This window comes from Erythrolamprus reginae, chromosome 9 (genome assembly GCF_031021105.1).
Source record: "Erythrolamprus reginae isolate rEryReg1 chromosome 9, rEryReg1.hap1, whole genome shotgun sequence".
NCBI lineage: Eukaryota > Metazoa > Chordata > Lepidosauria > Squamata > Dipsadidae > Erythrolamprus > Erythrolamprus reginae.
The window spans coordinates 48,636,423-48,745,974 of record NC_091958.1 but is presented as its reverse complement, the minus strand read 5'-3'; the positions used below and the strand labels follow the sequence as shown (position 1 = coordinate 48,745,974).

The 109,552-nt window shown below is 42.2% G+C and overlaps 1 protein-coding gene across 1 annotated transcript; it reads left to right on the top strand.

Annotated features, from left to right (window-relative positions):
• Nucleotides 1–17,384: 17,384 nt before the first annotated feature.
• Nucleotides 17,385–106,864, top strand: SMG1 (SMG1 nonsense mediated mRNA decay associated PI3K related kinase). The gene is made up of 62 exons (XM_070761139.1): nt 17,385–17,758; nt 28,734–28,897; nt 29,786–29,941; nt 30,360–30,496; nt 31,688–31,746; nt 34,504–34,717; nt 35,298–35,423; nt 35,506–35,578; nt 36,530–36,627; nt 38,328–38,501; nt 39,395–39,619; nt 40,366–40,467; nt 40,733–41,002; nt 41,587–41,717; nt 43,626–43,787; nt 44,205–44,323; nt 44,781–44,868; nt 44,966–45,067; nt 45,517–45,657; nt 46,197–46,396; nt 46,928–47,124; nt 47,707–47,871; nt 48,350–48,504; nt 49,953–50,098; nt 51,398–51,599; nt 53,205–53,314; nt 53,480–53,627; nt 53,720–53,879; nt 54,916–55,036; nt 55,768–56,016; nt 57,458–57,742; nt 59,033–59,177; nt 59,389–59,524; nt 59,980–60,210; nt 61,433–61,610; nt 62,392–62,553; nt 63,769–63,986; nt 64,387–64,541; nt 66,461–66,683; nt 68,402–68,648; nt 69,590–69,819; nt 71,799–72,041; nt 73,109–73,357; nt 73,953–74,171; nt 75,713–75,903; nt 76,985–77,157; nt 77,965–78,244; nt 79,899–80,171; nt 83,337–83,571; nt 85,710–85,933; nt 87,451–87,601; nt 88,630–88,819; nt 90,658–91,127; nt 93,642–93,779; nt 95,059–95,211; nt 95,817–95,996; nt 97,087–97,314; nt 99,703–99,914; nt 100,801–100,907; nt 101,567–101,746; nt 102,353–102,459; nt 104,048–106,864. Exons 1-62 carry the CDS (start codon nt 17,643–17,645, stop codon nt 104,123–104,125), a joined length of 11,001 nt encoding a protein of 3,666 aa, XP_070617240.1. The 5' UTR covers nt 17,385–17,642; the 3' UTR covers nt 104,126–106,864.
• The last annotated feature ends 2,688 nt before the right edge of the window (nt 106,865–109,552 follow it).

The following is a 109,552-nucleotide window of genomic DNA, read 5'->3' as shown; positions in this document are numbered from 1 at the left end:
GGAATGGGGATTTTGCATTATTCCTCCCCTGCCATAAATACAAGTGGATAAATAGGTTTTATTTCAATGGGAAGATAGAGGCATACCCTCGATGTCATGCTGGTCACCTGACCATAGACACGGCTTAAGAACATAAGAACATAAGAAGAGCCATGCTGAATCAGGCCAAAGCCCATTGAGTCCAGAATTCTGTGGCCCACAGTGGCCCACCCATTGTCCATGGGGATCTTGAGCAGAAAGAGAAGGCAAGACACCCCCCTTTCCCTTGACTCCCAACAAATGGTACCCGAGGGAACCCTGCCTGCCTCAGCCAACATAGAGGTGGCACAAGGACATCCGTTTCAATAACCACCTATGATACACTTGGCATCCATGAATCTGTCTAATCCTGCCTTGAAGCTCTCCAGGCTGTCACAACCTCTTCTGGAAGTGAATTCCATAAACCAACAACCCTCTGGGTGAAGAAATATTTCCCTTGATTTGTCCTCACTTTCTTACCTATGAGCTTTAGAGAGAGCCCCCTCATCCTAATATTTATTTATTTATTTATTTATTTATTCATTTGTCCAATACATAAATACATAGGAAGAAAATAGACATGTGATAATATAAAAAGAGGGTGAAGGTGAACTCATTGTGTGATAGAGAAAATAATTTTTCTCTATCCACCTTTTCTACCCCATGTATGATTTTATACACTTCGATCAGGTCACCCTTTGGACAGCGTTGGCTCAAGAGCCCGGAAACGGAGATAGTCCAGACTATAGTCTGCGGAGAGGGGCGGCATACAAATCTAAATAATAAAAATAAAATAGTCCCTATAGTCAGCGATGCTTCTCAGGTCTCGCAGAGACTCAAATCTGCAGGACTCAAACCTGGACTTTGAATCCTGTGTTGTATGTGCTCTCCACCTCCCACCTGTCTGAGTCAACAGACACATGATTCTTTTCCTCCTGGCCTTGGAAAGATCCACCATCTGTCCCTTGTTTACAAAACAGCTTTCTCTGGCATGAGATTTCTGCTGCGGGCTGGTGGCAGCTAAGCTTTTAACCTTTTTACTTCCAAATCCATTCATTCTTCTTTAAAATACATATACAGTGTTCCCTCAATTTTCGCGGGGGATGCGTTCCGAGACCGCCCGCGAAAGTCAAATTTCCACGAAGTAGAGATGCGGGAGTAAATACACTATTTTTGGCTATGAACAGTATCACAAGCCTTCCCTTAACACTTTAAACCCCTAAACTGCAATTTCCCATTCCCTTAGCAACCATTTAGATTATTACTCACCATGTTTATTTACTAAAGTTTATTTAAAAAAATGTTTTTTAAAGGCAGACGAAAGTTTGGCAATGACATATGATGTCATCGGGTGGGAAAAACCGTGGCATAGGGGGAAAAAAACCACAAAGTATTTTTTAATTAATATTTTTGAAAAACCGGGGCATAGACGTTTCGCGAAGTTCGAACCCGCAAAAATCGAGGGAACACTGTAATAGGTTATAACTCAATACAAAAGCAATACAATACAATACAAAAGATTATTTACTTTTAAATTAATTGGATTTAGTCTAATTTGTCTATTAGACTACTGTATTGTATTGTTTTCTTTTTATAGGTTGCATGCCGCCCCAAATCCTCAAAGTGGGGTGGCATATAAATCCGATAGATAAATAATAAATTAAAACTTACAATCCTAGATTTAGAAAGCTTAGAAAGTTTAGAAACTTAGAAGTTTTAGAAAGCTTAGAAAGCTTAGAACTACATTGTCTTAAACATGACCTAAGCATAGCCCATAAAGTCATCTGCTAAAATGTCCTTCCCGTCATCAACATCTACTTCAGCTTCAACCACAACAACATACGAGCACACAACAGATACCAACTTAAAGTGCTCTAAACTCGACTGCAGGATATACGACTTTAGTAACCGAGTAGTTGATGCCTGGAACTCACTACCTGACTTTGTAGTATCATCACCTAACCCCAAAAACTTTACTTAGACTATCCACTGTTGACCTCTCCCGATTCCTAAGAGGTCAGTAAGGGGCGTGCGTAAGTGCACCAGCATGCCTTCCGTCCCCTGTCCTAATGTTTCTCTTTTATTAGTATCACGTATATAAATGTTATATCTTTGTATACCACCAATAGGCACTTGACAAAACAAACAAATAAATAAAATGAAAATAAAATACCTGGTCAAAAAAGAATTCCTTGCGGGGAAAAAGAGAAAAGAAACCAAAATGTATTTTTGCAGACCTGCAGAGATCAATAAATTTGTTTGTTTGTTTGTTTGTTTGTTTATTTATTTATTTATTTATTTGTTTGTTCAATTTTTATGCCGCCCTTCTCCTTAGATTCAGGGCAGCTTACAACATGTTAGCAATAGCACTTTTTAACAGAGCCAGCCTGTTGCCCCCACAATCCGGGTCCTCATTTTACCCACCTTGGAAGGATGGAAGGCTGAGTCAACCTTGAGCCGGTGATGAGATTTGAACTGCTGACCTTCAGATCTACAGTCATCTTCAGTGGCCTGCATGATGGATGGATGATCTATTAGTGGGTGGTCTATTAAGCAGCACCACAAAGCACTAACTCAGGAATCAGCAATCTGTGGCTCTGGAGCTACATGGGGCTCTTTCATCCCTCTGTTGCAGCTCCATGTCACTGGTTGGCGCCACAGTTTTGAGAGGCGCTTCCGGTTTGGGGTGGGTGGGGGGAACACGGCATGCCAGGAGCAGACTCTATGGCAAGGGGCGGGTTTTCTGGTCGGTTCCACAATTGAGAGGGATTTCGGTTATGTTCTGTCAAGCTCTCTGGTAGAATCCTCCCAAAAATGCACAGATACAATTTCAGACACACACACGTTTGAAAATTCATAACAATGTTCTTTATAATGAAAATGCACTTAAACCAAGCCCTCTTTTGGTATAGCCAAGGGCACTCGTCTCCAAACAAACTGGTAATTTGTACAAGTCCCTTATCAGTTCTATGATACTTAGCTTGCAGCTGTGCGGCAATTCACAGTCCTTCTTCTTTCACAAAGTGAAACACACTTTGCTCTGGTTTAGTTTCAAAGCAGAGAAAAATCAGCATACAAAAGGTCAAAGTCAGTAAAGCAATCACGAAACACAACAATCAGATAATCCTGCACAATGGCCAAACCCACAGGCTGCTCTTTATAGCAGCCTCACTAATTACCACAGCCCCACCCAACCACAGGTGGCCTCATTTTCTTTGATAATAATCTCTCAGTGGCTGTAACATTAACTCTTGTTCTGAATCCAAGGAGGAGCTAGATAATTGCTCTCCTTCTGAGCTGTCTGCCACATTCTCCTCCTCCCTGTCACTCATGTCTTCTTGGTCAGAGGAGCCTTCATCAACAGATTCCACCGGGGGCAAAACAGGCCTGCAGCATGTGGATGTCTCCCCCACATCCACAGTCCTTGGGGCAGGAGCTGGGCCAGAGCTAACCACAACAGGTTAGGACAGGTAGAGGAAAAGGGATGCTGCATTAGGAGGAGACTCTATGGTGGGAGGACCGGACGTCTGGTTGGCTCCATTATTGATGGGGGGGTTCCGGTGAGGACCTTTGTGGCTCTTTGTGGCTTTGTTTAAGGTTGCTGACCCTTGCAGTAGATTGTGGGAACCCTATGTTTTTAGAAGCCTGTCTAATTCTCCTTTCCTCTCCTCTCCCTTCCCTCTGCCTCTCCTCTCCCTTTCCTTCCTTCCCTCCCCTCCCCTCCCCTTTTTCTTTTTCCTTTTGTCTTTTCACAGCTTTGCGATCTTGGAATGACAATAGCTGCAATCGAGAATTTCCCTTTGTGTGTAAGATCCCATCTTTGGCAGCTGACTAACCGGCTTCCCCGCCCTGGAGAAATGAAACATCTGAGTTCAGAGCCATCAGCTGGAGCAACAACGAGTGTTTGTTGTTGGTGTTGTGTTGTGTTGTTTGGCCCTTCTCCTAGGCATCCTTTACCAAATGTTGCACTGACTCACGTCTTCCCACCGAGAAATCTTTCTTGGATCAGTGCTAAAAATATCAGAGATTGACGTGCGTTAGACCAGTGTTTCCCAACCTTGACAACTTGAAGATATTTGGACTTCAACTCCCAGAATTCCCCAGCCAGTATCTGCTGGCTGGGGAATTCTGGGAGTTGAAGTCCAAATATCTTCAAGTTGCCAAGGTTGGGAAACACTGCATTAGACTACGGTAGCTCCCAATCACGAAGAATCCAACAGGGCCTTTTCTGACTTAATCCAGTTTATTAAAATGCATCGGCTTTTGTGAGTTCCTGCCTTTGGTGAGCTTAGGGTCTTATTAAAAAGATTTTGTGAGCTTATGACTTTTAATAAAGGGGTTTAAGAGGCAGATCCACGGCTAGATTACTGGTGAAAGATAGCAGGAGCCAAAACATTTTTGTCTTCTGGATCTAAATGGGAATGGGTGGCAGGGAAACGTAACTCCTTTGATTGGAAAAATAGTCTTTCCTTTATCTTATGTTCGCAAGCTTAGCTTTAGACTGATGCAGGAACGGCATTAAAAGTTTGCCTTTCAAAAATATCCTTCCAAAGTTGTTTGGGCCAGTTTAGACTAGACTAGATTATAGACTAGACTAGTCTAGACTAGATTATAATAGAAATAAGAAGACATCTCCTGGCAGAAGAACTAATCAGTGGAAGAATTTGCCTCCAGAAGTTGTAAATGCTCCAACACTGGAAGTTTTAAGAAGAGACAGGATAACAATTTGTCTAAAATGGTATAGGATTTCTTGCCTAAGCAGGAGGTTGGACTAGAAGACCTTCAAGGTCCATGTTATTCTGTTGTTATTCTATTATTCTAGTCTAGTCTAGTTTAGCCTAGCCTAACCTAGCCTAGTCTATAGTCTGGCCTGGCCTGGCCTAACCTAGCCTAGTCTATAGTCTGGCCTAACGTAGCCTAACCTAGCCTAGTCTATAGTCTGGCCTAACGTAGCCTAACCTAGCCTAGTCTATAGTCTGGCCTAACGTAGCCTAACCTAGCCTAGTCTATAGTCTGGCCTGGCCTGGCCTAGCCTAGCCTAGTCTATAGTCTGGCCTAACGTAGCCTAACCTAGCCTAGTCTATAGTCTGGCCTGGCCTGGCCTAGCCTAGCCTAGTCTATAGTCTGGCCTGGCCTGGCCTAGCCTAGCCTAGTCTATAGTCTGGCCTGGCCTGGCCTAGCCTAGTCTATAGTCTGGCCTAACCTAGTCTAACCTAGCCTAGTCTATAGTCTGGCCTGGCCTGGCCTAGCCTAGTCTAGTCTATAGTCTGGCCTAACCTAGCCTAACCTAGCCTAGTCTATAGTCTGGCCTGGCCTGGCCTAGCCTAGTCTAGTCTATAGTCTGGCCTAACCTAGCCTAACCTAGCCTAGTCTATAGTCTGGCCTGGCCTGGCCTGGCCTGGCCTGGCCTAACCTAGCCTAGTCTAGTCTATAGACTAGACTAGACTAGACTAGGCTAGGCTAGGCTAGGCCAGGCCAGGCCAGGCCAGGCCAGGCCAGACTATAGACTAGGCTAGGTTAGGCTAGGCTAAACTAGACTAGACTAGAATAATAGAATAACCATTTTAGACAAATTGTTATCCTGTCTCTTCTTAAAACTTCCAGTGTTGGAGCATTTACAACCTCTGGAGGCAAATTCTTCCACTGATTAGTTCTTCTGCCAGGAGATGTCTTCTTATTTCTATTATAGTTTAGGGGTATTTCTATTTAGGGGTAGTGATTTCTGACAGTCTCAAAATGGGTGAACAGTGCAGTCAGGCGGTAGGGAAAGCAAGTAGGATGCTTGGCTGCATAACTAGAGGTATAACAAGCAGGAAGAGGGAGATTATGATCCCGCTATATAGAGCGCTGGTGAGACCCCATTTGGAATACAGTACTGTGTTCAGTTCTGGAGACCTCACCTACAAAAAGATATTGACAAAATTGAACGGGTCCAAAGACGGGCTACAAGAATGGTGGAAGGTCTTAAGCATAAAACGTATCAGGAAAGACTTCATGAACTCAATCTGTATAGTCTGGAGGACAGAAGGAAAAGGGGGGACATGATAGAAACATTTAAATATGTTAAAGGGTTAAATAAGGTCGAGGAGGGAAGTGTTTTTAATAGGAAAGTGAACACAAGAACAAGGGGACACAATCTGAAGTTAGTTGGGGGAAAGATCAAAAGCAACGTGAGAAAATATTATTTTACTGAAAGAGTAGTAGATCCTTGGAACAAACTTCCAGCAGACGTGGTAGATAAATCCACAGTCACTGAATTTAAACATGCCTGGGATAAACATAGATCCATCCTAAGATAAAATACAGAAAATAGTATAAGGGCAGACTAGATGGACCATGAGGTCTTTTTCTGCTGTCAGACTTCTATGTTTCTATGTTTCTATGTTTCTATAGTCTAGTCTAGTCTAGTCTATAATCTAGTCTAGTCTAAACAGGCCCAAACAACTTTGGAAGGATATTATTTCTAGATTGCTTCTCTCCTTGATGTCAGGGTTCGAAATAGCATCCAAAACTAAATCAGAGTCCCAGGCAAAGTATTCCTCAAAGTTCCAATCTATCAGCAGAGCCGTGTTAGCACATCTGGGAGAAAGCCACATCTGAAGTCTCTGAGGTTTCTTCACCCAGTTGAAAGTTCAAGCCCTGGTCCTCATACTTCCAAGTCCATCATGTTGACCAATTTCTGCCTGGCATCAACTTTGTACAGAACAAAGTATTCAATGAGAATATTTCATTCATTTAGATCTTGTATAAGCATTTTCAATGCAGGTATTTTTATCAAAGGACAGGTGGCAAGCCCTGCCTTAGGAGACATTTTCTGCGTCTTTCAGAAGGGACATCTGTTCTTTGTCAGCAAGCAAAGGAAATGTATCCTTCTAGAATTCGTGTGGGTTGACCAGATTAGTCATTCGATTAAAGCTCCTATGATTGACTTGAGATTTTTGTCAGCTAGGGAACAATCACCCTGAAATTGGAGTAACATGTGAGAACCATTTACATCCTCCAAGCCTCGCGGGGTGACTGACTTTACACTAGGGATGTCCAACCTTGACAACCTTTAAGACTTCAAATCCCAGGATTCCCTAGCCAGTCATGTTGAAGTCCACAGGTCTTCAAGTGGTCAAGATTCGACACCCCTGGTTTACACATTCCCTGGTCCAATATGCCTTATTTTGGCTCAGAAATATACAGTTTCAGTAGGGTCTGACAATTCACCATGCTTGGCTTGCTGCGGCCAACACATTGCCGACAATTGCCACATCCAACTAGCCATAAGACAACTCTTTGCGGGATAAGAGTTACACTAATATTAAAGAAACAGTGGGATGGAATCATTAAAGAAAGGATGCAAAAGGAGGGACAGAATGAAATGCGAATGGCAAAAATTAAAATCATTGATTTATTTTAAATAATTGTTAAATTGTCCCATAGTGTTCTGTCGGGCTCTCTGGTACACTCCTCCCAAAAATTCACAGGTACAAATTTCAGACACACACACGTTTGAAAAGTCAAAACAATGTTCTTTATAATGAAAATTCACATAAACTAAGCCCTCTTTTGGTATAGCAAAGAGCACTGGTCTCCAAACAAACTGGTAATTTGTACAAGTCCCTTATCAGTTCTGTGATACTTAGCTTGCAGCTGTGAGGTAATTCACAGTCCTTCTTTCACAAAGTGAAACACCCTTTGCTCGGGTTTAGTTTCAAAGCGGGGAAAAATCAGCACACAAAAAGTCAAAGTCAGTAAAGCAGTCATGAAACACAACGATCAGATAATCCTCCAGAATGGCCAAACCCACAGGCTGCTATTTATAGCAGCCTCACTAATTACCACAGCCCCACCCAACCACAGGTGGCCTCATTTTCTTTGATAATAATCTCTCAGTTGTTGCTGCCTATGCATCGCTCTCCACATGCGTGGCTGTATCATTAACTCTTGTTCTGAATCCAACGAGGAGCTAGATAATTTATCTCCTTCTGAGCTGTCTGCCACACTCTCCTCCTCCCTGTCACTCATGTCTTCTTGGTCAGAGGAGCCTTCATTATCAGATTCCACCGGGGGCAAAACAGGCCTGTCGCATGTGGATGTCTCCCCCACATCCACAGTCCTTGGGGCAGGAGCAGGGCCAGAGCTAACCACAACACATAGTGAGTTGTCCAATTCTGGTTTCAACAAGACTTTAATAGGTGAAGAGAGCTGACAGAATATCAGCACCACGGAGAGCTCCTGTGGGAAACACTGGAATTGGGGTATCCAACTAGTTACCATATTTTTCGGAGTATAAGATGCACCTGCCATCCTAAAAGAGGCTGAAAATTTGGGTGCGTCTTATAATCCGAATGTAGCTTTTTCGATCTGTGCTTTAGAGGTTGTTTGCCCCATTTCACGACTTTCCTATCCACAGTTGTTAAGTGAATCACTGCAGGGGTTAAGTTCTTAACACCATTGTTCAGTGAATCTGGCTTTCCCATTGACTTTGCTTGTCAGAAATATGAGTGAGTTGCCAACTGTCTGAATTTTGATCACGTGATCATGGGGAATGCCGCAACGGTTATAATTGTGAAAAACGGTCATAAATCACTTTTTTCCTTTGCCGTTTGTTCGAATGGTCACTAAACAAACTGTTGTATGTCGAAGACTACCTAGTATTGGCTTACTCATTAGTTACTTAGGATAGTTTAGAATTAACCAACGTGGGAGATGAAAAGTAATAAAACAATCCTTTAGTGTTTTATACAGTACTTTTGATTTCAGATGCTTGTAGTGGCTCAACAAATCGCACACGAGTGGCTTTATTTTGTATATTATGGAGAATGAGGTGTGTAAAATTATTCAGGTATCTAACAGGTTACAGTGCAATATTACTGATCAGGTTAACCTGACCGGATTATTGTTCGGCCTTGACATTTCCTCATGTAAACTGGCAAACAAAGAACAGCTCAAGTTAATTTCTCCTTTATTTGTGTCCTTCTACCTGGGTCTTTACTTCTTTGGATTAAAGCTGAATTTTCAAGGTTTCCAATGCCTAAGGCCAGGCTCTTCTGGAAAAGGACCTCAAGAAATCTCTAAATATATCTTGGCATGGGTGGATTTAGAGCTCACCTGAGACCTGACATACATAGATCTGAAAACACCCCCCCCCCCCAACAACTCCTTTCCTGGAATAGAGGAAGAGAACTTCTCTTGGTTTTTCCTTCGGTAACCTTTAAAAAAAAATCAAACTATTTATTGAAATTAAACTGATAACTCTTATAAATTCTTTCCCACTTCCATTTAATCCTGACTTCTAATAATACAGTTAATTAATCTTTATTTCTTTGACTATTAATCAGTGTTCCCTCTAATTTTTTTGGGGGGTGGGCGGAAAAGTATAGTGTCTGAGCAGCAGTCCCTTCGGGACTGGGCAGCACAGAAATAATAAATAAATAATCAAACAAACAAACAAATAAATAAAAAACCCACCCTGTTTTGCCTCAGAGAATTTCAAAATAAAATACTGTACTGTGTGTCTATAACAGTGAGCTCATAATAGCGCAACTCTATCAATATCAAAATGCCACTTAAATAGTTGAGCTAGTTTCAAACTAGATTTTAATTTTCTTTCTCTCTTCCTTACTCCCATTCTTTTTCTTTCTCTTTTCCTTCCTCTCTTTTTTCTGTTTCTCTCTCTTCCTCTCGTCCTGTCTCTCTCCTTCCCTCTCACTCTTTCCCTCTCGGCTTCTGGGCAGGTTTGGAAAACTCTGAGTTGATGATGATTTTTAAGTGAGCGATTGCTCACTGCTCAGCTTAGAGGGAACTATGCTCTTAATTTCATCCAGGTCTCAATATGCCTAACGGTTTAAAAAAAATATAATTTAGCTTTTGAAATGCCTGGCTCTGTCCAAACAAACAATGACTCATTATTTTTTCTATCAATCATCTGCCTGTCTGTCTGTCTGTATACCTACCTACCTACCTACCTACCTACCTACCTACCTATCATTTATCTTTTTCCATCCATCCATCCATCCATCCATCCATCCATCCATCCTCTATCTTATGTATGTATGTATGTATGTATGTATGTATCTATCTATCTATCTATCTATCTATCTATCTATCTATCTATCTATCTAATTATTATTATTATTATTATTTATTATTTATTGGATTTGCATGCCGCCCCTCTCCGCAGACTCGGGGCGGCTAACAACAATGGTAAAACAACATGAACAATCCAATTAATAAAAACAACTAAAAAACCCTTATTATAAAAAATCAAACATACACACAAACATACCATGCATAACTTGTAATAGCCTAGGGGGAAAGGATAACTTAACTCCACCATGCCTGGCGACAAAGGTGGGTCTTAAGTAATTTGCGAAAGACAAGGAGGGTGGGGGCCGTTATCCATCCATCCATCATCTATCATCATATCAGTCTCTATATTATCTATTTATATATATTTATATACATATTTATATTTTATATTTATTAGATTTGTATGCCGCCCCTCTCTGTAGAAATCTATCTATTTCATCATATCTATATTATCTATCTCTATTATCTCTTCCTCCCTCCCTGTTCTCTGTTTCCAATGTGGGCCAGATCTATGTATCCTGCAGGCAGGATTTATCTTGCATGCCTACACTCCTGTACTAGACTATACCGGCTCTGTGTTCCATTCTTGGGCTCATGACCGGGATGGAAGGGCTTAGAGTGCAGCAGTTGGCAAGGTTATGAGCAGCTGTCCCTCTGCCTCTTCCATAAAGATGAATGGGGATCTCGGAGTGATTTTTTAATTGCTCCTCTGCTGTCCTTCCCCTGGCTCAGTCCAACTCATGGATGACCTCAGTCTTTCTTTCCTTGGCTTCTCCCCCTTGGCAAATCTGGTCCCAAAGAAGTTGTGTTTCCAGAAAGACGTCTCGTGGATGGACTGATGGGCTGACATTTTCCGTTAATTCCTTCCAACCTTCTGTTTGGTGGGTTTGGAAACCGTACAAAAGGCTGCAGCTTGCCAAATTTTCAAGGCAAACCTTGGGGAGCGTTTCCGAAGCCTTTGTTCCCAGAGAGCATTAAACAGTTTGATTCCACTTGACCGGTTTGTTTGAGCTGATATTTCCTAAGGAGATCAAAAAAAAAATGTACATAATTGCCTTGCAGTATATAGCTGGCATTTTGCTCTTGGCTAAAGTCCCGGAGCCTTTTGAAGTCAAGTGATTCAGGATTTCGGTCCAGGGCAAGTGAGCAATCGAAGTCTGCAAATGAAGGTTGTGGACTTAGGACTCAGGAAGGAAGACTTTGTTGGCTAGAAGGTCACATCTCGGTAATAATCCAGGCAGGTGGGCATTGAAAGCTTGGAGCCCCATATCATATTAAGCCAGTGGTGGGTTGCTACTAGTTTGCTCCGGTTTGGGCACCATTTTGGACATTGACAAAATCCTCATCCATCAATTGCAAAAGGCAGCTCTTTACATGGAACAGCTTACACTCTGCAATTGTATATTTAGCATCATCAAACAACATCTGTCCACTCCAGGTCATTGGCAAGGCCTCAATAAGTGGACAAAAAATGCTAAATGCCTCCAGAATTTGTGAATGTTCCAACATTGGAAGTTGGAGATTGGACAAACGTTTGTCTGAAATGGTATAGGGTCGGGGTAGGCAAAGTTGGCTCTTCTATGACTTGTGGACTTCAATTCCCAGAATTCCTGAGCCCATCATGTTAGCTCAGGAATTCTGGGAGTTGAAGTCCACATGGCATAGAAGAGCTGACTTTGCCTACCCCTGGTATAGGGATTCTTGCCTAAGAAGTGGGTTGGACTAGAAGATCTCCAAGGTCTCCTATTCTATTTTGTTCTGTTCTATTCTGCTCTACCCTCTGTTCTACTTTCTACTCTATCCTATTATTATTATTATTATTATTATTATTATTATTATTATATATTAGATTTGTATGCCGCCCCTCTTCGTAGACTTGTATTCTCCATCCAACTCTCAGCTACTTTGAGATTAATAAATTTTTTATAGTTAATAGATTTTTTATAGTTAATAATGAATTAAAGATAGCTCAGCAGATTGTAGAAACTGTAGGTGAGAGTCACTCGTGTTTAACACCATCACAAGCAATCTAGTGGTTTGGTTTTGTTGACTTGTATGGTGTCAACCATAAAGAAGGCATAAAAACCATATGAAAACAGCTGATGATTGGTCAATAGCCTGGAAGCCAAATTACGAACAACATAACTTTGGACTGCATTATTTAGAAACATAGAAACATAGAAGTCTGACGGCAGAAAAAGACCTCATGGTCCATCTAGTCTGCCCTTATACTATTTTCTGTATTTTATCTTAGCATGGATATATGTTTATCCCAGGCATGTTTAAATTCAGTTACTGTGGATTTATCTACCACGTCTGCTGGAAGTTTGGTCCAAGGATCTACTACTCTTTCAGTGAAATAATATTTTCTCACGTTGCTTTTAATTTTTCCCCCAACTAACTTCAGATTGTGTCCCCTTGTTCTTGTGTTCACTTTCCTATTAAAAACACTTCCCTCCTGGACCTTATTTAACCCTTTAACATATTTAAATGCTTCGATCATGTCCCCCCTTTTCCTTCTGTCCTCCAGACTATACAGATTGAGTTCATGAAGTCTTTCCTGATACGTTTTATGCTTAAGACCTTCCACCATTCTTGTAGCCCGTCTTTGGACCCGTTCAATTTTGTCAATATCTTTTTGTAGGTGAGGTCTCCAGAACTGAACACAGTATTCCAAATGTGGTCTCACCAGCATTCTATATAGTGGGATCATAATCTCCCTCTTCCTGCTTGTTATAGAAATTATCTGTATCGGTTGTTCCTCAAATGGGCTGTTTATTCAGTCTGGAAGATTTATTATTATTTTGAAAATCCTTAATTCACCTTAATTCATTAAAAAGTTTTTAAAAAAAAATTAAGACAATTCATCAAAGACAGGGAAGGAATGTAGCAATGATCACACTCTTGGTGTTTAGCAACAGGAAAGGAGATAGGTTGGCCAAGTTTCTAGTCTATGGATGATTCCTTAATCCATGAGGACTAAGAACATCTGGGCTTCACTAGGAGGTCAACTGCAATAATATGAAGCTTTAGTGCATTTTCCTGGATTTATTCATCCCTTTTGAAGCCGAAAGTACTAAAAAAAAAAGTTCCGTCATTGTTTCAACATGAGACAAACCACATCTGGATAGAAAAACCAAGTTGCAATGAGACCTAAGGGGACTTTCCTGCTTTCCAAATATCCAAACAGCAGATAAACAGAGAAGAAATAACAGGTGGGAAATGAGAGATAAATTAAGTTTTGCTCTCATGTGAAAGCCATTCTGGCTACGAAACAGTTCCTTGGCTTTGCAATAACGCTGGTTGAAGAATCGTGGGATGTAAAAACACAGGATATCGGGAATGTTAAGAATTCCAAGTGGCTGATTCAAAGAGTTTTGATCTCAGGAAAAAAACAGTGCTCATCCTCCAGAATTTTGGCCCAAACTCAGGGCCAAAGTGGGCATGTTGTTCTTTGGTGGTTTGAGGGTTCCGTGATAGGAAGGATGGAGACACAGAACAAGCTTTTTAATTTTGATCCTAAGAAGAAGAGTCCTCCACTCCTCTACTTGCAATAGAATATCTTACACAACCAGATTTGAAATCTTAGGCTTAGAAAGCTTAGAACAGTGATGGGCTACTATGGGTACGGTCAGATACGCAGAACTAGTAGAAAAATTTTGATTTTTTTTAATTTTCCCCCCTTCTAGGCTATAGATTGTTTTCCTAATGCAGTAAATGTGGTTGAATGTATATAATTTTAGAAAAGCTGTGCGTGTGAGTGTGTGTGTGTACATGCACATAGAATTTGTATAGTAAATAATGTACATTTTTGTGTGCCTGCATGTAATATGTATGTACACATATGGCATCTATACATAGAATTAAATAGTATATTCTGGATGTTCAGTATAGTAAAAAGATAGGGAAATTGTATCTCCTTGAGGTGAGGAGAGGCCAGGCACCCCAACTCGAACCATTGACGTTGGCCACCTTTAAGCCAGTCACATGACCTTTAAACCACCCCGGTCACATGATCGTCAAGCCACTCCCACCTGGTCACATGGCCAGCAAGCCACACTCACAAAATAAGCCACCCCCACAGTGTGTTAGTAAAAAAATTTGCAGCCCTTCACTGTTTAGAACTACATCGCCTTCAACACGACCTAATCATCTGCTACAACATCCTTCCTGTCAAAGACTACTTCAGCTTCAACCACAACAATACATGAGCACACAACAGATACAAACTCAAAGTAAACTGTTCCAAACATGCCTGTAGAAAATACAACTTCAGCAACCGAGTAGTTAATGCCTGGAATTCACTACCTGGAATTTGCTACCCGACTCTGTAGTTTGTCACCAAACCCTCAAAACTTTACCCTTAGACTATCCACTGTTGACCTCTCCCGATTCCTAAGAGGTCAGTAAGGGGCGTGCATAAGTGCACCAGAGTGCCTTCCGTCCCATGTACTAATGTTCCCCTCTTATTAGTACCCATCTCATGTATATAAACAGTATTACATCTATGTATACTACCAATAGGTACTTGACAAACAAATAAATAAATTGACTGCCCCGGGTCTTAATGGCACATTGACAAAGGTGGAGATGGGCTGAGTTTCTGCCTCCCTTTTAGGGGGAAATATTCTGACTTTTAAATATTTCCTAAAATATCTCCTTTTCCTAGGAGAGGGGCAGGTGCTAACGTCCTACACCAGTGATGGCAAACCTATGGCATGGGTGCCACTCGGAGCCCCGAGTCTACGGAGAGGGGCGGCATTCAAATCTAATAAATAATAATAATATTTGCGGGCACGTGAGCCACTGCCCTAGCTCAGCTCCAACGTGCATGTGTGTGCCAGCCAGCTGATTTTTGGCTCACACAGAGGAATTTTTGGCTTTCAGAGGTCTCGGGGTGGTTGGGGGGAGGGTGTTTTAACCCTCTACCGGCTCCAGGGAAGCCTTTGGAGCCTGGGGAGAGCGAAACGTGAGCCTACTGGGCCCACCAGAAGTTGGGAAACAGGCCATTTCCGGCCACTAGAGGGCGTCCGGGTGGATGGAGGAAGCTATTTTCGCCCTCCCCAGGCATTGAATTGTGGATGTGGCCACTCGCAGTTGCTCGATAGTATGCGTGCATGCTCTTTCGGCACCTTAGGAAAAAAAGGTTCGCCATCACTGTGCTATGCTATACAAGCAAATGATGCAGTCTGCAAACTTAATTCTCCATGTTTAGGCTGACTCAAACCAAGTTACTGCAAGGCTTCTATATTTAGCATTATCTCCACTCTGGGAGTAGTTGCTTAGCAGCTCACCTTTTGAACTCCCTAGGATAAGCCAGGGAGCAAAATACAATAGTATTTTCTATAAGGTTTTGTTAACCAGTCTGGATTTTCAAATATTCCAATAGTGCCCCCATCCATCCTTTCTCTCCTCTTCTTCCCTTTCCTTCCACTTTTTACAGCATTATAAACTTCCAAAAGGAGCTGAGACTTTGCATAATGTATCCCAAACATCCCAATGTACAAGCCCCTTAATGCTCCAATGTTTTTGCACCTATGCAGCCTGCACTTTCATCTGGGGAAAAAAAAAGAAAAATTAAGACATCTGGTGGCAAGTGGAGGAACTACATTACGAAGAGTTAATCAGTAAAAAGTATAGAGCGTTCTGCTCTGCTCCTTTCCCAGATTGAACCCTTGTCTAACTGCCTGCCTGCCTGATTCCTCCCTCCCTCCCTCCATGCATCATCCATCCATCCATCCATCCATCCATCCATCCACCTACCTATCATATATCTTCTATCATCTTTCTACTAATCTATCATCTATTATCAATCATCTATCTATCATTTATCTATATACTATCTATCATCTATTATCATCTATCTATCTATCTATCTATCTATCTATCTATCTATCTATCTATCTATAATATATCTTCTATCATCATCTATCTACTAATCTATCATCTATTAATCATCTATCTATCATTTATCTATATACTATCTATCGTCTATTATCATCATCCATTAATGTCGTTTGGCGGGACCCAGGGGAAGAGCCTTCTCTGTGGCAGCCTCGGCCCTCTGGAATCAACTCCCCCCCCCGGAGATTAGAACAGCCCTCACCCTCCTTGTCTTTCGCAAATTACTCAAGACCCACCTATAACGCCAGGCATGGGGGAACTGAGACACCTCCCCCAGGCTTTTATATTTTATGTTTGGTATGTATGTGTTGTATTGTTTTAATTGTTGGGGTTTTATATATCTTTTCTTTTAATATTAGATTTGTTCATTGATGTATTGTTTTTATTATTGTTGTGAGCCGCCCCGAGTCTTCGGAGAGGGGCGGCATACAAATCTAATAAATTGAATTGAATCTATCTATCTATCTATCTATCTATCTATCTATCTATCTATCTATCTATCTATCTATCTATCATCTATCTATCAATATATCTATCTACTAACTATCTATTATCTATCTATCATCTATTATCAATCATCTATCAATTTATATATCCTTTATCTATATACTATCTATCATCTATTATCTATCTATCTGTCTGACTGTCTATCTATCTATCTATCTTTGCTGATGCTTTATTTAAGCTTATATTTGCACATGTGATTGCACAACCGCTGTAGATTCTACACACCAAAATAAAATCCACAAGCGGAGTGACATTTGGGGCCTGTGAGCCTTCATCCTAGCCTGACAAAAGAGAGGAAGCTAATAAAGGAGAATATTTGAAGGCCAGGATCCAAATGTACAGTCCTTTCCTTTCAGACGTTTCATCACCTAGCTGGATAACACCATCAGGGCTACTACTGGAGTGGGTTTTGGAAAATGTAGCAGAACTGTGTTCGTCAGAGAGGAGAGGAGGAGGAATAGGGCAACTTTGGGGGTCCATGGTACTCTCTGAGCTCAACGTTTCATCACCCAGCTAGGCAACATCACCCGTACTACGGACGGTGTCGAGGCCTTCCTCGCAGGGTTGTCGTGTGCCAGTCGGGAGCGGATGAATTCCCCTCTCCTCCCCCTTCTTCCCACAAAACCCTCGAGAGGAGTTCAGCCGACGTGGCCTTGCCCGTCGGCTCCGAGCCAGGCCTGGGCGGGAGAGGCCAACCCCTCCCTCGAGTGACAAACCCTTCCTCTCCGGACCACAACTCCCGACGCGCTTTGCGGCGTCGGCGTCGGCAGCAGCGTCTTTCCCGACGTGCTCCGCGACAGCCCGTCCCCCCCGCGGGCCCTCGGTTTCCTTCCCGGCATGCTCTGCGCGCCGCCTCAACCTGACTAGAATCGGGAGACGCCGCCGTCGCTGCCGCCGTGAGGAGAAGAAAAAGGAGGAGGAGCAGCCGTCGCCTCAACAGCAGCAGCAGCAGCAGCGGGCGGGGCCGCCGTCGTCTTTCCGCCGCGCCTGAGGGGAGAATCCCGCCCTCTCCTCCTTCCGCCCTTCGCGGGTCTTCCCCCCCCCTCCGTCCGTGTGTGTGTGTGCTCGGCCGCCCCGCCCTCTCCCCCCCGCGCCGCTTCTCCCCGGCCGGCCATGCCGTCTCGGGCAAGGTAATGAGCCGCAGAGCCCCGGGGTCTCGGCTGAGCGGCGCTTCGTCCTCCGGCGGCGGCGGCGGCACCGGCAGCAGGCAACACTATCACCCGCGGAGCTGGAATGACTGGCAACCCAGGTGGGCCCCGCAGGCGCGGCCTAGCTCGGCCCGGAGGGGGGGGGAGTTGCGTGTGTGAGGGGTGTGTGTGAGGGGTGTATGGGTGTCGGGCGGGAAATAAATCAGGCCTCTCCCCCCGCGGCTCTACCTAGCTAGGCCCGGAGTCTCCCCTCCCCGCTCGGCCTCGGGGAGCCCTGACAGCGCCCTTCCCGCCGAGGAGGAGGAAGGAGAAGAAGGCAAGGCCCGTTTGTGCGGCCTTCCCCGCTCTGGGTTTTGGGGGGAGGGTTGGCTCCCAAAGACCCCCTTGTCCAGGTAGAAGGTTTTTTCCAGCCCCTCTTGAATGGGGGGGGGGGTCTCCCTGAAGGGAGTGGGTGGGTTGAGCGTTTTTTCCCCCCTTCACACGCCCCCGTTCCTTGGGTGGGCTTCCCCCCTTGTTTGTGGAAAGTAGGTGGGGGTGGGGTCGTTGTTGAAGAGCCTCGTTCGCCCCGGGATGTGGTGTGGGGCTAAACTCAGGGCTAGTAGGTGACTTTAAACCTGGTTAATAGGGTTCTTTTTTGCAGGGGGGGGGGCATGTGCACCAAGTGGGGGGTGGGGGGATTTACAGAAGAAACATAGAAGTCTTCAGAGAGGGGCGGCATACAAATCTAATAAATAATAATAGAAGACTGAGGGCAGAAAAAGACCTCCTGGTCCATCTAGTCTGCCCTTATACTATTTCCTGTATTTTATCTTAGGATGGATATACTGTATGTTTATCCCAGGCATGTTTAAATTCAGTTGCTGTGGATTTACCAACCAGGTCTGCTGGAAGTTTGTTCCAAGCAAATACTACTCTTTCAGTGAAATAATATTTTCTCACGTTGCTTCTGATCTTTCTCCCAACTAACAAGAAGGTTTTTTAGGGCTGGGTTTGAAAGTTTGGTGGCTTTGTTGGTTTTATTTTGGGGGTGGGGGTCAGTTTGGCTATGGGGGGGTCATCTGAAGCTGATTGCAGGTTTAATTCCTCCCCCCTTTTAGGAAAAAATTACTGTCCCCAAAGTGCTTTCCCCCCCTACTTCTTTAAAAGGCAACTGGACCCTGTTGGGGTTTTTTCTTTCTTTTTTTGGAAAAGGTTTCACTTCTTTTCATGCGAGAAGTCTCTTCAAATACTGGACTGAATTGAAAACGTTTCTTCAGATGGGAAGAAACGAAACCTTTTCCGAGTGGGGGGAGTCTCCCAACAGAGTCCAGGTGCCTTTTTGGCAAACAAAACAAAACAAACACCATTGGAAAAATCATGACTTTGAGTGATTGACAATCATCATCAATTAAGGTTGTGATTCCTTCCTCAGTTGGTAGCTTTTCCTGCAAGGGATAGGTTTAAAAAGGGTTGGATTCCCCCCCCCCATTGGTTTTGTTAGGTTTGGTGGGGGGAGATTGGGGGAGATGATGTCCATTGGATGAGTAGCAAACTTCAAACCCCCCCCCCCCCGGAAGCTGGACGGACAGACATTTTGATGGTTTTTTTTAATTATGAGCCTTAGAAGTTACTTTCATTTTGTGATTATGCACCTGGGCAGGTATATTTCAAAAGTATACGCAGAAAGTTGGCAAAGTGGAGCTCATCAGGTCTGTGTGAGAAGATGATTTCATAAGGTTTTTCTTTCACTCTTCTACACTGTTAAATTACTGTACGTCTTTATGCAGAGAAAAGTTTTCTCCCCTTGTGTGGATATATTGTAGTCAGAATGAATTAATTGCTCTTTGTGGTTCCTGTTTCCTGTTATCTACCCTACTGTGCTTCTTTTGGGATGGGTGAGAGAAGTAGATCAGAAAAAAAGCATAAGGCATTTTAAAAAAATAATAAGACTGTTAGAGGGAGAGGGAAAAGTATATGAGATTTAAGTGGTTGAGAATGATCTGTGTTTTCCCATCTTGATTCCAATTCTAGGAAACTTCCAACTGAGTGTAATGTTTATTGACATGCAGCTTCTTTCATATTTGTTTCTAAAAGGTAGTAAAATTTACATTGTTTTGCTGCAACAAACTATCAGCGTTATCTCTCTGGGATTATTTCTAAATATGAAATATTTCGGTTCACAAAACATCAGTGGTAGTTCAGTTTTATTTTTCAGGATCTTGAATATGAATTGGGATTTTTTAAAAAAAAATTAATTGGGGCTGTTGGATGGGTTGATCCACTGGAATAATTTCACACCACTTTCATACTGCAACTTTGTTGCCTAGTTGATAACTTGGTAATAGCTTTATGGGAAGGAGAAAGCTAGTGAAGTGGTGTTTGTTAGATGTTAAGGCTCCTTTTTTGGGAGATTCGTAGTTTTTAAAAAAATTAAATACACTACTGCTAACTTGTGATAACGTAGAAGTGCATGCCCATCTGGGACAGTTTGTTATATTTGTCATTTGACATGGACACAGACAATTCAGATGTATAAAAATGTATAAACCAATTTTGCTTTGAGAGTACACACACATGCATATATATCCCCACAAACAGCTTCCGTATTATTTTAAGATCCCAGTGATTACTTTAGCTATGCTTGTAGGCATAGCCTTGAGCTTTTTTTTTTTTTACTATTATGTAAGAGCAAGTCCTTTTGTGATATCATGATCTACTTTTGAAAATTCCTTGATGTAGCCTGGTGACTTGCTTGTCAGGGAGACTGAAGGCCCACCTTTCCTTGGATGCATAGAAATGGGTGCTTGGGTGGGTCCTGGGAGGGAGGGGAAGTCCGAAGTCATATCTTCTGAAGGTTTGTGCTTCTAAAGTAAGGTATATTTAGTAGTCAGTTGGCTTTGAACAAGGGTTCAGGACATGGTTGGACCAAAACCCCACAGTAAGCTTGCTCTGATGTGTTAAGATCTGCATTTCAAAAATGGGCAGGGACCCCAAATGAGCTTTATCTTATGGGGTTTTCAAAGGGGGAGATAGGTGACAAAGGTGGCTTTGAAAAAGGATTGGAATGTTTTGGTTGGGCACATGGTGGTCTGTGGGCTACATGGTTTCTGCAGTTGGGTTAGAGAATTATTGGAGGTCCAGGCAAACAAATAAGGTATTGTGTAAACTTTGTGTGTGTGTGTATGTGTGTGTATGTGAGACTCTGGTTGGTTTCACTCACTACAGAGACATATTATGATATACCTGATGTTTGGTTTAATGTGTTAATAGTGAACCCAGCCATTGCAGATTCTAAAGCATTGTTATGGCTTAGAATGACATGTGAATCTCACCACTGGCCAACACAATCTCAGTGTTTTCCCTTCTGTGGATACAATTAAAGGTATAATCCTGGAGCCTTGACAAATTCTTTGGATTTTTCTTATACACTCCGGAACTTGTTTCTGAAGTATTGTATACTTATTTATTTTATTTAGTTAGTTATTAAATCATCCATCTTGCTTCAAAGTGACTCTGGGTGGTTTAATTAAAAGCAATAAAACCATAAAGGTTAAATGTATTTCTAAAAACAATAAAAATCGAATCACAATCCAAAGTATACATTGATTTTTCAAACATATAAGTCTAGATTTATTTCAGATATAAAAGTCTGCCATTAGAAAGCACTGGAATATCTATGTGGATATTTGGCCTGCATCACAAGCTAACTGATCTTCCTTATTTTGTGTCCACAATCAAAACCGGCAACTCGGTTAAAAGAATAAATTGCTAAGTGAAACCATGACTGGGCTTATTATCTGACTTTTTAACCTTGGCAAAACATGCAAATTCCAAACTGCCAGAATTCCCCAGTCAGCACTGAGATACTCATGCCACTTAGATATACATTCAAAAAAAAATTCATATTCAAATGATATAGACTGGTATCAAAATGATTTAAAATTGTGAAAACAATAGAAATTCCCCCCCCCCCAAACTGGCACGTTAAAAGTTAAATCATAAGACAGGTTGTTAGTTTGTAAGGTAGCAGCTGGAGATGAATAACAATTTTTTTGAAGAAAGGTAAGAATGAAGAATGTGTCTGACGTGTGCCCATAAACTAAAAGATTAAATTTATTTATTATTTATTTATTTATTTATTAGATTTCTATGCCGCCCTTCCCCTGAGACTACTTTCCACAGATTATTTAAATTGGAATGATTTTACGTGTCGGTTGATGGTATCAATACAACTCTTATTGTAATGTACTTACAAAAAAATGCAATATGCGACGTTTCGGTGAAATCACATTCACCATCATCAGGCTGAAGCTTCACACATACACACACACACACACACACAGACACACATACAGTGGCAAGGAATGCAGCTCCAATTTTAAAGTACGGTAAGTGCAGGATTTTCGTGTGACATTCATCTTTTTATGCCTTTTAGAATTCTGGTCCCAACCTTCTATTTTCAGCATTGCCAGACAAGCTTCAGATTGGAATATGTAGGAATGTACATCAGAATTTTCTCTTTTGCACTTCATGCTATTAAAGGAAGGCTGCAGGGAACAGAATTTATTACTTACTGCCCTTTCACTTCTCTTGTGGACTCATGCCTACATGGTGACTTAGTTGAGAACATGATTTTGAAAGGTTTTTTTTTTAAAGCTTAAAATTGTAAATTACATTTTGTCTTTGGCATGTTTTGGTTTTCTCATTGTATTTTCCAAGGGTAAACTTTTTAAGATAAACATTTTGGTTATGACTTTCTTTAGAGTTTTATAGCATGCTAATAGGATTGAGATGTAGGAATAGAGAGTTCCTTGATTCTGGGTGATTACATGGATGTGTCCCTGTGTTTTTCTCGGGAGCATTGGCCATGCTGAATGAGCTACTGAGAATTCTGCTGCAGCAATACAGGTAGTCCTCGATTTACAACTATTCGTTTAATGACCATTTGAAGCAACAGTGGCATGGAAAAAAGTGACATGACCATTTTTTCACACACCCATTTAAGCCTCCCTATGGCCACACGATCAAAATCCAGATGCTTGGCAACCGGTTTATATTTATGGCGGTTGCCATACCCCGAGGTCATCTGATCCCCTTTTGCGACCTTCTGACAAGCTTGGGACTACCTTTGAAGAGCATTTGGAAACTACAAATCATGCAAAATGCAGCCGCGCAAACGGTCATGGGCCTTTCGAGATATGCCCATGTTTCTCCAACACTCTGCGGACTGCATTGGTTGCCGATTGGTTTCCGGATGCAATTCAAAGTGTTGGTAATGACCTGTAAAGCTCTACATGGCATTGGGCCAGATTACCCTTGGGGACCACCTTCTGCCGCATGAATCCCAGCGACCGGTTAGATCCCACAGCATCGACCTTCTCTGGATCCTGTCAACTAGAAAGTGTTGCTTGGCAGGACCTAGGGGAAGAGTCTTCTCTGTGGGGGCCCCAGCCCTCTGGAATCAGCTCCCCCCCCCCGAGATTTGCACTTCCCCCACCCTCCTCGCCTTCCGTAAGAGTCTTAAGACTCATTTACGAGTACATTTAGTTTTTAAAATGAATTGGATTTGGACGATTACGGTATATTGTATTCTCTTTATGTGTTGTAAGCCTCCTGAAGTCTTCGGAGAGGGGTGACATTTAAATGCAAACAAACAAACAAACAAATTAATTCAATGGGAAAGCCAGATTCACTTAACACCATGTTACTAACAGCTGCACTTAACAATGCTGGCAAGAAAGGTTGTAAAATGGGGCAATGCTCCCTTAACAACTGTCTTGCTTTGCAACCAAAATGTTGGGGTCAATTGTGGTGGCAAGGACTTAAGACCTGTTAGATATCAAGGTCCTCTTTGAACACTATGGACAAATAACAGAAGTCAAGGACTACCTATATTTAGAGAACCATAGGCTCCCTACCCAATTTTGATATTTCAGGTGACTAGACTGATTTGTTTCCCTTACTGTCTGAAACTAAACTTTGCATGTTTTACCTCCCTGACGTTGTATTGTTTCTGTTGAAATTATTTTTAAACTAACAGGATACATGGTAGATGGGGCTGTAGTTGAGTAACACAGCTGTTGCACCAGGTGGACACCATCAGGTGTTGCAAAAAACGAAAGCACTTAGGAAATGAGGGATTTAGAGTTGAGATTTCGAGAAACGCTCTAGCTTGTAGCTGGGTTAGTAAATTACTCTTTTTTCCATCTGCAGTTTCAATTGGCTCATAATCTGGCTTCCTAGACAACTTCATAAATCTTGTAGAACTTTCGTAGAACCTCACCTGATTTGCTGAGTTAGTGTCCGGTGGGGAAATAAAACATTATTTGCCTTTAATTTGATGTGGTCTGTGATTTAGGATTGCTGCTTAGTAAAAGCATGCAAAAGAGTTTCTTCTGAAACATTTCAACTTTGAAATGCCTCATTCCAAGCATCTCCCCTTTCCCCAGTACTCTTTCCCCAAACTGCATTTTCACTGTCAATGCATTGAAATGCATTTTATCTATCTTACTAGGTTAATCAGTGAGGTTTTGTTTACTATGTAATAACACAGGTTTGGGCTGTTTCTTGGGAGTGTATTTATTTTCTGTTGTCTATCTGCAACAGCACATGATTTTTCAAACTTTATGCGTAGGAAAGCATGTGTACAGCACCATATGTATATAATTCCCTTTAAATGGGCTGCATTCTTGTATCATACTAATCCATAATGTGTCTTGGCGTAGCATGTTATATGTACCTAGGCCAGTGATGGTGTGCCACAGGCGGTGGCACGAATCCCAGGGGCCGATGAGATCCCACAGAGTTGGCCTTCTCCGGGTCCCGTCGACCAAACAATGTCGTTTGGCGGGCCCCAGGGGAAGAGCCTTCTCTGTGGCGGCCCCAGTCCTCTGGAACCAACTCCCCCCAGAGATTAGAACGGCCCCCACCCTCCTTGTCTTTCGCAAATTACTTAAGACCCACCTTTGTTGCCAGGCATGGGGGAGTTAAGTTATCCTTTCTCCCTAGGCTACTACAAGTTATGCATGGTATGTTTGTGTGTATGTTTGGGTTTTTTTTTTATAATAAGGGTTTTTTAGTTGTTTTTATTAATTGGATTGTTCATGTTGTTTTACCACTGTTGTTAGCCGCCCCGAGTCTGCGGAGAGGGGCGGCATACAAATCCAATAAATAATAATATCTGCTGGCACGTGAGCTGTTGCCCTAGCTCAGCTCCAACATGCATGTGTGTGTTGGTCAGCTGGTTTTTGGCTCACATAGAGGCTCTGGAGGGCATTTTTGGCTTCCAGAGAGCCTCCAGGGGGATGGGAGAGGGCGTTTTTACCCTCCCCCAGTTCCAAGAAAGCTTTGAGCTGGGGGACGGCAAAATATGAGCCTACTGGGCCTACCAGAAGTTGGGAAGCAGGCTGTTTCTGTCCTCCAGAGGGCCTCTGGGATTGGGGAAAACTGTTTTTGCTCTTCTCAGGCATTGAATTATGGGTGTGGGCACTCGGGCATGTGTGATAGCACGCACCCACGCTCTTTTGGCACCCGAGGAAAAAAAGGTTCGCCATCACTGACAGTTGATTGATATATAATGTTTTAGCTTAGTGGTGTTTTTAGATTATATATGACAGGTCCTGCAATCGCACTGTCCTATGTGAAAAAAAGACGAATTTAGACTATTTTAATTAAATACTCTACGTTTATGGAGATTAAACAAATCCTCAGAATAAATAAAAGCATGTCACTTGCATGATGACTCAGTTTGTATGATACCAAAATACACTAGAGCACTACTTTATATTATTAATATTAAGCTAGGGTTTATTTTAACCTCCCCCCTCCCCAATAAGCCACTGTTACTGATTTGTAATGGTCATCTGAACCAAACACATCTATTGGAATAAGGTGTAAGACCTATGCAATGCATAGTATTCAGAAATTCTCACTCGGTTTCAGGATTATTAGCAAGCTGTGGCTATCTGTATATTGAGACAAAATGAGTGGTTTGAAACTTTTAGTATTTCCATACCTCTTGAAAGTGATGGCTGTACTGGCTTTTGTTTCTCCACATGATATTTCCTGTTGCTGCCCCTGCCCCCTGAAACAGCACCCCCCCCATATGCATAATTGCGACAACTCTAATAGGGTTGGATTTTGGCTTTGTTCCCAGCCCTGAGGGTTGTGTATCTATGTTGTGTGTTTTAATTTTTATGGTTTATTTTAGTTCAGGCTGTCATGTTTTGTTTCATTTTTAAAACTGTTTTAATTGTATATTTGGATTTTGTAAGCTGCCCAATCTCCTAGAGGGTGGTCATAATGAATGTAATAAAACAATGTAAAAGTAAAGCCCTTTATTTATTATGGGTCTTGGCACAATCAGCCAGATGTTTACACTGGATTTGGCTCCCCCCATGTATCAAGTCTTTCCCAGTGATCTGGGTTAATCATTGTTGTGGTTAGCTCTGGCCCAGCTCCTGCCCCAAGGACTGTGGATGTGGGGGAGACATCCACATGTTGCAGGCCTGTTTTGCCCCCCCTGGAATCTGATGATGAAGGCTCCTCTGACCAAGAAGACATGAGTGACAGGGAGGAGGAGAGTGTGGCAGACAGCTCAGAAGGAGGTCAATTACCTAGCTCCTCCTTGGATTCAGAACAAGAGTTAATGATACAGCCACACATGCGGAGAGCGATGCATAGGCAGCAACAAATGAGAGATTATTATCAAAGAAAATGAGGCCACCTGTGGTTGGGTGGGGCTGTGGTCATTAGTGAGGCTGCTATAAATAGCAGCCTGTGGGTTTGGCCATTGTGGAGGATTATCTGATTGTTGTGTTTCGTGACTGCTTTACTGACTTGGACTTTTTGTGTGCTGATTTTTCCCCGCTTTGAAACTAAACCAGAGCAAAGTGTGTTTCACTTTGAAAGAAGTGTAATGGTCATCTGAACCAAACACATCTATTGGAATAAGGTGTAAGACCTATGCAATGCATAGTATTCAGAAATTCTCACTCGGTTTCAGGATTATTAGCAAGCTGTGGCTATCTGTATATTGAGACAAAATGAGTGGTTTGAAACTTTTAGTATTTCCATACCTCTTGAAAGCGATGGCTGTACTGGCTTTTGTTTCTCCACATGATATTTCCTGTTGCTGCCCCTGCCCCCTGAAACAGCAACCCCCCCCCCTCAATTGCCTCACAGCTGCAAGCTAAGTATCACAGAACTGATAAGGGACTTGTACAAATTACCAGTTTGTTTGGAGACAGTGCTCCTTGCTATACCAAAAGAGGGCTCAGTTTAAGTGAATTTTCATTATAAAGAACATTGTTTTGAATTTTCAAACGTGTTTGTGTCTGAAATTTGTACCTGTGACTTTGGGAGGATTCTACCAGAGAGCCCGACAGAACAATCATCATCATCATTGCTTGATTAAGGCAGCTTTATGTATTAGCTATTTTTGATTCCGAAAGCCATTTCGTTTACTAAAGTGTATAAAAGTCATGTTCATATTCATGTTTTTTTTAAAATTGAGATATGGGATACAGGTATGTGACCTACATTTTATGGGTTTTAATATCTGGAAAATTAATAGATCTGTGTGTTCTTTCATCCCACTCTCCAAGCAACTGTTTATTTATGCATGGCATAGTTTGATATTGTGATGGGTTAACTGGGAATGGCATGGAAAAAATATGCATTGTGCATTCTCAGAAACCAGTATGCAAAAAATATTTGACTGCATACTTTTATAGTAGAGTAAAAGAAGGAAACTTAAAACGGGTTCCTAATTTATTCGTTAAGTTACTCACAATAAGAAAATGTTCGTGCACAATTTTAAAATGGAATTCTGTAATGCTTCTGTATCCATGATATCAAGGCCCAGGGGATCATGGGCATACGAACATACGCAAAACCCTTGCTGAAAGCTGTCAGAATATCCAATGATGTTTGCTAGTTTGTCTGTAGAATTGTGTGCATTTGTGCTGACGTCAGTGTAGATACAACCTAGTATGTAAACAGCTCTGCTTCTTTCTTGGAAAATGACCCAGTGTGGCTATTTAATAATGTACCTGCCTCATATCTTCGCACAGTGATCTTGTTCACACCATGGGCACAATGAACCTCAATGTAATAATATAGCATCTTTCCCCCCTCTGCATGGTGCTTGTCACAGTTGGATGTTCTGAACCTGCTCCTGGTTGAATTGTTCTCTGCAGTGGGTGTGATAAAAGATTGCAGAGGAAAGAGGCTTTAGTATAAATGCTGTAAACATTGAGTTCATATTTGAGAAGGAGCACCAATGAACTTTCTAAGAAGGAGACATTACCTAGTTTAATTCTGCTCGTGGTATATTTTGCTTCTTAATGCATAGAAGAGCTCTTGATACTATGTTTCCCCAAAAAATAAGATCCTGTCTTATACAGTATTTTTTTGAACCCCGAACTAAGCGCTAGGCCGCCTTATTTTGGGGCGCATGGGGCAAGAATAAAGGGGCTGCTTGCCATCTTACCTGATTTCTAGGTCTGACTCCTTAACCCTAACAAGAGGAAATGGCAGGGACTGGCTGCGCATGCATTTAAATATTTTCAGGAAAGGCCTTATTTTTGGGGAAACACTGTACTAATCTTTGTGACCAAAATTAAAAACAGCATCTTCTTGGCTCGGATTCCTTCTTGGCTTCTACAGGTGGCAATAAACCAGTGGTCCCCAAACTTGGCAACTTTAAGACTTGTGGATTTCAATTCCCAGAATTCTCCACAAGTACAAATAGCTGGATGGAGAATTTGGGGAGTTGAAGTCCACAGGTATTAAAGCTGCCAAGTTTGAATCATTGGTTTTTGCCCATCTTGGGACGTTATGAAAAACTGATATCAATCAGTTTGTCATCTCGAAAGAAAGTTTGTGAGTTCTACTTGTTAACTTGTTTATTTTTTTTGTCATTTTATTATGACAAATTTTGATTTAGAAATGCTTAAAGTGGTAAGCCCCTCATAGTCGCTTGTGAGAGGAGCAGCAAATGAATGAAAGAATCAATGACATTAGATATTCTAAATGTAAGCCAGCTCTAGGGGCCAAGGTCTGAAAGCACCTCACATTTTTTTTTTCTTCTTGCAGAAGTGACAATCAATCAGCTGACCAAGAGAATTTAAAATACTCTTCATCCAGAGACCGGAGTAGTTCTTCCTCCCATGGATTACAACCTTCCAATTCAACGGTGGTGTCTCGACATAGACATGATGATATCAGAGTCTCCACTGACCTCCAGAATGAAGAAAAAGGTATAAAGATGATCTTATTTGATTCGAAACAGTTACAGCTATAAAAGAAGTGAGTTAGTCTAGGTCAGTTATGGCTAACCTTTTTGTCATTGTGTGCCAAAAGAGCGCATGTGCGATAGGTACACTCGTGCCGGCACCCGTATTATAATGTGAGGGGCCCCTGCGCATGCATGCATGACTCCTCCCACACCCTGCTCCCCACGCATGCACACATGATCCCCATGCACATGTTATTTTGGGCCTAGTAGGCCTCCCTGCAGCTTCCTGGGACCAAAAATGAGCCGGTGTGTGTGTGCTGCCCTCTGCCCCCCATGTATGCATGCGTGACCCCTGCACGCACCCTGCCCCCCCTCTCCATCCCGAAAATGAGCTGGCCAGTGTGAGGCATGCACATTTGCGATGGAACTGGGCTGGCCAACAGCTCGCGTGCCCACAGAAAGAGCTCTGCGTGCCTGCTGTGGCACGCATGCCATAAGTGTGCCATCACAGATCTAGATAGCTCATGTCTGCCATCAAGCCTCAGGTCAGTTTTTATTGGAATTACTATTATGTTGCGTTTTATTATAGATGGGGTAATTGAATCATGACATCTGGGTTAATTAGAAAAATGATTTTTATAGGTAGAAAACTTTTTTAAATAGCAAAGTATAGAAAAATACTGAAATACTGACCACTTTCTGTGCTGGCTTGTCTCCTGGAGGCTATAAAGTATTTTTAATTTGAGGGCAGAAGAAATGATTGGGCAGATATGATGACAGCTTCTTGCAACATCATAAACTAACATTATTGGTTAATCCTTCCCCCCTACCCCTCATCTTCTGCTGTAGGATGTATAATTTCCAAGCAATTCTAATGCTTTCCTTTTAAAAAAAACTGGTTTTAATCCAGGTGGCTACAGTGTCAATGGAGGATCTGGGGAAAATACTTATGGTCGGAAGTCGTTGGGGCAAGAGCTGAGACTTAACAATGTGACCAATTCTGATTTTACCAGTGTTCAGCATGGGAATCGTGCTTTAGTCACAAAAGACATGAGGAAAACACAGGGTAAGAACTGAGTGTGCCAGTAGAAAGTGGGCGTTGCTTTGAGTTGGTTTTATTATTATAGTAACCATAGGAAATGTCTCCTAAAATTAGAATCATGTTCAAGGGCTTGAAAATATGAAATTCTAATACCGGGTATAATTATACTACAGTTTATTTTAAATCAAGTGAACTGTTGCCCTGAGAACATTGTAATAAAAGGTGTTAATTTTTTTAATTGGCCCCTTTCTATGGGTTTTGGTTCCTTTCTGAGCAAAGGTCCTGCAGCAAAGTTGGTTGAATCTGTTTATCATCAATTGTGACAAAATTAAACTAAATGTAGCCGATCTATTTTCATAGGAATGGATTGTTTATTATTGTGGGGATTGGTCTGATTTTGGGAGAGAAGGACATGCGTGTGTGCCATTATCTCAATTTCTAGAGCGATCATTGTCTTACTCTGATGAGTCTCGACTGTCAAATCTTCTTCGGAGGATTACTCGGGAAGATGACAGAGATCGAAGACTGACTACTGTAAAGCAACTGAAAGAGTTTATTCAGCAACCAGAGAACAAACTGGTTAAGTATTGTTATATATGGCTTTGTTTTTTGTTTTTTCCCCTTGACTTAGATCTCCTTTGCTTTAAGCTTGACTTCATGCAAAGGATATCATCCAGGTTTCTGCATAACGAGGCTAAAATTGCTTACCTTCACCTTTTTTTCCAGGAAGGTCCTTCTTGCGTAGCATTTGCATATTACAGGTAGCTCTTGACTTGAAACCATAATTTCCATTGCTAAGCAAGATGGTTGTTAAGCGAGCTGTGCTTTATTTTATGTCCGTTTTGGCCACAGGTTAAGCAAATCACAACAATTAAGTGACTCACGTGATCATTCAGTTACTCTGGCTCCCCATTGGCTTGTCAGCGATCAGCTGGGAAGGTCACAAGTGGCAATCACATGACCTCAGGATGCTGCAGGCCAAGTGCCCAAATTTTGATTGTGTGGATCATGTGAATTCTGTGAGGGTGACATGATGTGCATCTTTATTGATGAATTCTTGAATTCATCACCCTTGAATTCTGCAAGGGTCATAAGTCACTTTTTCCAGTGCTGTTATAACATTGAATGGTGGCTAAATGAATGGTGATAAGGACTGCTTATAGTTCCTTTCGTCTACACCTTTTTTTTTTAGTGAGAGACAAGAATTCTATATTTATCCCCCAGCTTACATGAAAAGATGCTGACATGCTAAAGAGATATGGGAAGTGGAGGGAAAAAAGCAGAATCTATGAACGCTGAAGGCCAAAACAAGCTCATCTCTCAAAAGCAAGCACTTATATTCCGTTCAGGCCAGATTGAACTCCCCTGGCCAGCAGTGGAGTTCATGTAGCAGCTGATCGCCAGTTGGTAAATTATGGTAGCAGTTGCCATGAATGAAAACCACCTGAATGTCTGTGCAGATTTTCACCCATTCAGGTCATAGTTGTCTCAAGTGGCTTTTATTTTTTTCCTTCAAAAGGTAACTGGATTGGGGGGGGGTTTCCCTTGAGGAAGAACGAGAAAATGTTTCTCATCATCCAAGAAGCTTCATCAGGTGGTGGTGGGGATGAAGCTTCTTGGGCGAGAAGCAAAACGATTTGTTGTCCTCAACAACAACAACAAAAAAGTCCAGTTGGATTTTTTTGGGGGGAAAAACACCGTTGATAAGACTGCTTGAATTTGCTTTGCAGTCACCCTGTTAGTAAAACTTTTCTGTGTTGACTCTTACAGGTACTTGTTAAACAACTGGATAATATCTTGACTGCCATACATGATGTGCTTAATGAAAGGTAAGTTGGAATGGAATAGAATAGGATTCTTTATTGGCCAATGTGATTGAACACACACAAAAAATGTCTTAGGTGTACATGCTCTCAGTGTACATAAGGAGAATAAAATATATCCATCAAGAATAAAAAGATACAACACTTAGTGATAGTCTTTGATAGTCTACTAATAAACTATCAAATCGTATTAGGAAACAAAACAATATAAATTGAAAGATACCAGCAACATGGTTATACAGTGGTACCTCGGTTCTCGACCACAATTTGTTCCAGAAGTGTGGTTGATAACCGATTTGGTCAAGTACCGAATTAATTTATCCCATAGGAAATAATGGAAATGGATTTAATTGGCTCCCAGCCCCTGTTGACTCGCTGGGAACCAATTAAATCTATTTTCTTTATTTCCTATGGGATAAAAATCTGAGGAGCTCTATAGCCTAACCTCTCCAAACTGCAGGAAGGGTGGGGGCGGCTGCAATACCGGCAGCTTCGGGGGGCTCCTTTCCTCAGTGCTTCGTCTTGTGCACCAACTTTCTCCTTCCCGGCGGCAGCGGTGGTGACGGCAGCGGCTTCCCTTTGAGGAGCAGCAGCACCAGGAACGTCACGTAATGAAGGGAAGCCGCTGCTGCCGCCACCGCTGCCGCTGGGAAGGAGAAAGTTGGTGCACAAGATGAAGCACTGAGGAAAGGAGCCCCCCGAAACTGCTGGTATTGTAGCCGCCCCCACCCTTCCTGCAGCTTGGAGAGGTTAGACTATAGAGACTGGGAGGCTGTTAAGCGGGCGGTAACATTTCGGATGACAAACTAAATTTTCTGTGGCTGTTCGGTATCCGAATTTTTGTTCAGATACCGAAGCAAATTTTTGCCGAAAATTTTGTTCAGTATCCGAAATGTACGAGAACCAAAGCGTTCGAGAACCGAGGTACCACTGTACTAATAATTGGGAAGAGATAGATACTAGTAAGGAAGAGAAGAATAACAGTAATACAGTCTTAGTAAATTATTTGACAGTGTTGTTGGAATTAGTTGTTAAGCAGAGTGATGTCATTTTGGAAAAAGTTGTCCTTGTGTCTAGTTGTTCTGGTCTGTGGTGCCCTATAGCGTCATTTGAAAGGATTGTTTCTGACGGGGTCCATCTGGGAATGGACAGCTCTGGAGATCTCGTCAAGCACTCTGTTTCCCCTTCGGAGTGTGCCATTTCCAACAGATGGCTCGGCAGCTTCCGGAAAGAAAATCCTCCAACCTGGAAGTCACTCAAGCTATTCTGGGGGTAATCTGGCCCCGAAACAAGCCAATTTAGGGGATCATCTGAAAGCTGCCAAGCTGTGCTGTCCCCAAATGACACAGTCCTCAGGGGGGTGGAACGTTCTGGCATTACCCTAAAAAGATCAATGAATTCTGCACCTCCTTTTAGGTGGTGAATGAGAAAAGATCAGAAAGCATCCAGGAAAGCTCTTGCCTCTTATCAGATTGTTCAGAGCACTTGGTACAAAGCATGGGCAGAAATATGGCTTCTGAAAACTCTGCTTCTTGGTGCATTTCATGTCCCACTGCTTCAAAAATGTTCCTTGAACTGAGGGACAAGGATGAGAGTAGAAATGTACAGATAACCATTGACTTATGGCCACAATGGAGCCCAACATTTCCGTGCCTAAGCAAGGCAGTCAAGTGAATCCACACCCATTGTTCAACCTTTTTTTTTTGCCACTTTCACCATCAGAGAATCACTGCCGTTGTTATATGAACTACAGTGGTACCTCTACTTAAGAACTTAATTCGTTCCGTGACCAGGTTCTTGAGTAGAGAAATTTGTAAGTAGAAGCAATTTTTCCCATAGGAATCAATGTAAAAGCAAATAATGCGTGCAAACCTATTGGGAAAGAAATAAAAGCTTGGAATTTGGGTGGGAGGAGGAGGAGGAAGAAGAGGAGGAGGAGGACAGTCACTGCTGAAGGAAGAAGGTGAGGTGAGGGGAATAAAAAAAATCCAAAACTTTAAGGCTTAAAAACAATAGAGGGACTCTGAGGCAGCGAGGAGGAGCACATGCCAAAACCTCCTTAAGCGCCACCGAAAGGCTCCTCTGGCAGCCCAGAAAAGCCCAAAATGGCTGGGCTTAAAGGGGGAATGGCAGGAAACTGGCCGGGCCTTCGTGCCGCTCTCAAATGTCCTGGGAAGTTTTTCCCGGCTTGGGTTCTTAAGTAGAAAATGTTTCTTAAGAAGAGGCAAAAAAATCTTGAACACCTGGTTCTTATCTAGAAAAGTTCTTAAGCAGAGGCATTTTTAAGTAGAGGTACCACTGTGTAAGAAGTCGTTAAGTGAATCTGCCTTCCTTCATTAAGTTTCCCTGTCAGAAGCCGGCTGGGAAGGTTGCAAATGATGACCATATGACTCCAGGACAGGGCAACTGTTGTAAGTACATGACAGTTGCCAAGTGCCCAAATTATGATCACATGACTAGGGGGTTGCTGTAATGTTAAGTGCGCAAACTGGTCATAAGTCGCTTTTTTAGTGCCGCTGTGGCTTCAAGTGGTCACTAAACAAATGGTTGTAAGGTTTATGTATAAATGGGCATTTACATCTGTGTGAATGAGATGCTGACTTGAATGTGTGAATATGTTCCTTGTAGTTTCTGTGTCTACCGTTTTTCACAAACCAACAATCAGTTCACTGCCATTTTAATTCCAGGCTGGTTTGTCACTGGGTGAGACGCTATAATTCATAACCAACTGTCCTTTTTTCTTCTTCCTCTTCAAAAATGCAGTAGCAAATTGCTTCAAGAATTGAGACAGGAAGGGGCTTGCTGTCTTGGCCTTCTTTGCGCTTCTTTGAGCTACGAAGCGGAGAAGATCTTTAAATGGATTTTTAGCAAATTTAGTTCCTCCACTAAGGATGAAGTTAAACTGCTTTATTTGTGTGCAAGTTACAAGGCATTGGAGACTGTGGGAGAGAAGAAAGCTTTTTCATCCGTAATGCAGGTAAGAATCAAATTGGAGACTGTTTTACTTTTCCTAAAAAGATTTAAGTCCCAGCTTGTGTCTTAAGTAAAAGTTTGTGTTTGGCTAGTGACGTGCAAATGAATGAGAAATTATTAGCCAGTGGGAATCCATCATATCTCTTTCTCTCTCCCTCTCCCTTCCCTCTATCCACATATCATTTTATCTATAATATATACTATATATTGAAGACCCCATAATCCCTTGCGGAGTTTGGGCAATTGAACAGAGCTAGCAGAGTTTACTGGCTGAATGCACTTCCTGTTGCCAATGTGGAGTTTTGCTGTCCCTCTCTCTCCCCCCCCCCCCAATGGAATCAAAAGTACAGGCTCAAAATGAATAAAGGGGCAGCTCATTCTAACTTTCCAAGCAGCTTTTCCAAATACCTTGCTACAGACAATTTACACTTTTGTGTTTCTTAGCGGATTGAATGACTTTTGTGAATTATACAGTAAATGCTGCATTCCTCTCCAATTTATTTAATTGCTTTTTGTAGATAGTTGAAGCCATGGTTGTTTTACATGGATTTCTAGATCTATGTTTTTTTTTCTCCTTCTGAAAGCTCGTCATGACTAGCCTGCAGTCTATCCTAGAGAATGTGGATACCCCCGAATTGCTGTGTAAATGTGTCAAGTGCATCCTTCTTGTGTCTCGTTGTTATCCTCACATTTTCAGCACCAATTTTAGGGTAAGAGCCTTGCCCTTCTCTAAGTCTTATGGGCTCCGTTATGTATTCCAGGTGGATTAACTTTTGTTTATTGCTTTCCAAGGACACAGTTGACATATTAGTTGGGTGGCATATTGATCACACTCAAAAACCTTCTCTGACCCAGCAAGTCTCAGGTAAGCTTGAAAAAGAAAATAACTTCATGAGATACCCTGTAATGTGCTCTGATTTCCTTGTTGGGCGATCAGGAGTTATTTCTCATATGTGCTTTACACCAGTTAGTGCATGCAAAGGAAATGCTATTCAACATTTCAGAATACAGTGTTCCCTCGATTTTCGCGGGTTCGAACTTCGCGAAAAGTCTATACCACGGTTTTTCAAAAATATTAATTAAAAAATACTTACAAGTTTTTTTCCCTATACCACGGTTTTTCCCGCCCGATGACGTCATATGTCATTGCCAAACTTTCGTCTGCCTTTAATAAATTTTTAAAAAAATAAACTTTAATAAATTATTACTCACATGGTAAGTAATAATCTAAATAGTTGCTAAGGAAATGGGAAATTGTAATTTAGGGGTTTAAAGTGTTAAGGGAAGGCTTGTGACACTGTTCATAGCCAAAAATAGTGTATTTACTTCCGCATCTCTGCTTCGCGGAAATTCGACTTTTGCCGGCTGTCTCGGAACGCATCCCCCGCAAAAATCGAGGGAACACTGCATTGAAAAAAATATCTGGCTACACTAAAGTTCATTTTCATCAAAATCCTAGTTGCTTTTCTTTCTCCATCCTACTCATTTACCTCCCTCCCCGCTTCCTTTCCTCTTTATCTTTATCTTTCTGTTTTCTTCTCTCCCTCCTCTTGGAAAGCTGTAATAGGTTTAACATTGATTTCCGAAGCCGCTGCCCACCAAAATCATAATTTAGTTTATTTATACCAATATAGAGACTTGTTAGCTAAAATGCGACCAGTATTTATTTTATTCTGCACAGTTATTGACCCACAATGCATGGCTTATTAGCGCTGGTCGTTTTGCTTGCTTACTTTTTGTGCCACTTTATTTTTTAGCTGAACCTGGTGTAGCTTTAACCTTACCATGTTTTTCATTGCTCCGTCCCTTTCTGCAGGATGGTTACAGAGTTTGGAACCATTTTGGGTAGCTGACCTGGCCTTTTCTACCACACTCCTGGGTCAATTTCTAGAGGATATGGAAGCTTATGCTGAGGTAATGAGGCTATCAGTCTTGAATTGGAATAAATGCTGGGGGGGGGGGGGGGAAGTAAGACACTTTCTAGGGAGTAACCCAAGTTCTTACCTGCGTCTCTGTCAGAAAGTGTTATAAATACAGTAGTACCCCTAGATACGAGCATAATTGGCTCCAGAAGGGAGCTTGTATGTCGAACAACTCGTATCTGGAACAAATGGCTTTAGACTTTGTTTTTCCCCTCCGAGATAACCAAAAGCAAGGATGCTTGCGCCACCTAGTGGACGCTCGGCTCGTATCCCGAATTTGAGCTTGGGACTAGAACAGAAATGTCTCTCCCCTCGTGGCTCGTATCTTGAAATACTCGCATGTAGAGCAGTTCGTATCTAGAGGTACTACTGTACTGTGAACACTGTAGCTAACATCATTCTCCCAGAGATTAGAAAGGCCCCCCCACTCTAATATTCTTCCAGAAAGTGCTGAAGACCTGATTCTGCCAGTGGACCTGGGGAACCCAGAGCGAGATGGAGCCCATTAAAGGCTCATGTGGTCTGCTGTCGGGGCGGGTGTGTGCGTGATTTTGTTATATTGTACTATATTAATTTGTTTGATTCTTTTTGTTAGTTTTTATTGTTCAAAATGTGGTTTTATATTTTGTAAACTGCCTTGAGTCACCATGGGCAAATAGATGGCAATATAATTTCAATAAATAAAATAAATGAATAGGTAATCCCCTGAAGGATCTTTTCTACTCTTAACAAAGGATTCTCTTCTTCTATACCTCTTTACGTCATGTCTCAAGGGTGCTTTTCCAAAAGGCAACTTGGGCTTTCTTGTTATTTTTTTCCTCTTGGAAACATCTTGCTTCTCATCCAAGAAGCTTCTTCAGTTCCGAAAATCTTGGATAAGAAGCAAAATGTCTTCAATGGGGAAAAAGAAGTCCAGGGTTTTTTTTGGAAAAGCACCTTTGCTACAACTATGCCTTGGACGATTGAAAATCTCCACAGACCCTTTATGTCACAAATTATCTGCTGTTACAGTTGCTTTGTTTCTTCAATTTACCCACAAGATTAGTTTGAAGGAGTGTTTCTCAACCATGGTGACTAGGATTAACTAGCTGGGGATTTATTTATTTATTTATTTACTATTTGATTTGATTTGTATGCCGCCCCTCTCCGCAGACTCGGGGCGGCTAACAACAGCAACAAAACAGTATATAACAAAATCCAATACTAAAAACAGTTAAAAAGCCATTATATAAAAACCAATCATATATACAGACATACCATGCATAAAATTGTAAAGGCCTAGGGGAAAAGTATATCTCAGTTCCCCCATGCTTGGCGACAGAGGTGGGTTTTAAGCAACTTTCGAAAGGCAAGGAGGGTGAGGGCAATTCTAATCTCTGGGGGGAGTTGGTTCCAGAGGGCCGGGGCCGCCACAGAGAAGGATTCTGGGAGCTGAAGTCCACATGACTTCAAAATTGGCAATAATCAGGAAACACTTCTTTAAACACACCCTTGCTAAACTCCTATAGAACTTAAGTGGATCATTAAAATCTGTAGGAGTTTTGCTGACAATGAAACGAAGCGTGTGTAAAGCAGAGAGATTTTGAAGACTAAGGAGATCAAAAGCCATATCCCTTGTACATTGAAACCATACATCCCCCAGTTCTGAGCACAACTTCAATGCGGACTGTCTTTATGTATTTCTTCACCTAGGACCTCGGCCATGTCGCTTCCGGAGAGTCCGTTGATGAAGATATCCCCCCTCCTTCTGTTTCACTGCCTAAACTGGCAGCTCTGCTTCGTGTGTTCAGTACAGTGGTGAGGAGTATCGGGGAGAGGTTCAGTCCCATCCGAGGGCCGCCGATTACCGAAGGATACGTAACCGATGTAAGACTCTCTCAGGTGGTTGAGCAGTTTCGTTGGCCAATCACACCAAGCTAATCTAAACATTTAATAATCGTGACTTCCGTTTTCCGGAGTAAAGCTGGAAAAATGCGTTGCTTTCATTTACCACACCTCGTTGTGTATATTGAACTCTCAACATGAGCATTCAAAGTTGCAACAGATTTACCTTGGGGCTACTGCTGACTGGGGTTGAAAATTCCAAAGGCCTACCCCCCTTCCAAGTCACATGACTGACCTTTGGGCCTCATTTCCAACTGTTGGTAGCATCTGGGGTGAAATCCAACAGGTTGTGACAGGTTCTGGAGAACCAGTAGTGGACATTTTGAGTCGTTCGGAGAACCAGCAAATACCACCGCTGGCTGGCTCCAGAGTGGGGGAGGGAATGGGAATTTTGCAATATCCTTTCCCAGGAGTGGAGAGGGAATGGAGATTTTACAGTATCCTTCCCTTGCCACGCCCACAGAACCGGTAGGGAAAAATTTTCTTTTTCACCCCTGGTAGCATCCCACAATCATGTGACTGCATTTAAGACTTTTCTGCTTTTCTGCACAACCATGCCCATAGGGAATGATTAGTTTGCTTAATGATCATGGCATTTGCTTAACAATTTTCCCCAAAAAGTCTTCTAGGCTAGGGCACTTCGCTCATGAGCTTTGGTATCTGCAGCAATTCAACGTCTTGATTTTGCTGGGATCAACTTATCTTGTGAGCTAGAGCTTTAGTTGCGTCTACGGTGACTTATGCATATGGTGCCTATTAATGAAAAATTGAATATGCTCGATCAAAATGCCTTCAGCATGAGTTCAAAGGGCTGACGTAGTGCACTTTCATTGTAACTCAATCTCTCTCTTCACACACCCCATCCCCCCTTTCAGGTTTTGTACAGAGTAATGAGATGTGTGACAGCCGCCAATCAGGTCTTTTTTTCTGAGACGGTATTGACTGCTGCCAACGAGTGTGTCGGTGTCCTGCTTGGCAGTCTGGATCCCAGCATGAATATACACTGCGATATGATCATCACTTATGGATTAGATCAACTTGAAAATTGTCAGATTTGTGGTACTGATTATATCATCTCGGTGTTGAACTTATTGATGCTGGTACATACAATCCTCATAATAATCTGCATTTAATGATAAAAGTTTTGTTCATTTAAATAAAATGTAAGACCACCAGTGATTTTTTTAAAAAGGAGATTGGAAACCTAGTTAATCCTTTGGCTTTATTTGTGTTTAAGGGATACATGTTATGGCCTTAAACAAATTAGTGTTTGCTACCGATTAAGAACTGGGATTGTTCTTGCCAGGATGAACAATTCCTGTAGCATATATTGTAAATCTTGTACAATTACGGTATGTTCTCTACATAATAAAGGGAAAAATGCTACTGGATATAATTAACACTAATAATAACACCAGTTGGGAATTTGTATTAAATATGTTTTGCTGTAGTTAGATGTTAGTGATTGTTGTTGAATTATGTTTCACAGGCCCTTCATCACTCTTTGTAGGGCCTGTCAAATATTGTTGGTAAGCCCAAGTAGAAATCTCCTTTGATAGATAAAAGCTACTAACTTTCATATTTTTAATTCCAACTTTTGTGGACCTCATCTAATATTTAAGAGGGTCCTAAGGGTTGTGTGTAAGTGCTCAGATGTGTCTTTCATCCCTGTCACATTTTAGTTTTACATTTGGTTCATTCAAATTTGTAACTTTTGTATGATGAATAAATAAAGGAACACACTGGTTTAATAGGAAATAACATTTTAAAGAATTCACGATCCATGTTTTAAGTCAAAGTGAAAATTTACTCAAGTAATACTAATGCCCCCTTTTGTTTTGCCTAGATCGTTGAACAAATAAATACAAAACTTCCATCATCATTTATAGAGAAATTGTTTATACCAGAATCTAAGCTTCTTACGCTTCGCTACCATAAGGAAAAAGAGGTAAGCAGCAAAATAAATTTTACGCCATATGAAATGAATCCGTAGAAGTTTTTGTTTTAAGAATTAACCTTTACATTAAGAGAACACGGTATCATTTTGTTCTTGCATCAGCAAATCAGTCGCAGCTGCGACATCACACCTAGGCTAGCTATAGAAAAAGCAACATAACCGGCTTGAAGTACGTCTTGAATTGGTGTAAGTTAAGGGAAATGTTTAATGGACAGGAACTTTCCTGACATGTTGTATTTTTTTGTTTGTTTTCCAGGTTGTTGCTGCTGCACACGCTGTATATCAAGCAGTGCTAAGCTTAAAGAACATTCCTGTTTTGGAAACAGCCTACAAGTTGATTCTGGGCGAAATGGCATGCGCCTTGAACAATCTCCTTTGCAGCCTGCAACTTCCCCAAGCTTGTTCGGAAATTCTCCACGATGCTTTCAAGAACCACATTTTTGATGTGGCCAATGCAAAGTTTGTTGTCATATTTGATCTCAGTGCGCTGACTACAATTGGAAATGCCAAAAATTCGTTGATTGGGGTGAGTCATCTCTACTGTTGGGGTATGAATGATTTTTGTGTTTCCATACTGATGTGGATGTGGAAAACGTAAAGCATCCTTGCATCTATCGTGCAAAGTAAATGTACCTTTGTGGGACCTTGGAGATTTTCTAGTCCATCCCTCTGCTCAAGCAGGGGATCCTGTACCTTATATCACACCTTGTAAGAAATTTTCACAACTGCTCTAGCCTTTGTCTGAATTTATTATCGGAGCGGGTTTTAGAAAATCTTCCTCTATATTTTGTCATTTTCAACCCTAATTCTGGTAGGAACATAAATCGATACCTTGGTACTCCACTACTTTGAAACTCAGCGATTTTGGTACTCAGTGCATTTTGACACATTTTGTCCTGGTACTCATTGTTCGTCGATACTCAATGCATAAGCTACAACTTGTCATCAGCTGTCTTGTGACTTACTACATTATGCCTTGTGGGGAAAAAATTGTTAATACTCATTGTTTTTGGTGTGCATCATGCCTCCCAGAACCAATTAACGATGAATACCAAGATACCACTGTAATTTTGATTTATGTTTTAGACTCTAGTTTGGTTTCTTTTTCAGATGTGGGCTCTGTCCCCGACAGTCTTCGCTTTGCTGAGCAAGAATTTGATGGTTGCCCATGGTGACATAGCCGTTCACTTTCCAGCTGTCCAGTATGCAGTGCTGTACACCCTGTATTCACACTGTACCAGGTGCGGAGGGGTTGGTTCTTTAAATAGGAAACTGTGGTACTTACATCAGTTTACAAACGATCTCAGTTTTTGTTCTGCTAGTGGGAGATCCCTGCTGGATACTTAAAACAGTCCTTGCTGTGAGTGCTATTGCCCGTTCTCCAAGATCTGGACCAGATTATCTCAGGGACCGCCTTCTGCTGCACGAATCCCAGCGACCAGTTAGGTCCCACAGAGTGGGTCTTCTCCGGGTCCTGTCAACCAAACAATGTCGCTTGGTGGGACCCAGAGGAAGAGCCTTCTCTGTGGCAGCCCCGACCCTCTGGAACCAACTCCCCCCAGAGATTAGAATTGCCCCCACCTTCCTTGCCTTTTGTAAGCTGCTTAAAACCCACCTCTGCCGCCAGGCATGGGGGAACTGAGATACACTTTCCCCCTAGGCCTTTACAATTTTATGCATGGTATGTTTGTTTGTATGTATGATTGGTTTTTATATAATGGGTTTTTAACTTGTTTTTAGTATTGGATTTTGTTATGTACTGTTTTACTGATGTTGTTAGCCGCCCCAAGTCTGTGGAGAGGGGCGGCATACAAATCCAATAAATAAATAAATAAAATCCCTCTTGTTTGATAAAAGAGAGGCTGCACTGCAAGATCCCTGTTGCACAATATAAGGATTGTTTGATAAAATGATAACCGAGACTTTGCACATGCTGGATGGGAGCATTCATGCTTTTTCTGAAAATTAAACGGGAAGCTTAGATTCTGCAGTTTTTTCCCTTTGAGAAGGAAAACCCACCTTTGTCGTCAGGCTTGGGGGAACTGAGATATTTCCCCCGGGCCTATATAATTTATGTATGGTATGTTTGTATGTATGTCTTTTTAATAATGGGGTTTTAAAAATATTTTAAATTGTAAATTATTAGATTTGTCATGAACTGTTTTATTGTATTGTGAGCCGCCCCGAGTCTACAGAGAGGGGCGGCATACAAATCTAATGAATGAATGAATGAATGAATGAATGAATGAATGAATGAATGAGATCCTCAGTTGTCAAGAATTAGCCTTTCAAGAGAGAGGAAACACTTGATAAGGGGGAAGAATTGATACCTAGAGAGTAGGGAAGAAAGAGACTAGACCAGTGAAGGCAAATCTTTTTTTCCTCAGTCACCAAAATAGTACATGTGCACCTTATCGCACATAGAAACATAGAAGACTGACGGCAGAAAAAGACCCCATGGTCCATCTAGTCTGCCCTGCAATATGGGTGTGGGCACATGTGCCCACACCCATATTCAATGCTCCCCACTCTCCCCCACCCCATTTTCTGACTTTCAATGGGTTCCAGAGGCTTTCTTGGAGTTTAGGGAGGCCAAAAACGCCCTCCCCTGTCCTCCTGGAGGCCAGAAACGCCCTCCCAGAGACTCTGTGCAAGCCAAAATTCAGCTGGCCAGTGCCCCACATGTGTGCTGGAGCTGTGCTAGGGCAATGGCTCTTGTGATGGCAGATATGGTTCTGAATGCCACCTGTGGCACGTGTGCCATAGATTAGCCATCATGAGACTAGACTCGTTGCAAAGGGAAAACATGGCTTAAATCAAAAACACTAAGATCTGTGCAAGTGACTTAAGCAAACCAAATTTACACGAGTATAAGAGAAGCTGGGGGTGGGTGGGAAGTAAAGCAAAATCAAATGGGCAAGATTCTTTTTATATAGCCTTTTTGGGGAGTTGATTTCTTGGTCTGCTCTGCATAGCGAGACTATCAATGCTGTGTTCCTAGAAGGTAGCGAATGAAGATGGTCCAATAATCTTCTATGGAAATGTTGAGCCTTCACATTTCTGAACACTGCAGCACGTATTGCCTCCCCAAATTTACAATATTAAACATGGTTGTATGACTAAAATCTAATTCTGTCTCCCTTTTCCAGGCATGACCACTTCATATCGAGCAGTCTCAGCTCCTCATCCCCTTCTTTGTTTGATGGGGCTGTCATAAGCACTGTCACCACAGCTACAAAGAAACATTTCTCTATCATTGTAAACCTCCTGGGACTTTTACTTAAGAAGGATAACTTGACCCATGATACCAGGTAACTAGTAGCTTCTTCCAGACAAAATACTGTTTTCTCTAGAAAAATTGCCAATAATAATGAAAGATCAGTGGATTTGAAAAGAGGGCAGGGAAGAAACTTGATATATTTAAGGGGTGTTTTCCTTGGTAGTCTCAGGAAGAGGAATTCGATTCCTGGATATTTATGATTCCTGGATATTTGTAATATGTGCCTGTTTTTCATTTAAATCTTGGATATCAAATTTAATTAACTCCAGAGCAGCATTTTTCAAGGTTAGCAACTTTTCAAGGTTGTGTAGACTTCAGCCCCTAAAAATTCCACAGATAACAAGCTTAAAGTTGTCCTTTGAAAGTGCCATCTTTGAAAAGCACAGCTACTCTGGAAAAAGGCAGAGATACATAATATAAAAATTGAAGGGAATGTTTGTGTTTTTAGGAAACTGCTCATGACTTGGGCTTTGGAAGTAGCTGTTCTGATGAAGAAATCAGAGACCTACGCGCCCTTGTTCTCTCTCCCCTCCTTCCATAAGTTTTGCAAAGGTCTTCTGGCAAACAGTAAGAGTTTGACTTTTCTGATTTAAAAAGGGAGAAGAAAAATGTGTAGCCATTTTCTTGTGAATTTGTTGTTAGAAAACTAGCAAAGTCTTGCATTTTATATTTCTTTAACATTTTAGAGTTAACATGGCATAAATCATTCCTTATTCCCATTAGCTATAGTCTTGCCCAAATATAATTTATACTCTTAATAATATAATGCATATACATTTATCTGATCTGATAAAAAATACATTTGACCCCTCTGCTAACTGAATACTTTAGTTTTCCCTAGATTGATTTCAGTAAGTAATTTAAACTGAAGATACCTAGGAATTAAGAGTAAAAATTGAGGAAATTGAATACAACTTTTACCATTCGTTGCTCTTAAATATGCTTTTAATAGTAACATTGCTAAAAGATAAATGGATAATATCATTCTGGTGGATAGTAAAACTGCCTTAATTCCAAAATGCAGCTCTCTTAGAAGATGTCAACATTTGTCTCCAAGCATGCAACAGCCTTCATGCCTTGTCATCCTCTCTCCCAGAAGACTTACTCCAGAGGTATTTAGTCCATTAATGTTTTGCAAATTCATTATTCTGTTCTGCCATTGTGCGAGTGCTTGCGTTACTGGGTTGTTTTCACTGTTTTGTGCCACAGGTGTGTTGACGTTTGCCGCGTTCAGCTGGTCCACAGTGTTGCTCGGATAAGGCAAGCGTTTGGAAAGCTCTTAAAGTCTATTCCTTTGGATGTCATACTAAGGTAAATGAGTCAGTTTCCTTGGGTAAATTCTTACAATCAGTGTGTAAGATCAGATGACGTATTATAGAACTTTCCGTTCTAATGTTAAGATTAGTTGTGCGTTGCATAGAAAATTCTGGGAATTGAACCCTTGCCAAGGTTGAGAAGCACTGCCCTAGATCCTTTCCCAATCCATGGTGATAATTCGATGGTCTGGGACTTCTTCAGGATGTGAGGTCTAATGGGCTGGGCACTGGGTCAGAGGTCTTTTTCTACCTTTTCTGCATACCAAGTGATAGGTCATACCACGCATGTATAATGTAAGGCCCATGTAAAAGCCATTATTTTTTGTGTGAAGAAAGCATTGACCTTTACAGGGGACAGCAGGGAGGAAGTGTTGATCTGTATATTTGCCTCCCAAGTTCTCACTAAACGACTTGTGGGTTTTTTTTCCTTGTAATTTTTGATAGCAATCACCACCATGCAGAAATCCAAGAAATTTCCCTAGCCATTCGAGGACACATGAGCAAAGCTCCAAGCAATACATTTCACCCACAAGACTTTTCTGATATCATCAGTTTCATCCTGTATGGAAGTTCCCACCGAACAGGGTAAAAAGCTTCTGTGGACATCTACGGAGAGGGGCGGCATACAAATCTAATTAATAATAATAATAATAATAATAATAATAATAATAATAATAATAATAATAATAAAAAAAAACAACTATATAAAAAGAGAACATTATTTGGTGGGGTGGAACAAAGGAAAATGAGTGTATTACAAGAGGCTGTCATTTGCTAAGAAATTATACATAATAACGCTGTATTAAATAACTCAGCCTCTACGAGAAGTTTTGCTTGTGGCTGCGGACAGAACAGGGGAACTGACACCCTAAAACATATAGATAGAATGAAAAATTCTTAATTTTATTTGATATTAAATCTGAGTATAGCCACTGTTATCTGAATATAGCAGCTATTACTGTAGATAACATTCCTCTCTTCATCCAAAAGAAATATAATTCAGTTATATTGTGTTAACTTTTAGCTGCCCCGAGTCTAACGGAGAGGGGCGGCATACAAATTTAATAAATAAATTTAATAAATAAACTTTTGCTCACCTGCCTCAATGACCAATTCTGTTTCAGGAAAGAGAGCTGGCTAGAAAGGTTATTTTACAGTTGCCAAAGATTGGACAAACATGATCAATCCAGTATTCCACGCAATTTATTGAAAACAGAGGCTGTCCTTTGGCAGTGGGCTATTTGGGAAGCAGCCCAATTTACTGTCCTTTCAAAGTTAAGAACACCCCTAGGCAGAGCTCAGGACACGTTCCAGACTATTGAAGGTAACTGAAAAGATTTATGGTATATTTTCACACAGGTTGTTTTGTTTGATTTTTCATACCTTGGATGACTAGACATTTTAAAAACAAGTTCATAAACAGTATGCATGTGTGGTTCCCAAAGATTGGGGGGCATTTTGGAAATAGTGTGCTTACATTTTTAAATTGAAACCTGCCTTAATTTAAAATACATAATGTGCATTTTTAAAAAGCATCTTGGTTCACCTGTTGCTGAAATTTACAAAAACATTTCAATGAATTTTTTTTCTCGATTTCCAAGGCGCAGCATATTCTAATCTGGTTATAAAAATAATAATAATAATAAATCATCTTCTAGTGGGATGGCAAATCAGACAAAAGATCATAGCCTTGGTTTTGTGCAAACAAATGAGTGAATATTCTCACCAGAGCTTTGTGAAAAATGCTCTTTTCTACTATTTTCCTAGCTAGAGATTGCCTTTTTCAAACTTGGGTAGAAAAGGTTAAGTCTGAAATATTGTATGCTGACCTATTCTGAATGGGTGCTGTTTCCAGGTATCATCAGAAGCCTTGCAGCTCACACCTTAAATCCGGATCAAGACGTCAGCCAGTGGACTACAGCTGACAACGACGAAGGTCACAGCAGCAACCAATTGCGGCTGGTTCTGCTCCTTCAATACCTGGAGAACTTGGAGAAACTGATGTATAATGCTTACGAGGGGTGCGCCAATGCTCTTACATCCCCACCAAAGGTAACTCTAGTCCCCCACCCACCCACTTATGTAGTAGCCTTAAAACATCCTTGTAGCCTTAAAACAGGCTTGACTGATGTGAACTTCATGGTCCAAAACTCCTGGACTCTCTATAGTTATGCTCCATGATGCAATGCAATGCAAACTTGCTTTCCATATATTTAGCTCCATAGTTTTGTTTTGGTTTTTTTTACTGTTTTTAATGGTGTATAGGCAGACCTTTCTTTTGTAAATCTGTGAGTAAACAAGCAGTGAGTGAGATCATCCTGGTCACCCCTTTTTTGGACTACAGTATTACCATCTGGCAGATGGTACAGGATAATAAAAACAAGGACAAATAGGCGGAAAAACAGCTTCTATGCCTAGAAACTGCTTCTAATCATATTGACTTCTACTGTATAGTGCAATATTAATGCAGTATCTGGTTTTCAATTCAATTGCATAAAATGTGAAGGATGTGTGTTTTTGTTTTATTTTTATAGTTTTCTTATGTAAAATGTACACTAAAAATGGCATTTAATTTCGTTGTATAAGGTGCAGTGACAAGAAATATAAATATTTCTCCCTCTCTTATTTACGAAGGTAATCAGGACCTTCTTCTATACAAATCGTCAGACTTGCCAAGATTGGTTAACTCGTATTCGACTTTCCATCATGCGCGTTGGGTTATTGGCTGGACAGCCCGCTGTCACTGTCCGTCATGGCTTTGATTTGCTGACAGAAATGAAGACTAATAATATATCTCAGGTAATAACACTTCTGGGCATAATATTTTCATAGTCTTCTGAATAAATAACCCGATGAGCCAAAGGTTGCTGGCTTGCTTATGTACTGTTTCCCCACCCCCATGCAGAGTAATTATGTGAGGTATCACTCAAGATGGATTTATTATAAGAATCACGTATTAAAATTAGTTGCTCAGTTGCTAAGTCACATCTGATTCTTGATGACCCTGTGGACCATTCCACGTCGACCCCCTGTCCATGGTCTCCATAAGTTGCCCCCACATTCCTGATAATTGCATCATTGACCTTAGCTAACCATCAGATCCTCTTCCATCCCCCTTCTCCTATTGCCTTCAAACATCTCTCCCAGCATCAAGAGACTATGGAAATGTCTTCAGACAGTCCTGTGGCTCTGAGATGTCCACTGACCCCCACTCGAGTTGGACAGGATGGGATTAAACTAATAAATGAAACTAACCATTTTTTAAAAAATCTCCTAGGGAAATGAATTAGAAGTAACTATCATGATGGTTGTCGAAGCCCTGTGTGAACTTCATTGTCCCGAAGCCATTCAAGGTATAGCTGTCTGGTCTTCAGCTGTAGTTGGCAAAAACCTCACCTGGATTAATTCTGTAGCTCAGCAGGCTGAAGGACGGTGAGTGGTCTATACAACAATGCTGAACAAATATAACACTCCCCCCCCCCTTTCATGTTTAGACCCCATGATGGGACAGGCCATCAAGTGGTGTTGTGTGGGTTATGTTATCTTTATGGATGTGATGTTGCAATAGCTTGTAGGCGTCTTTTTATCAAGGTGCATACTTTTCCAGAGCACCTGTATAATTAGTAGAACTGAGACTGGCGCTCAGCATCTTTTCAAGAACTGTTTTAAGCTATAGATTGGTTTCTTTGATGGGCGTCATTTCTTCTCATCGTAAGCTATTGTGGTTAAGGATTTAGAGAAGGATTTAGGGGTAGTGGTTTCTGACAGTCTTAAAATGGGTGAGCAGTGTGGTCGGGCAGTAGGAAAAGCAAGTAGGATGCTTGGCTGCATAGCTAGAGGTATAACAAGCAGGAAGAGGGAGATTGTGATCCCCTTATATAGAGTGCTGGTGAGACCACATTTGGAGTACTGTGTTCAGTTCTGGAGACCTCACCTACAAAAAGATATTGACAAAATTGAACGGGTCCAAAGACGGGCTACAAGAATGGTGGAAGGTCTTAAGCATAAAACGTATCAGGAAAGACTTAATGAACTCAATCTGTATAGTCTGGAGGACAGAAGGAAAAGGGGGGACATGATCGAAACATTTAAATATGTTAAAGGGTTAAATAAGGTTCAGGAGGGAAGTGTTTTTAATAGGAAAGTGAACACAAGAACAAGGGGACACAATCTGAAGTTAGTTGGGGGAAAGATCAAAAGCAACGTGAGGAAATATTATTTCACTGAAAGAGTAGTAGATCCTTGGAACAAACTTCCAGCAGACGTGGTTGGTAAATCCACAGTAACTGAATTTAAACATGCCTGGGATAAGCATATATCCATTGTAAGATAAAACACAGGAAATAGTATAAGGGCAGACTAGATGGACCATGAGGTCTTTTTCTGCCATCAGTCTTCTATGTTTCTATGTTATGTGGCACGTTATCATACATACCAACTGGGAGTAGATTTAGAACACCACTCTCCAAATTTGCTAAGTTTAAAACTTGTGGACTTCAACTCCCAGAATCCCTCAGTCAGCATAGAATTCTGAGAGTCGAAGTCACAGGTCTGAAAGTTGCCGAGTTTGGAAATTCCTGGTTTAGAAGGTGGAGGGTGATGGTAAGGTAGAAGTTTGTATCCTTTTTCTGAATAGGAGAATAGTGACGAACAAGATGATGGACTCATGTAGCGCCCTTTCTCTCTCTCCCTTTACTGGGAAGAACAACTGGAAAAGGCAAATTTGTGGGCTAAATCTGCGCTTCTTCTCTGCTCATTGCCAAGCTATATGGGAGGGGGGCATTCCTGCCCAGCAAGGAACGTTCTGTTATAGGATGGATTAAAGCAGCATAAGTAGTTATGGGAAGTTTTGCTAACTCCTGCAATTGACATTCTTGAAGGTTTGAAAAGGCAGCCGTCGAGTACCAGGAGCATCTCTCTGCCATGACGGGGGTTGATTGCTGTGTCGCCGGTTTCGATAAAGCCGTCCTCAAGTTGGCAAATTTGAACAGTGGCAATAATGCCAGCCCGAAACACTCCCTTAATGGTGGGTATTCTTTTTTTTTTTTTCTGGAGAGACTAGTCAGTTACTTAAAGTTTGGGACAGTTGTGGATTAGCAGCATAGAAGGAGGAAGGTGTGTTTCTCTGTGTGCAGGTGGAAATACTTAGAAAATTAAGTATTTAGACTTACGTCCATAAGTCTTAAAAAGAGTAAACTGCATATTCCTTAGATGGAACAAGCGAGAATATAAGGTTGGCACCTTTGACTTGATAGGACCCTATTTTGGGGGATAGTTCATGTGTGATGGTTCTTCATGGGAAGCAATAATACAACCTCTTTTTGGCAAGGAAGGGGGAAAAAATTGGCAATGTCATTTGCCTAAGAAACAAATACAGTGATACCTCGTCTTACAAACGCCTCGTCATACAAACTTTTCGAGATACAAACCTGGGGTTTAAATTTTTTTTGCCTCTTCTTACAAATTATTTTCACCTTACAAACCCACCACCGCCACTGGGATGCCCCGCCTCCGGACTTCGGTTGTCAGCAAAGCACCCATTTTTGTGCTGCTGGGATTACCCTGAGGCTCCCCTCCATGGGAAACCCCACCTCCGGACATCCGTGTTTTTGTGATGCTGCAGGGGAATCCCAGCAGCGCAAAAACGGGCACTTCGCTGGCAACGGAAGTCCGGAGGTGGGGTTTCCCAGCGAAGGGAGCCTCAGTGAAATCGCAGCATCGTAAAAACACAGAGGTCTGTAGGTGGGGCTTTGAGGACTTTGGTGGTTTTGCAATGCTGCGATTTCACTGAGGCTCCCTTCGCTGGGAAACCCCACCTCCGGACTTCCGTTGCCAGCGAAGTGCCCGTTTTTGCGCTGCTGGGATTCCCCTGCAGCATCACAAAAACACAGAAGTCCGGAGGTGGGGTTTCCCATGGAGGGGAGCCTCAGGGTAATCCCAGCAGCGCGAAAAACGGGCGCTTCGGCTGCCAAATGGGTGAATTTTGGGCTTGCACGCATTAATCGCTTTTCCATTGATTCCTATGGGAAACATTGTTTCGTCTTACAAACGTTTCACCTTAAGAACCTCATCCTGGAACCAATTAAGTTTGTAAGACAAGGTATCACTGTACTGCATTGACCAAAAGTAGCATAGGTGAGAATCGTAAGGCAGAGAAATGAAACTCTTTCCAAGGACCACAATAGATGGGCACCTCTAGTCGAGCTTTCATCCCAAGAAATGAATTCCAAGGTCCGTGTCAAGAAATAACATATTGAAATAAAACATTTTATTGGCGTCTTAAGTTTGTGGAGAGCACTAATAGTATTGACTTTGGCTTATGCAGGAGATTCGCGGAAGATGGTGCTAACTAAGCCAGGGGATTCTTCCCCTGAAGTCATCAATTACCTGGGGAACAAGGCTTGCGAGAGTTACATCTCCATCACTGACTGGTCTGCGGTGCAGGAATGGCAGAACGCAGTGCATGACTTGAAAAAAAACAGCAGCAGTGGCTCAGTAAATTTAAAAGCAGACTTCAACTACATCAAGTAAGTTCCTCTGGCGTGTCAGCTGTGCCGTGCTATGAGGAAGTCTTTTCACGCAACAGACATGCTTAGGACAGCTCATCTGTGTGACAGACAAAAGGAAACCAAGAGTAGATGATAGTTGAGGTTTTCCTGGTGAGGGCAGACTTCTGATTTTGGGCTGTAGTAGCCCTGCTCCCTGCAGTTATATTTGGTTCTACCTCCTAGTTCTCCATTGCTAACAAGATATTTTAAAAGAAAAAGCCAGCCTCCCAGACAGAGCTTTAAGGAGATAAGCATTGTCCTGCTAAGTCACACTTCTGGCTCATCTAGTCCAGCAGTCTGTTCTCACGGTGGTCCACAAACTGTACAAGGAAGCCTCCCAGAAGATGGCCTTCCCACTACCTCCCACTACCTTTCAGGAGCCTCTCGCTGATCTCTAGGCATTCATCAAACAATAGAGGCTTCTTTTTTAAACTGCATTTATACATTTTAAACATAGAGGCTTCTTTTCTAAACTGCTTTTTAAAAATACCGTGTTTCCCCGAAAGTAAGACAGTGTCTTACTTTCTTTTTATCCCCAAAAGCCCCACTATGTCTTACTTTCGGGGTATGTCTTATATTGTTAAAGGGGCACTGACAGCTAAAAAAACTGTGTAAAATGTGTTTTTTTAGTGTATATGCATTTTACCTTCTGTGACGGGCGGGGGGGGGGGAGGTTTCTTTGGAGTAGGGACGTGCCCAAGTAAATTTGCAGAGGCGGCAGTGACAAGTGCAGGGGACGGCGCGGCGACGTATGGAGAGGGGGACGGTGCGGACGTGGGCAGGAGGCGTCGCGCAGCTAGATGAGAGGGAGGCGGCAATACCCCCCGTGTTTCCCCGAAAGTAAGACATATGTCTTACTTTCGGGGTACGGCTTATATTAGCCGACCCCCCTGAAACCCCCGATACGTCTTACAATCGGGGGTGTCTTACTATCGGGGAAACAGGGTATGTGTCAAAATTGAAATAGTAATTTAACTCTTAGAGTTATATACCGCTTTCCAGTGCTTTCCAGCCCTCACTAAGCAGTTTACAGAGTCAGCCTATTGCCCCCAACAATCTGGATCCTCATTTTACCCACCTGGGAAGGATGGACAGCTGAGTCAGTCTTGAGCTTGGTGGAGATTCGAACTGACAAATTACAGGCAGCTGGCAGGCAGCAGAAGCAGCCTGCAGTACTGCACTCGTAATCACTGTGGCTCATAATACAGACCACTTGCAAAGATTTTGCACTTTGCTCATTCTGAACGGCATACCTTGTGCCAAAACAGATGTAACTATTTACATTTTAGGATAGTCATTCCAAAAAAGCAATGACCTCTGATGTAAAATTCTGAAGGGAAAGGTGGTGGGTTGGATGAAAGGAACAGATGAGGTCGAGAAGAAAAGTAAAAGGGAAAACCCATTATTTTCCTCTCTCTATCTTTTTCCACTAGAAATTCAACCAATCAATTAACATTTCCCCTCTCCCAAACAGTAGCCTATCAGAAAGAGAGAGACCGGTCTTTGTAGAGGTTGGAAGTGACTATTGCAGAAATAAAGCAGAAAGCTGGCCTAAATTAGGAAGTGGGTTTTCTTTTATCGCAGGTCCCTGAGCAGCTTTGGAGCTGGAGAACTTGCTGAATGTACAGAACAACTGGAGCTGCTTCCTGGGGAGGACATCAACTTGCTTATTGGAGGGTCCAAAGAAAAAATAGGTACTCCAAATTAAAGCTTATTTTGACTCAACGGTGGGGGTTCAGTTTAATTTCCACACCCATCCATTGGTGGTGGTGGCGGTGGCGGCTTTATTGTGAGATTTAAAAAGCCAGCCTGAAGTCGATGGATATTAGCAACTCTATATCTGCTGACGCTCGTTGTAGATATGAAGAAGCTCCTTCCAAACGTGTTGTCTCCCGATCCCAGAGAACTTCAGAAAGCCATTGAGGTTCAGCTGTTGAGGAGCTCCGTCTGTTTGGCCACAGCCATAGGCTACCTCGACCAAGACCAGAAATGGCAGCCCATGACAGAGTAAGCATGGCGTGGTGGTCGGATGGTCGGGATAAATTTTATGGAAGGCTAGCAGCTTGAATAATGTTTGGATGCACTGCTTGGTTTTCCAGGAACTTGACCAAGTATTTGAAGCAGACGTCCCGCATTGCTCTTGGGCCTTTACGGCTGTCCACCTTGACCGTTTCTCAGTCTTTGCCCGTCCTCAGCACTCTGCAGCTGTACTGCTCGTCCGCTTTGGAAAACACGGTCTCGAGTCGGCTGTCCTCCGAGGTATACGTCGTTGCTTCCTAAACAGGGCAGGACAGTGCATCAGATATGGATGGATGCTCTTGTATAATTATGGCTTGCCCTAGCCAATGTGTGAATTTAGAAACCCTGACTTTAAAAGACCCCATTATGTGAAGGAGAACAAAGTCCAGACCAGGCAAAATACTTTGAGAATAACTACCCGAGGCGTCAAATATTAACATGCATCAATTAGCTTGAGGGGGTGAAGGTCAAAGTCCTTGCTGGGTTTTTTGGGGAGTGGTGGTGGTGGTGGATTTTATTGCATAACCAGCCTAGCTATAAAAAATTGTTTCATTTAAAGGGCAGGTCCCAATAGCAATAAAGCCTTTACTACAATTCTAAAACATAATAATAAAACAATAAAAATATAACTACAGCAGTACCAGAAGTCAGCTGGCATCATCGCTGACTTCTCATTACTGTATTGTCAAACACATATGATTAATTAAGAGATTTGTAGACTGAGGTATACAGCACATGCTTTAGGAATGTATCCAGGATCTGTATAGGACTGTTTCTATTAGAGGCTTTAGGACAGTGATGGCGAACCTATGGCACTGGTGCCACAGGTGGCACACAGAGCCATATCTGCTGGCACGCGAGCTGTTGCCCTAGCTCAGCTCCAATGTGTGTGTGCGTGCTGGCCAGCAGAATTTTGGCTCGCATAAATGCTCTGGGAGGGCATTTTTGGCTTTCAGAGAGACTCTGGGGGGATGGGGGAGGGCGTTTTTACCCTCCCACAGCTCCAGGGAAGCCTTTGGAACCTGGGGAGGGTGAAACACAAGCCTACTGGGCTCACCAGAAGTTGCGAAACAGGCTGTTTCCGGCCTCCAGGGGGATGTGGGAAGCTGTTTACCCTCCCAAAACATGAATTATGGATGTGGGCACTTGCACATGCACGGTAGCGTGCACACACGCTTTTTTGGCACCCAAGGAAAAAAAGGTTCACCATCACTGCTTTAGGAAAAGGTGCCTTACAACCCATCCACTACTCACATCCTTTGTTTTTTTTTAACAGGATTGCCTCGTTCCCTTGTTCAGCGAAGCCTTGCGCTCATGTAAGCAACATGATGTAAGGCCGTGGATGCATGCTTTAAGATACACCATGTTCCAAAATCAGTTACTGGACAAGCTGAAAGGTATAGATGCCAAACACACGTGCATTTGGATCATGAGATCCTCGAATTGTCCCTTTGACAAAATTGTAGCAGTTGTATTAACCTGCAGTTTGTTTCTAAGAAGCTATCATACATTATCTCATGAATATCTGTTCTGATTGTGTCAGTTATTCCTTGGAAAATCTAAAGCTGTTTCCCCCATAGTACAGTTTTACAGAATGTAAAATTCTCCACCTGATTTTCAACCTTAAAGTTTAAAAAGAAGGAAAGGTTTATCAAATCAGAATTAGTTACTCTTGGATTTAAGTGAACCTAGAAGTTGAGATCATACTTTTAAATTAAGGGAAACACTATTTAGACCCAGTGTTTGGTAACATTACTCAAGAGGAGAGATTAGATATCTTTAATTAGAATAGATCTTGGAATGGATCTTGGAGTGTATCTAACCTCCTGCTCAGGTGGGAGACCCATATCAGACAAATGCCTGCCTAGTCTTTCCTTAAAAGCCTCCAATTTTGAAGCACCTACAACTTCTGGTGGCAAGCTGTTCCACTGGTTAATTGTCCTCACTGTTAGGAAGTTCCTCATTAATTCTAGTTTGCTTCTCTCCTTGATTAGTTTCCACCCATTGTTTCTTATTTTGCCTTCTGGTGCTTTGGGAAATAAGTTGGACACCCCCCACCCCCAATCGTCTCTGTAATTTGTCACGTTTGATTCTTTTGTTCACCACTTTTGGGCTTTTGTGATTTCAGAGCAGAGTATTCCAGTTAAAAGCCATTTAATGGAACTGGGGCTGACTGCTGCAAAATTTGCTAGGAAACGTGGGAACGTGGCCCTGGCGACGCGACTGCTTGCTCAGTGTAGCGAAATTCAGCTAGGGAAAACCACCACAGCCCAGGATTTAGTCCACCACTTTAAGAAGCAGCCGGCACCGATTCAGATGGATGAAAAATGGGGCCCTGAGCTTGAAATAGAAAAGACCAAACTGTTATACACAGCTGGTAAGTGATGCTTGTGTAACTTCCTCAGAAATCACTTTTCAGTCTTTGTTGTGTTTTCCTTTATTCATTAAATTTATATGTTGCCCACCTCACTATCTCGGGAGACCCAACCTTTTCTATACTCCACACCCCTAGAACACTTCTGATATATTCTTGCACCCCTTAAAAATAATTATATAATTATACATATACACCATCAGTCTGAAACTTCTAAACCCAGGTTTTCGCACCCCCCCAATCCTTGCACTGTCTGAAGTGACGTGGATTTGATAACTTGAGCAATTAACCTATGTCTAATTTGCCACATGGGACTCAGATTACAGTACAATGAAAAGTTACATTTTGAGTTTATCTAAATTCATGTAAGTGTCAGATTGGTGTACTGATGAAGGCCCCAGGCTAAAAGCCGGGAGACGGAATTCTAGTGCTGCTGTTGGCACAAAGCCAACTGGGTGACCTTGGGCCAGACACTTTCTCTCAGCCCTAAGAAAGAAGCAATGGCAAACCATTCTAGAAAAAAAAACTCACCTTACGGGCCTTTCCATGCTGTCCAGGGACTTGTCCAGGCAGTCTCTGAGAAGGGGAAAAAAAGATTATGACAGTTCTTGCTACATTCGTAGCATACCAAATGAGCATTTTTAACTCTTTTTAAGATGATTCTTTTTCAAATTCTCTGCCAAGTTGGAAAATGGCAAGACATTTTGAAAAAATACACCTGCATCCAATATTCTGGGTTAATGCAATGAATGTTATACAGTGGTACCTCGTGATACGAACCCCTCGTGATACGAACCCGGGGTTTGGAAATTTTTTGCCTCTTCTTACGAACTTTTTTCGGCTTACGAACCCTTCGTGACGTCTTCGTCTTCGTGACGTCAAAGCTTCGCCCATGGAATTCCCTATTGGGATTCCCCACCTACTTTCCAGCCTCCAGATCGGCCGAAAACACCGCTGCCGATCGCAAAAACGGTGCTCTGCCAGGCGCCGTCGCCTGACTATAACCTTCTGAAACAGCCGGGCGCTTCTCGGCGGCCTCCCAAACCCGAAAGGTTCGAGTTCGGGTTCGGGAGAATGCCGAGAAGCCCCCGGCTGTTTTAAAAGGTGACAGCCGGGCGGCGGTGCCCAGCGGAGCGCTATTTTCCGATTTTTTCCCCATTTGCATGCATTAATCGCTTTTACTGTACATTGTTTCCTATGGGAAACAATGTTTCGTCTTACGAACTTTTCGCCTTACGAACCTACTTCCGGAACCAATTAAGTTCGTAAGACGAGGTATTACTGTATTTTTTTCATTTTTGTCAGTGATGCTTTATATCTGTCTATTCAGGGGAGCGCCATGTGGGTTGTTAGATTAATCTTCATCTCTGAAATGGGTGGAGCTGAAATGGCAGCTTCTCGTTTTACCAATTTCTGCTGCTATAACGGCCTTCCCTGTTTCCAGGCCAGTCCACCCACGCCATGGAAATGCTGAGCTCCTGCGCCATATGCTTCTGCAAATCTGCCAAAGCCGAAAGTGCAGTGGCCAAGTCCATTCTGACCTTGGCCAAGTGGATTCAAGCCGAGTGGAAAGAAATATCAGGACAATTGAAACAAGTGTACCGAGCGCGACAGCAACAAAATCTTACGGGCCTTTCCATGCTGTCCAGAAACATCTACACCTTGATTGATCTGCCGTCCGTTAACTCCATGGAAGAAGAGTATCCAAGGATTGAAAGTGAATCCACAGGTAAAAAAGACCCAAAGCTGGGCGCCTTTTTTTTTTTTGCTTTGTTTGCATAGAAGGTGGTTGATGTACAAATAGCAGGTCCTGCCTGACCTCCTGCACGCCCTGTTCCTACTCTCCCTATCTTTTAACCATAATTTTAATCAATATCAATATCAACTTTATTTGATTAGTCCATTGACCATATCAAAGCGAGGAAAAGGACCACATCGGTCGTCATAAAACTGTGACTGGTTAAAATACAATAAAATTGGCTAAAATAGAGGGAATGTGAATAAATAATAAGTTAAAATGCAGTATAATATGCTAAAATTGAGTAGTAAAACATGAGAATATAACTCGTGCAAAGGATTATATTAAACAAATCTTAAATAATTTTAATCATGATTTATATTTTATCCTTCCTTCCTTCAGCCCTGTAATCCCTTAATTTGTGGTAGAATGGATGGGGCTGAGGGTTTACTGGCCAGATGCCCTTCCTGATGCCGCATGGAGTTCACAGCAAATGTTTTTTCTTGTGCCCTAGGAGAGAAACATCCGCCGCTACCTACTGTCAACCTTCTGAGTGGAAGGCGGGTGTCTTTACCACTAGGCCACCGCATTGCGCCCATCCATCCATCCATCCATCCATCTATCTCATCTATTAATCTATCTACTTATTATCACTCATCTCTTTCTCTCCCCCCCCCTCCCCCCCCCCCCTCTCTCATCTATCTATATGTAGTTTTATTGTAAGCTGCCCAGATTCATCTTGTGGTGAGATAAAGGGCAGACCAATCTAACAAATAAATACAGCTTTCATAGTTTGGCATCATTTATTTATTTATTTATTGGATTTGTATGCCGCCCCTCTCCACAGTCTCGGGGCGGCTAACAACAATGATAAAAACAGCATAAAACAACTAAAAACCCTTATAATAAAACCAAACATACACACAAACATACCATGCATAACTTGTAATGGCCTAGCGGGAAGGAATATCTTAACCTGGCGGCATAAATGAGTCTTGAGTAATTTACGAAAGACAGGGAGGGTGGGGGCAATTGTAATCTCCGGGGGGAGTTGGTTCCAGAGGGCCGGGGCCGCCACAGAGAAGGCTCTTCCCCTGGGGCCCGCCAAACGACATTGTTTAGTCGACGGGACCCGGAGAAGGCCAACTCTGTGGGACCTTATCGGTCGCTGGGATTCGTGCCATTCGGCTGAGGTTTTTATTTTCTCTGCTCGTTAAAAGGTGGACCACTGGCCCTTTTTTTCTTGAGATAACCAAACCATGCTTTGTTCTCTGTCTCCAGTCAACATTGGTGTTGGAGAACCTGATTTCATTTTGGGGCAACTGTACCGTCTTTCTTCAGCCCAGGCTCCCGAAGTAGCAAAATCATGGGCCGCTCTAGCTAGCTGGGCTTACAGATGGGGCCGAAAGGTGGTTGACAATGCCAGGTAAATCCAATTCCTTAAATTGACGGGTTGTGAATATGTCTGAAGTTAATAATCTTTTGTAAATGGATTTCAAATGCAATCATTAAGCAGGGATGGTAATTCAATAAGCAAATTGAACAGTAGGATTTGAGGGGGAAAATAATTCTGGCAAAGCTGTGTTAGCACTACCCAAAAAACTTAACTTTTGGAAATATTCTTTGATGTTTTACAGTCAAGGAGGTGTGCGCTTGCTGCCAAGAGAAAAATCTGACGTTCAAAGCTTACTTCCAGAAAATATTACAGAAGACGACAGAGAGAAAATCTACAACATTCTTGGACAGGCAGTCTGCCGACCTGCTGGGATTCAGGTTAGTCTAAAATTTGCTGCTGAATAATAGCTGAAAAGTCAGATACGGTACTGTCCTTGGTTACAGTAGGATTAGAGTTGATTAACTATTTTATATCTTTATTTATTTATTAGATTTGTATGCCGCCCCTCTCCGTAGACTATGAATCTCCTAATGTTAATCAAAAGGCCAATGTTACTAAAGCACTATTGCATGGGTATTTCTTTTTATGATATGTCTGAGGGCCATGCTCTGTTGTGTTATCAGAATGGAACAAGATATGGTACTTAAAAAACATTGAAAATGTAAATGATGTCATTTTGGTGTAAATCAATGGACAGCATGAACCTGCCTAAAACTTAACTTGCTTAAAAATTACCCTTGGCTGAAATAGGATTAAAAAATGCTTTATTTGTCATTTGTAATCTGTTTTGGTGCAACCTGGGGGTAATCTTTGCATTTAAATCTCCCTTCAGGATGAGGATATAACCCTTCAGATTGCAGAGAATGAAGACAACGAGGAAGACGATATGGTGGACGTGATCTGGCGCCAGTTGTTGACAAGTTGCCCCTGGCTCTTGGAGCTGGAAGAGAACTCAACCGAAGGACTCATCAAAGTGTGGAGGAAAGTTGTAGACAGGATCTTCAGCCTTTATAAGCTTTCCTGTAGTGCCTATTTTACTTTCCTGAAGCTTAATGCTGGGCAGGTAGGCAATTGTGTTTTTTGATCAGTTTGCAAAGAGAGTTTAGTTTAGTTTAGTTTAGTTTATTTAGATTTGTATGCCGCCCCTCTCCGAAGACTCGGGGCGGCTAACAACAATAAAAACAATGTAACAAATCTAATATTAAAAAGTAATCTAAAAAACCCCAATTTAAGAGACCAATCATACCAACAAACATACCATGTATAAATTCTATAAGCCTAGGGGGAAGGGAGAAAATATTTTCAATTTCCCCCATGCCTGACAACAGAGGTGGGTTTTAAGGAGCTTGCGAAAGGCAAGGAGGGGGGGGGCAACTCTGATATCTGGGGGGAGCTGGTTCCAGAGGGTCGGGGCCACCACAGAGAAGGCTCTTCTCCTGGGTCCCGCCAAATGACATTGTTTAGTCGACGGGACCCGGAGAAGGCCAACTCTGTGAGACCTAACCGGTCGCTGGGATTCGTGCAGCAGGAGGCGGTCCCGGAGATATTCTGGTCCGGTGCCATGAAGGGCTTTATAGGTCATAACCAACACTTTGAATTGTGACCAGAAACTGATCGGCAACCAATGCAGACTGCGGAGTGTTGGAGTAACATGGGCATGCCTTGGGAAGCCCATGATTGCTCTCGCAGCTGCATTCTGCACGATCTGAAGTTTCCGAACACTTTTCAAAGGTAGCCCCATGTAGAGAGCGTTACAGTAGTCGAACCTCGAGGTGATGAGGGCATGAGTGACTGTGAGCAGTGAGTTCTGGTCCAGATAGGGCCACAACTGGTGCACCAGGCGAACCTGGGCAAACGCCCCCCTCGCCACAGCTGAAAGATGTTTCTCTAATGTGAGCTGTGGATCGAGGAGGACGCCCAGGTTGCGGACCCTCTCTGAGGGGGTCAGTAATTCCCCCCCCCCCCCCAGGGTTATAGACGGACAGATGGCATTGTCCTTGGGAGGCAGAACCCACAGCCACTCCGTCTTATCCGGGTTGAGCTTGAGTCTGTTGACACCCATCCAGACCCCAACAGCCTCCAGGCACCGGCACATCACTTCCACTGCTTCGTTGACTGGACATGGGGTGGAGATGTATAACTGGGTATCATCCGCATACTGATGATACCTCACCCCATGCCCCTGGATGATCTCACCCAGCGGTTTCATGTAGATGTTAATCCACTGAGGTTTGTAAAAAGAACTGTTCTCTCAGCAGAGTTGGTTTCCTCTTTTGGGTCTGTAGGTTCCTCTTGATGAAGACGATCCCAGATTGCACCTCAGGAATATTTCTGAACAGAGCACTGATGATGTCATCGTAATGGCCACCTTGAGGTTGTTAAGGCTGCTTGTGAAACACGCCGGGGAACTGAGGCAGTATCTCGAGCACGGACTGGAAACGACTCCTACAGCTCCATGGCGAGGTATGGACATTTTTAGCAGTTCAGAATTCTACTCTCTTAGTCTGCAAGCTGTTTGAGAGAAATAAAGCCAACTTGAGTTAATGGGTTACAATTAATTGATTGCAAATGCAATTATCCCACCTGCTGATAATCTTTGCATTTCATGCAGCTAAATTTTGAAATTGGTAGATAAGAATACACTTTTCCTCCCTTCCTTAAAGTACTTAAGGCATTTTATTCATTTGTTCAATTTATATGCCATTCATCTCATTGTTGAGTTGAGTATTGAATTGAGTGTTTTCTTTTGGTGATATTGTGGAATAATTCACAAATGTGTGTCTATTTCTTACCCTGAGCTTCATAGCTTCACGGTACAGAAATGGAATCTCTTGTGCAAAAGATATTTTCTTGACAGGGTGTGAAATTGTATGATAAATATAGAATATGAGTGAGACAGCATCGCTAAAAAGGCCAATGAATTTTACGCTATGTTAACCAAAATACATGCTTCCAAATATTGCCTATATTCTGCATTGCTTTTAGTTCACTCCTTTAAGAGTTCTATAAAGACTGGCTTCTGTTGGGCAAGATAGGTATTTGCAGTAGCACTTCTAGCTTACAAGCATTTTCACACTTGAGCTGTAAGACAGTCAAAGATGATGTGTGTGCTAACAAGAGTAGTAAGTGTTTCAGGGCAGTAAGACTTAATTGCAGTTTTAAGTGGTCAAACGCAAAAACAGCAATCAGTTGTGAAGTGCCAATCAATTCTTTACTACCCTGTCTGCTTTTTGTCTTTGTAAAGGCATAATTCCTCAACTCTTCTCACGTCTAAATCACCCGGAAGTGTATGTTCGACAGAGCATTTGCAACCTTCTCTGCCGAGTAGCACAAGATTCTCCTCACCTCATCCTGTACCCTGCAATTGTTGGCACTATTTCTCTGAGCAGTGAATCTCAAGCCTCAGGTATATTTGATTGAAATGTCTCATTTTTCAAGGTTGTTTTTATCATTCATTCATTCATTCATTCATTCATTCATTCATTTATTAGATTTGTATGCCGCCCTTCTCCGAAGACTCGGGGCGGCTAACAACAATATAAAAATACAATGTAAACAAATCTAATATTAAAAACAATTTAAAAAACCCCAATTTAAAGAACTCATACGTACAAACATACCATGTATAAATTCTATAAGCCTAGGGGGAAGGGAAATTTCAATTCCCCCATGCAGGAGCCTGCGAAAGGCAAGGAGGGTGGGGGCAACTCTGATATCTGGGGGGAGCTGGTTCCAGAGGGTCGGGGCCGCCACAGAGAAGGCTCTTCTCCTGGGTCCCGCCAAACGACATTGCTTAGTTGACGGGACCCGGAGAAGGCCAACTCTGTGGGACCTAACTGGTCGCTGGGATTTGTGTGGCAGAAGGCGGTCCCGGAGATAATCTGGTCCGATGCCATGAAGGGCTTTATAGGTCATAACCAACACTTTGAATTGTGACCCGAAATTGATCGGCAACCAATGCAGACCGTGGAGTGTTGGTGTAACATGGGCATACCTTGGGAAGCCCATGATTGCTCTCGCAGCTGCATTCTGCACGATCTGAAGTTTCCGAACACTTTTCAAAGGTAGCCCCATGTAGAGAACGTTACAGTAGTCGAGCCTCGAGCTGATGAGGGCATGTGTGACTGTGAGCAGTGAGTCCCGGTCCAGATAGGGCCGCAACTGGTGCACCAGGCGAACCTGGGCAAACATCCCCCTCGCCACAGCTGAAAGATGTTTCTCTAATGTGAGCTGTGGATTGAGGAGGACGCCCAAGTTGCGGACCCTCTCTGAGGGGGTCAATAATTCCCCCCCCAGGGTTATGGATGGACAGATGGAATTGTCCTTGGGAGGCAGAACCCACAGCCACTCCGTCGTATCTGGGTTGAGTTTGAGTCTGTTGACACCCATCCATTTATCCATGTTGCAAGTCTTTTTGCCAGCAAAGGTATATACTGCAGGCCTTTTATCTCATACTGTTGCCCAGTTTAATCTGTGGTTCTGCTCATCCGTAGTTTATCTTTATGTCACAACAATATGGTCTCGCACTAGTGTGAGGATGTGTAACTAATCTAACCAAGTGAAGTCTAGCAATCTCTGGTCTTGGCAGTAAGGCTAATCCTCTTTTCTCTTGAAAACCTAGGGAGCAAATTCCCCTCAGCAATCCCTACCTTTTTGGGCAACATTCAAGGGGAAGAACTGCTGGGCAGCGAGTGTGATGGGGCAAGCCCTCCAGCTTCTCAAGAGAGCCTAAAGGACGAGGCCAAACTGGGCTTAAATGAAGATCAGGCAATGATGCAAGACTGCTACAGCAAAATTGTCGAGAAGCTGTCAGCTGCAAACCCAACAATGGTGTTACAGGTATAGTTTCTGACTTGCTTACTTAATAGCTGCTGTGGTGCATTTGTTAGACTCTGTACTACTTTTGATCACCGGCTGCCAGCAGTTTGACAAGATTAAAGCTCAGCAGTTTGGCTCACGTTTGGCTCCTTCTGAAGTTGGTAAAATGAGGACCCAGATTGTTGGGTACATTAGGCTGACTCTGTAAACCTCTTAGAGGGTTGTAAAGCACTGTGAAGCAGTATATAAGTGCTATTGCTACTTTTGCTGCTTGTGTTTAAGCTGGACTTTCCGTGCTTTAACAGTTCTGGCTTAAAGCAAGATGGAATCGGTGTTCTTTGCCTCTGAGAAAAAGAGCTCTGGGAAATCCATTTCTGCTTTTGTACCGTTAAAAGAATCTTTTGCATTGATGTCTATCTAGGTTCAAATGCTTGTAGCCGAGCTGCGCCGAGTCACCGTTCTCTGGGACGAACTTTGGCTGGGTGTCCTTTTGCAGCAGCACATGTACGTCCTGAGGCGGATTCAGCAACTGGAAGATGAAGTAAAGAGGGTCCAGAATAACAACACGTTACGCAAGTAAGCTTTCCTCTCCCAATGCACAAGATGACTCCTGATATATCCACTGAGAAATTAGTTAGATAGTTTCTCAAAGACCACCTGAGTTTCATTAATTCTTTTCCTTGAAAACTGGATGCTCTAATTTCCCAAATTTGCAGACAGGTTAACTGTAAATCACAAGAGATTTTGATATCTGTACAAAAAGTCCATAGTCTCTTCTGCATACAGGCAGCTCTCCCTGTATGGCTTTAATTGAGCCCTGAATTAAGTGCAGTGGTGGGCTGCTAGCTAGAACGCTAAATTGGGCTTGCCGCTGCGGCTCGTGAGTGTGGGGCCAGCACGATTTTGCTTCTGCATCTGTGGAGATAGCAAAATCGCGCATGGAGCCGCAGGTGCACCCATGTTTAGGAGCATAGTTCCCTCTAAGCTGAGCAGTGAGCAATCGCTCACTTAAAAATCATCATCAACTCAGAGTTTTCCAAACCTGCCCAGAAGCCGAGAGGGAAAGAGTGAGAGGGAAGGAGAGAGAGAGGAAGAGAGAGAAACAGATAGAAAAAAGAGAGGAAGAAAAAGAGAAAGAAAAAGAATGGGAGTGAGGAAGAGAGAAAGAAAATCAAAATCTAGTTTGAAACTAGCTCAACTATTTAAGTGGCATTTTGATATTGATAGAGTTGCCCTATTATGAGCTCACTGTTATAGACACACAGTACAGTATTTTATTTTGAAATTCTCTGAGGCAAAACAGGGTGGGTTTTTTATTTATTTGTTTGTTTGTTTATTTATTTATTTATTATTTCTATGCCGCCCAGTCCCGAAGGGACTGCCGTTCAGACACTATACTTTTCCGCCCACCCCCTCCAAAAAAATTAGAGGGAACACTGTTTAGGAGAGATTTCTTTTGCTTCTGGGCATGCCAAAACATGGGTGCACCTGCAGCCTTATCCACGATTTTGCTATTTCCAGAAGCAAAATCACATTGGCCCCACAAACACTCACGAGCCGTGGCGGCGAGCCCAATTTAGCATTCCGGCTAGAGCCTACCCCTGGTTAAGTGGGTGGCCACAAAGACCGAGCCTACATTATGACCTTCGTTGTGACAGTCGTTAAATGAACCCATTGTCCACAAAGGGTGATTATCAGTTGTCCAACTAGTGAATCCAAAATAATAAAACATTCTTGGGAGCTTTGAAATCACAAAAGTAAAACTTTTATCAGATACACCATTTTGGTATTGAAGAAACAAAACCATCTCTGGTTTTTCCAGGCAAAGGCTTCCTTAGTTAAACAGTAGCTTCTCTTTCTGCCATCTCTGGGTGATCACATTGTCCAATTATGACATTTCCTTTTGTTATGGGAACAGTCTATCTCTTTCCCCAGCACCTGCAGGAGTGACCTTGATGGTTTCCAGGCACTCATGATCTGTGCACAGCTTCTCAGCATTCCATTCCACACACACAAACACACACACAGACACACATGGTTCATTGGTTAGTTGAATAGCGATAAGAGTTTGAAAGAAGCAAAGCGATTCAATCTTGATAGTTTTGCCAGAAACAAAAGGCTAAATTGGCATCATGTGAATGAATACAGGATGCTTCAAACCATAAATGCGGGTTAGTTGTTGAACATTTGACTTTGTCATCGCGTGTCCTTGGAGGGGGTGGAGCAAGCTGTCAGAACGTTGAATCTGGGTTATAAGTAATCTTGGGGACATCTGTCCTGATCACTGTGGCCAATCATAAATTAAGGACTAGCTGTGCCTTTTTATGACTAGGTAGAAATTAAGGCTCAGCTATTTCTCTAGGTTTGTAATGGAATGCTGATAAAAATTTGCACAATTTTCAGGGAGGAAAAAACTGTGCTGATAATATCAGTTGTTCTTCAGACAAGGAACAGTTTCCCCTAATTGCTCTTTGTTTCTCCCCTCTTCCTTTAAGAGAGGAAAAAATAGCCATCATGCGTGAAAAGCACACGGCCTTAATGAAACCCATCGTGTTTGCTCTGGAACACGTGCAGAGCATCACGGCCGCACCCACCGAAACGCCCCACGAGAAGTGGTTTCAGGATAATTACGGGGATGCCATCGAAAACGCCTTGGAAAAGCTGAAGAACCCTTCAAATCCCGCAAAGCCGGGCAGCAGCTGGATCCCTTTCAAAGAGGTAGGGTTTTTTTCCCTTCCCCTGCTTATTTATTTGAAGTAGAAGCAACTTCACTATGTGTGCATTAGATCAACGGTCTCCAGCCTTTGAGGCACCTCTGGTTCCACGGAGAGCGGTTTTTCCATGGACCTTAGGGAGTGTGGTTTCACATGCTGTCTGCATCCCACAGACAGTGGATTTCACTTTTTGCATGGCCACACTGGGGAATGAGGACCTCTGAATTAGGGAATTGGGTGAGGATACAATAAAGCCGTGATGGCAAACCTATGGCACTAAGGCCTCTCTACCAGCATGCAATCCCTCGCCCCAGCTGAGCTCCACAAGCACGCTTTCAGGTGTCTGCCGCACTGTTATTTAATGAAAATGTTAAAACATACACCGGAGTAGATAAGGGTAAATCCTAGACAGGCAGGAAATGGGAAATGCATCACTGAATAATAGAGAGGAATGCTAGAGTGTAGTAAAACTGCAGTAAAACCTTTAAAAGCATAGGCCTGCACAGAGGAAGCGTGGAGGAGGAGCGTGGGAGGGGTGGGCTGCACGCCCTCCCCCTCTTTTTGGTCCCAGGAGGCTTCAGGGAGGCCTGTTAGGCCCAAAATGGGGCGCCTGGATGGGTGGGTGGCGCACGCATGCACAGGGTGTGTGTGTTATAAGTGCATTATGGGTATGGGCGCGCATGTGGGCGCTGGCATGCATGCGTGCCTGCTTTTAGCGCACAAGGAAAAAAAGATTACCCATCACTGCAGTAGAGTATTGAAAAGTTCACTCTTGGTTTGCAAAGTTTGGTGTCTCTCCAAGTGATTTATGATTCCCCAAGGAGAGGAGGGCCTTGGAATGGAGATACTGAAGTCAATAGATCCCAGCTTATAGATCTCAGAATGAGTGAAACTCTCCCTATATAATGAGACAGATTTTTTATTTATTTTTTCAATAAATTTTATTAATTTTCTTAAAATAGACAAAACCGACAAACATACATTTAACATAGAAATGGGGTTGTATCTTCCCCGCTTATTCTAGAAGTAAAATTTCAATACAGAAAAAAGAATATATTCAAAAAATGCTTAAAATCAACTTATTACTTTAAATGAAAAGAAGAAATTTGTTTAACTTTTTATAATAAATCTTCATAGACTAATTCTAACATAACTCTTAAATCATATCCCTACTAATTCTAACATAACACTTAAATCATATCTCTGCTAATACAATTCTCTTATTTATTTGTTTGTTATTTACTTTTAATATTTCTTCTTGTTTATCCATATATACACTTTGTTCCATATCTCATAAAATTCTGTTTCTTCTTGATCTTTTAACCGTCTTGTCATCATATCCATTTCAGCGCAATCTAATATTTTCTTAATAACTTCCTCTTCTTTGGGGATATTTTCCCCTTTCCAATTTTGCGCATATATTATCCTGGCCGCTAGACAGATTTTTTAAATAGTTCCTTTGTAGAATGTAGAGTTAATACATCAACTGGAATAGTTCAACATATTGGATCTTTTTTCTTTTTCATTTTAATAATTTACTTATGTCCAAAGTTAAAATATAAAATTGGGAAAGAAAACAAATGAACAAACATCAAATACTGACAATTTAAAAAATGTGCGTACAAAATAATAACGGTATAGGAAAGGGACCTTGGAGGTCTTCTACTCCAATCCTGTGCTCATAATGGACCTTTTCCTAACCTTTCTGTGTTTAAAAAACAGGTGATGCTCAACCTTCAACAGAGAGCCCAGAAGCGGGCCAGCTACATTTTGCGCCTAGAGGAGATCAGCCCCTGGCTGGCTGCCATGACCAACACGGAGATAGCCCTCCCCGGAGAAGTGTCTGCCAGAGACACCGTCACCATACACAGCGTAGGAAGCACCATCACCATTCTGCCAACCAAAACCAAACCAAAGAAACTCCTGTTTCTGGGCTCCGATGGGAAAAACTATCCATATCTTTTCAAAGGTAAGGCTTTTAGGGCAGAATTGTGTTAACAACCCAAAAGAGAAAGAAAAGAGGATTAAAAATATGGAACAGGATAAAAGATAAGGGATTTTAAAAAAAGAGTGAGAATGTGTATGATAAATTGGCATAATAGAATTCAATAATTTTGAATAAATTGTTTTTTTGTGGTGATAAGAATAAACAATAATAACACTTTTGAGTATAAGATATGAATAAAGAAGAGCCATAATGTGGAAAAAATAACTTTATTTATTTATTTAGTCCAATACACAATGAGGGTTTTAGTGGGTATATATCTATATACACATAGTAAAATACATGATGAAGGTTATAGAGGAGATACTCATAGTAAAATATATCTAAGAAATAATAGAAAAGAAGATATAGTAATAGAACATATCAATGAAAGAATAGAAGAAGAGATATAGGAATAGAAGAAAGGTATAGGAGATATAGGAGAGCAATGGGACAGGGGACGGAAGGCACTCTAGTGCACTTGTACTCGCCCCTTACTGACCTCTTAGGAATCTGGATAGGTCAACCGTAGATAATCTAAGGGTAAAGTGTTGGGGGTTTGGGGATGACACTATGGAGTCCGGAGTAATGAGTTCCACGCTTCGACAACTCGGTTACTGAAGTCATATTTTTTACAGTCAAGTTTGGAGCGGTTAATATTAAGTTTAAATCTGTTGTGTGCTCTTGTGTTGTTGTGGTTGAAACTGAAGAACTTGTATGAACACACGAACGAACTAGTATGTAGAAATGAAATTATAACACATCATTAGAACATATGAAAATTGAACATTTTGGGGGGTATAAAAGATAGAAATTAGTTTTAAACTGATAAAAGTGTTATGTGATAAAATACCCCAAGGGAACCTGTGCTTAGAACCAAGGAAGGAACGTCACAGGTAACCTTCCCCACCTGCTTTTCCGCACAGGCCTTGAAGACTTGCATCTGGACGAACGGATCATGCAGTTCCTATCAATTGTCAACACCATGTTTGCTACTATCAATCGCCAAGAGACACCTCGTTTCCATGCCAGGCATTACTCGGTGACTCCCCTGGGAACAAGATCAGGCCTGATTCAGTGGGTGGATGGAGCCACACCTTTGTTTGGGCTCTACAAAAGGTGGCAGCAGCGGGAGGCGGCGTTGCAAGCCCAGAAGGTAGACACCACGCTGAAGGTTGTCGCTTTGGAAAGACCGTAAATTGTTTGGCATTCTCATTCCATAAACGATTGCATTTAGATGGGATCATTTCAAATTCGGATCAGGTGGCTTAATTCCCTGAGGTGTTTTTTTGGGGTGGGGTGGGGGAATGTTGTATTGCTTTCCCATTCCTATGCTAAAAAAACTTTCATTCGACACCTGACTTTCTTCACCATCTAAAGCAGGAGACTTGAGGGTATACATATTAAAAGCAGGAAAAGAAACATAAGCTTAGACAGCAGCCATTCTCTAAACCAGTGTTTCCCAACCTTTTATTCAAATTTACAAAATCCTGGGGAACATTGGGGGGGGGGGGCGCTAAAAAATGTTTGGACAAAAAAAATATCTCTCGTCCTCCCTTTTGCTCTATTTCTCTCTCCCTCTTTCTCTCTTCCTTCTTTCCTCTTTCTTTCCCTCTCTCCATCCCTCTTTGTTTCTTCCTTCCTTCCTCCTTTTTGCTCTCTTTCTCTCTCCCTCCTTCCCTCCCTCTATGTCTTTCCCTCACCCTCCTTCCCCCCTCTTTCTCTCTCTCTCTTGCTCTTTCTTTCTCTCTCCCCCCTCTCTCTTTCTCTCTCTTTCTTGCTATCTCTTTTTTTTGCTTGCTATCTCTTTCTCTCTCGTACACCACGCCGCAGCAGCGGCATTGGGCAGTAGCCGTGGGGCGGCGGCAGGGTGGTCAGCTGTGAGGCGGAGCTATGAAACGGAGGCATTGACGGCGGCGGCTGGACGTGTTGCTAGACGCCGTACATGCTGGCGTTGCGTTGGGCATGGGCGTGGGGCTGGTGTCTCCGTCCTGGCCCAACCAGCAGGCAAGTGCCAGCCACGCAATGCCAGCATGTACGGCATACAGCAGCATGTCCAGCTGCCGCCGCCGGTGCCTCTGTCCTGGAGTTCTGGCTTGCAGCCGACCACCCTGCCACCGCCCAGCGGCTACTGCCCGCCACCCCCGCCACCCTCCCACTGCCGGCGCCCTCCCGCCGGGCCCCAAAGGTCACCTGCTGCTGCCGCCAGGGAAGCTCCAACCGGGCGGGGCGCTGTAGCTGCCGGAAAACTTGGAAGGTGCAAAGAAGGAAGCTCAGCTTCCGGTCTCACAACTTTTTGCTCTTCGCACTCTCAGCAAAAAGTTGCGAGACCAGAAGCTGAGCTTCCTTCTTCGTGGCACACCTGACCATGTCTCGCGGCACACTAGTGTGCCACGGCACACTGGTTGGGAAACACTGCTCTAAACTGATTCCCTCCCCCTGCTGGCTGGGGGACTCTGGGAAATCCGATCTAGGTGATATTGGGCTGTAACCCCCCATAATACATAGTCTTATTACTTCCTGGAAGGTATTAATTAGGTAAGTTCTGGCCTCAAGGCAGGAAGAGCTTTGCCTTCTTCTCTCCTGTTGGGTTTGAGCGTCACAGTTACAGGTCACTGTTGAAAGAAAGGTCTTAAATACACCATTGGATTTTGGAAAGCAATTGGGCAGTCAGAAAGGATTTTCTGTGGGCTGGAGGGGGTGTGATTTTATTTGCTACCTGCATCCCGTAAACAGAGCTTCATTTGTTTCTGCGGCCTGGTTGGTGGCATGCTGCAGACCATTGCTGGTCCATGGACCGGAGGTTGGATACTCAGTAGAGTTCAGTAATCAATATGGTATCATTTCTCCATTATATAATAAAGTGGATACAAGGTGCATCAGCTGACAGGCAAATCACATAATTTTTAATTTGGAAGTGTTGTATTTTCTTGTCCCATCCAGAATAATATGGTTTGAAATAGGAATAGCAAAAGGGTAAATCCTTAAGATTTATTATCCATCATAAATTATTGGGTAGCTAATAATGAAAAATATTACATTTAATAATGGTGTAGCACTATTATTCTGGTAACATTCTTTGGATTGAACTGATCTGGGCAAAGCACATTTAACAAACTGTGTTTTTATGTGCAGGATTCTTATCAGGCCCCACAAAACCCAGGGATCGTACCCAGACCCAGTGAACTCTACTATAGTAAAATTGGACCCGCCTTGAAAGCGGTTGGACTTAGTCTGGACGTCTCCCGTCGAGACTGGCCCCTGAATGTCATGAAGTCTGTTTTGGAAGAATTAATGGAAACCACACCACCCAGTCTTCTAGCTAAAGAGCTTTGGTCGTCATGTGCCACCCCTGATGAATGGTGGAGAGTGACCCAGGTAACACATTAAAGAATTTGGATATATGTTGAGTTAGTTAGATAACGCGGGCCCTCCACTTTGACACTCTTTCTTTTCTTTTTAAAAAAAATTCATTTTATATTAAAATATTGGACACAGTGTGGCCATCTGTGCCCTACACGTTAAAATATGAAACAAGTATCAAATATACCCATCGTACATTACTGATTATATACAATAATTCTGCCTAATATACTCATTTATATTTACATACATTACATCACATTTCAGGTGTACAAATTCTAATTATTTCCTATTCCAATATTCACCTCTCAGTTTCAACCATTGTTAAACCCTATTTCGTATATCATTCCTTTAATTTTTAATTCTAGCATCACTTTGACACATTCTCTCAAGGCCCTGAAGACCTTGTTTTGCCAACAGGCCTGGAGAACCCAGAGCCCATCAAGTGGCTTATTTGACCAGTTGTTATCACCAGGGTTGGAGGGTTATTGCTTTCTATTGTTTATTAAATGAAATTTTTATCTCTGTTAAGATACCTTGAGCCTCTGAGTGTGAGTTAGGCAGCCAGATATATTTTCTTAAATAAAAATAGATATATCTGTACAACTCAATTTTTCGTTTGGTTTTGCTAGACCTTTCAAAACAAAACAAAAAAGATTCATTTCCAAAATGGTTTCTCTCCCTTCATAAAGACATAAACAATCAGACATGATTTCAGAGTTACGTAATAATTCTGTAGGTCCATTAATTTTGATTGTAACACTGGCAGTTCTGCTAAACATTTGTCCATGAGCAGCAGGGGGACTTTGGAGGATCATTCCAGGTCCAGGTGTGACAATTCCCCAACCAGCTGTTCAGCAACCCTGGAAATGGAGAAACATGCACACACAATTCTCTCTGTACTACACACCCCAAAGATATATTACATTTACTGCGAACGCATTCTGTGCGTGTGTTGATATTGTTCCCTTGAGTGGTTTTCCTGTTTAGAACACACTGATGTAATTGGAGAGCAGGGGCGTTTGGGGAAAAGGAGATGGTGAGAAAATAAGATGATTTAGATTTTTATTTCCTCTTCCAAGTCGTACGCACGATCGACTGCGGTGATGTCAATGGTTGGCTACATCATTGGTCTCGGAGACAGACATCTGGATAACGTGCTGATCGACATGACCACAGGGGAAGTTGTGCACATCGATTACAACGTTTGCTTCGAAAAAGGGAAGAGCCTGCGAGTGCCGGAGAAAGTCCCCTTCCGGATGACCCAAAACATTGAAACTGCCTTCGGAGTCACAAAAGTGGAAGGGGTATTCAGGCTTTCTTGTGAACAGGTAAGTGGGAAGGATCAGGGCTGAAAATTGGAATATCCCTTGAGACCTTTCCCCCCTCTTTCATCATATTGCTGGCAGTTAGTCCTCAACATTATAACCGATCATTTCTCAACCGAAACTACAAAGGTTCCTCCCATTCCCAAAAATGTATTTAATCTTATCTGGTTCCAAAGACCATATTATGGATGCATGGCAACCAGTTCACATTTATGAGCGTTTGCATTTTTGCAACATTTTAGCCAAAAAACAATATTCCAGTGTTCACCCCCCCAAAAAAAAGTCCCATAGCAAATTCACTTCATAACTGTAATTATTCACTTTAGGAAAAAGATTGTAAAGTCTGATCTGGTTACATGATGACCCGCTTTACAATTGTCATGACTTACATCCGTTATGGGTGGTCTCCATTATGGTCATAAGTCGAGGACTGGCAGTATTCTGAGTCCTTCAGCATTGGGCAGCATAGAAGTCAAATTAAATAAATAAATATTCCCTTTTGAAAGAGACCTGCCTAAGCCTTGCTGTTGGACGGAAACACTCCCTTTCTGTAAACGTTGATTTGGGCTCCCAGGTGATGCAGCTGTTTTTGAAACAGGTCCTGCATATCATGCGCCGAGGACGGGAAACCCTACTGACATTACTCGAAGCTTTTGTCTATGACCCGCTCGTCGACTGGACCGCAGGAGGCGAAGCAGGGTTTGCTGGAGCTGTGTACGGTGGCGGGGGGCAGCAAGCAGAGAACAAACAGAGCAAAAGAGAAATGGAGAGAGACATCACCCGTAGCCTCTTCTCCTCGAGAGTTGCAGAAATAAAGGTATCGGTATCCCTTGATGTGGGTTTGCATTTGAAAGAGCCAAATTTACTAAATTTGAGGAGCAGTATGCAAATATTATTGCTAATACAGTGATACCTTGTCTTACAAACTTAATTGGTTCCGGGACGAGGTTCGTAAGGTGAAAAGTTTGTAAGATGAAACAATGTTTCCCATAGGAATCAATGGAAAAGCGATTAATGCGTGCAAGCCCAAAATTCACCCCTTTTGCCAGCCGAAGCGCCCGTTTTTGCACTACTGGGATTCCCCTGAGGCTCCCCTCCATGGGAAACCCCACCTCCGGACTTCTGTGTTTTTGCGATGCTGCAGGGGAATCCCAGCATCGCAAAAAAGAGCGCTTCGCTGGCAACGGAAGTTTGGAGGTGGGGTTTCCCAGCGAAGGGAGCATCAGTGAAATCGCAGCATCACAAAAACACTGAAGTCCTCGAAACCCCACCTCCGGACCTCTGTGTTTTTGCAATGCTGCAATTTCACTGAGGCTCCCCTCGCTGGGAAACTCCACCTCCGGACTTCCGTTGCCAGCGAAGTGTCTGTTTTTGCACTGATGGATTCCCCTGCTGGGATTCCCCTGCAGCATCACAAAACCACGGAAGTCCGGAGGTGGGGTTTCCCATGGAGGGGAGCCTCAGAGGAATCCCAGCAGTGCAAAAACGGGTGCTTTGCTGGCAACGGAAGTCTAGAGGCGGGGCATCCCAGCGGCGGCGGTGGGTTTGTAAGGTGAAAATAGTTTGTAAGAAGAGGCAAAAAAATCTTAAAGCCCGGGTTTGTATCTCGAAAAGTTTGTATGACGAGGTGTTTGTAAGACTAGGTATCACTGTAACTTTCAGTAACTTCAAATTATTGTACAGAGATAGTCTTGAAAAAAATATTGGACAGCTGTTAAGTAAACTTCAGCTTAACGTGTGAGAGTGAGAAAGAAGCTCAAGATTGCCCCTCCTTGATTCTTTTTCATATAAAAGTGGGGAGAGAGAATCTGTCAGGCTTTCCAAATTCTCATATTCTATCCATTAACAACAAAGTAGAATAGCAAATAGTCCTTGGGTAAACTGTTTCCTAACCTGGCTTGTTTTTAAGGGTTTACCATTACACTATTTCAAATTTTATTTCAGACAAAAGTTGATGTATCTTTTAAATTTTAAAGTGTTCACCAGCTACAGGTGTGGAAATCAAAGCTCCTAAATTATTGCCATAATAATAATGAAAAGATACTAACTACGGAGCCGTGGTGAAGCAGTGGTTAGAATGTAGCATTTCAGGCTAATTCTGCTCACTGCCAGCAGTTTGATTCCTACTAGGCTCAAGCTTGACTCAGCCTTCCATTTTTCTGAGATTGGTAAAATGAGGACCCCAGAGTGTTGGGGTCAATATGCTGGCTCTCTCTCACTTTAAAACCTGATATATAATTATTGCTAATGCTATTTTGCTATTGCTATTATAATTATTTTGTTCATTTGCATCCACTAAAACCCAGGAAACTTATAATACCTAGTTTACCTTACTTACAATGTAACATTTATTCACAGGTCAACTGGTTTAAGAACAGAGATGAAATGCTGACTGTAATTCCTAAACTGGATAGCAGTTTAGGGGAATATTTACATTTGCAAGAGCAACTGACAGATATTGAAAAATTGCAAGGCAAACTCTTAGAAGAGAGTGATTATCTGGAAAGTGCCGAAGGGGTTGAGCATCCATCACACACACTGCAACACAGGTACTTGGTTTTGCTAAACGATGCTTAGGTTTGGTGAGTCTCAAAATAATTTATGAAACCCTAGGCAACTGTAGTTGAGAGACATGTTGTGGGTGTTAAGGTGAGGAGACCTGGATACTAACTCTTGTTTAGTACTTTTTTAAAAAAAAAGAAAACTCACAGGGCTTGCAGTCATGTCAGTGAAGTGTTCAAGGAGTTTAGAATTTTTTTTAAAAAAAATTAAGGAATCTGGAGGTTCATTATTGTCAGTGTGGCTGTTTTTACTTATGATTGATCCCTTATCAAAATTAACACACTTAGATTAGGAGCATATAAACTCTGTCTCTATCTATCTATCTATCTATCTATCTATCTATCTATCTATCTATCTATCTATCTATCTACCTACCTACCTACCTACCTACCTACCTATCTACACTATCTATCTATCTATCTATCTATCTATCTATCTATCTATCTATCTATCTATCTATCTATCTATCGTATCTATCTATCTATCTATCTATCTATCTATCTATCTATCTATCTATCTATCTATCTATCTATCTATCTATCTATCTATCTATCTATCTAATCTATCTAGGTTCTATGCCGCCCCTCTCCCCAATATGTTTATCAACTGTTTAAGAACAATGTTCTCCTTGTAGGGAGATGAGTGACAAACAAATTTAATAAATTAAACAAATAAAATTTTATGATGTTATTCAGTATTTTTAAAGGACAATTGTTAAAGCAGCTCTAAGATTTTCAAAATGGCCTATTCACAGAAATAATTAGTTTCAATCCATTTAACAGATGTGTCCCAAGAACAATATATCAGATGATGTATGTATGTCTGCTTAATAATGGGGTTTTAAAAATATTTTAAATTGTAAATTATTAGATTTGTTATGAACTGTTTTATTGTGTTGTCAGCCGCCCCGAGTCTACGGAGAGGGGCGGCATACAAATCTAATAAATAATAATAATAATAATAATAATAATAATAATAATAATAATAATAATAATAATAATAGCTGTCTAGAAAAGTTGAGTTCAGCTATATGTATTCATACCCCCACCCTTTAAAAAAAAAATACAGATACTCTGAGCATACACAGCTACAAACTCAGCAGAGAGCAGTGCAGGAAGCAGTCCAGGTGAAACTGAACGAATTTGAGCAGTGGATATCGCACTACCAAGCTGCTTTTAGTAATCTGGAAGCTACTCAACTCGCAAGCCTGCTTCAGGAGATCAGCACTCAAATGGATCTTGGTACGAGGCGGAGGGCTGGGCCTATTCTGAGACAGTATGTGGGGGTAGACCCAACATTTTTTTTAAAAAGTGTTAGCTTTATTTCATACATGCTTGACAGTAAGATGCAGTCATTGCAAGTAGTGGTTTCAGAGGCCAATATCAAGGAGTCCTCCACCACAACCATTCATTTAGCTATTCATTTGGTTGTTAACGAGGGCATTGATGAATGGCTATTAATTTTCGTTTGTTTTATTTTGATCATTTCTGCTTGGTCCAGGGTTCTACTGATGACCCCCCCCCCCCCTTGGATTCCAGAGAGCATTTGCCTCTAACCCAAGGGTGCTTTTTCCAAAAGGCAGTTGGACTTTCGTGGTCTTTGGTGGAAAATGTTTCGCTTCTCATCCAAGAAACTTCTTCAGAACTTTTTCAAGAAGTTTCTGCAATGTGAAGCAAAATGTTTTGAAGTGAGGGTGGTGGTGATGGCAGGAAACTCCCAATGTCTTTTGGGAAAAACACGTTCAGAATAATCATGACCGGGATGATATAAAACCTCCATAGACCCCAGTCCCAAACCCCCAGGCCATGAGCTGTTCAAAACTGGGCTGCCCAAAGCGGTAGGCAAATCCATTCGTGCTCCTTTTGTGGGGGTGGCTCATGCAAATGGAGCTGAGTGCATGAACACACTGAACCATCCCCTTCCTCCCCGTCCCCCCCTCCCTAAAGCTGGTCCACAAATCCAAAAAGGTCAGGAAAGTCTGCCATGGATCTTTCTCTCTAATTAGATTTGAATGGTTTCCCTGGTACAGTATTTCTTTTTTTTTTAAGGTCCTCCAAGCTACGTGCCTGCCACCGCCTTTCTTCAGAATGCGGGCCAAGCCCACTTGATCAGCCAGTGTGAACAACTCGAAGGAGAAGTCGGTGCTTTTCTTCAGCAGAGGCGCTCAGTTCTACGTGGCTGTCTGGAACAGCTGCATAACTACGCCACTGTTGCGCTACAGTATCCCAAAACAGTGTTCCAGAAGCATCGTGTCGAGCAGTGGAAGGTCTGGATGGAAGACCTCATTGTAAACATGACCATCGACCGCTGCCAGGATCTCTACCGGAAGTAAGCTCTCTCTCTCTCTCTCTCAAACCCAAAAAGGAAGGATCAAAATAATTAATTTCCTCCAATGGGACTCATTAAAGTGCTCATTAAAGTGGGACTCATTAAAGTGATAGGATATTGCCTATCTGGACTTCAGCAAAGCCTTTGATACGGTTCCACATAAAGAGCTGATGGATAAATTAGTGAAGATTGGATAGTTCAGTGGATTTCAAGCTGGCTGAAGCATAGACATCAGAGAGTTATTGTTAACGGCGAGTATTCTGAGCAGAGACAGGTTACAAGCGGTGTGCCACAAGGGTCTGTTCTGGGTCCTATTCTTTTTAATACATTTGTGAGTGACATAGGGGAAGGTCTGGTAGGGAAGGTTTGCCTATTTGCCGATGACTCTAAAGTGTGCAATAGGGTTGATATTCCTGGAGGGGTCGGTAATATGGTGAATGATTTAGCTTTACTAGATAAATGGTCAAAGCAATGTAAACTGCAGTTTAATGTTTCCAAATGTAAAATAATGCACTTGGGGAAAAGGAATCCTCAATCTGAGTATTGCATTGGCAGATCTGTGTTAGCAAAAACTTCAGAAGAGAAGGATTTAAGGGTAGCGATTTCTGACAGTCTCAAAATGGGTGAGCAGTGTGGTCGGCCAGTAGGAAAAGCAAGTAGGATGCTGGGCTGCATAGCTAGAGGTATAACAAGCAGGAAGAGGGAGATTATGATCCCGCTATATAGAGCGCTGGTGAGACCACATTTGGAATACTGTGTTCAGTTCTGGAGACCTCACCTACAAAAAGATATTGACAAAATTGAACGGGTCCAAAGACGGGCTACAAGAATGGTGGAAGGTCTTAAGCATAAAACGTATCAGGAAAGACTTAATGAACTCAATCTGTATAGTCTGGAGGACAGAAGGAAAAGGGGGGACATGATCGAAACATTTAAATATATTAAAGGGTTAAATAAGGTCCTGGAGGGAAGTGTTTTTAATAGGAAAGTGAACACAAGAACAAGGGGACACAATCTGAAGTTAGTTGGGGGAAAGATCAAAAGCAACGTGAGAAAATATTATTTCACTGAAAGAATGGTAGATCCTTGGAACAAACTTCCCGCAGACGTGGTTGGTAAATCCACAGTAACTGAATTTAAACATGCCTGGGATAAACATATATCCATTGTAAGATGAAATACAGGAAATAGTATAAGGGCAGACTAGATGGACCATGAGGTCTTTTTCTTCCGTCAGTCTTCTATTTTTCTATGTGTCTATCTATTGGCATGTTGGGGCAGGTATCCTGTGAAAAGGTGTGTGTCAGAATGCTGCTTGCCCTAAATGGGCCCCTTGCTCCTAAATGATCTCACTCAGTTCACACGGCCAGAATGATTTAAGATATCTTCTCTGGCTGGTACGTGATCTCATCTAGGTGGCAACCACAGGTTGCTCATTCAGATTGGTGGGCAGGGGAAATTGAAGGGAGGGAAATTCACCAATAAAAATGCTGTTGTTTCTTTTGTTGCTTGGAAAATTGTATATAAGCAACAAACACTGCGAAGGCAGTCAGACATCTCCGCATCCTGCCATGATTTGTGTCTAATTCCATCATCGGCATGTGAAATACACATTTTTCCCTAAAGTATCTTTATAATTTTGCTGCTTTCCCAGGTATGAAATACAGTATGCCCCTCAACCTCCTCCGGCGGCGTGTCAGTTTATCAGTACGACGGAAATGACTTTGCAACGCTACGCGGCAGATATCAACAGCAGGCTGATCCGACAGGTAGAACGGTTGAAGCAGGAAGCCGTCACGGTTCCGGTGTGTGAAGAGCAGCTGAAGGAAATTGAGCGTTGCATTAAAGTCTTCCTCCACGAAAACGGAGAAGAAGGTTCCCTGAGCTTAGCAAGCGTCATCATCTCTGCTCTCTGCAGCCTCACCAGGTGAGGAACTGGACAAAAAAGGGCTCACGGGTGGCTCATGCGTTTTCAAAACATTTTTGATCCACTGGTTTTACCAATTATGATGTTTAAAACATGGTGAATGTGTCCGGATAAGACGGAGTGGCTGTGGGTTTTGCCTCCCAAGGACAATTCCATCGGTCCATCCATCACCCTGGGGGGGGGGGAATTATTGACCCCCTCAGAGAGGGTCCGCAACTTGGGCGTCCTCCTCGATCCACAACTCACATTAGAAAAACACCTTTCAGCTGTGGCAAGGGGGACATTTGCCCAGGTTCGCCTGGTGCACCGGTTGCGGCCCTATTTGGACCGGGACTCATTGCTCACAGTCACTCATGCCCTCCTCACCTCGAGGCTTGACTACTGTAACGCTCTCTACATGGGGCTACCTTTGAAAAGTGTTCGGAAACTTCAGATTGTGCAGAATGCAGCTGCGATGGGCTTCCCCAGGTATGCCCATGTTACACCAACACTCCGCAGTCTGCATTGGTTGCGGATCAATTTCCGGTCACAATTCAAAGTGTTGGTTATGACCTATAAAGCCCTTCATGGCACTGGACCAGAATATCTCTGAGATCGCCTTCTGCTGCACGAATCCCAGCGACCGATTAGGTCCCACAGAGTGGGCCTTCTCCGGGTCCCGTCAACGAAACAATGTCGGTTGGCGGGCCCCAGGGGAAGAGCCTTCTCTGTGGCGGCCCCAACTCTCTGGAACCAGCTCCCCACAGAGATTAGAACTGCCCCTACCCTCCTTGCCTTTCGTAAACTCCTTAAAACCCACCTTTGTCGTCAGGCATGGGAGAATTGAGAAATCTCCCCCGGGCCTATATAATTTATGTATGGTATGTTTGTAGGTATGTCTGCTTAAAAATGGGGTTTTCTTAACTACTTTAAATTTTAAATTGTAAATTATTAGATTTGTTATGAATTGTTTTATTATGTTGTGAGCCGCCCCGAGTCTACGGAAAGGGGCGGCATACAAATCTAAATAAATAAATAAATAAATAAATAATTTTTAAAAATCATGCACAGCAGGGGTATCACAAGGCACATGATGTGGTCGGATCTGGCCTGCAGGGCCATCCCAGAAAATATAAGGGGTCTGCCTGCGTCACTTTGCCCCAGGCTTCTCAATGCAGAGAAGAAACATGGGCCCACTGTGGCTTCGATCTGGTCTATCCAGCACAAACAGGAAACATGCCAGAAGTTTGGGAAATGGCATCAAGCAGGGCACCCTCCCCCCCAGTTGCCCTGTCACATTACCCTCCCCCCAAGTGGGAGTCCCCCGCCACAGCTCTGATGTGACCTTCACTGAAATTGAGTTTGATACCCCTGATGTATAGTGTTTAGTTAGTGATTTATATTAGGATAACCAGGTGTTTGTAGTCTAAAACCAAAGAGTGATTTCCAGTTTTAAAAGTGACATAGGGATAGTCCTTGACTTGCCACCACAGTTAAGATATGAATTTTCTTTCTTTTTTTTAATTTTTTTTTTAAATTTTACAAATGTGACATACAAGACAAAAGAAAAAACATACATAAAAACATATACAACATTTGGGAAATGAAAGTTTCCCCACTTTTTTGGGGGGGGGATATTTGATCAGAGAATTACACTTCTTTTACATAATATTAATTTTTGAATTCTTTTATTTGACGTGTTGCTTTGCATACATTTTTATTTATTTATTTATTTATTTTAGCCAATCATAAAATTTTGCCCATGTTTTATAGTAATCTGATTCTTCTTTTCCCTCTAATCTTTTGGATAGCCTGTCCATCTCCGCACAGTCTAGTATTTTTTTAATTATTATGTTTTCCACTGTTGGGCATATACTGTTCTGGCAGCTGTTAGTAGATGTATAACTAGGTATCTTACTTCTTTTTCTATTTTTTTATTAAAAATACCCAATAAATATAATTCTGGGTTTTTTTCGATTTGTTCATTTGCTATTTCTTTTAACCAATTTGTTATTTTATTCCAAAACTTTTTTGCCTGTGCGCATGTCCACCATTGGTGGTAGAACGTGTCTCTTTCTTTTTTACACTTCCAACATATTGGAGAGGTTTTTGGGAACATTTTTGCAAGTCTTTCTGGCGATAGGTGCCACCTGTAGAACATTTTTAATTGGTTTTCCTTGAATGCGTCAACGACCGCATAAGATATGAATTTTCATTGCTAAAGGAGGCAGCTATTAAGCGGATTGCACCCAATCCCTACCCCCCACCCCAGATGTTAAGTGAATCATGGTAATCTTCAAGTGAATTGTGCACTTATTAAGTGAATTTGGCTTCCCCCCCCATTTATTTTGTTTGTTGGAAGCCAGTTGGGAAGGTTGCAAATGACATCAGATGACCCCAACACACTGCATACCTTGAAAATGCATGCCATTGCCAAGCACCTGAATTTTGTTGATGTGATTGTCAGGATGTTGCAGGCAGTTATTACTGTGAAGACTGCTCCTGGGTCACTTGTTTTCAGTGTTGTAACGTTGAAAGTTCAGAAATGAATTGTTGTAACTCGAGCACTATTTGTAGTGCATTTCTCATAATTTCATAAATAACCACTGATATAATTGTAAAACAGTAATCTCAGTGACATTTTATATGCCACATTTTCTCATTTGTATTTTACTATTTGTACTTTACTCTCTTACTTATTTCCCCTTTGACTTAGTTTATATTCCTTCTTTCAACTGCTCAGTAATAAACTACCTTTTTAATTTTTTATAGTTTTTTATTTATAATTTTATAATTATAATTATATAATATTTAATTTAATTTTATAATTTAAAGTTATTTTATTATAACATTTCCTTTTTAATACCTCCCATCACCATTATTATTATTATTATTATTATTATTATTATTATTATTATTTATTAGATTTGTATGCCGCCCCTCTCCAAAGACTCGGGGCGGCTCACAACAGTAATACAAAAACAATATAACTGTGTTACTGTTGTGAGCCGCCCCGAGTCTTCGGAGAGGGGCGGCATACAAATCTAATAAATAATAATAATAATAATAATAATAATAATAATAATAATAATAATGTTATATTGGGTTGAGTTTTTAAAAACCCCTCAAAATAGGGTGTGGAGGGAGAACACCTGCCTTTACCAATTGAGTTAATTTCTTACCTAGGCGTAATTTAATGATGGAAGGAGCTGCGTCCAGTGCCGGAGAACAGCTTGTGGACCTGACATCCCGTGACGGAGCCTGGTTCTTGGAGGAACTCTGCAGCATGAGTGGCAACGTCACTTGTCTTGTCCAGCTACTCAAACAATGTCACCTGACCCCTCAGGATTTAGACATTCCTAACCCTGTTGAAGCATCAGAAGCGATTCACCTTGCTAATGGAGTTTACATCTCCCTTCAGGTAAAATGTGCTTTAAATATATCTTGTTATTCTGCAGAGATCCTGTTGGAATAAATCATAACAGAACAATATTTTGATCGAATTTGTGTTACTGGTAGCATGGTGGTTAGAATGCAATACTGCGGGCTCATTTGGTTCACTGCCAGGAATTCAGTCTTGACTGGCTCAAGATTGACTCAGCCTTCCATTTTTCCGAGGTGGGTAAAATGAGGACCCAGATTATTGGGGGCAAGAGGCTAGCTCTGTAAACTGCTTAGAGGGGGCTGTAAAGCAGTGTGAAGCAGTATATAAGTCCCCTTATATAGAGCGCTGGTGAGATCACATTTGGAGTACTGTGTTCAGTTCTGGAGACCTCGCCTACAAAAAGATATTGACAAAATTGAACGGGTCCAAAGACGGGCTACAAGAATGGTGGAAGGTCTTAAGCATAAAACGTATCAGGAAAGACTTCATGAACTCAATCTGTATAGTCTGGAGGACAGAAGGAAAAGGGGGGACAGGATTGAAACATTTAAATATGTCAAAGGGTTAAATAAGGTTCAGGAGGGAAGTGTTTTTAATAGGAAAGTGAACACAAGAACAAGGGGACACAATCTGAAGTTGGTTGGGGGAAAGATCAAAAGCAACATGAGAAAATATTATTTTACTGAAAGAGTAGTAGATCCTTGGAACAAACTTCCAGCAGACGTGGTTGGTAAATCCACAGTAACTGAATTTAAACATGCCTGGGATAAACATAGATCCATTGTAAGACAAAATACAGGAAATAGTATAAGGGCAGACTAGATGGACCATGAGGTCTTTTTCTGCCGTCAGTCTTCTATGTTTCTATGTTTCTAAATGCTATTGCTATTCATTTTCTTAAAAAGTTAAAGAAAGTGGCTGGGTGAAATAAACCACCATTCTCAAGCTAAGCCAAGAACAACATGGAACAGTTCAGCCAGAGTTCAGTTCCTTATTTGCTTACAGACAATAGACAGAATCTTGCTCTCTAACAGATACTGTCCACCCTGGGAAATTCTAGGAAATGGCTGTCCTAACTCTTCCTCCAGCTCCTATCCAGCTCCAGGCTGTGCTTCCTCTTATCTCGCCTTTCCCCCCTTCACACCATCTCTCTCCTCATGGGCTTCCTCTCTTCACAATCATCACCTTAAAATAAAAATTATTTGACAATAGGGTATCAAGCTTATGTATATACAGTGATACCTCGTCTTACAAACGCCTCGTCATACAAACTTTTCGAGATACAAACCCGGGGTTTAAGATTTTTTTGCCTCTTCTTACAAACTATTTTCACCTTACAAACCCACCACCGCCACTGGGATGCCCCACCTCCGGACTTCCGTTGCCAACGAAGCAGCTATTTTTGCGCTGCTGGGATACCCCTGAGGCTCCCCACCTATGGACTTCCGTGTTTTTGTGATGCTGCAGGGGAATCCCAGCAGGGAAATCCCAGCAGTGGAAAAACGGGTGCTTCACTGGCAACGGAAGTCCAGAGGTGGGGTTTCCCAGAGAGGGGAGCTTCAGTGAAATCACAGCATCGCAAAAACACAGAGGTCCGGAGGTGGGGTTTTGAGGATTTTGGTGTTTTTGCGATGCTGCGATTTCATTGATGCTCCCTTCGCTGGGAAACTCCACCTTCGGACTTCCGTTGCCAGTTAAGCACTCGTTTTTGTGATGCTGGGATTCCCCTGTTGGGATTCTCCTGCAGCATTGCAAAAACACAGAAGTCTGGAGGTGGGGTTTCCCTTGGAGGGGAGCTTCAGGGGAATCCCAGCAGCGCAAAAACAGGCGCTTCGGCTGGCAAAAGGGGTGAATTTGGGGCCTGCACGCATTAATCGCTTTTCCATTGATTCCTATGAGAAACATTATTTCATCTTACAAACTTTTCACCTTAAGAACCTTGTCCCAGAACCAATTAAGTTTGTAAGACAAGGTATCACTGTATATGTACATGTGTTCTATCAGTGCGCCGAAGAAAATCTGCTTCTTCAAACGTATCTAACACACTTGGGGCCGCAGCTTTTTTGCTTCACATGATCTGCCATGGAAGATGTGGAAAAATACCTAATTTAAGCTTTCCTGACTCTTTCTGTTTGGATGCCTATGGATTTGAAGTGTTTGTGTTTTTCCGACAGGAACTGAATTCAAATTTCCGTCAGATCATCTTTCCCGAAGCTCTGAGGTGCTTAATGAAAGGAGAATATACCTTGGAAAGTATGCTGAACGAGCTGGATGCCCTCATTGAGCAAATAACCGATGTTCCTTTGCAAAACCTAGTGGAGTCTCTCCAGTCTTACTTAAGGAACGCAGCCATGGGTCTGGAGGAAGAAACACACTCTCACTACATTGACGTTGCAAGGTAAGGAGTGGATAGCTTTATCTTCCATTTGATCTTGAGTTCATTCTATTCAAGGAGGAGAGGCTTTTCATTAACATCTGTGGAGAATAGAATTATTATTATTATTATTATTATTATTATTATTATTATTATTATTATTATTATTATTATGTATTGGATTTGTATGCCGCCCCTCTCCGTAGACTCGGGGCAGCTAACAACAGTGACAAAAAACAGAATGTAAAAATCCAATACCACAACAATTAAAAACTCTTGTTATAAAACCAATCATACATACAAACATACCATGCATAAATTGTAGAAGCCTAGGGGGAAAGATTATCTTCATTCCCCCAGAGGTGGGTTTTGAGGAGCTTACGAAAGGCAAAGAGGGTGGGGGCTATTCTAATCTCTGGGCGGAGTTGGTTCCAGAGGGCCGGGGCCGCCACAGAGAAGGCTCTTCCCCTGGGCGCCGCCAACCGACATTGTTTAGTTGACGGTACCCGGAGAAGGCCCACTCTGTGGGACCTAACTGGTCGCTGGGATTCGTGCGGCAGAAGGAGGGCCATGAGATAAACTGGCCCGATGCCATGAAGGGCTTTATAGGTGATGACCAACACTTTGAATTGTGACTGGAAACTGATCGGCAACCAATGCAAACTGTGGAGTGTTGGTGTGACATGGGCATATTTAGGGAAGCCCATGATTGCTCTCGCAGCTGCATTCTACACGATCTGAAGTTTCCGAACACTTTTCAAAGGTAACCCCATGTAGAGAGCGTTACAGTAGTCGAACCTCGAGGTGATGAGGGCTTGAGTGACTGTGAGCTGTGACTCCCGGTCCAAATAGGGTCGCAACTGGTACACCAGGCGAACCTGGGCAAACGCCCCCCTCGCTACAACTGAAAGATGCTTCTCTAATGTGAGCTGTGGATCGAGGAGGACGCCCAAGTTGGGACCCTCTCTGAGGGGGTCAATAACTCCCCCCCCCCAGGGTAATGGATGGACAGATGGAGTTGTCCTTGGGAGGCAAAACCCACAGCCACAGAATGGATAAAAAGAATCAGGAACTCACCATCCTGACCTCTTTTAAACAGATTAGTCTATTCTACGTGGTGCTGCCTTTGTAGACTGGAAGCCCCAGTTGACACATAATGCAACAACTCACTCTCTGATGAATGACAGTCATAAAACATGAGAGATTGGCTACCAGTGAACACCCCCCCTGCTAACATTTAGAAAGTAGTTAATATTGACGGTTTCACAGAGCTTTTAAATAGTCAAGCACATGGCTAGAAGGACTCTATGCAATGCTTCTAACCTTGTGGAATTTGACATTGGTATCTCTTGTGCTAGTGGTTGATTTTAATTTCTCTTGTAAAACACTAAGAGTCTTGGAGGAGTACGGTGCTTTATAAATACAGCGAGTGAGTAAATTTGTGTAGGCAGCAGCCTCAGGGCAGCCATTGCCACGCTTCCTTTCTACATGTCTGTTCAGGATAAAATGTAGCTTAAAGTGTAAAATGCTTCTTTCTTTAGGATGCTTCATGCCCAGTATGGTGAACTGATTCAACCCAGAAATGGCTCTGTTGATGAAACCCCCAAAATGTCAGCAGGCCAGATGCTACTGGTAGCATTTGATGGAATGTTTGCTCAAGTGGAAACAGCGTTTGGATTATTGGTTGAAAAGGTATAGATTTACGTGTGATTTGGGGGGAGGGAAAATATTTTTGAGTCAATCTTGACTACATAGATAAGTCCTAGCTATGTTTTCTTCAAAACAAGTTTGCCAATTCTTTTTTCCTAAGGTTGAGAGAGAGTGACTGGCACAGTCATCCAGCTGGTTTTATACTTAAGACAGAGCTGCTGGTTTCCCAGCAGCTTTCTAACATGGTGCTTTTAACCCTCTATAGCAGGGGTCCCCAAACCTTTTACACAGGGGGCCAGTTTACTGTCCCTCAGACTGTTGGAGGGCCGGACTATAAAAAAAACCTATGAACAAATCCCTATGCACACTGCACAAATCTTATTTAAAGTAAAAAACAAAATGGGAACAAATACAATATTTAAAACAAAGAAGTAATTAAATAATTAAGTAATAAAGTAATTTATACTTCTTTATTAACAAGTAAATTTAAACTTAAATCAACAAACTCCCTCCATTTCTCCTTCCTTCCTTCCTTCCCTCCCTCCCTCCTTCCTCTCCATTTCTCTCTTCCCTCTCTCTTTTCTTCCTTCTCTCATTTGTTTCATTTTCCTCTCCCTCGTTTTCTCTCCATCATTTTCTCATTTTTCTCTTTTCTCTCTCTCTCTCTTTCCATCTATCCCCCTTTCTCTCTTCCTCTCTATCTCTCCCTCTTTCTCTTTCTTTCTCTTTCCCTCTCTCTCTCTCTTTCTCTCTCTTTCTTTCTCTCACTCATTCTCTTTATCTCTCACTCTTTCTCTCTCTCCCTCTATCTCGCTCCTATCCTCCCCGCCCCTTGCCTCTGTACCGCCTCCTCGCTCAGCAGCAGACCGCGGTGAGTTGACAGGAGATTTGGGAGCTTATTATATCTATTGATAAAATCTCGTGGGCTGCCGTGGGCCGGATGAATTGCCTCAGCGGGCCGCATCCGGCCCCCGGGCCGTAGTTTGGGGACCGCTGCTCTATAGCATCCTGGGTCTCAGCAAATAGGTGTGAGGCCAGCTAACCTTCTGCTTAATTTAATTGTCCTACAGTTAAACAAGATGGAAATTCCTGCCGCCTGGCGCAAGATTGATATAATCAGGGAAGCCCGCAGCACTCAAGCAAACTTTTTTGATGATGATAACAATCGGCAAGTCTTAGAAGAGATTTTCTTTTTGAAAAGGCTGCAGACTATAAAGGAGTTTTTCAGACTCTGTGGCACTTTTTCTAAGACTCTTTCAGGTAAATCGCTATAGTTTTTCTTCATTTTTTTTTTATCACTACAAACCTGCTTAAACAGTACAGTGATACCTTGTCTTACAAACTTAATTGGTTCCGGGACGAGGTTCTTAAGGTGAAAAGTTTGTAAGATGAAACATTGTTTCCCGTAGGAATCAATGGAAAAGCGTTTAATGCGTGCAAGCACAAAATTCACCCCTTTTGCCAGCCGAAGCGACCGTTTTTGCGCTGCTGGGATTCCCCTGAGGCTCCCCTCCATGGGAAACCCTACCTCTGGACTTCTGTGTTTTTGCGATGCTGCAGGGGAATCCCAGCAGGGGAATCACAGAATTGCAAAAACGAGCGCTTCGCTGGCAATGGAAGTCCGGAGGTGGGGTTACTCAGCAAGGGGAGCATCAGTGAAATCGCAGCATCGCAAAAACACCAAAGTCCTCGAAACCCCACCTCCAGACCTCTGTGTTTTTGCGATGCTGCGATTTCACTGAGGCTCCCCTCGCTGGGAAACCCCATCTCCGGACTTCCGTTGCCAGTGAAGCACCCATTTTTGTGCTGCTGGTATTCCCCTGCTGGGATTCCCCTGCAGCATTACAAAAACATGGAAGTCCAGAGATGGGGTTTCCCACGGAGGGGAGCCTCAGTGAAATCCCAGCAGCGCAAAAATGGGTGCCTTGCTGGCAACGGAAGTCCAGAGGCGGGGCATCCCAGCTGCAGCGGTGGGTTTGTAAGGTGAAAATAGTTTGTAAGAAGAGTCAAAAAAATCTTAAACCCCGGGTTTGTATCTCGAAAAGTTTGTATCACGAGGCGTTTGTAAGACGAGGTATCACTGTACTTCTTTGCCTTGGGCTTTTGAATAAAAAAGTAACTCAGAGGCAAATCTTACTAGCTTTAGGATGGAAAAAAGTAATAAGTAATAGGAAAATTGGTTCTATTTTTTCCCCTTTTGATATCAATATGCAGCTTATTGATATCAAAAGGGGAAAAATAGAACTCTTAGGTCAACAGTTCAACGGGGAGGGAGGGGGAACTAGAGGCATCTCTGTATAAAGTATCTTAGAATTTAAGCACAACAACCATACAAATAATAATTATACTCTGAAATGATATAATATGTAAAATACTATATATCTGCTCTTTTTTAATCTTTGTATTTTAATAAAAATTCAAAAAAAAAAAAAAAGTAATAGAAAATTGGATTTCAAAGCTGTGATAAACCATACCAACAAAGTTTTAAAATACTGATTTGTGAGTGTTGAAAGTTACAATGGTAGTGAAAAAAGTGACACGCGATTGTTTTTCGTATTTACGACTGTTGCATGTCACATGATCAAAATTCAGAGGCTTGGCAACTGGCATGTATTTATGATGGTTGCACTGTCCCGGGGTCATGTGATCTCCTTTTCCAACCTTCTGACCAGCCAAGTCAGGGGGGAAGCCAGATTTCCTTAACAACCGTGTGACTAACTTAACAACCGCAACGATCCACTTAATCACTGTGGCAAGAAAGGTCATAAAATGGGGCAAAACTTACTGTTCCTGCTTAGCAACAAAAATGTTGAGCTAATTGTTGGTCATAAATGGAGGACCACCCGTACCGTCCCATTATGATGTCTGCTTGATCTAAAACGGGTCCTCCAACTTGGCAACTTTAAGACTTGTGGACTTCAACTCCCAGAATTCTCCCAGTTACACTTGCTGGAGAATTCTGGTAGTTGACGTTTACAAGTCTTGCCAAGTTTGAAGACCTCTGATCTAAAACATCACCATTGCTGGCCCTTCCAACAAAGTTTTGGAGATACACTTGTTCTAAATGGTGGGTTTTTTTCCTCCTCCTTCTTCCCCAGGTATCAATTCAATGGAAGACCAAACTACTGTGAATGGACCGGTGCCGATGGTCAATGTGAAAACTTTGTATCGGAATTCTTGCTTTAGCGAAGATCAGATGGCCAAGCCTATCAAAGCTTTCACCGCTGACTTTGTCCGCCAGCTTTTAATTGGCCTCCCCAATCAGGCTCTGGGACTCACCCTGTGCAGCTTCATCAGCGCCCTGGGAGTGGACATCATCGCTCAAGTCGAAGCCAAGGACTTCGGAGCGGAAAGTAAAGTCTCGGTGGACGACCTGTGTAAGAAAGCCGTGGAACACAATATCCAGATCGGCAAATACTCGCAGCTGGTTATGAACAGAGCCACCGTACTGGCTAGTTCGTATGACACCGCGTGGAAGAAACATGACCTGGTCAGGAGGCTGGAGACCAGCATTTCTGCATGCAAGACCAGTCTCCAGAGGGTACAGCTGCACATTGCCATGTTCCAGGTTGGTATAGTTCAAGTCTGAATCATTTCCATAAGTCAGAGAAACTGGATAAATATTGCAGGGGGGAAAAGTGCTCTGCAAAGAAGGGCTTTCCCCAGATCGGGACTTTTTGAGACCGCAGTGCAAAATATTTGCCCTACAAAAATGGACTGTGTTGAATTAAGCAAGACAGTAAATAACCTGATTATTTACTTTTTTGTTTAATTGGACACAGTCCATTTTTGTAAAGCAAGTATTTTGCACTGCGGTCTCAAGGAGTTCTGATGTGGGGAAAATAACCTGATTATTTTTTTATTTTTTTCATTTCTACAGCCGTCCATCTTGGCAAACGACTCTGGGCGGCTTAGAATTTGGAAACGTATTTTGCAATTAAAATCTTTAAATCATTTCGAAACTGTAAAAGCCATTAAAACACCAAAAAAACCCATTGAAACATCTAATTTGAGTACATTCAAAGCAAGATCTCTGGCCTGTTAACAATATAACCAGGAGGCGAAATCATTGGCGCATGTAGCTCCCCGGGCTTGGGAGCTTTTCTTATAATAGGCAACACATTTTTTTATATATTATTGCTTAGTCTGCTTCATTTACCTTTGTTTTTGTTTTTTAATCTGAGTGGATTCCCGCATCATGCTAATAAACTAGAATGGCTCAGCATGTTATGAATAAGTCATAATAGCTGTCACTGTTACAGCTACTACCCTGTTTCCCTGAAAATAAGGCAGCATTTTATATTAATTGTGGCTCCCAAAGATGTGATATGTCTTATTTTCAGGGGATGTCTTATTTTTTTTTTCAATGAAGGATTATTCACATTTATTGCTGAACAGAAAAAATGAACATTTATTATATACAAACCAGCATAACCAGACAAACTGTGAATCCTATCAAGAATTTCTTACTGCTACCGTACCATTATTTCCATGTACAAAAATTATAGTTTCTTCAAATATATGTTATATATGTTCTGTTCGGGAATGCTGCGAAATGAAACGTCTCCTATGTCTTACTTTCGGGGGATGCCTTATATTAGGCAATTCTACGAAACCTCTCCTATGTCTTACTTTCAGGGGTGACTTATTTTCGGGGAAACAGGGTACTTGTGATTCTTTATGTTTTTAGGAGCTTTTGTTGGTAAGTCTACGGAGAGGGGCGGCATATAAATCCAATAAATCTAATCTAATCTATGTTGTAAGTAACTGGGAGTTATTGTTATTTTTGATTGTTGTTGAATCCAGTGGTATATTACATTATTATGTTGCCTGGGCAGCCAGATGTTTAGACTGGATTTGGAGGTTTTTAAAAAAAAAAAAATTTTATTAATGTTATATTAATTACATTTCTTAGTGCTTAATAAACATCGTGTTATCTGGGTATTTAATTTCCTTATTTTACCAGTGGTTGGAAAATGGGGAGGAGAGTAAGAATGGAATCTGTATTGTTAAGCAAATTAAATACCCTGGTTTTGGAGTTTTTGTCCACCTATCAGACCAGAGATTGACAGATGTTTGTTGTTTGATGCTATAAGAGCAGCAGCGGGTTGCTCCCGGTTTGGACCGGTTCTTAGAACTGGTCGCGCCGGTGGCGGGAGGCTTTGTCCACCCACCCACACGTTTCTGTGTGCACGCATGAACCAATAGCAAAAATATTTACAACCCACCACTGTGTTAAGAGGTATCGTGAAAGATGTAAGTGTTCCAAATAAAGCTGCCTTTTGGTGATTATGATTATTATCCCCAGATATATGGTTTTACATAGTATTTAAATAAACCATAGCATAGCATATGGTGCAAACCAAGGCATGTATAGAAACATAGAAGACTGACAGCAGAAAAAGACCTCATGGTCCATCTAGTCTGCCCTTATACTATTGCCTGTATTTTATCTTACAATGGATATATGTTTATCCCAGGCAAGTTTAAATTCAGTTACTGTGGATTTATCAACCACGTCTGCTGGAAGTTTGTTCCAAGGATCTACTACTCTTTCAGTGAAATAATATTTTCTCATGTTGCTTTTGATCTTTCCCCCAACTAACTTCAGATTGCGTCCCCTTGTTCTTGGGTTCACTTTCCTATTAAAAACACTTCCCTCCTGAACCTTATTTAACCCTTTAACATATTTAAATGTTTCGATCGTGTCCCCCTTTTTCCTTCTGTCCTCCAGACTATACAGATTGAGTTCATGAAGTCTTTCCTGATACGTTTTATGCTTAAGACCTTCCACCATTCTTTAGCCCGTCTTTGGACCCGTTCAATTTTGTCAATATCTTTTTGTAGGTGAGGTCTCCAGAACTGAACACAGTATTCCAAATGTGGTCTCACCAGCGCTCTATATAAGGGGATTACAATCTCCCTCTTCCTGCTTGTTATACCTCTAGCTATGCAGCCAAGCATCCTACTTGCTTTTCCTACGTATGCCTATAGAACTGTAATAGCGATGTTGTAGAAATTTCTGAACCTCTACAAGGCTGAATGAACATGCTTCTTCCTTCCTCCCTCTTTCTCCCAAAAGTGGCAGCATGAGGATCTCCTCCTCAACCGCCCACAAGCCATGACAGTCACTCCGCCACCTCGTTCTGCCATTTTGGCCAGCATGAAAAAGAAACTTCATACACTGGGACAGATTGAAGCTTCCATTGCAGCAGTTCAGGTAAGCTGGATCACCAACTCCGGTTATATGAGGAAAAGCAGAATAGATAATGTATCAGGTTGCTTAAGAAAACTGAAGCTGGTCCTTCACATATGGCTGGAAGAGGCACTCCCAGATCCTTGATCCCCCCCCCCCCCCAAAAAATATCGATTAACACATCTCTCTTCCTACAAGCCTGCACCTTGCTTCTTTTTTGAAAAGGCTTTTTTCCAAAGGTGCTTTTTCGAGAAGCAACTGGACTTTCTGTTTTTTCTTTGAAGGTGTTTTACTTCTCATCCAAGAAGCTTCTTCAGCTCTGACTGGATCGTGAATAATGGAGTCAGAGCTGAAAAAACCTCTTGTATGAGAAACAAAAGGTCTTCAAAAACAACTCCCAAAAGTCCAGTTTTCTCCTGAAAAAATAACCATTTATTTATTGTTTGATTTGATTTGATTTGTATGCCGCCCCTCTCCGCAGACTCGGGGCGGCTAACAACAGTAAAAAGACAATATGAACAAATCTAATATTAAAAGTAATATAAAAAACCCCAATTTAAGAAACCAATCATACATATAGACATACCATGCATAAATTTTATAAGCCTAGGGGGAAGGGAATATCTCAATTCCCCCATGCCTGATCACAGAGGTGGGTTTTAAGGAGCTTACAAAAGGCAAGGAGTGCAGGGGCAACTCTGATATCTGGGGGGTGTTGGTTCCAGAGGGTCGGGGCCGCCACAGAGAAGGCTCTTCCCCTGGGTCCCACCAAATGACATTGTTTAGTCGACAGGACCTGGAGAAGGCCAACTCTGTGGGACCTAACTGGTTGCTGGGATTTGTGCGGCAGAAGAAGGTCCCGGAGATATTTTGGACAATCCAGGGTTGAAATCCAGAAGGTTCTGGAAAACTGGTGGTGGACATTTTGGGTAGTTCAAAGAACCGGCAAATACCACCTCTGGCTGGCCCCAGAGTGGGGAGGGAATGGGGATTTTGCAGTATCCTTCCCCCAGGAGTGGGGAGGGAATGCAGTATCCTTCCCCTGCCAAGCCCACCAAGCCATGCCCGCAGAATCGGTAGTAAAAAAAAATGTGGATTTCACCACTGGGACAATCCCAAGACCTGGATGACTGAGAATCTCCTTAGACATTTTGAAAAGCCAAGGAGGTTGCCATGCAGATGACTCGGACATTACATTCTTCTGTAAACAAAAAATGAGAAAGGGGAGAGGGATTACTTCTGCACAAGAGCCAAGCCTAAGCAAAAATGTTCAGACTTTTAATCCCTTTCATACTTCCTGCAGGAAAAACTGGCCGCCCTTGAAGCAAGCATCGAGCAGCGTTTGAAATGGGCTGGGGGAGCCAATCCAGCATTAGCCCCAGTTCTGCAGGATTTTGATGCCACAATTGCTGAAAGAAGAAACCTTGTTCTTAAAGAAAGTCAAAGAGCCAGCCAGGTATTAGAAATGGCGTGATTGGTTTAATTTTTTTGTGTGCAAGCAATAAAATTAGCAATTCAGTATTTAGGACAAAAATTGTTGATCTGGTAAGGATAAGAGGCTGTAGAAAAGGACTTGATCTTTTTGGCTATAGAGTTGAATTCCATAACATGGTGTCAGTAATAACATGGTTAGCACATAGAACTGCTGTTACAATCTAACATAATTTATTAAGTAAAAATTTAAAAATAATCTTTGGGAATCACTTTAGTTTTGGGATGAAAAGAGAATGACCCCCCCCCCCCAAAAAAAAAATGATATAGTTCCCCAGTTCATTATAATACACACATCATTCAGTGCCATTTAAAGCCTTAATATCAATTTAAAGTATAGGGAGAGTCAATATTTAGGTAACACTTTTCTTATCCTGAGAACAATTCAATTGATTTTTGTGGGCTGCAGACTATGACTCAGAAGGAAATCATAATCAACTATCAAGGGGAGATGGAAGAACTAAATGTTTCCTCCCCAAGCTTTGAATTAAGTTTCAGAAGGATCTTGAGGGAAAGTTTTATGGTTTAAGATAAACCCTTCTCTCCTCCCACCCCCCTCCTGTCTTGCAGGTTACTTTCCTCTGTACTAACATCATTCATTTTGAAAGCTTGCGTACCAGAACAGCAGAAGCCTTAAACCTCGATGCCGCTTTGTTTGAACTTATCAAGCGTTGCCAACAAATGTGCTCCTTTGCATCCCAGTTTAATAGCACTGTTTCTGATCTGGAGCTCCGATTGCTTCACAGAGTGGTATGTAGAAACATAGAAACATAGAAGACTGATGGCAGAAAAAGACCTCATGGTCCATCTAGTCTGCCCTTATACTATTTCCTGTATTTTATCTTACAATGGATATATGTTTATCTCAGGCATGTTTAAATTCAGTTACTGTAGGGGAAGGGGATAACATAAGGGGGCAGACATCTTAGAACCATAGATACTCTCAGTGTCCCCCTCCCTTACAATTGCTTTTCCTTCATTTTCCTCCCTCTTTTGACCTTTGAGCAGTTTGATTCTGTTTTTAACAAAAGGCCAGATGTTCTGCAATGCTATCTGAATAATATGTATTTGTTGGTTGTCTTGGTTACATTTTTCTGAGAAACTGAATGAGTCATACTAGACTTTTGTCGTCTTACCTTCACAAGACAGCCATTGGTTTAAAGCTACTTGCAACTTGTGTTTGAGTGGGCTCCTTTCAGGGTAATTTGATAACCTTGAACGCTATCGCAATACAGTGATACCTTGTCTGACAAACTTAATTGGTTCTGGGACGAGGTTCTTAAGGTGAAAAGTTTGTAAGACAAAACAATATTTCCCATAGGAATCAATGGAAAAGCAATTAATGCGTGCAAGCCCAAAATTCACCCCTTTTGCCAGCCGAAGCACCCGCTTTTACACTGCTGTGATTTCCCTGAGGCTCCCCTCCATGAGAAACCCCACCTCTGGACTTCTGTGTTTTTGCAATGCTGCAATTTCACTGAGGCTCCCCTCGCTGGGAAACCCCACCTCCGGACTCCTGTTGCCAGCGAAGCGCCTGTTTTTGCGCTGCTGGTATTCCCATGCTGGTATTCCCCTGCAACATCGCAAAAACACAGAAGTCCAGAGGTGGCGTTTCCCATGGAGGGGAGCTCAGGGGAATCCCAGCAGCGCAGAAATGGGTGCTTTGCTGACAGTGGAAGTCCGGAGGCGGTGCATCACAGTGGTGGCGGTGGGTTTGTAAGGTGAAAATAGTTTGTAAGAAGAGGCAAAAAAAATCTTAAACCCCCGGTTTGTATCTCGAAAAGTTTGTATGACGAGGCGTTTGTAAGATGAGGTATCACTGTATTCCCTTTTTCTTTAGGGCACCAATCATGACCATCCCATTGGTAGCTCCGAATGGCTGGTCATAGCTCACAAGCAGCTGACCCAGGACACATCGTCTCAAAGGACAGCACAAGCCGAGAAAGAACAGCATATAGACACCGTGTGCGAAACCATTCAAAATCTGGTCGATAGTATTAAAACTGTGCTCACTGGGCACAATCGACAACTTGGGGATGTCAAACATCTGCTGAAAGCCATGGCTAAGGTAAGATCCGCACTATGGCATCTTATGTGGTGGTTGACTCACTGAGGGTGCTGCAAAGTCCCTGAGGGGAACAATGTCTTCAGAGGGACTTAGAGCAACCCCAGCCATGGTGTGTGTGTGTGTGTGTGTGTGTGTGTGTGTGTGTGTGTCACTTACGAACGCGAATCCTAGAAAGAAGACTTGGACACATCTCTCTCTGGGTGAAATGACACAGTATTGAGCTGTGCACCTCCTTTTATTGGGGGGATATGCAAATGGGAATGATTACACGTATATGTCAAGGGATATACAAACATCCAATAACATAACTCTGAAACATGACACAACTTCCGAGTCCCTCCTATCTCCATATGGCACGTAACTAGTTTCTACTGAGCAAATGTCTCTCATGGCCAATTTCCTGGGACCTTTTGTTGTTTAGAAACATAGAAACATAGAAGACTGACGGCAGAAAAAGACCTCATGGTCCATCTAGTCTGCCCTTATACTATTTCCTGTATTTTATCTTACAATGGATATATGTTTATCCCAGGCATGTTTAAATTCAGGTACTGTGGATTTACCAACCACATCTGCTGGAAGTTTGTTCCAAGGATCTACTACTCTTTCAGTGAAATAATATTTTCTCATGTTGCTTTTGATCTTTCCCCCAACTAACTTCAGATTGTGTCCCCTTGTTCTTGTCTTCACTTTCCTATTAAAAACACTTCCCTCCTGGACCTTATTTAACCTTTTAACATATTTAAATGTTTCGATCATGTCCCCCCTTTTCCTTCTGTCCTCCAGATTATACAGATTGAGTTCATGAAGTCTTTCCTGATACGTTTTATGCTTAAGACCTTCCACCATTCTTGTAGCCCGTCTTTGGACCCGTTCAATTTTGTCAATATCTTTTTGTAGGTGAGGTCTCCAGAACCGAACACAGTATTCCAAATGTGGTCTCACCAGCGCTCTATATAAGGGGATCACAATCTCCCTCTTCCTGCTTGTTATACCTCTTGCTATGCAGCCAAGCACCCTACTTGCTTTTCCTACTGCCCGACCACACTGCTCACCCATTTTGAGGTTGTCAGAAATCACTACCCCTAAATCCTTCTCTTCTGAAGTTTTTGCTAACACAGAACTGCCAATGCAATACTCAGATTGAGGATTCCTTTTCCCCAAGTGCATTATTTTACATTTGGAAACATTAAACTGCAGTTTAACACAGCTATCTCCTGTTTACCAAAAAGCAAGGTCTTTTATCACAGCCTTCGTCCTGTTTACCCCAGGCAATGTAAATTGCGTCTTTTGATCACACAGTTCTTTTCCTGTTGACACATTCCTGTTATCCGAGGAGAGCTCTGAATCGTTTTATGGCCAGTCACTTCCTCAAGCAGATTTCACCAGAAGTACAGACTTATCTCATGTGATTTTTACGTACAGTCCTGTCCTGGCTAATGGAATAAAAGTGTATAAAGCATTTATGCTAGAAATACAGGTATCAAATCCTATCCTAACATGCTATGGCAGCTACAACTCACTGCATTGCTGAGGGCAGGATCCCTGAAACTGAGAGGAGATCCTCTTAGAATTTCTCTTTGACCTTTTTGAAATTTTAAGAATGGCACCTAGCAGCTACTGGAATTTTGTGTGAGTGCCTGATGCAGGTATATAACATTGAACCAAACCTTAATTCCAAACCTTGTATCAAAAGAAGCTAGAATTGTTATCTACCAAAAATTGGAAAAAGTATAAACAAAACACATAGAGAAATAATGGCTATTTTCTCGAATGCCATAAGACGCACTGGAGTATAAGGCGCACCTTATTTTGGGGGGGAGCAAAATAAGAAAAGAAGCTGATGGTTGGGTGAATCGTCCTCCTGGAATACCCCCAAACAGCTGTTGAACTTTAGTAACAGGTTTGAGGGCTGGGCTGTGCGGGGCTATATTCGGTGTATAAGATGCACCCAAATTTTCACCCTATTTTAAGGAGGGAAAAGGTGTGTCTTACACTCTGAAAAATACGTTAATCTGATTCTGAAGCTTCATGTGGGCTATTTTCAAGAATAACTGGGAAATCCCATTCATGACAGAGAAGGCAGTATGATGGAGCTGAGCTGGAGTGAGGGAGTGAAGGTGGGAAGGAAGATGGGAATGAGAATGAAGGGAAAGAGGGATGAAGGGAGGAAAGGGAAGAAGAAAGAAAGAAAATTGGAAGGGAGGGAAGGAAGGAAGGAAGGAAGGAGTAATTAGTGTTCCAGCAGTGTCGAAGCCTTCAACCCAATCTTTCCATACGTTATGGGACCTAAATAGTAAATAAAGTATGTTCAGTTGCGGCTTCTTAAAAGAAATAGTTGAGGTCATTCATTTCTTTGGTCCTTCATGGGTGTGATTTTTATTTCAGGATGAAGAAGCTGCTCTGGCTGATGGTGAAGATGTTCCTTATGAGAACAGTGTTAGACAGTTCTTGGGAGAATATAAATTATGGCAAGACAATATCCAGACTGTTCTGTTTACGCTAGTTCAAGCGATGGGTCAGGTGCGCAGTCAGGAACATATTGAAATGTTGCAAGAAATTACGCCCACTCTGAAAGAGCTGAGAACTCAGAGCCAAAGGTAAGCAGATGTCGCTATTTATCTGTCGATAAATTAAAATGCAATCGTTAGCTGTCTCGAAGGTGTAGTTGCCGTTAGCAACAGAAATTGCTAGACTGCCCAGTGCAAATACAATTTGGCATTCTCCATGATGAGCATTTCAACCAAACCAGAAATATACCCTGGCGATAAAAAATGCAACTTTTATCTTTGAGACTGCCTTCTGCCACACAACTCCCAGCAACTGATGAGATCCCCAAAATTTAGTCTCCTCCAGGTCCCGTCACCTAAACAGTGCTGGCTAGCGGGCCCGCAGGGAAGGGCCTTCTCTGTGGCGGCCCTGGTTCCCTGGAACCAGTTACCTCCTGTCGCCACCCTATTGGCCTTCCGAAAAGCAATTAAGACTGCTTTTTCTGGCAGGCAGGCCTGGGTCTGTTGATCTCACGGCTGTAATTGGTGAAACCTGCCATGGAACGATATGTATGGGTTTTTAAGTGTTTTTAAGATGTTTTGAATATTTTATTCTTTTGTTAAGCCACCCAGAGTTCTTTGGGAGTTGGAAGTTGTACCTTCCTTGATACAGAGCTAAAGGGATTGGATCCTGTAGCCTAGAGGCTAATTTTTCTGCCTTATAAGGCAAAGGCTGCAAGTTCAAGTACCAGTGAGGGTATGGCTAGCTGATGAGGCAGAACAAGGCCAAAATAGATCTATCCTAGTCTCCCTTAATTTTCAAATTCAGCAAAAACATGTGACACACACGCACGCACACGCAGACACACACACACACATACAACATCAGGTTACAGATGTGCAGTTACAATAGTCAGATTGAATTCCTTTAATGTCCTTCAGAGCTCTCTCAAACTCCAAAAGGTTACTGACCGATTCTTGTTTTTTTTTTTTTAAGTGTCTACAATAATCTAGTCAGTTTTGCATCGCCCTTAATCACGGATACCACGAACGAATGCTCTAGCCCGACGTCTGTTGCTGTGTGCCAGCCAACATTTGCCGCAGGTAAAATTGGAAGCGGATTCCATCTCCCAATTCCCCTGATCCCAAGCATCAGGCCCAGTGAAAAACCACTTTGTAGTCATAACCAAGATATCATTTAACTTCCTTTTGACTTGTGCTACAGTCAACGCCAACCTCTCCACAGAACCAGAGGTAGTCTTTGACTTTATGACCACAGTTGGGATTGGAAAATTCATGCTTGATCGGTGTGGTCGTTAAGTGACTGCAGCCAATTTTACACGCTTTTTGCCACGGTCATTAAGCGTGATAGTGCATGGTCATAATTTGCAGCCTTCCCCATTGACTTTGCTTGTTGGAAGGTCATGGTGATCATGTGACCTCAGTGTACTGGTCATAAGGCGTTGTGTCCTAACTTTGCCACCTATTAATTTCTGTGGGATTAATGGATGTGACGGCCCCCGTATTTACTTCAAAGCACCTTGCATCCAGAGTGCCTTTTTAGCAATTTATTTATTTATTTGATTTATTTATTCGATTTTCAATTGGTGCTAGATGTTTGCTACTGGGTTTGGGGTTTTACTTTGGAGGACAGGGCTCGAAATAACAAATCTATAAATCTTTCTTGTGTTTTCTCTTTGACTGTATCTCAACCTTAGTTCATTTTTACAACTTTCTCAAAACTTTAAATTGCCTTTTATTAGCGGTCCGTAGCAATACGGGACAGAAAACCCAGCCAGAGATCATGTCGCAGACCACAAGAAAACTAATTCAGAAAAACTTGGCACCGTCGGCAGATACTCCTCCAGGCACAATTGCAGGAGCTGGAAAGAGTGTTGTCTCTAGCCCTAAAAAGGCCATCAGAGACCCTAAAACAGGCAAAGGTAAAAAAGGAGAACATGCTTAAAAGCATTCAAAGTGTTGGTTATGACCTATAAAGCCCTTCATGGCACCGGACCAGATTATTCCAGGGACTGCCTTCTGCTGCACGAATCCCAGCGACTAGTTAGGTCCCACAGAGTGGGCCTTCTCTGGGTCCCGTCAACTAATGTCGTCTGGCCGGGCCCAGGGGAAGAGCCTTCTCTGTGGCGGCCCCGGCCCTCTGGAACCAACTCCCCCCGGAGATTAGAATTGCCCCCACCCTCCTTGCCTTTCGTAAGCTCCTTAAAACCCACCTCTGCCGTCAGGCATGGGGGAACTGAGATATTCTTTCCCCCTAGGCCTTTACAATTTATGCACGGTATGTTTGTTTGTATGTATGTTGGGTTTTACAATAAGGGTTTTTTAGTTGTTTTAGTATTGGATTTACATGTTTTTTTTAATTGTTGTTGTTAGCCGCCCCGAGTCTACGGAGAGGGGCGGCATACAAATCCAATAAATAAATAAAATCTATTCTGTTGCTATGGTGAATTTTCATATAATGTGCATTTAACACCTGGTGGGGGCATTTCTCCTTCTCTCTCTCCTTCCCCACCCCCTTTCTTTTAAAGCTGTGCAAGAGCGAAATTCGTATGCTGTAAGCGTGTGGAAACGTGTCAAAGCCAAGTTGGAAGGCCGGGATTTGGATCCCAACAGGAGAATGTCTGTTGCTGAACAGGTAAATGCAAGCACTGTCCAAAATCCAGATTATAGTTTCTGTTTTGTACATGGTTAAGAACTCAATTCAAGACCTTAATTGCTAATTTACTTTCTAGTATGAAGGAATGGAGTTTTTCCCAGTTTGATTTCCTGCAAAAGTTTGTTATGTAAACTGAAGAACAATCCATTGTATGTTAAGGCTACGGTTTAATGTGTCAGCTATTTAACCACACTGTCAATGGGACATGCTGGCTTGCTGGTAAACTAAAATATTTTGAACTTCCCACTGCTGGCCAAATCTAGAAGCAAAATTAGACAATCTTAGTTTTTCTGAGTAATAGACCTTTGGTTAAAAAAAGAGGCCTTAGAGATGGGCCTTTGGGACAGCTTTTTTTTTGCTTTCCCTATAGTCAGGTAGTCATCCAAAGTTATGCCACTGAAAAAAGTTAGGACAGGTCCTCGCACATAGGACCACTGCGGTATCCCTGTGGTCACATGATCAAAATCTGGACAGCTGCCAACCGGCATGTATTTACACAATGGCAGAATCCTCAGATCATGGAATCCCCATTGGTGATCTTCCGAGAGGGGCTTCCTACAAGCAAAACCAGTGGGAGAAGCCAGATGTTTTTTTAACGACCAGGCCAAAAGGTTACAACATATGAGGCCCAGGTCACTTAACGACCCATGTCACTTAGCACAGCGGAGGTACCCGTGTTAATTGTGGTCATAAGTCAAGAGCGATTACCGTATTTTTAGAGTATAAGACGCACCTTAGTTTTTGGGGAGGAAAATAGGGAAAAAATCTGCCTACTAGATATTCATCTGCCTAGTATCCTTAGTCTGGTCAGCTTCAGCACATTATTTTATCCCCTGATTAGGGCTTTAAAAATACTTTATTTGGAAAGAGTAACAATGAAAGAGCTTGCAAGGGAAGATCGTTAGCAGCTAGTTAGGGCTGGAGTGGGGAAAGCTACATTCAGAGTATAAAACGCACCCACCCAAATTATCAGCCTCTTTTAGTGAGGAAAAAGGTGAGTCTTCTACAGTGTTCCCTCAATTTTCGCGGAGGATGCGTTATGAGACCACCCGCGAAAGTCGAATTTCCGCGAAGTAGAGATGCGGAAGTAAATACACTATTTTTGGCTATGAACAGTATCACAAGCCTTCCCTTAACACTTTAAACCCCTAAATTACCATTTCCCATTCCCTTAACAACCATTTAGATTATTACTCACCCATGTTTATTTATTAAAGTTTATTAAAAAATATTTATTAAAGGAGGACAAAAATTTGGCGATGACAGATGATGTTATTGGGCGGGAAAAACTGTGGTATAGGGGGGAAAACCGCGAAGTATTTTTTTAATTAATATTTTTTAAAAACCGTGGTATAGACTTTCCGCAAAGTTCAAACCCGCGAAAATCGAGGGAACACTGTACTCCGAAAAATGCGGTATGTTGTCTCTAGTGGGAGTGGACGAATTCTCCCCCCCCCCAAGCGAGCATAAGGGCGGGGTTTTATAATAATTTGAATTTTGTTGAAAACGATTGGTCATCTCTCGCGCCAGGAGGAGAGTTCTAACTTTTTGACTTGCTATTCCTTAGGTTGACTATGTGATTAAGGAAGCCACTAATCTAGATAACTTGGCTCAGCTGTATGAAGGTTGGACAGCCTGGGTATGAACAGGAAGAGTTCGGGTCAGTTTGGTTCAGTGAGGCGAGCGGCATCCATCAGAATCAACCGGGCCTCAGGCATCCATAGCAGCACCACAGCTGGTGGTAATGCCTTTCTGGGGCTTACTGTGAGGAGACCTCCGCAATCTCGGTGCACTGGGAACGTCAGCCCTGCAGAGTAGCTGCACTCAGGGATATGCTAAACACAATGGCCTGGAAACCCCCTCCCCACCTCTCCCACCCCACCCCTCTCTCTCTCCTCCCACCCTTCCAGGGTCAAGAGTGTTGGAAGCTTCATCGCCTGAACACGCAGGGCCGTCTTTCTGCTCCAGAAGAACTGCAAAAGGTGTCCAGGGTTTTGGGGAGGGACTAGCTGCAGAAAGGGAATTTGGGAAAACGCTACAGACCGCAGAGTGATTTGGAACCCGGTTCCACCTGACCCTGTGAACAATGCGGGGGGTGGGGAAAACAAAACCCAACGACGATGACGACAACAAGCGCGCACTCCTTCCCTCTCCATCCACCTCCTCTCCTGGGGGGAAAAAGGGGGAATAAAGGAGGGCAGGGCGTGAAGAAACTGCAGCAAAGGAAGATTTGAGAGATTTGAGTTCCTTGTCGCTCTTAGTTGCTCAGCAACGGCGCTGGTTGAGTCGACCAGTTGGTGCAAAACGAATAAATAAATAAAAGGGGGGGGGCAAAAAGGAGGAATAAATAAATAAACAAACAGCTACGCGAGATGAACTTCAGAAATAGACTGAAATGCAAAAAATAGCTGTACATCAGCCGTATTGGAAGAACCCTCTGAGAAGAGAGCCTTTTATCTTTTTTTTTTTTAAATTTTAAATTTTGGTCTTTTTTCAAGTTCTTTTTTTTTTCCTCCCCTGGTTCCTTTCCTTTAACTTAGTTCGTTTCCCCACCCCTCTCTTTTTTTTTTTCCCCAGAGAAGTGTTGATTTTCAAATCCTTGGTATTTCACTCTTCAGTCCAAGGGATCTTTGGTTTTTTTCTTGTTTTGGGCGAGCCAAATTTCCAAAAAATAAAAAAAAGCACAGGGAATGCTGAACATTTAAAAGCCATTGCCTACTGAATGCCATTTTTTGGGGGGATTTGGTTTTTAAAGCGAGGGTTTCTTTTTCCCGCTTTCCTTTTGGTGATCCTATCATGTACAGTTTCCCCGGATCCACTGTGCATTTCAAATAATACACTGAACAGGCATCCGGTGAGTCCATCTACTCCTCTTCCTGCTTGCAGTGCGTACTCCTTTGTTTAATTCAATCCTCGGCCTGCCCACCAAGCTCATTCTGTTGTGATTTGCTGTAGTTTCTTTTGTAAATTTAGCTACTCTGATGTAACTTTTACCTTTTGCAACGAGGAAGGGGGTGGGTGGGGAAGCAACTACAATATCTTAAGTAGCCTTTTATGTTGTTGATGACAAGGAAAAAAAAATCAATAAAAGTGAAGTTTTAGTGGAGGTAGTTTTATGCTGATTCACTTCTAATTTTTGATTTACACACCAACGTAGAGTGTTTTCGGTTCGATTTGGGGGATTTAAAGGCAGACATCTAAGCTGGACTTTATAAGAGGGGGGGGAGGGATGCAGGTTGTTTTGTTCAGATAAAATCGTATAAAGATTTTGTGTGGTGTTATTTTTCCATATAAGACTTCCGAGAGGTGGTGTTCTGTACAATAGATTTCATAGTGGATTCCCCCCTCCCCCCCAAAAAATCCGTTTTCCTAAATCTACCGTGCACTTTTGAATGGTGGGTGTGAGAGATGTTGCTTAATTTTTAAAAAGGCACTTTAAACCAGTCTGTTTCCATACATTTTCAGTGTTTTGCTCGGCTGTGAAATAAAATTTTCGTTACTCGTAAGCTGGTTTTAGTGTTGCCTTAGAGTGGGCTGCTTCCTGATTCACTTATTGGGGGTGTCTGTAGTCTGACACCTGAAGGGCTCACACCTTCCTCCCCCACCTCCAACCTCTGTATGTGAACTTAACCTAATTTGAGAGAGCAAATCAAGATACTGCACATAGTCTCTATAGTGTATTGAAGATTTTAAAAAAACTTTTCAAAAGAGGAGGAAATATTCCTGTGCAGTAATGCCCACCTATTCATCAAAGGTGATGCTTAGGCGTCTCTTTTAAAAACAGCCTATTACATAAGGTTTTGTTTTTTTAAAAAAAAATATATCATTACCAGTATTTTATAACGTAGAAAATCTTTTGACTTCGTTAGGGCTATCTGATAAAGAATTGATGATGCTTTGATGGAGAAAAAAAACCTTTCGACCTCCTCAAAATATCTGATTAAAGGTTGACTTGACGCTGTTATCTATTTTTCATATAGATTTTTGTCTTTCATTTTTTGGGTGTTGTGTGTACTGCCAACATATTTGCTAATGCTTGTGAGTTAAATGTATTTTGGATCTGATAACTCCTAACCCCTTTGCCATGTTTTGGAAAAATGAAAAGACGACGGAATTTCTCTTAAAAAGCCGAGTGGGAATTCATCCAGCTGGTGACTGCAGTCTGTTTTTATCCTTCCCAGCGTGAAGCATCATTAACCAGCAGTCTGCGTATGGACAACAGTTGGGATAAGAGAATGACTTTTTTTTTTCTTAGAAGCTGTGAGTGGAACAGGCCACTTACACCCCTATTTCATGTATGCGTATACTTCTGTTCAAAAATGAAACTTGTACCGAATTGGATCTTTACTGCATAATGTAATAAAGCTAAAAAAAATTACCTGTATTAATTCCCTGTATGACTTTTTTTTTTTTTTTAAGAGTACGAAAGCTGCTCTACTGAATATACAGTGATGCCTCTATTATCGCGAGGGTTCCGTTCCAAGACCTCGCGATAATCGATTTTTCGCGATGTAGGGTTGCGGAAGTAAAAACATCATCTGCGCATGCGCGCCCTTTTTTCTATGGCCGCGCATGCGTAGATGGTGGAGTTTGCGTTCCCCGCCGCCCACGCAAAGGGGAAACCCCGATTCGGCTCCTCGCTGCTGCTGCGCTACCGAGCAGATCAGCTGCTGGGCGGCCGAAGGAACCTTCCCTGGGTCTTCCCCCTCTTGCTGGCGGGCGGGCGAGCGGCAGGCATCAGCAAGGAGCCGGGGTTTCCCCTTTGCGTGGGCGGCCGGGAAGACCCAGGTTGGGGGTTCGGGGGGGTGCTGGGAAGCCCCCCAGGCCGGCTGCGACCTTTTAAAACAGCCACGCCGCTTCCCAGCTGACTCCTGAAGCCAAACGCGGAAGTGGTTTTTTTTAAATTAATATTTTTTTAAAAAATCGCGATATAGTGTTTCGCGAAGCTCGAGATCGCAAAACTCGAGGGATCACTGCGGATATTCTCAATCATTCAGATCATGGTTGTCTTAAAAGGTGCTTTTTCCAAAAGGCAACTGGGCATTCTTGGTTTTTCTCTTTGAAAATTTCCCCTTCTCATCCAACTTAAGTTCTAGATGTACTAGTTCTAGTTTAACTAGAACTGAAGAAACTTCTTGGATGAAAAGTAAAATGTTTTCAAAGAAAAAGAGTCCAATTGCTTTTTGGAAAAAAACACTTGGGATTTCTCTACTGGAGGATTAGAAGCATCCGATCGGTTTCCAGTCACAATTCAAAGTGTTGGTAATGACCTTTAAAGCCCTACATGGCATTGGGCCAGAATACATCCGGAACCGCCTTCTACCGCACGAATCCCAGCGGCCGATAAGGCCCCACAGAGTTGGCCTTCTCCGTGTCCCGTCGACCAAACAATGTCGTTTGGCGGGCCCCAGGGGAAGAGCCTTCTCTGTGGCAGCCCTGGCCCTCTGGAACCAACTCCCCCCAGAGATTAGAACGGCCCCCACCCTCCTTGTCTTTCGCAAATTACTTAAGACCCACCTTTATCGCCAGGCATGGGGGAGTTAAGTTATCCTTTCCCCCTAGGCTATTACAAGTTATGCATGGTATGTTTGTGTGTATGTATGTTTGGTTTTTTATAATAAGGTTTTTTTAGTTGTTTTTATTAATTGCATTGTTCATGTTGTTTTACCACTGTTGTTCGCCGCCCCGAGTCTGCGGAGAGGGGCAGCATACAAATCCAATTAATAATAATAATAATAATAATAATAATAATAATAATAATAATAATCATCTTTGCCAATTTGGAATACTGAAAATCTCCCATCATTTGACAAGCATGCACGGAAAACATTGGAATTTTAATACGTCTTATCACCAAGTCCCAGGTATATACCGGATATATAGGAACATTTGTCATATCTCTGAATTAATTTGGAAAAGAAAACCTTTTGTTCCTCCACTGCCTGTTCCAGATTTCAGCTTTTTGGAGGTTAATCCTCTGCTAGGCCAGGAACATCTGAAGATTGACAGGTTGTTGGCACAGGTAGAAGAGGAATAGAAGGTTTTGGAATTCTTCAGAAAGTTTTGTTCCTGGAAGATCTGATTTTACACGTTGCTCATTCTGAGTAAAGAAAAACCCTTCGTTTCCAATCGGCTATTTTTAATTTTGTACTTGAGGATGTGGCATGAACCATTTGTTAAAGGTATTTTTTATCTTTGGGATGCATAATCACAAATAAACTTATACAAATGTTGCTATTATCTCACCCACCCCACTTTTTTGCAATGCAATAATTTACTCACTTGTAGGTCAGGACTACATCCTTTAAAAACACAAAAATACATGAATGTATTTATTCGATTTCTATGCCGCCCTTCTGAGACTCGGGCGATACAAGGTGACACCTAGATCGCTTCAGCCTCCTGTTTTGCTTTGCTTTTAGGTCACATCCTTTTCCTGTTCAATGCAAATTATGGTTTTTGGTGATGTGCAAAAGCACCTTCCCCCTGGTTTTTCTCTCTTTGAGCACCTCCGATTGAAATTTTGCTGGTAAAGGAATCACGTCCTTTAAGAGGAGTATATAATTAGACCCAATTAGGGGAGTCCTTGGTGACTCTCTGAGCTTGGTTGTTTTCTTGAAGACATTTCATTACCCATCTAGGTAACATCATCCGCCTCAACCTTTAAAGCAATTTTGTCTTGCAAACCAGTCAAAAGCAAGTACAAGTGCTTAGATTACATCTTTATTCAAAAGGCAGGATTAGATTGGATTTATTAATATACAAGTTACCTTGTAATTCATCTAGTCCACCCCACCTCAAGTGGGAGTCCTTGTACGTGAGATTTACGGCTATTGATTTCTGACAGTCTCAAAATGGGTGAACAGTGCAGTCAGGCAGTAGGAAAAGCAAGTAGAATGCTTGCCTGCATAGCTAGAGGTATAACAAGCAGGAAGAGGGAGATTGTGACCCTGCTGTACAGAGCACTATTGAGACCACATCTGGAGACCTCACCTACAAAAAGATGATAAAATTGAATGGGTCCAAAGACGAGCAACAAAAATGGTGGAAGGCCTTAAGCATAAAATTATCA

What these genes read in the sequence shown, in the direction of transcription:
- SMG1 (XM_070761139.1), top strand. Translation starts at nt 17,643, where the DNA reads ATGAGCCGCAGAGCCCCGGGGTCTCGGCTGAGCGGCGCTTCGTCCTCC. An exon ending in AGACATGAGGAAAACACAGG is followed by an intron (nt 29,942 to 30,359) that starts GTAAGAACTGAG and finishes CTCAATTTCTAG; the next exon opens with AGCGATCATTGTCTTACTCT. An exon ending in TCAGGCTTTCTTGTGAACAG is followed by an intron (nt 73,358 to 73,952) that starts GTAAGTGGGAAG and finishes TTTTTGAAACAG; the next exon opens with GTCCTGCATATCATGCGCCG.